At 41.4% G+C, this 144,179-nt stretch overlaps 2 protein-coding genes, 1 long non-coding RNA gene and 1 pseudogene across 3 annotated transcripts; 1 reads left to right on the forward strand and 3 right to left on the reverse strand.

Annotated features, from left to right (window-relative positions):
* Positions 1-19,157: 19,157 nt before the first annotated feature.
* LOC129489861 (zinc finger protein 679) lies at positions 19,158-36,581 on the reverse strand. The gene is made up of 4 exons (XM_055293048.2): positions 36,433-36,581; positions 25,840-25,966; positions 25,258-25,353; positions 19,158-20,309 (listed from the first exon to the last, which is right to left on the reverse strand). Exons 1-4 carry the CDS (start codon positions 36,469-36,471, stop codon positions 19,336-19,338), a joined length of 1,236 nt encoding a protein of 411 aa, XP_055149023.1. The 5' UTR covers positions 36,472-36,581; the 3' UTR covers positions 19,158-19,335.
* A 21,946-nt stretch (positions 36,582-58,527) lies between these two features.
* LOC129489887 (uncharacterized) lies at positions 58,528-59,496 on the forward strand. Its single transcript, XR_008660114.1, has 3 exons — positions 58,528-58,598; positions 59,109-59,218; positions 59,471-59,496. It is a non-coding gene; the product is annotated as an uncharacterized lncRNA (long non-coding RNA).
* Positions 59,497-65,476: 5,980 nt separating this feature from the next.
* On the reverse strand, positions 65,477-102,319 carry LOC129490711 (putative zinc finger protein 735). Its single transcript, XM_055294528.1, is given in 6 exon segments — positions 65,477-66,453; positions 71,930-72,025; positions 72,818-72,944; positions 98,743-98,958; positions 101,861-102,072; positions 102,277-102,319. Coding segments are annotated over 6 exon segments (1,671 nt in total).
* Positions 102,320-102,398: 79 nt separating this feature from the next.
* Positions 102,399-118,197, reverse strand: LOC129490712 (suppressor APC domain-containing protein 2-like; annotated as a pseudogene).
* Positions 118,198-144,179: the final 25,982 nt, after the last annotated feature.

Raw genomic sequence — 144,179 nt, forward strand, 5'->3', positions numbered from 1 at the left:
GACTACTTTAAAGTTCATATGGAACCAAAAAAGAGCCTGCATCCCCAAGTCAATCCTAAGCCAAAAGAACAAAGCTGGAGGCATCACGCTACCTGACTTCAAACTATGCTACGAGGCTACAGTAACCAAAACAGGATGGTACTGGTACCACCACAGAGACATAGATCAATGGAACAGACCAGAGCCCTCAGAAATAATGCTGCATATCTACAACTATCTGATCTTTGACAAACCTGACAAAAACAAGCAATGGGGAAAGGATTCCCTATTTAATAAATGATGCTGGGAAAACTGGCTAGCCATATGTAGAAAGCTGAAACTGGATCCCTTCCTTACACCTTATACAAAAATTAATTCAAGATGGATTAAAGACTTAAATGTTAGACCTAAAACCATAAATATCCTACAAGAAAGCCTAGGCAATACCATTCAGGACATAGGCGTGGGCAAGTACTTCATGTCTAAAACACCAAAAGCAATGGCAACAAAAGCCAAAATTGACAAATGGGATCTAGTTGAACTAAAGAGCTTCTGCACAGCAAAAGAAACTACCTTCAGAGTGAACAGGCAACCTACAAAGTGGGAGAAAATTTTCACAACCTACTCATCTGACAAAGGGCTAATATCCAGAATCTACAATGAACTCAAACAAATTTACAAGAGAATAAAACAAACAACCCCATCAAAAAGTGGGCGAAGGACATGAACAGACACTTCTCAAAAGAAGACATTTCTGCAGCCAAAAAACATATGAAAAAATGCTCCTCATCACTGGCCATCAGAGAAATGCAAATCAAAACCACAGTGAGATACCATCTCACACCAGTTAGAATGGCCATCATTAAAAAGTCAGGAAACAACAGGTGCTGGAGAGGATGTGGAGAAATAGCAACACTTTTACACTGTTGGTGGGACTGTAAACTAGTTCAACCATTGTGGAAGTCAGTGTGGCGATTCCTCAGGGATCTAGAACTAGAAATACCATTTGACCCAGCCATCCCATTACTGGGTATATACCCAAAGGACTATAAATCATGCTGCTATAAAGACATATGCACACGTATGTTTATTGCGGCACTATTCATAATAGCAAAGACTTGGAACCAACCCAAATGTCCAACAACGATAGACTGGATTAAGAAAATGTGGCACGTATACACCATGGAATACTATGCAGCCATAAAAAATGACGAGTTCATGTCCTTTGTAGGGACATGGATGAAGCTGGAAACCATCATTCTCAGTAAACTATCGCAAGGACAAAAAACCAAACACCTCATGTTCTCACTCATAGGTGGGAACTGAACAATGAGAACTCTTGGACACAGGAAGGGGAACATCACATTCTGGGGACTGTTGTGGGGTGGGGGGAGGGGGGAGGGAGAGCATTAGGAGATAACACCTAATGCTAAATGACCAGTTAATGGGTGCAGCAAAACAACATGGCACATGGATACATATGTAACAAACCTGCACATTGTGCACATGTACCCTAAAACCTAAAGTACAATAATAATAATAGAAAAAAAGAATGGATGTTAAAGGTAACTTCTTTTCTGTTTGACAGGGTTTTTATTGTTGTATTCAAGAGTATTATCCCTGGAGTCAAAGTTGCTTGTGTTTTAATACTGGCTCTGCTATTGTGACCAAGTTGTTTCCCTCTCTGGCTCTGTTTCTTTCCTTATAAATTGAGGATAATGATACCTTTGTTATTAAGTTACTGTGTCTATTAGTCCATTCTCACACTGCTATAAGGACACACCCAAGACTAGGTAAATTATAAAGGAAAGAGGTTAATTTGACTCATAGTTCAGCATGGCTGGGGAGGTCTCAGGAGACTTACAATCATAATGAAAGGGGAAACAAACACATCCTGTTTCATATGGTGATAGGAAGAGAAAACATGCAGAGCAAAAGGGAGAAAAGTCCCTTATAAAACCAGCAGATCTTATGCAGACTCACTCACTATCATGAGAACAGAATGAGGGTAATTGACCACAGGATTCAATTACCTCCCACCAGGTGTCTCCCATGACACATAGGAATTATGGGAACTAAAATTCAAAATTACATTTGGGTGTGGACACAGCCAGACCACATCAATGTGGCAACAAAATTTACTAACACATGTATAGTGGTATGGTTAGTGCTCAGTACAAATTAGCTATTATTAACGAGATATTTATATGCTGAATTATGTTATTACGTGCTTTCACACGAATATTTTTCCATTACACATGAGTTTTCCAACCAATAGATGAATATATATTTGAATTACAATTTTATTTTATTTTTATTTTATTTTTTAATTTTATTATTACAATATTTTAAGTTTTAGGGTACATGTGCACAATGTGCAGGTTTGTTACTTATGTATACATGTGCCATATTGGTGTGCTGCACCCATCAACTCGTCATTTAGCATTAAGTATATCTCCCAGTGCTATCCCTCCCACCTCCCCTCACCACACAACAGTCCCCAGAGTGTGATGTTCCCCTTCCTGTGTCCATGTGTTCTCATTGTTCAATTCCCACCTATGAATGAGAACATGAGGTGTTTGGTTTTTTGTCCTTGTGATAGTTTGCTGAGAATGATGGTTTCCAGTTCCATTCATGTCCCTACAAGGGACATGAACCCATCATTTTTTATGGCTGCATAGTATTCCATGGTGTATATGTGCCACATTTTCTTAATCCAGTCTATTGTTGTTGGACATTTGGGTTGGTTCCAAGTCTTTGCTATTGTGAATAGTGCTGCAATAAACATACGTGTGCATGTGTCTTTATAGCAGCATGATTTATAATCCTTTGGGTATATACCCAGTAATGGGATGGCTGGATCAAATGGTATTTCTAGTTCTAGATCCCTGAGGAATCGCCACACTGACTTCCACAATGGTTGAACCAGTTTACAGTCCCACCAACAGTGTAAAAGTGTTTCTATTTCTCCACATCCTCTCCAGCACCTGTTGTTTCCTGACTTTTTAATGATGGCCATTCTAACTCGTGTGAAATGGTATCTCATTTTGGTTTTGATTTGCATTTTTCTGATGGCCAGTGATGATGAGCATTTTTTCATGTGTTTTTTGGCTGCATAAATGTCTTCTTTTGAGAAGTGTCTGTTCATATCCTTTGCCCACTTTTTGATGGGGTTGTGTGTTTTCTTCTTGTAAATTTGTTTGAGTTCATTGTAGATTCTGGATATTAGCCCTTTGTCAGATGAATAGGTTGCAAAAATTTTCTCCCATTCTTTAGGTTGCCTGTTCACTCTGATGATAGTTTCTTTTGCTGCACAGACGCTCTTTAGTTTAATTAGATCCCATTTGTCCATTTTCGCTTTTGTTGCCATTGCTTTTGGTGTTTTAGATATGAAGTCCTTGCCCATGCCTATGTCCTGAATGGTATTACCTAGGTTTTCTTCTAGAGTTTTTATGGTTTTAGGTCTAACATGTAAGTCTTTAATCCATCTTGAATTAATTTTTGTATAAGGTGTAAGGAAGGGATCCAGTTTCAGCTTTCTAATATGGCTAGCCAGTTTTCCCAGCACCATTTATTAAATAGGGAATCCTTTCCCCATTGCTTGTTTTTGTCAGGTTTGTCAAAGATCAGATGGTTGTAGATATGGGGCATCATTTCTGAGGGCTCTGTTCTGTTCCATTGATCTATATCTTTTTTTTTTTACCAGTACCATGCTGTTTTGGTTACTGTAGTCTTGTAGTATAGTTTGAAGTCAGGTAGTGTGATGCCTCCAGCTTTGTTCTTTTGGCTTGGGATTGACTTAGTGATGCGGGCTCTTTTTTGGTTCCATATGAACTTTAAAGTAGTTTTTTCCAGTTTTGTGAATAAAGTCATTGGTAGCTTGATGGGGATGGCATTGAATCTATAAATTACCTTGGGCAGTATGGCCACTTTCACAATATTGATTCTTCCAACCCATGAGCATGGAATGTTCTTCCATTTGTTTGTATCCTCTTTTATTTCATTGAGCAGTGGTTTGTAGTTCTCCTTGAAGAGGTCCTTCACATCCCTTGTAAGTTGGATTCCTAGGTATTTTATTCTCTTTGAAGCAATTGTGAATTTCTCACTCATGATTTGGCTCTCTGTTTGTCTGTGATTGGTGTACAAGAATGCTTGTGATTTTTGTACATTGATTTTGTATCCTGAGACTTTGCTGAAGTTGCTTATAGGCTTAAGGAGATTTGGGGCTGAGATGATGGGGTTTTCTAGATTTACAATCATGTCATCTGCAGACAGCAACAATTTGACTTCCTCTTTTCCTAATTGAATATCCTTTATTTCCTTCTCCTGCCTGATTGCCCTGGCCAGAACTTCCAACACTATGTTGAATAGGAGTGGTGAGAGAGGGCATCCCTGTCTTGTGCCAGTTTTCAAAGGGAATGCTTCCAGTTTTTGCCCACTCAGTATGATATTGGCTGTGGGTTTGTCATAGATAGCTCTTATTATTTTGAGATACGTCCCATCAATATCTAATTTATTGAGAGTTTTTAGCATGAAGGGTTGTTGAATTTTGTCAAAGGCCTTTTCTGCATCTATTGAGATAATCATGTGGTTTTTGTCTTTGGTTCTGTTTATATGCTGGATTACATTTATTGATTTGCGTATGTTGAACCAGCCTTGCATCCCAGGGATGAAGCCCACTTGATCATGGTGGATAAGCTTTTTGATGTGCTGCTGGATTAGGTTTGCCAGTATTTTATTGAGGATTTTGTATCAATGTTCATCAATGATATTGGTCTAAAATTCTCGTTTTTGGATGTGTCTCTGCCAGGCTTTGGTATCAGGATGATGCTGGCCTCATAAAATGAGTTAGGGAGGATTCCCTCTTTTTCTATTGATTGGAATAGTTTCAGAAGAAATGGTACCAGTTCCTCCTTGTACCTCTGGTAGAATTTGGCTGTGAATCCATCTGGTCCTGGACTTTTTTTGGCTGCTAAGCTATCAATTATTACCTCAATTTCAGAACCTGTTATTGGTCTATTCAGAGATTCAACTTCTTCCTGGTTTAGTCTTTGGAGGGCGTATTTGTCGAGGAATTTATCCATTTCTTCTAGATTTTCTAGTTTATTTGCATAGAGGTGTTTGTAGTATTCTCTGACCGTAGTTTGTATTTCTGTGGGATTGGTGGTGATATCCCCTTCATCACTTTTTATTGCATCTATTTGATTCTTCTCTTTTCTTCTATATTAGTCTTGCTAGCGGTCTATCAATTTTGTTGATCTTTTCAAAAAACCAGCTCCTGGATTCATTAATTTTTGAAGGTTTTTTTGTGTCTCTCTTTCCTTCAGTTCTGCTCTGATTTTAGTTATTTCTAGCCTTCTGCTAGCTTTTGAATTTTGCTTTTCTAGTTTGCTCTTGCTTTTCTTGTTCTTTTAATTGTGATGTTAGGGTGTCAATTTTGGATCTTTCCTGCTTTCTCTTGTGGGCATTTAGTGCTGTAAATTTCCCGCTACACACTGCTTTGAATGTGTCCCACAGATTCTGGTATGTTGTGTCTTTGTTCTTGTTGGTTTCAAAGAACATCTTTATTTCTGCCTTCATTTCATTATGTACCCAATAGTCATTCAGGAGCAGGTTGTTCAGTTTCCATGTAGTTGAGTGGTTCTGAGTGAGTTTCTTAATCCTGAGTTCTAGTTTGATTGCACTGTGGTCTGAGAGACAGTTTGTTATAATTTCTGTTCTTTTACATTTGCTGAGAAGTGCTTTACTTCCAACCATGTGGTCGATTTTGGAATAGGTGTGGTGTGGTGCTGAAAAGAATGTATATTCTGTTGATTTAGGGTGGAGAGTTCTGTAGATGTCTATTAGGTCCGCTTGGTGCAGAGCTGAGTTCAATTCCTGGGTATCCCTGTTAACTTTCTGTCTCGTTGATCTTTCTCATGTTGACAGTGGGGTGTTAAAGTCTCCCATTATTATTGTGTGGGAGTCTAAGTCTCTTTGTAGGTCTCTAAGGACTTGCTTTATGAATCTGGGTGCTCCTGTATTGGGTGCATATATATTTAGGATAGTTAGCTCTTCTTGTTGAATTGATCCCTTTACCATTATGTAATGGCCTTCTTTGTCTCTTTTGATCTTTGTTGGTTTAAAGTCTGTTTTATCAGAGACTAGGATTGCAACCCCTGCCTTTTTTTGTTTTCCATTTGCTTGATAGATCTTCCTCCATCCCTTTATTTTCAGCCTATGTGTGTCTCTGCATGTGAGATGGGTTTCCTGAATACAGCACACTGATGGGTCTTTACTCTTTATCCAATTTGCCAGTCTGTTTCTTTTAATTGGAGCATTTAGCCCATTTACATTTAAAGTTAATATTGTTATGTGTGAATTTGATGCTGTCATTATGATGTTAGCTGGTTATTTTGCTTGTTAGTTGATGCAGTTCCTTCCTAGCCTTGATGGTCTTTACATTTTGACATGTTTTTGCAGTGGCTGGTACCAGTTGTTCCTTTCCGTATTTAGTGCTTCCTTCAGGAGCTCTTGTAGGGCAGGCCTGGTGGTGACAAAATCTCTCAGCATTTGCTTGTCTGTAAAGTATTTTATTTCTCCTTCACTTATGAAGCCTAGTTTGGCTGCATATGAAATTCTGGGTTGAAAATTCTTTTCTTTAAGAATGTTGAATATTGGCCTCCACTCTCTTCTGGCTTGTAGAGTTTCTGCCGAGAGATCCACTGTTAGTCTGATGGGCTTCCCTTTGTGGGTAACCCGACCTTTCTCTCTGGCTGCCCTTAACATTTTTTCCTTCATTTCAGCTTTGGTGAATCTGACAATTATGTGTCTTGGAGTTGCTCTTTTTGGTGAGTATCTTTGTGGCATTCTCCGTATTTCCTGAATTTGAATGTTGGCCTGCCTTGCTAGATTGGGGAAGTTCTCCTGGATAATATCTTGCAGAGTGTTTTCCAACTTGGTTCCATTCTCCTCATCACTTTCAGGTACATCAATCAGATGTAGATTTGGTCTTTTCACATAGTCCTATCTTTCTTGGAGGATTTGTTCGTTTCTTTTTATCCTTTTTTCTCTAAACTTCCCTTCTCACTTCATTTCATTCATTTCATCTTCTATCACTGATACCCTTTCTTCCAGTTGATCGCATCGGCTCCTGAGGCTTCTGCATTCTTCACATAATTCTCGTGTCTTGGATTTCAGCTCCATCAGCTTCCTTAAGGACTTCTCTGCATTGGTTATTCTAGTTATCCATTCATCTAATTTTTTTCAAAGTTTTTAACTTCTTTGTCATTGGTTTGAATTTCCTCCTGTAGCTCGCAGTAGTTTGATCATCTGAAGCCTTCTTCTCTCAACTCGTCAAAGTCATTCTCCATCCAGCTTTGTTCCGTTGCTGGTGAGGAGCTGCGTTTCTTTGGAGGAGGAGAGTCACTCTGCTTTTTAGAGTTTCCCATTTTTCTGCTGTTTGTTTCCCATCTTTGTGGTTTTATCTACTTTTAGTCTTTGATGATGGTGACGTACAGATGGGTTTTTGGTGTGGATGTCCTTTCTGTTTGTTAGTTTTCCTTCTAACAGACAGGACCCTCAGCTTCAGGTCTGTTGGAATTTGCTAGAGGTTCATTCCAGACCCTGCTTGCCTGGGTATCAGCAGTGGTGGCTGCAGAACAGCGGTGGCTATAGAACAGTGGATATTGGTGAACCGCAAATGCTGCTGCCTGATTGTTCCTCTGGAAGTTTTGTCTCAGAGGAGTACCCAGCCGTGTGAGGTGTCAGTCTGCCCCTACAGGGGGGTGCCTCCCAGTTAGGCTACTTGGGGGTCAGGGACCCACTTGAGGAGGCTGTCTGCCTGTTCTCAGATCTCCATCTGCGTACTGGGAGAACCACTACTCTCTTCAAAGCTGTCAGACAGGGACATTTAAGTCTGCAGGGTTACTGCTGTCTTTTTGTTTGTCTGTGCCCTGCCCCCAGAGGTGGAGCCTACAGAGGCAGGCACGCCTCCTTGAGCTGTGGTGGGCTCCACCCAGTTCGAACTTCGCAGCTGCTTTGTTTACCTAAGCAAACCTGGGCAATGGCAGGCGCCCCTCCCCCAGCCTCACTGCCATCTTGCAGTTTGATCTCAGATTGTTGTGCTAGCAATCAGTGAGACTCCATTGGGGTAGGACCCTTCAAGCCAGGTGCGGGATATAATATCCTGGTGTGCAGTTTTTTAAGCCCGTTGGAAAAGCGCAGTATTATGGTGGGAGTGATCCAATTTTCCAGGTGCCATCTGTCACCCCTTTTTTTGACTAAGAAAGGGAATTCCCTGACTCCTTGCACTTCCCAAGTGAGGCAATGCCTCACTCTGCTTCGGCTCATGCACTGTGCACTGCATCCACTGTCCTGCACCCACTCTCTGGCACTCCCTAGTGAGATGAACCCAGTACCTCAGATGGAAATGCAGAAATCATCCATCTTCTGCCTCACTCATGCTGGGAGCTGTAGACCGGAGCTGTTCCTATTCAGCCATTTTGGCTCCTCCACAGTTTTATTTTAAAGGTAGTATATACATTTAGAATAATAGTATACACAGTGGAATACTATGCAGCCTTAAAAAGAGGGCAATATTGTCAATTGAAAAAATAAGGATAAATTTAGAGAATATTTGCTAAGTACAATAACCTAGACACACAAGAAAAATACTGCATGATTTCACTTATATGTAGAATCTAATAAAGTTGTATTTGTTATTTACAAAGTAGAATGTGGAATAATTGGTTACCAGAGGTAGTTGTTGATAAAAGAATGCAAAGTTTTACAGACAGGACAAAGAGATTTTGAGATCTCTTGCATAGTAGAGTGATTATAGTCAATGATAATGTATTGTATGTTTCACAATAACTAAAAGTAAGTTTTAATGTCTCACCACAAAGAATGCTAGGTAAGTGAGGTGATAGATATGTTAGTTGACTTAGTTCATATTTTATGCATATATCAAAACATTACACTGTGCCCCATAAATGTATACAATTTTGATTAGTCAACCAAATGTACTAGTAATACATGTATTTTTTTTAATTAACTTTAAAAAACTGGGCCAGAGAAATAAATGTTTCTTCATATCTTATAATTTCAGGAAAATATACATATATTTTTAATTACACATGGCTTGCTTATTTAGTGATGTAGGTAAGTAAACTTTTGATATCGTGAATAGTCTGAACCTACCACTCAATAATAAAATGTTAATTATTACCGTTCAGAATAGTACAATTCTTTCTTTCTTTCTTTCTTTCCTTCTTTCTTTCTTTCTTCTTTTTCTTTTTCTTTCTTTCTGTTTCTTTTTTTTTTTTTTTTGAGACGGAGTTTTGCTCTTATTGCCCAGGCTGGAGTGCAATGGTGCGATCTGGGCTCACTGCCATCTCTGCCTCCCAGGCTCAACCAATTCTCCTGCCTCAACCTCCCAAGTAGCTGGGATTACAGGCATGTGCCACCACGTGCAGCTAGTTTTGCATTTTTAGTAGAGACAGAGTTTCTTCATGTTGGTCAGGCTGGTCTCAAACTTCCGACCTCAGGAGATCTGCTTGCCTCAGCCTCCCAAAGTGCTCAGATTAGAGGCATGAGCCATCGTGCCTAGCCTTATTTGATAATAGAATACTTTCAAAGACAGACTCTAAAGCAACTGTTTAAAGTAAAATTCTCTCAACATAAATGATTTTCTTCTAAAGTTATTTAAATATATATTTTAAACTACCTTTAAATTTATCAAGTGAACATAAAAAATTAGTTGGCAAAAAAGAATTTATTAAACAAATAGGTCAGAAAACAATTTGCCTCTTTCTCTAATTTTAAAACTGACAACACTCAGCATTTAAGTGCTTATTCTCTAGTGTTACTAGAGTGGTAAAGAGCAGTACAAGATGAGGGATCTTTCTTTAGTATTTATATTCATGCTATATGAGAATATATGAGAATTTGCCAAGGATAGTATTAAAAATATCCATCAACTATTATAGTCCCAAACTGACCAATTAAAATGAAGATAAATAACAACCCCCAGGTGTGGCCACCTTGTTGATCCCAGGCTTAACATTGGTCCTGATCTAAAAAACTTTACAAATCACCAGAGCTAATAAATTTTTTGTACACTCGCTCTATGCTGGGCACTCTTCTGACACCTTCATTTGTATTAATTGCTTTAATTTTATCAAAACCATAGGATTTAGGCAGTATTATCCTTACTGTACAGCTGAAGAGTCAAGCACAGAGATGTCAGAAACTGTATCCAGGTCACACGGCCCATAAGTGGCAGAACCAGGATGTAATCAGGGACCACCAGGTAGCAAGCTTTAATATTAGCCATTATGGCCAGCCCCCCACATTCAATTTTTTTCCATTTTTTATTTAACATTTTTGCTTTGAATTTTCTAATTTATTAGAAATGAAGCAGAATTTAAAAGCAACTTTTTTCACCCCTAGATAGTATAGAGAACTTCATTTAGGGTTCAAAGTGCTCAAAACAAAGCCTATCACAAATACTTTGGTTGTTAAATGGTTTCTAATGACCTTATTCCTCCCATTACTTAAAAGAGTCACTAGTGGTACTTTTGAAAAATATATTTTATATTAAAAACCAAAATGAAGCTGGGTGCAGTGGCTCAAACCTACAATCCTAGCACTTTGGGAGGCCCAGGCAGGTGGATTACTTGAGGTTAGGAGTTTGAGACCAGGTTGGCCAACATATTGAAACTCCGTCTCTACTAAAAACACAAAAATTAACTGGTGTGATAGCTGGTGCCTGTAATCCCAGCTATTTGGGAGTCTGAGGCAGGAGAATCACTTGAACCTGGGAGGCAGAGGTTGCAGTGAGCTGATATCGCACCACTGCACTTCAGCCTGGGCAACAGAGCAAAACTCCACCTGAAAAAAAAAAGCTAGAATAAGCCTATTATTTTATTTAAAAATTTGTGATCTAAGTGTATATCATTATACATTCAGTGGTCTAAAGTTTCTGAAAGTTTTTAAAACACTAACATAAGAATACTTTTTCAGCCAGGTGCAGTGGCTCATGCCTATAATCTCAGCACTTTGGGAGGCCGAGGTGGGCAGATCACAAGGTGAGGAGTTCGAGACCAGCCTGGCCAACATGGTGAAACCCCGTCTCTACTAAAAATACAAAAATTAGCTGGGCATGGTGGCACATGCCTGGAATCCCAGCTATTCAACAGGCTGAGACAGGAGAATCACTAGAATCTGAGAGGCAGAGGTTGCAGTTAGCTGAGGTCATGCCACTGCACTCTATCCTGGGTGACAGAGCGAGACTCCATTTCAAAAAAAAAAAAAAGAATACTTTTTCATATCGAATGATTAAAGCATATTGTTTTCTCAGTGACTAAAATGAAACAAATTAGAATTACTAACCAGTCACTTACAACGTGGTTTTAAATATTATTTAATGACCACATGTGTAGTTTCCTTGAACTCATTTTAACAACTTATTTCTATTGCTTCTTCACTTGCTATTAGAAAAAAATTAAAATTTGTGTTATTAAAAGCCTATGAATTTTGTTCTAATCTTAGTGATCATCTTAAAAGACCTTATATGATTATGATCATAGAAACCCTATTTACCATTTACATTTAGAAGAGAAATAACTACTTTGCATTAGACCAAACAGAGTAATTCTTTTTTTTATTGTTTTTTGATTTTTGAGATGGAATCTCACTCTGTCGCCCAGGCTGGAGTGCAGTGGTGCAATCTCAGCTCACTGCAACCTCTGCCTCCTGCGTTCAAGCAATTCTCCTGCCTCAGCCTCCTGAATAGTTGGGATTACAGGCATGCACCACCATGCCCGGCTAATTTTTTTCTATTTTTAGTGGAGACGGGGTTTCTCCATATTGGCCAGGCTGGACTTGAACTCCTGACCTTGTGATCTGCCCACCTCAACCTCCCAAAGTGCCAGGATCACAGGTGTGGGCCACCACACCTGGCCAATTCTTGCTATCTTATAAGCAATTACAATATTAATACCATCACCTAGATAGAACTTAAAGATAACTCAGTTTTTCTGTGCTGTTTCTGTTATTTAACTTGTCAGCAATAGCAATAGAAACTCTGATATTTACACCATATTCTGGGTCCAGCAGAACGTGGCAGGAGCCAATATACTTCAGGGCTTTTACTTTCGCTTGGAAACCTTTAGTTTCCGGTGCTGACAGCAATGTAGTGGAAGACACTAAAAATCAGGTGTTGCTACCTGTCACATGATTGGTCACTCTGTGAGCACAATAAATATCTTTGCATGAAAAATAACTGAGTAATTGTTTTAATCTAAATCTGCCATAATCTCCAAAATTTTCCCAGAGAAAATGACCAAAATGTTGGCTACAGTTAGGTGAGTAAGTGAAAACTGCAGACTGTGAACCTCACCCACTAAAAAGTAATCATAAAATAATAGAAAAATCTCTCAAGATTGTAACATTAATATGAAACATTATATGTTCATAATATGTAACATTTATATGAAAAGGAAATATTATTCCAATTTTTAAATTCACAGAGCTCATTTTATTTGCAACATTTAACATTCACATTGAAAAATACAAGATCCTGCATGAAAACTTAAGTTGTGCTATAAATATATCTTAAAAATTACATTTAATAATTATCCCTTAATATTAACTCTCCTGACCTTGTGATCTGCCCACCTCAGATTTCTAAGATATATTTTCTAAATAATTTTGTATATGCTACAGTTTGTCTTAGAATCTAATAAAAAAAATTTTTATAAAGACAAATAGTGCTATCTGATTTAATTATCTCACCTGTGGACAGTGCATGCCTCTTATCTCAATTAACTTATGTGGAAGCTACATTGAGAAGCTATAGATAAGCTGAACTCCTAAGTTTAACACAGTTTTTCACCATATTACAAAATTCCAATTTTCTCATCAGAACCTACAAAGTACTGTGTGAAATGATGTGGCACAGAGAGAACAGTGAGAAAACTGTAGCCATAACACAGAAATAAATGGGAAGTGCTGTGATGGACACATCATTAGGATAAACATAAAAGTCACAAAACAAAAGATAATCGGAAAACTTAAAAAGCAGAATTTTTACTTAAATTCAGAGAGGCGATTTTGCAGCCTAAGAACTGATGTCTTCTGCACATGCAGAATCAATGTTATATTTTCACCATGAATATTTTCCATCTGCGATTGAGAGTTACAAAGAAAATCAAGCAGGAATAACTATGACTAATTATGAAGCATCTAGTACACAGATAGTCCTATCTTATATTTGTGCATTAGTCTCTTTTTTGCACTGCTATAGAGATACTACCCAAGACTGGAATATTTATAATGAAAGGAAGTTTAATTGATTCACAGTTCCACATGGCTGGGGAGGCCTCAAGAACCTTACAATAATGGCAGAAGGTGAAGGAGAAGCAGGTATCTTCTTTACTAGGTGGCAGTAGAGAGGGAGAGCAGAAAAATTACCACTTATAAAACCATTCTATCTCATGAGAACTCACTCACTATCATGAAAACACAATGGGTATCATTCTGCTCCTGGCCGCTTCCAAATCTCATGCCCTTTTTATATTTCAAAACCAAACATGCTTTCCCAATAGTCCCCAAAAGTCTTAGCTCATTTTAGCATTAACCCAAAAGTCTAACTCCAAAGTCTCGTCCCTGCTACCTATGAGCCTGTAAATCAAAAGCAACTTAGTTACTTCCAAGATACAATGGGGGTACAGGCATTAGATAAATTCTTCCATTTCAAATGGGAGAAAATGGCCAAAACCAAAGAGCTACAGGCCTCATGCAAGTTTGAATTCCAACAGGGCAGTCATTAAATCTTAAAGCTCTGAGATGATCTCATTTGACTCCATGTCTCACATGTGGGGCATGCTGATGCAAGGGGTAGGCCTCATGGCCTTGGGCAGCTCCTTCATGGACTGGAATTGAGTGCCTGTGGCTTCTCCAGGTGCACAGTGCAAGCTCATGGTGGATCTGTCATTCTGGGGTCTGGAGTATAGTGGCCTTCTCACAACTCCAGTTGGCAGCTTCAGGGGGTACTCTGCATGAGGGCTCCAACCTCACATTTCCCTTCTGCATTGCCCTGTTACAGGTTCTCCATGAGGGCTCTGCCTCTGTAGAAGACTTCTGCCTGAACATCCAGGCATTTTTATCCATCCTCTGAAATCTAGACAGAGGTTCCCAGAGCTCAACTCTTGTCTTATGTGCACTCACATGCCCAATACCACACAGAAGCCACCAAGGCTTGAGGATTGCACTTTCTGAAGAAATAACCCAAGCTATACCTTGACCCCTTTTAGCCACAGCTGGATCTGGAGCAGCTGGGATGCAGGACACCAAGTCCTGAGGCTTCATAGAGCAGTGGGGCCCTGGGCATCGACCATGAAACCATTGTTTCTTCCTAGGGCTCCTGGTCTGTGATGGAAGGACCTGCCTCAGATCTTTAACATGACCTGAAGACATTTTCCCCATTGTCTTGGCTATCAACATGAATGTTGAAGCTGAAGCTTCTCTTTATTTTTGCAAATTTCTGCAGTGGCTTGAATTTCTTTCCAAAACATGGGGTTTTATCTTCTACCATATGGTCAGGCTGCAAGTTTTCCAAATTTTTATATTCTGCTTTCATTTTAAACATAAGTTTCTCATCTCCATCTGAGACCACCTCAACCTGGACTTTATCATTCATATCACTATTAGCATTTTTGTCAAAAGCATTCAACAAGTCTCTAGGAAGTTCCAAACTCTCCCACATCTTTCTTTTTCTGAGCTCTCTGAACTTTCAACTTCTGTCTATTACTCAGTTCCAAAGTCACTTCCACACTTTCAATTATCTGTATAGCAGTGCCCCAAACTCCCAGTATTAATTTTCTGTATTAGTCTGTTTTCACACTACTATAAAGATACTACCAAAGAATGGGTAATCTATACAGAAAGGAGGTTTAATTTACTCACAATTCTGCATGGCTCGGGAGGGTCTAACGAAACCTACAATTATGGTGGAAGGCAATGGAGAAGCAAGTACTTTCCTCACTAGGCAGCAAGAGAGAGGGAAATCAGAAAAAACCACCACTTATAAAACCATCAGATCTTTTGAGAACTCACTATCATGAGAACAGCATGGGGAAAAATTACCCACATGTTCCAATCACCTCCCACCAAGTTCCTTCCTTGACATGTGGGGATTACAATTTGAGATAAGATTTGGGTGTATAAGATCTTAAAGTTACAAATTCAATACAGGGCACGGAATATATATAGATTTTTTTCAGAATCTCTGAGGTTTCTTGGTTTCTAGTTAATTATCCACCTTATTAAAATGATCTTTTTTGTTTCAATATTGTTTTCTTCTGAAAATGCAAACTCACAAACACGCTCACTTGCTACATAACTTTCTTACACTTAAGGTATATCTTTTATTTATTTATTTATTTTTAGATGGTGTCTCACTCTGTCACCCAGGCTGGAGTGCAGTGGTGCCATCTCAACTCACTGCAACCTCCACTTTCCGGGTTCAAGTGAGTCTCCTGCCTCAGCCTCCTGAGTAGCTGGGACTACAGGCATGCACCACCATCACCAGTTAATTTTTTGTACTTTTAGTAGAGATTGGGTTTCACCATGTTGGCCAGGCTTGTCTTGAACTCCTGACCTCAAATGACCCACTCACCTCGGCCTCCCAAAGTGCTGGGATTACAAGCATGAGCCACTGCACCCAGCTGGTGTATCTTTAGTATATTTGTATATGTAACTCTATGTAAATAAAAACTAAAAGTCTGTTTTTGTTTGTCAGCAGAGAGGGCACATGTAAAAATATATATAAAACAAATTTTAAAAAATATTTAATCAACTCAGAAATGTATGGATATTAATTATACTCATGTAATTTTTATGATCATAAATGACCCTATGGTTAATAATTCAATTGCACGTACTGAGATAACTAAAAATTGATTGTTTGTAATACAAAGGATAAATACATGCTTGAGGTGATGAATACCTCATTTACTCTGTTATAATTAAATATTGTATGTCTGTGTTAAAATATCTCATATATGGCCGGGCGCGGTGGCTCACGCTTGTAATCCCAGCACTTTGGGAGGCCGAGGCGGGCGGATCACGAGGTCAGGAGATCGAGACCATGGTGAAACCCCCTCTCTACTAAAAATACAAAAAAATTAGCCGGGCGTGGTGGCGGGCGCCTGTAGTCTCAGCTACTTGGAGAGGCTGAGGCAGGAGAATGGCATGAACCCGGGAGGCGGAGGTTGCAGTGAGCCGAGATCGTGCCACTGCACTCCAGCCTGGGCGACAGAGCGAGACTCCGTCTCAAAAAAAAAAAAATAAAATAAAATATCTCATATATGCCATAAGTGTGTATGCACACTATCCACCTACAAAAGTTAAAAAAATTATAAATAAGATAAAAAAGAATACAAATTTGACCTATGGGAACAAAATTCTTCAACTTTTTTGCAGTTTAAAACCACTGGCAGGCAAGGCGTGACGGCTCACACCTGTATCCCAGCATTTTGGGATGCCAAGGCAAGTGGATCACCTGAGGTCAGGAGTTCGAGACTAGCCTGGCCAACATGGTGAAACCCCATCTCTACTAAAAACATGAAAATTAGCCAGGTGTGGTGGCATGTGCCTGTAGTTCCAGCTACTTGGGAGGCTGAGGCAGGAGAATCACTTGGACCCAGGATGTGGAGGCTGCAGTGAGCCGAAATTGTACCACTGCAGTCCAGCCTGGGTGACAGAGCAAGACTCTGTCTCAAAACAAACACACACTGGCAAAAAAGAGATTACTAGACATGTCATTCCCCTACATTAACAAATACTATACTGTTACCATCTTTAACCTAGAACCTTAAGTAAGATGAGACACGTTAAAATTGATAGCAAATTACCACTTCTATCAAAGCACAAGTCTTAACACATTAAAAACAATTTTGTTTAATGAAAAAATTAAGTTCATACATAATCTTTAAAAAATTTTAAATTTATTGCATTTTATTACACAAAGGTACAATTGAGAAAATAATTTACTACTAACATTGAAAGGTTTTCCTCTCACTAGAATTCAGAATATTACTGTGAACACCCACGTTATACATCACTAAAATAATTTTATAAGTCAACCACAAACAGCCTCTCCATTTAGATTTTTCACTATGCATGTTACAACCTAATGTCCTTACTCTTTCATAGGAAAGTTCATGAATAATGAACACCTATAAAAATAATCTCTCATATCTCTGATGAAACAATTGATCAAATACTTTCACAAACAATGGGAAGAATCAACATGAGGTAACAAGACTTGAGTTACTTTATTATTTGCTTTTCAGAAAATCTATATTTTTTTTACAGAAAAAGAAGCATACCTCGAATGTAATTATAAATCTCCAAAAAAATCTACTTGGTTAAAATATATATAATGTTAGTTTTGGATCATTTTTATACCTAGCACCCTGATTTAGTGTAATGTCTGAAGTTTCAGTGCCTTCATTCTTTCTACTGTGAATCCTCAAACGTTTATATAGACTTAATTTTTGATTAAATATATTTTCCCCATCTGCTACATCTGCAAAAATATTTTTTAGTAGAAACTGGTGTTTTCTAAGCTGTAGTTTTTGAACAAATGTTCTTTCACATTCATTACATCTTTAGGCTTTCTCTCAAATATAAATTCTCTGATGTTCACAAAAGTTTGAGCATCTGCTTCAGGGTTTTCCTTTAATATAAAATGTGTACAATAAAATCTATGTTACAAGTAAAGGTACTACAATCCCCTTTATGTTTGAAATGTTTGTCTTCAGAATAGTCTTTAAAGGCCTATATTTTCTGAAGGTCTTTTTACAGTAATCACATTTATAATATTTTTTTTTGAGATGGAATCTTGCTCTGTTGCCCAAGCTGGAGTACAGTGGCCCAATCTCGGCTCACCGCAACCTCCGCCCCCTGGGTTCAAGTAATTCTCCTCCCCAGCTTCCTAAGTAGCTGGGATTACAGGTGCATGCCACCATGCCTGGCTAATTTTTCTATTTTTAGTAGAGATGGAGTTTCACCATGTTGGCCAGGATGGTCTTGAACTCCGGACCTCATGATCCACCTGCCTTGGCCTCCCAAAGTGCTGGGATTACAGTCATGAGCCACCACACCTGGCTTATAATGCTCTTATTAAGTATAAACTTTCTGATATTGAGTAAGATGTGAACAGATATTAATGGCTTTTCACATTCTTTGTATTTGTGCAATTTTTCTCTGGTATAAATGCTTTTTTGTGCCAAAAGGTGTGAGAATTTGTTAAAAGTTTTGCCACATTCTTCATTTCTGTAGGAGTTTTCTTCAGTATAAATTATCTTACCTACCCTAATGTGTGACTACCATTTAAAGGCCTTGCCACATTTAACACATTTCTGGAGTTTCTCACCAGGATGATTTCTCTTTGTTAGAAAGTTTGAGGTGTGGTTAAATGCTGTGTTACATTTTTTATGTATGTAGAGTTTCTCTCCAGTATAAAATTTTTTAATTAATAAGGATGGAGAACCAGTTAAAGGCTTTGCCACATTTTTTTTTTTTTACAATTGCAGGGGTTGTCTACAATATCAATTCTTACATTTATTCAAACAAAAAGTTTGAGGACTTTTTAAAGACATTTCCATATTCCTTATTGTAGGGTTTTTCTCTTCAGTATTAATTCTCTTAATGTAGAATAAGGGTTCACAACTAGTTAAAAGCTAAAGCTTTTAACCACATTTTTGTTTTTGTAGGGTTTCTCTCTAGAATGAATTATCTGATATTGTGTAAGGCCTAAGATGTGCTTAAAGGTTTTGTCACATTTTTTACCTTCATACAGTCTCTCTAATATAAACTCTCTTAGGCTTTGGGAGGCTGAGAGGCAGTTAGATCACCTGAAGTCAGGAGTTCAAGACCAGCCTGGCCAACATGGTGAAACCCCATCTCTACTAAAAATACAAAATCAGCCAGTGTGGTTACATGTGCCTGTAATCCCAGCTACTCAGGAGGCTGAGGCAGGAGAATTGCTCGAACCCAAGAGGCAGAAGTTGCAGTGAGCTGAGATCATGCCACTGCACTCTAGCCTGGGTGACAAAGTGAGACTTCATCTCAAAAATTTTTTTTTCTCAAATAAATTCTCTTAGATTCCTTAAGGTTTGAGGGCTGGTTAAAGGCTTTGTTACTTTTTTTACATTTATAAGACTTTTGTTCAATATGAATTCTCTTATGTACAATAAAGGTTTGGAACTGGTTGAAGTCTTGGCCACATTCTTTACACTTGTAGTGATTTTTTCAAGTATAAATTATTTTATGTATTATAAGGTCTGAGGGCTGGACTTTATCACATTATTCACATTTGTAGAGTTTCTCTCCAGTATGCATACTCTTATGATTAGCAAGACTTGAGGACCACTTAAAAGCTTTGTCACATTCTTCACATTTGTAGGGTTCCTCTCCAGTATGAATCCTCTTATGAGTATTAAGAGTTGAAGAGAAGGCAAAGGCTTTCCCACATTCTTTACATTTGTAGGGTTTCTCTCCCGTATGAATTATCTTATGTTTCTTGAGAGTTGAGGAGCAGTTAAAGGCTTTGCCACATTCTTCACATGTGTAGGGTTTCTCGCCAGTATGAATTCTCTTGTGGTAAGTGAGGGATGAGGATAAGCTAAAGGCTTTGCCACATTCTTCACATGTGTATGGTTTCTCTCCAGTATGAATTCTCTTGTGGTTAGCAAGTGTTGAGGAACGGCTAAAGACTTGGCCACATTCTTCACATTTGTAGGGTTTCTCTCCAGTATGAATTCTCTTATGTTTAGTAAGGGTTGAGGACCAGGTAAAAGCTTTGCCACATTCCTCACATCTGTAGGGTTTCTCTCCAGTATGAATTCTTTTATGTTTAGTAAGGGTTGAAGAGCAGTTGAAAGGTTTGCTGCATTCTTCACATTTGTAGGAATTCTCCCTAGTATGAATTATCTGCTGTTGATTTAGTTGTGAAACCATGCAAAATGATTTGTCATATTTTTTACATTTGAAATGTTTCTTTCCAATATGTCTTGTCTTATGTCTACTGGAATTTGAAAATTTACCGAAGACTTTGACACATTTATGAGTCTGAAATATTTTGTCTTGGGTAGTTGACAAACATTGGTTAACTTCATTACAACCTCCTTTTTGCACCTCGCACTCACCCATGCTTTTACATTTTTTTGCTTGTAAATTGTCATGTCCACATTTTCCATATCTTCTCGGTATTACTTTTTGGAGTGAATCTTTTATGCCCAGCTCTGGCGGAAGGCCTTGGGTGAAATGAGAACATGTAACTGAAAGACATAAAAATCACAAATTACTTCACTTACTACACCCAGATAAATATACTTCACAAATCAAATATATAAAATTATACAAGGTACATTAGCAAAATGGCATATCAAATTACCACAGGCCATAATTCCTTCATAGGTGTATAAATGTAACAAAAACATAGTGATCAAAATACCTTCTCTGGAAATTTATAAATAAAGTGTGTGCACCAGGTGGGCACAATACCAAGAGCCATATAGAGAGAAAAGAAAAGTCTGATACATTTACCCAACACAGCCCTTCTTCATCCCCAATAGAAGAACATGGTGTCTTTAGGAGTAAACTGGCTTTTATTACAAAAGACCAGAAAAATACTGGCACCTATATCTTTACTTTTGGTTTATGGGGGCCTTTCTGTCTTCCATGATAGAAAGTGCTGAATCAAATGGTAGTGTACTTTGAAATGACACCTTTAAGTCTTTTGAGATCAAAAGTGAATGTTACAACAGCAGAAAGACTGTAGTACGTGGACAGAAAATAGGTGTGGAAAGTAGCTACCTACTGGTAAGAAGAAACATGGAGAAGTCTTTTAATGGAAAAATAAATACAAAATTGCAGACAAGACACATCCTGAGAACATGTTTGAGAGACTCTGTGAATCTCTAGCCAAGAAAGAAAATTGGTTTCAGGCTATGCCAGGAAAGAGCTGCATTATAAAGATCATGAAAGGTAGTTTTATGTTAATGTTGAAATCTCAACCAAAGATTACAATGTATACAAAACATGAGGACAACATGATCTAATCAAAAAATCAAAAATTTTGAAAAAGCAACTACAAAAATAAAGAGGCATATATTAATTTTAAAAACATAAGATAATCCATATTATGCTCAGTGAGAAAAATGGAAAACCAGACACCTAAATAAAATCACAAAAATAAGAATATCAACAATAGGCTTGGAATAATAAAAACAAAACAATTGTGGAATTAAAAAAGAATAACTGAAAAAATTTAAAACTAAAAAAAAAACATAAGAAATGAAGAAGCTAAACAAACTAGCATATACACAAAAAGATCCATAACACATATTTAAACAAAGTTTCAAAAGTCACTAACCAGAAGACAATCTTGGGAGCTGTAAGATAAAAATGAGGTATTATTTATAAGAATAGTCCTCTGAGACATTTGACAACAGAAAGCTTACAGGTCAGAAAAGAACTGTGCACAATGGTCAAAGTGCTGAAAAAAATCTTCATGGTGAGAATAATAAAAGCAGCAAAAATGTACTACAAAAGAAAGAAAAAATAAAGATCTTCCAGAATAAACACATGCTGGAAAAGCATAAGCACTGTGTGTGCCCTAAATAAAATGCTGAAAAGAGGTCCTTCCACTTAAAATAACATGATGAAAAAAATACATAATCGTATGAAAATACATAACTTTCTGAAAAACATATGCATATACAAAAAATAAAAATCTGTGGTATTATTGTGATCATGCAGAAAACATTTTTAGTTATTCTTTAAAATTTGAAAGACAAAAGCATAAAAATAATCATAAAACATAAAAAGATATAATAATCAACATCAATAAGACGTATAGGGTAGATATAATGAGGACAAATTTTTCTATGCAACTGAAGTCATTTTTTTTACCAGTTTAAAAAATATTGTGGTAACATTTAGAGGTGTTATGAAATCTCCAGTGTAGCACAAAGAAAAAATCTTTATAGACACACAAAAGAAAATGTGTCAATTACTAGCATGAGACAAAGATTGATATTATATAATGGTAAAATGAGTCCATTTACTAGGAATCTATAACTATTATGTCTATCTATATGTATAAGCATATATAACATCAGGGTTTCAAAATATATAAAGCAAATATTGATAGAAGTGAAGCAAGAAATAAAATGGCAGCATAAAATTATAAACATTAAGACCTCACTTTCAATAGTAAATAAAAAATTGAAATAAAAACTTAATTAAAAAACAGAAAACCCGAAAAACATTATATTGTGTATGAATTCATTTTGCATTGCTATAGAAAATAACCTGAGACTGGGTAATTTATAAAGAAAAAGACTTCTTTGGTTCACAGTTGAGTAGACTGTACAAGATGGATATGCCAGCATCTGCTTCTGGTGAGGATATGAGGAAGCTTACAATTATAGGGTAAGGCAAAAAAGAACCAAACATGTCACATGGTGAAAGATGATGCGAGTATGAGGTGGAGTAGCCATGTTCCTTTACGCAACCAGCTCTCATGTGAATTAATAGAGGGAGACCTCTATGATTACCAAGGGGATTGATTGTGCCAAGTCATTCATGAGGGATTTGTCTCCATGATGCAAACACCTCTCATTAGGCCCCGCATCCAACACTGGAGATTAAATTTCAACATGAGATTTGGAGGGCATGGAACTCTCCAGTCAAAAGCAAGAGGATACACAATATTCTTATTTGCACCTGGTATGTTCTGTTAGAATACATAGGTCTTAGCAAATTTCAAAAGATCAGCCAGGTGCAGTGGCTCACAGGTGTACTCTCAGCAATTTGGGAGGCCAAGGTGGAAGGATCACTTGGGGCAAGAAGTTTGACACCAGCCTTGGGAACACAGTGAGACCCAGTCTCTACAAATAATTAAAAATTAGCTAGGCATGGTGGGGTATGGCTGTAGTGTCCGCCACTCAGGAGGCCAAGGTGGAAGGATTACTTGAGTCCAGGAGGTTTAGGCTGCAGTGAGCCAAGATTGTGCTACTGCACTAGAGTCTGGGCAACAGAGTGAGAAACCCTGTGTAAAAAAAAAATTAAGAAGAGCAAAATCATACAGCCTATTTTTTCTAACCAAAACTGAATAAAACTAAAAATAAAAAAGGTAAAACTGGCAAATCAAAAATATATGGAAATAAACACACTTTTCAATGTATTCTTGCACAAGTCAAAGAATTTAATTTAATATTTTTGCTCAAGGGTCAAAATAGTTAAGTGACAACTTAATTTGTTAAGATGTCAATATAACCCACAGTGGTGAACAAATTTAATATAATCTGCATCAAAATTCCAAAAGTATATTTATTCCTGTAATATTGTTTAAAATTTTTAAATTTTATTTTGAACTATATCTAGAGAAACACACATGAAAAACAGAGGCAATATGCTTCTTAATTTTAAAACATAATAAAAAGCAACAATAACAATAACTACGTGGTATCCACACAAAGACACATAAAGACATGATAGAACAAAATAGGGAGCCCAGCAATGAATTCTTCTCTGTATGACCAAATAATCTGCCACAAGGTTGCCATGAGCAGACAATGGAGAAAATAATCCCATCAACAGACAATGTTGAAAACTAGATATCTACATTGAAAAAATAAACTTGGATGCTTTAATTGCATCATATACAAAAAATATTTTAAACAAAATACTTAGACTGAAAAAAAACTAATGAAATTCTTAGAAAGAAAATATAGTGGAAAGACGTAACATTGGTCTTGGCACCATTTTCTTAGACATGCCATCAGATGTATGAGCAACAAAGAGAACAGAAAAATTTAACTGGGCTAAACTTCAAAATTTCTGTAATCAAATAACACATTTAATAGAGTGACAGTGCCACCCAAGAAACTGGTGACAATATTTGAAAATCACATGTGATAAGGCTTAATATTGAAAATATATAAACAACTCTTAGAAGTAGACAATAATAATTGAATTACTTGATTTAGAAATGGTCAAGCAAGCCGGGCGCAGTGGCTCATTCTTGTAATCCCAGAACTTTGGCAGGCCGAGGTGGGCAGATCACCTGAAGTCAGGAGTTTGAGACCAACCTGACCAACATGGTGAAACCCCATCTCTACTAAAAATACAAAATTAGCTGGGCATCGTGCACATTCCTATAATCCCAGTTACTCAGGAGGCTGAGGCAGGAAAATCATTTGAACCCAGGAGGCAGAGGTTGCCCTGAGCCAAAATTGCCATTGCACTGCAGCCTGGGCAATGAGAGTGAAACTCAGTCTCAAAAAAAAAAGAAAAGAAAGAAATGGACAAATGATTAAACTAAATTTTAATTAAAAAAGATATACAAATGGGAAGAACTATTTGAAAGGTTGCACAAAATTAATAATTTATAGAAAAATGCAAAACAAAATCACAATAGAAAACAAAATTACCTTACATCAATTAGAATGACCACTATAAATTTTTTCAAAAACAGCAACTATGTTGATGATGTAAGGAAATTGAAACCTATGTAAGTTGTTGATGAGAAAAAAAGATGCAGCTATCATAAAAAATATGAATGTTCTTTGAATAATTGAAAATGGAATTATACAATACAGCAATTTTATTTATAAATCTATATCTAAAATATGCAACACAGTAAAATGAAGACATAAGAGGTATCCTGCTTTTACATCCCCCCACAGCCAAGTCTCATAACCCAACCTCTAAATAAATAAATACATGGATAAAAATTAAAAAATAAAAAAATTGTAAAAAAAACTTTAAACTATATTTCAAGTCTATAGTAATGAAAACAGAATGGCATGTGCAGAAAAACGGACAACCACCAATGAAACAGAAACTACTATTCTCACACATTTTAGACATGATGCAAAAAAAATTTTTTAATGGTTTAACATAGTTTCTCAAAAATATGCAGATATTAGTGTGCCCCAAAAATAATGGCAAAGCAGTCTCTGATGAGCCATAAAGAAAACTTTGGCTCACACTGTGAACTTGAAGAAAGATTAATGAAGCGAAAGTAGAATCCTTAGAGAATTTAAAAGCCTGGGGCAGAAGGTGTCCCTATCTGAGAGCAAAAGAAAAAAAATGACTCGGGCTTCTCAGTAACTTTCCACGGAAGCACATCTCCTCAAACCACATTTTAAGGACTGGCTTCCTCCTTGACTTTTGTACCTCTCATCTGTGTCATCTGCTTCATTCACTCTCACTTACCTGGGTGTTTGGTTACCATCTCATTTCTCTTTATATTCCAAGGCTCTTTATTTTGCTCCAGACAGGTGATCAAGTCTGGCTTAGAGACAGCGATACCTGTTTTATTAAGGAAAAAAAGTAACATAAATCTTGCTGAATTCTTTAATTACCAAACTAGTATTATGCTTAGTAAAGAGGATATAATAGAAAATTCTAGAAAATTAATATTGATTCATAACAGAACTTTTTAATTATTTAGAAAATATTTTGAATTTGTAGGTCCTTAATTTCACTACTCAGTACTACTGAATCAAAAATTGGTGGCAGCAACTGAATTCTAAGGTGTGGGCAATGATATTTTATGCCATGACATTTTTGAAATTGCCACTAACCTAGAGCGAAAGATACATAAGCTCAGGAAAGGGAAAAGTTCAGGTCAAGATAAAACATCTTGAAGAATTTGTTCTACACCAATGAATCCCCAAGATTTTCTTAAAATCAGAGAGCTAAAATTCACTCATGCAAAGCAGAAATTACCAAAAAACATTTTAGAAAAGAGAGAAAAGAAATATATTAGGAATTGCGTATTGAAGTTATCCTCACCCAGGGAGACCAGGTTTCTGTAGTTCTCTAACATCACATCTCTATATAAATTCTGCTGAGCATGATCCAGGAATTGCCACTCCTCCAGAGAGAATTCAATGACTACATCTCTGAATGTCAACAGTCCCTGAAAAACAACAACAACAACAAAAAACCACTCATGAACACACAAACACTTACCACGTGGCCGTAGGCAGAGATTTTTATTTGACTCAAGTTAAAAAAGAGAGTAAAAAGAAGTGTTTCTCACTTATAAGAGTGACTAAAATTATTCAATGATAATTTTTAACACTGAAGTATTCTCTAACTCTGAGAAAAGAGGCTAGCATATGATCCACAATACCACTGTAGATATGATACTTTTCTGGATGATAAATTATTAAATTAAGGGCATCAATATGGACATGTCAATTTTTTTTCTTTTCTTTTTTCTTTTTTTCTTTTTTTCCTTTTGGAGACCAAGTCTCACTCTGTTGCCCAGGCTGGAGTGCAGTGGCATGATCTTGGCTCACTGAAACCTACGCCTCCTGGGTTCAAGCGATTCTCCTGCCTCAGCTTCCCAAGTAGCTGGGACTACAGGTGTGAGCCACCATGCATGGCTAATTTTTGTATTTTTAGTAGAGATGGGGTTTCTCCATGTTGGCCAGGCTTGTCTTGAACTCCTAACCTCGGGTGACCCACCCACCTCGGCCTCCCAAAGTGCTGGGATTACTAGCATGAGCCACCGCATCTGGCCTAAATTTAATTAAAAGAAACACCAGTTTTATGCAAAGTTGAAGATAACAGATAACTTCCCTGTTCTGTAATTTTTAACAGTAACATTAAGTAGCGTTTCTTTAGCACCCTAGAGAGCAAGTATCTCTTAATAGTTTTTTCAGAACTTTCTGGGTAATAAATGCCATCCTGTTTAGGTCAGCATTTTTTAAATCCTGTTCCACATGGGACTAATAGAGCACACAGATGAAATTTCAACAAGACATGTTTCACTTTTCATTAATATCCAAAGACAACTGTGTTTCCCCAGTAGAAATCTTGAGTATCCACACCTTCTCATGTTCAACAGCTACAATGGGAACATTTTAAATATTGCAGGTCATCAATTTGTGGTGAGAATTCTGCATGGCATACAAAAATCCAAGATGAAGAAAATATCTAGAAGGCTATGGTATGGCCAGGTATGGTAGCTCACGCCTGTAATCCCAGCACTTTGTGGGGCCAAAGCAGGTGGATCATTTGATGTCAGGAGTTCGAGACCAGCCTGGCCAACATCGTGAAACCCTGTCTCTACTAAAAATACAAAAATTAGCTGGGCGGGGTGGCAGGCACCTGTAATCCCAGCTACTAGAGAGGCTGAGGCAGAAGAATTGCTTGAACCCGCAAGGCAGAGGTTGCAGTGGGCCGAGATTGTGCCATTTCACTCCAGCCTGGGGGACAAAAGTGAAAGCTCAGTCTCAAAACAAACAAACAAAACAAAACAAAAACAAAAAAAGAAGACTATGCTATACAGAAAAAATTTTTTTTCAGAACCCCTGGACTATCATAAAAATAGCAAAAAATAATTGAAACAAACTCATTAGGTATAAACAGCACAAGCAGAGAAGTAAACATTTGCATGTTCCGAACACATGGCATTCCAAAAGGCAGAGTGGACACTGCATTTTTTTTTCTTTTTGAGACAGTCTTGCTCTGTTGACCAGCCTGGAGTGCAGTGGTGCAATCTTGGCTCACTGTAACCTCCACCTCCTAGGTTCAAGCAATTCTCCTGCCTCAGCCTCCTGAGTAGCTGAGATTACAGGTGTGTGCCACCATGCCTGGCTAATTTTTATATTTTTAATAGAGACAGACTTCCACCATGTTGGTCAGGCTGGTCTCGAACTCCTGACCTTGTGATCCACCCGCCTCAGCCTCCCTAAGTGTTGGGATTATAGGCGTAAGCCACCATGCCTGGCCCGGACACTGCTCTTGATCTGAGACATGCTCACCTGAGAAAAAGTGATTTTTTTCTTTTCCTCTTCTTTCTCTGAAATGTATTTTCAGATAAGATGCTCTGGACATATCAAACCTGCATCTTGAGAATATGCCTTTAAAGCACAACCGATTGACCTGCTACCGCCACACACACACACCCACGGCAGAAAGACCGAGACTTGGAGAAAACATTCACCCATTTTTGTTGTGTATAACTGAAAAGATTTAAGAGCAATGAGAGAGCGAGCTTCTCCATAACAATTAAAATGTAAGTTTCTTTTTCCCCTGCCCTCCCCTATCAGACTTCAGCAATTTTCTTTACAGTAATGGGAGCATGAACTGCACTGACCTCTTCCTACCAAACTGAAACAGGGCAGGCAGTGCAGCCTTCCTTTGATGCAAAGTTTGAACTAAACTCTCCTGAATGTGTCTTGAACCCCTCAAGTTTATAAATCACTTGGTAATCTTGGCACTACTTTATGCAAAGTGATTCTGCAGGATCCAAAAGGGTCCAGGAATGGGCTTTTTCAACAAGTCCCCTGTAAATGCTGATTGTGCTTTCCCAGACACATTATTAGCATCAGCGAGAGAAAGCTCCACATCAAAGAGTTAGAAAGATCTCAATTTGCAAACCTAATGTTATAATTAAAAGAATTCCAGAAGTAAGAGCAAACTAACTTCAAAGCTAGCAAAAGACAAGAAATAACCAAAATCATAGCTGAAATGAAGAAGGTGAGACATAAATAACTATAAAAAGTTTAACGGGCCAGGCACAGTGGCTCACGCCTATAATCCCAGCACTTTGGGAAGCCGAGACGGGCGGATCATGATGTCAGGACTTCGAGACCAGCCTGGCCAACATGGTGAACTCCTGTCTCTACTGGAAATACAAATATTAGCTGGGCATGGTGGTGGGTGCCTGCAATCCCACCTACTCAGGGGGCTGAGACAGGAGAATTGCTTGAAACCAGAATGCGGAGTTTGCAGTGAGCTGAGATCACGCCACTGCACTCCAGCCTGGGCGAAAGAGTGAAACTCTGTCTCAAAAAAAAGTTCAATGAAACCAGAAGTTGATTCTATGAAAAAATTAATAAGATAGATAAAACACTAGATTAATGAAGAAAAAAGAAATAATTCAAATAAACACACTCAGACTAAAAAGTCCAAAAACAACAGATGCTTGTGAGGTTGTAGAGAAATGGAATACTTATACCCTGCTGGTGAGCGTATAAATTTGTTTAACCATTGAGAAAAACAGTTTGGCAATTTTTCAATAACCTGAAAACAGAATTACCATTTGACCCAGCAATCCCACAACTGGGAATATAACCAATGAATGTAAGTTATTCTACCATAAAGACACATGCACGCACATGTTTATTACAGCACTATTTACAATACGAAAAACAAGACATAAACCTGTATGTCTTCAATGGTAGGCTGGAGAAAGAAAATGTGGGATGTACACACCATGAAATATGATGCAGCTATAAGAAAGAAAAACATTATGTCCTTTGCAGTAACATGGATGGAGCAGGAGACCGTTATTTTTAGAAAACTAGTGCAGGAACAGAAAATCAAATACTGTATGTTGTCACTTATAAGTGGGAGCAAAATAATGACAACACGTGGACACAAATAAGAGAACAGACACTGAGGCCCAGTTCAGTGTGGAGGGTCACAGGATGAAGAAAATCAGAAAAAAAATCTATTGGGTACTATGCTTAGTACCTGACTGATAAAATAATCTGTACACAAAAACTTCATGATATGATTTTACCTATATAACAAACTTGCACATGTACTCTTGAATCTAAAATAAAAGGTAAAAGAAAAAAAATTCTGTTGGGCGTGGTGGCTCACACATGTAATCCTAACCCGTTGGGAGGTTGAGGCAGGCAGATCACCTGAGGCCGGGAGTTCGAGACAAGCCTGGCCAACATGGTGAAACCCTGTCTCTAATTAAAAATACAAAATTTAGCCAGGCGTGGTGGCATGCAGCTATAATTCCAACTACTTAGGAGGCTGAGGCAGGAGAGTCTCTTGAACCCGGGAGGCGGAGGTTGCAGTGAGCCGAGATCAGGCCACTGTACTCCAGCCTGGGTGACAGAGCAAGACTCTGTCTCAAAAAAAAAAAAAAAAATTCGTGGGTGGGAAAGAGCTCAAGGTAAGTGATAGGACTGGTTTGTACTACAGACAGTGGTCCATGTGGGGCTATACTCTGATTTAGTCCTGTGTCCATGCAGGCAGATTAGACTATGATCAAGTGGTACAGATCCCTACATTGGTGGAGGAAACAGGTTGCTACTGCAGATTCAGTGTCTGGGGCTGGGGATATGCCAGGAAACTTGTAAGCACATTAATGGGATTTTGGCAAGAAGCACTAAAAGCAAAAGTGCTGTGGTGGAATACTTGAGGGTTATGCCTAGTCCTGGGAGGGGTGTGGATGCATCAATGTCTAGTGGGTCTGTCTGTGAATGTGTGAGAATCATGTGGTGGTAGCGGTGAAAGAAGGAGGTCTGTTTATCAGAATTCCTTTTCTCTAAGTTTTTAGTCCCCTTTCACCCTGAGAGGAGACCTAGAATCACAGGACAATGTGCAGTGTGACAGCCTGTGTGCAGGAGAACACAGCCTCCCCTTACCAGACACCCAGAGTCCCCCTCCAGGCCAGGCCTCTGTAATATCTCTTTTCTGATACCAAATCTGTGGAGTTTGCTAACCAGGAAGCAATTTTTTCCCTTTTTTTTTTTTTTTTGAGATGGAGTCTCACTCTGTTGCCCAGGCTGGAGTGCAGTGACATGATCTCAGCTCACTGCAACCTCCACCTCCTGGGTTCAAGTGATTCTCCTGCCTCAGCCTCCCGAGTAGCTGGGATTACAGGCACCCGTCACCACGCTTGGCTAATTTCTGTATTTTTGGTAGAGATGGGGTTTCACCATGTTGGCCAGGCTGGCAACAAGCAATTTTTTAACACCAACTTATTGTCTAACATTTCCATCCTGATACCACCCAGAGTCAGCACAGACCATAATTCAGAGCTCAGTCTCATCATATTGCCCTTACTGCATATGCCTGTCACAAATCCCAGGGACCCATCTATGCTTCTCAGCTACTGTCTGTAAATTGGAGACTCCCATCATCTACCTCAAGTTCAATAATTTGATAGAGATACTCACAGAATTCTGCAAAATCCTGTACTTATGTTAACCAGTTTGCTATAAAACATGCAACCAAGAAACAGTGAAATGGAAAAGATGTATAAGACAAAAAAAATGTTGGAGAAGATGGGGCATACAGATAATCTTGGTAAATGGCTGTGATTAGTAAAATTCTCCAGCCTGGCATGATGGCTCATGCCTGTAATCCTAGCACTTTGGGAGGCTGAGGCAGGTGGATCACCTGAGGTCAGGAGCTTGAGGCCAACCTGGCCAACGTGGAGAAAACCCAGCTCTACTAAAAATACAAAAAATTAGACGTGGTGGGCCTGTAATCCTAGCTACTTGGGAGGCTGAGGCAGGTGTATTGTTTGAACCTGGAAGGTGGAGGTTGCAGTGAGCTGAGATTGTGCCACTGCATTCCAGCCTGGGTGACAGAGCAAGACTTTGTCTCAAAAAAAAAAAAGTAATAATAAAATAAAATAAAACAAAATAAAATAAAATTCTCCATCCTTTGTGGTCTTCAGCAACAGCTTAATAGAAAGAAACATTCTCCCCATTATGACTTAGATGGTGTTGTATTTTCTCACTTATCACATAGCCAGACATAGACTCTGCAAATTTCTACTTATGAAAGAATCTGCTAAATACTTTAATTCAGTGGTCAAAACAAAATACTTCTGAATCAACTTTGCTTACATTTTTCTTTTTTCCCAGGGCTTCTGACCTTTGAGCTACTTTCAGTCTGAGCCAACATACAACCCCATTTTCTGTCTTTCCTTAAAAACATGCTATCTTCAGGGTAAAACATTCTCTGATCTAGAATCTAATTTTGCTCCCTTCTATCGTACCATTCTTACTCCACCTTCCTTCTAAATTTGTTTGCTATTCTCTATGAAAGAAAGTGCTTGTCTGCCTAAACATTGATATCCTTAAAAATCTTATACCTGGTACTTTTTTCTGTTGTTGGGATTCAGAACTTATTACCTAAATCTGATTTTGCTTTATTTTACAAAGTCTAGAAACTGCCCCAAAACATCAACATCTTTATTTTCAGTAAGGTCTTTCCAATTCCCATCTATTCTAAGTCTAACTGCATCTGCCTGTGGGTCCCCAACTTTCCTGGGCTCTGTTGCTCATCTCAGTATAAAGGCTTCTTGCATTGCTGGGTGAGCAGGCCGGGACATCTGCAGGAGAGGCTCCCTAGAAAGAACTGACTAGGCCTTCATTAACCTCCTTTTGCAGACTCAATATTGCCCTTAGCTTGGAGTTACAGGGCTCAGGCTTTAATTTCCAAGTCAGAGATGTTCACTTAGTTTTTGAAACTAAGTGTTAGATAAATTCAGAAAAATTACTGGAACACAGTGTTTACACAAAGGGAAAAAATTTTAAGGTGCTTATATTTTATAGCTCAATGAGAAAAGCAAAAGTATCTATCTCTTTCAGACAATACACATATCATTTTCTTATGTCCATAACAGGACAATCTGTAATTAGTACTATGACCAAATTCCTAGAAGGTGCGCAGTCCCATCTCATAAAGTTTAGCATAAAATTCAGAAATCAAGATAACAGGGCCAGGAGCAGTGGCTCTTGCCTGTGATCCCAGCATTTGGAGAGGCCCAGGTGGCCGGATCACCTGAGGTCAGGAGTTCGAGATCAGCCTGGCCAACATGGCAAAACCCTGTCCCTACTAAAAATACAAAAATTAGCCAGGCGTGGTGGCAGGTGCCTGTAATCCCAGCTACCTGGGAGGCTGAGGCAAGAGAATCACTTGAACCCAGGATTCGGAGGTTGCGGTGAGCCAAGATCATGCCACTGCACTCCAGCCTGGGCAATACAGTGAGACTCCGTCTCAAAAATAAAAATAAGATAACAGGATGTAGAACAGAAGTATTTACTGTCACATAATAATTTTGCAAAAAGAGACGCTGATGTTTTGATGAATCTATGTCATTCCCCAGTTATCTACCACATTTTCTTGTGCAAATGTATTCATTTCCGACGGCCATAATGGAAGAGACATTTTTCATATTATTTCCCTTGGTAATATTCGCAAAGCTAAGCCTTAGAATACTGCGTGAAATCACACAGCCAAAAAATAACACACCTGAGAAAACTTCTATGCTCACTCTGAAAAAGAAAAGGGTAAATGCAAATTTCTAACAAACAGAATACATGACTAAATTTTTTTTTCTGAAACTCCTCTCTTTTATGACTTTTGTAAATATTTTCTTACTTATTGAGCTCTACCGATAAAATGCAATTTACAGTTAACTAACATAAGTTGAAAGAAGTGAAAATATCTTTTCAAGGTGACAAACCCAGGGAGTGGCAGTGCTGATTGGAACACAGACACGTCTGACTCATGTGTCAAGTCAAGCTATCTAATCACTTGAGAGTCTCCCATGCACCTCCTGCTCACTGAAATGCTCAATGACAACCATTCCAGGAGACATTGCACCGTGCCTTGGTGAGTTCCCCAGGTGCAATCACTTTGAGATTCTTGCACCATCTTATTGGGGTCAGTTTTTCTTGTCTTTAGAAATAGTTTTTATTTCCCTTCACAAATCTGACAGAATCCAGAGGGCAGAAATTACTTCTGTGTTTTTCCCTCAATACCAGCATATGATTGGCTGACTAGCAATGTGTCTCCATGAAATGGAAGCTGAGTTGTGTAAAGACAATTCTAATGTCACAAGGGATTCGCTTTTTATAGGAAAAGTATACTAGGAGATTGCTCACAGCCCCAAGGCATTCATTTGCTCTCTTCTCTTGAAAGGCTACACTTCATATCATGTGCTGTTCTCTAAAAGAAAATAACTCAGGAGATGATATTCACTAGACACTCCAGCAGACACGGCCAAGGTGGGTTGATATTCACTAGACACTCTGGCAGACAGGGCCACGGTGGGTATCTTGGTTTATCCCAAAGCAGTACTAAGATCCAGAACCAGGAAAAACCTAAAGTGGGACTGAAGAAACATTACCCTGTAGGGTTTCCCCCAAAAAAACTCAACCCACACATTATGATAAGATGTCTGAGCTTGGACAAGACAAAGGAAGAGGCACACAGATTTTTTACAATACAGTGTCAGAGGATTACTCTCTGCCTTTTCTCTCCTTTTCTTTTATTTTTTTTGAGACATGGTCTCACTCTGTTGTCAAGGCTGGAGTGCAGTGGCATGATCTTGGCTCACTGGAACCTCCATTTCCTGGATTCAAGTGATTTTCTTGTCTCAGCCTCCTGAGTAGCTGGGATTAGAGGCGCCCACCACCACACCTGGCTAATTTTTTTGTATTTTTAGTAGAGATGGAGTTTCATCATGTTGGCCAGGCTGGTTTCTAACTCCTGACCTCAAATGATCTGCACCTTGGTCTTCCAAAGTGTTAGGATTACAGGCGTGAGCCACTGCTTCCGACCTCTGCTTTCTTCTTATGTGAAATATTTATAAATGGGAAACTTTTTTTTACAAAGCATTGAATGGCACTTTTTAAGTGTCATCCAATGAGTTTTAAAAAAATAATTAATGTAAGTACTGTGTCTGAAACATACAAGAAGGGACAAATAGGTAATAATGTGAGTTAGAAGGAAAAGTTGGCATTTGGGAATGTCAGATGGAACTGGAAATTTGATATTTTACTGCAAGCCAGTTAGTCTGTGAGAACAGGGAAACTGACTTAAGACCTTGTTTAAGACACGGTTGAGGCCCGGCGTGGTGGCTCATGCCTGTAATCCCAGCACTTGGGAGGCCAAGCAGGCAGATCATCTGAGGTCAGGCGTTCGAGACCAGCCTGGCCAACATGGTGAAACCCCATCTCTACTAAAAATACAAAAATTAGCTGGGTGTGGTGGTGCAGGCCTGTAATCCCAGTTACTCGGGAGGCTGAGGCAGGAGAATCACTTGAACCAGGGAGGTGGAGGTTGTAATGAGGTGAGATCGAGCCACTGCACTCCAGCCTGGGTGATGGAATGGGGCTCCATCTCAAAAAAAAAAAAAGACACAATTGAACAATGCAGGCTGCCTGCAATAGCTTATTCCTGTAATCAGAGGACTTTAAGAGGCAAAGGCGGCCAGATCACTTGAGGCCAGGAGTTTGAGACCAGCCTGGCCAACATGGCAAAACTCTATCTTTACTAAAAATACAAAAATTAGCCGGAAGTGGTGGTGGGTGCCTTTAATCCCAGCTACTCAAGAGGCTGAGGCAGGAAAATCACTTCAACCCAGGAGGTGGAGGTTGTGGTGAGCTGAGATCACACCACTGCACTGCAGCCTGAGCAACAGAGCAAGACTCTGTCTCAAAAAAAAAAAAAAAAAAAAAAGCAAGGGAAAGCCAGTTTCCTGTAGAGTGTAAAAATATTTAAACAGCAGGCAATTAGACTAAGGTGGATTGATTTTTCTCGGCTCTCACTAAAAAAAAAAATTTAACTCAAATGTATCTCTTATGGCCATGAGTGGTGGCTCACGCCTGTAATCCCAGCACTTTGGTAGGCCGAGAAGGGCAGATCATTTCAGGTCAGGAGTTCGAGACCACCCTGGCCAACATGGTGAAACCCCATCTCTACTAAAAATACAAAAATTAGCCAGGCATGGTGGCGGGCACCCATAATCCCAGCTACTCGGGAGGCTGAGGTGTGAGAACTGCTTGAACCTGGGAGGCTGAGGTGTGAGAACTGCTTGAACCCGGGAGGCAGAGGTTGCAGTGAGCCAAGATAGTGCCATTGCACTCCAGTAAGGACAACAGAGCAAGACTCCCTCTCAAAAAAAAAAATTGCATTTCTTGGAAATTACTATATTGAAGAAAAAAATTCAGGCCTGGTCAACCACAGACTGCTAATTAATCTGTGATGACATAGCCAAGAAATTTTCACCTGGATCTTACAAATAAGGAAACTACATAACTTTACCAAAGCAGTTACTGAATTTGGTTTGCTTCATCATGCAACTTATAACAGACTTCTTCAAATCTCTCCCATGGACCACAACCCACAAATCATAGCTGGGTGCTCTATGATTCTTGAATCACATTTTGATCAAATTGTCTAATATTTTTACAGTGACTCCTATACATTTCTAAAAGGAAAAATGAGGAACTAGGGAGCCCAGGGACCACAGCTCTTTCCACTTATGAAGCCCACACCCTGAGTCAGGATTCTCCCCTGATGACTTTCCCATCCCTGCACAATCTGGGTGAGATGAGGCGCTGGGAGTGCAGAGCCGCCCAGAGAGGGCTCCAGCCCAGGGCAAAGCCACTGCAGAGGAAAAAGACTGAACTCCCAGGGTCCCAGCCGCTGGCCCAGGCACCATCTCATGGCTCGAGGGGACTAACGGCCCACCTGGGCCAAGGAGGATTTGGGTCCTCAGACTCCAGAGCTGACTGCGAGGAAGTTTGGGTCCTGCTACAGCCACTTTCAGCCGGTTCCAACCAGCCCCCACCCCTCTCTCACGGTGACAGACCCAGCACTCACCATTTCTCGGCTTCCAGGGGATCCCGGTCTTTTAGCCATAAATCTGCGGATACCTGCAGAACACAAGGCCGCAGTGGCTTGGCCTCTAGCAGCAGAAGACGCAGAGCAGTGAAGAGAAGAACTGGAGCGCTGGACTCAGAGAAACACAAAGGACCCGGAAAATTACGGAAGCGTCCTGTTCTCTCCAGCTGCACGCCTGACTGGACAGTTTCTAATATACGGCCCCTGATTGGATAAGGTTTCAGGACCCACCCTTCACGCCCTGAGTGACGAAAAATGTGATCAGACACTGGGCGAAACAAAGCAAAAATAACAGGCTAGGCTGCAGCCTTTACAGCCAAGCCTTCTTCCCTGATCTGAGCCAGGCCAGCCCTAGAGGACATTTGCATTTAACCTTGTGTATAATGTCATATGCATTTATAAATGATATATAATGTAGTTATTCATAAACTGAAAAAATATAATGACAATTATTTTAAAATTTCAGACTTTATGACCTTCCTTGCCGCGGATCCTTTGCAGTGATATGGTTTGGCTCCGTGGCTCCACCCAAATCTCATCTCAAATTGTAATTCATGGCCAGGCGTGGTGGCTCAGGCCTGTAATCCCAGCACTTTGGGAGGGCGAGGCGGGTGGATAACGAGATCAGGAGTTGGAGACCAGCCTGGCCAATACGGTGAAACCCTGTCTGTACTAAAAATACAAAACTTAGCCAGAGTGGTGGTGGGCCTCTGTAGGCCCAGCTACTCAGGAGGCTGAGGCAGAAAAATCGCTTGAACCCGGGAGGTGGAGTTTACAGTGAGCCGAGATCGTGCCATTGCACTGCAGCCTGGGCGAAAGAGCCAGACTCGGTCTCAAAAAAAAAAAAATTGTATTTGCCACATGTCAGGGCACAGACCAGGTGGAAGGTGATTGGATTATTAGGGGGGATTATCCTCATGCTGTTCTTGTGATAGTAAGGGAGCTCTCAAGATATTTTAAAACGTGGCATGTTCCCCATACCCGGTTCTCTCTCTTTTTCCACCAAGCAAGGTATGCCTTGCTTTCCCTTCACCTTCTGTCATGGTCATGATTGTAGGTTTCCTGAGGATTCCTCAGGCGTATAGAATTATGATTCAATTAAACCACTTAAAAAAATTACGCAGTGTGAGGTATTTGTTTATAGCAGTGTGAAAACGGACTAATACATGCAGGCAGCCTGAGATTCCAAAAAGGAGGCAATCCTCTGCAGTAAAATATGAGCCACATGTAAATTTTTTTTTTTTTTTTTTTTTTGAGAAGGAGTCTCGCTCTTTCACCCAGGCTGGAGTGCAGTGGCGCGATCTCGGCTCACTGCAGTCTCCGTCCCCTGGGGTTCACGCCATTCTCCTGCCTCAGCCTCCCGCGTAGCTGGGACTACAGGCGCCCGCCACCTCGCCCGGCTAATTTTTTTGTATTTTTCAGTAGAGATGGGGTTTCACCGTGTTAGCCAGGATGGTCTCGATCTCCTGACCTCGTGATCCGCCCGCCTCGGCCTCCCAAAGTGCTGGGATTACAGGCGTGAGCCACCGCGCCCGGCCGTAAATTTTGAATTTTCTAGTAGCCAAATACTAAAAAGTAAAAAAAAAAAAAAAAAAAAAAAAAAAAAAAGTAGGGCCGGGCGCAGTGGCTCACGGTTGTAATCCCTGCACTTTCAGAGGCCAAGGTGGCAGACCACCTGAAGTCAGGAGTTTGAGATCAGCCTGGCTAACATGGCAAAACCTTGTCTCTACTAAAAATACAAAAATTAGCCAAGCATGGTGACAGACACTTGTAATCCCAGCTATTTGGGAGGCTGAGGCAGGAGAATCGCCTGAACCCAGGAGGCAGAGGTTGCAGTGAGCTGAGATCGTGCCACCGCACTATAGCCTGGTGACAGAGCGACTCTGTCTCAAAATTAAAAAGAAGGAAACAGGTGGAATAACAAGTGAAATTGATTGTAACAATTTAATCAGTCCAATAGATCCAAAATATTATTTTAATATGTGATTAGTATGTAAGGGTTAATAAAGCATATACATTTTTAAAGCTAAATATTTTAATGTAACCTTGTATTTTACCTTTCTAGCATATTGCAGTTCAGACCAGCCACATTCCAGCACTCTGTGGCCATGTCAGAGGCGTTTGAACCAGAGCAACTGCATCTGAAATAGGTGCTGGGTGAAATGGGGCTGAGACCTACAGGACTACATTTCCATGAGGTCAGGCATTCTAAAACACAGGATAAATAGGAGATTGGCACAAGATACAGTACACAAAGACCTTGCTGATAAAACAGTTTGCAGTAGAGAAGCCACAAAAATCCACCAAAACCAAGATGGGAATGAAGGTGACCTCTGATTGTCCTCACAGATCGTTACACGCTAATTATAAGGCATTAGCACGCGAAAGACATTCCCACCAGCGCCATGACAGTTAACAAATGCCATGGCACATCAGAAAGTGACCTTACACGCTCTAAAAAGAAGAGAAACACTCAGTTCTGGGAATTGCCCATCCCTTTCTTGCAAAACTCATCAATAATCCACCCCTTGTTTAGCATATAATCAAGAAATAACTGTAAGTATTTTTAGTTGAGCAGCCCACACTGCTGCTATGTCTAAGGAGTAGCTATTCTTTTATTCCTTTACTTTCCTAATAAATTTGCTTTCGCTTTGCACTGCAGACTCGCCAAAAATCCCTTCCTTCCTTCCTTCCTTCCTCCCTTCCTTCCTTCCTTCCTTCCTTTTTCTTTCTTTTTCTTTCTTTTTCTTTCTTTTCTTTCTTTCAACAGAGTCCTGCTCAGTCACCCAGGCTGGAGTGCAGTGGCACCATCTCGGCTCACTGCAACCTCTGCCTCCTAGGTTCAAGAGATTCTCCTGCCTCAGCCTCTGGAGGAGCTGGGATTACAGGTGCACGCCACCATACCCGGCTAATTTTTGTATTTTTAGTAGAGATGGGGTTTCACCATGTTGGCCAGACTGGTCTCAAACTTCTGACCTCAAGTGATCCGCCCACTTTTGCCTCCAAAGTGCTGGGGTTACAGCCATGAGCCACCACCCCCAGCTCTGCATTCTTTCTTGTACGAGATCCAAGAACCCACTCTTCAGTTCTGGATTGGGACCATTTCTGGAATGTTCTTTTCAATGAATCACAAAAGGATGATACTAAGGAAACCCCCAACCCAAAGGAAATAGACTGAATCGCCAATTGGCTTTTTGTAAGTGGTGGCACACCCGGGTAAAGAATGGGATTGGGTTAATAGCCCAATTTAGGGGAGTTAGAGTGTCTCCTAAGACAGATAAGATAAAAGGTCCCTTTTAATAAAAGGCAAGAACACTTGACGAAACTTGTGTTTGAGGTGCAACTTCGAAAAGTTAGAGTCTTTCCTAAGCTTTAGGGGGTGAGAGACCCCTCGCAGTAAAGTCCCTCTCAGCTAAGATTAGATTTGGCATTATGGAATGTTAACCACGATTGTCTTTGTGTTTGTTTGTTTGTTTTGAGACAGAGTCTCTTGTTGCCCAGGCTGGAGTGCAATCGCGAGATCTTGGCTCACTGCAACCACTGCCTCCCAGGTTCAAGCGATTCTCCTGCCTCAGCCTCCTGAGTAGCTGGGATTACAGGCACCCACCACCACACCCAGATAATTTTTGTACTTTTAGTAGAGACAGGGTTTCACCATGTTGGCCAGGCTGGCCTCAAACTCCTGATCTCAGCTGATCCACCACCTCGGCCTCCCAAAGTACTGGGATTACAGGCATGAGCCACCATGCCGGGCTTTGTCTTTGGATTAATCTGCCTTGCATTTTTTGCTGATGGCTGTGGCTGACAGAATTAGACGAGTATAGGATCATGGAACAAGGGGAGCTTTTTCCTCCCTAAAGTGGGAATCTTGAGAGCAGATGGGACTGCCAAAAAAGATTCTTTCACAACCAACAAGCGGCCACCTAAACTTTTGATTCAATGGGTGGGTCTTTCTCTAGTTTTCCTGAGCTCCTCGACTTTCCTGCCCTACCATAAGCAATGCTTTCTCTCTCTCTCTCTCTTTCCTATCTTTTCTGTTACTCTGGGCCACCATCTTTCCCAAAGATCACATGTTGAAACTTCTAGTCAGAAGTCCCTGAAACAGGCCGGGCATGGTGACTCATGCTTGTAATCCTAGAACCTTGGGAGGCCAAAGCAGGTGGATCACCTGAGGTGGGGGTTCAAGACCAGCCTGGCCAACATAGCAAAACCTTGTCTCTACTAAAAATACGAAAATTAGCCAGGGTGGTGGCGGGTGCCTGTAGTCCCAGTTACTCAGGAGACTGGGGCAGGGAGAACTGCTTGAACTTGGGAAGCATAGGTTGCAGTAAGCCAAGATTGCACCACTGCACTCCAGTTTGGGAGACAGAGCGAGACTCTGTCTCAAAAAGCTAAAAAAAAAAAAAAAAAAGAAACAAAAAAGAAGTCCCTGAAACAAACAACAACAAAATGGATGAAGTTTCCCTCTTGTTTTATGTTCTTGGGAGCTTGACCTTGTAGCCATGTGGCAGTATTTTCTCTTTGTTTCTACCATCAAGCATACAGAAATTTTGAACTTTATGTTATAGTTAACCCTAAAAATGATCTTAAGCAGTAAACAACCTTTGCAAGCTCAAAACTGGCTGCTGGAGGCTTCTTCTGGGAGACTCCAATGAAGACTGCTCAGTGCTGTAGCTCAGTAGCTGGGCTTTGCTGTCTCACGGTGGCAGCCTGAGTTCAGGTTCAATTTCTGGCTTAGGAAATGAGTCGTTTGTGATTTGATATCTGCGTGAATATTTGCAGATTTGCTTTCCCTCCATGAACCATCCTGAATTTTCCTTTCTCTGAGCTACCTTTGAAGATTCTAGATTTTGTAAAAAGTGCTTGCCATCTTTTTGAAAATACCTTGTACACTTGTGTTTAGGTTCATAACCGTAGTTAGAGCTTATTGGTTTCAGGAGGCTGAGGTTACAGTGAGCCGCATTTGGCCACTGCACTCCAGCTGGGCAACAGAGAGAGAATCTGCCACAAAACAAACAAACAAACAAACAAAAATATAACATTGATTTCACCTGGGAGGTTATGTTAGTAAAGTTCAAAAGTCAGAAATATTGGCAGTTTGGCATGGCTAAAGTCAAGTAATTAGAGAATTAAATAATTTTTTTTAAAAAGAGCATCACGGTTAAAAGTCAGCTTAATTATTATTACTATTATTATTCTTTTGTGAGATGGAGTCTCGCTCTGTCATCAGGCTGGAGTGCAGTGGCACAATCTTGGCTCACTGCAACCTCCGCCTACCGGGATCAAGCAATTCTCCTTCCTCAGCCTCCCAAGTAGCTGACATTGCAGGTGCCCACCACACCTGACTAATTTTTGCATTTTTAGTAGAGACCAAGTTTCACCATATTGGTCAGGCTGTCCTCCAACTCCTGACCTCATGATCTGCCTGCCTCAGACTCCCAAAGTGCTGGGATTACAGGCTTGAGCCACCGTGTCTGGCCCAAAAGTCAATGTAATTAATTGCAGATATTCAAGCTCTAACAGCCTGGAACTCCTTGGAAAAAACAGAGGAGGTGCCACAATATGCATTTTGTGTGTAACTCACAGGAGGTATTGACTCTGATCCTGAAGTTGGGCATGTGAGAGATTGTAAATTTTATCTCTGGACTTTTTCACAGACGTGATTGTGACATATACCTTCACTCAGTATCTGACTGATTTTTCTCTTTTGCCTAGGCCCCACCTTCAGTTTAGATTGTGAAATATACTTAGATTGAGCGCCTAGATAATGTGACTTTCCTGCCTGGGCTTTGCCCTCCTGGGGTATTGTGACATATTTCTGAGCCAATCACCTAGGCGATGTGACTCTCCCTTTCTGCCTGGGCCAGTCCACAGGGGTTACTGTGAGATATCTTTAGGCCCATCACCTTTGTTATGTGACTCTTTTTTGCCTTGAATCTGTTTACAGGAGCAATGGTTACATATCACTGGGCCCATCACCTAGATGATGTGACTGTCTTCTACCTGGAACATGTTTACAGGGTGGATTGTGACATATTGCTTTTCCTAGCACCCAGGAGATGTGACTTTTATTGCCAAGACCCTGCCCATAGTAAAAATATTGACATATTGCTGGCCCAGCACCTAGTTGATGCGACTCTCCCTCCTAGTCTCTGCCCACAGGTGGGATGGTCACACATTAGGCCCAGCTGACAGGTATAATGAAGGCTCGCATATGTGAACCCAGCCAATAGAAGAGATTTTAATTCTTCCAGCTAGGCTTAGACAAACAGGTAATGATCTGGGCCTTCTACATGTGCAAAGATCACACAATATATCACACTCATGCATATTCTGTAAAGTCTTTGGGTGATATAAAGAGTGTCATATCAGGGTCCAGCACAGAGGTAAAACTGTGACTCTTATGGGCACACCCAGCTGACAAAATTGTCTCCCTCACACACTGACAAAACTTACTGGTGAGGTCCTAACTCTCATATGACAACACAATACACAGCTAGAATACTGACCATGCAATGTGGATCTGGCCAAAGGTCAGGTGGTGAGTCATAGCTGGACCCAGCTTACAGATCCAGCGATGACTCTTATACCCGGACCCTGCTAATAGGAGAAGTGTTGACTCTCATAGCCGGGTTTAGGCCAAAAAATAAAATTCTGGCTTTTCTACTTAAAAAAAAAAATCACAGATGATTACAACACACATGCATATTGTCTAAAGCCCTCAGATGGGACAGAGAGTGTTATAATAGGACCCAGCACAACACTGAGGTTGTGAGTATTGTATGCACATTCAGCTGACTGTTAAAATTGTCACCTTTACTTAGGGAGAGAGCAAAATATTTCCTGAATCTCACTGACAGATACAGTCAACAGTTGGATCATGCCTGTCACATGTGGATTGGGCCACAGGAAGGATATTGACCAATTTCTGTAACCAGATTATAGGAACAAAAATGACTCCCTTACCTGGACCTAAAAATTGGAGAGATGTTGACTGTCATGCCTGGGCTTAGGGCAATGGGCGTGATCCTACATTTGGGATTGTAACAAAAGCCTGGGCAAGCACAAAGGTCTCGAAGCAGATTGTGAGTCTCACATGTGCCATATAAAACCCGCAGGTGGTACAGTGTCATAACAGGGACTGGCAAACAGGTGAGATTCGGACTCTCATATGCATACCTGGCTAACAGTAAGAATTGTCACCCTCTCACATGAACACAGCCTTCGTAAAATGTCCTGAATCTCACACTCAGAGGCAGTCAAAAGTTGGAATTGTGACTTTCAGAAGTGAATGCAGTCCACAGGTAGAACGGTGACTCTCACACCAAGATTCAGCAACCCTGTGAGGCTGTGACTCCCCTACTGGGACACTGTTTATAAGTGGGGTTTGGGCCTTATGCACAGAGCCAGTGCACTGTTGAGGTTGTGACTCAAGTACTTAAACACATATCCCAAGATATGTTGACTGTCATAAGTGAAGCCAACACATTTGTGGGGTTTTAAATCTTATCCTTAAACCTTTCTGCAGGTGTGATTGTGACATGTACCTTTTCCCAGCATCTGATTAATTTTACTCTATTGTCTGGGCCCAGTGTACAGTTGAGATTGTAACATATACCTGGGCCAGGCACAAAATTTATGTTCCTCTTCTGCATGAGCCCTGCCCCCAGAAGAAATTACAATATATCTCTGGGCCAATCATCAAAGTGAAGTGAGTCTGTTTTTTGGCCTGGGTTCTGTCCTTAGTTGGGATTGTGACCTATCACTGGACCTTTAACCCAGATGATATAACTCTTTATCCTGGGTTCTTATTACAGAACGCATTGTGAAATATCTCTAGACCCATCACCTAGGTGATGTGACTCTTCTTTCCCGCCTGAACCCTGCCCGCAAGAGGCATTGTGACATATCACTGGCCCCAGCTTCTAGGCGATGTAACTGTATTGCCTTGGCCCTGCCCATAGGGGGTATTGTGACATATCGCTGGGCCCACCACCTAGGTGATATGACCCTCCTGAATTGCCCCTGCACTAAGGGCAGATTTTGACCCTGCTCAAAGTGGTAATTTTGACATATCTCTGGCCAGCACCCAGGTGATGCAACCATTGTGCCTGGTCTGTCTCCGCAGTTGGGATTGGGAAATACACATGGGCACAGCTTACAGGTAGAATGATGACTCATACCTGAAGATATTTTGACTCTTGTAGTTAGTCTTAGGGCAAAAACTAAGATTCTGGGTCTTCAACTTGTAGGATGGTCACAGACTACTATGACTTGCATGCACATTGTATGAAGCCCTCAAGTGCTACAGAGTGCCACAATAGAGCCCAGCACACAGGGAAAATTGTGACTGTTGTATGCAAACTCAGACAAAAGTAAGGATTTATCACCCTTCCACATTAACAGAACCTACTGTTAAGGTTCTGAATCACACACCAAGAGCCAGTAGAGTTGGAATTGTGAATCTCATACATCAATCCAATCGACAGATGAGACGATAACACCAAGTTCAGGATTTAGAACACCTGGGGGCTGTGCTTCCCCTATCAAAACGCAGTCTGTTGGTGAGATTTGGGCTCTCATGCATTGATTTAGTCCACTGTTGTGATTGACTTACATAGTTGAACTCAATCCACAAGAGGTGTTGACTCTTATACCTTTAGCTGGAAAATGTCCCAGATTGTGAATTTCTGCTATTGACTGGGTCCAGGTATTAGTTCCATTACTGTTCCTGTGAGCTGGGTTCAAAAATGAGTCACTGTCTCACCTGTGGCTGCATCGACATATGACAGTCACAATTGCAAGTCTGGATTGCATTTACGTGTAAGATTTAGGACCTCACCAATGACCACTGACTGTGTGTGAGGGTGACAATTCTATCAGCTGGATGTGCATATGAGAGTCACAATGTCACTTTTGTTCTGGGTCCTGTTATGACACTGTATCACATGCAGTCTTCATACAATATGCCTCAGTATCATAACACACTATGTCCTTTATTTAAGTAGGAGACCCAGGACCTTGCCTGTTGCCCTAAGCCTAGATATCAGAGTTAAAATCTGTTCTCTTAGCTGGATCCAAGTATGAGAGTCATCATCTCACCTTTGAGCTGTGACCATGTATGTGTCACAATTTCACCTGTGGGCAGGAACCAGACATAAGAGTCATATCACCTGGGTGCTGGGTAAGTGATATGCCATAATTCTTACTTTGGGAAGAGTCCAGGCAACAGAGGAGAGACACATCACCTTTATGATTGGCCAAGTGATGGGTGAAAATCCTCTCTGAGAGCAGGGCCCATTCAGGAGAGTCATATCACCTAGCTACTTGGCCAAGCAATATATCACAATGCACCCTTTGCACAGGGCCAATACAGGACAGTTACATCACCAGGGAGCTGGGTCCAGCTATATGTCACAATTTCTTTTGTGGAAAGTGTCCAGTTAGAAGAATAGAGTCACATCACGTAGGCGATGGGCCTAGAGAGATGCCACAATGCCACTTGTGGGCTGGGCCCTGGGGGAAGGGTAACTTCACCCAGTACTGGGCCCAGCAATATGTTGTGATGACAACTGTAAAACAGTTCCAGGCAAAAGAGGAGAATCACATCATCATGTTGACAAGCCAAGAAATATTTCACAATCCCCCCCTGTGCACATGTCCCAGGCAGAAGACCTGAATTACCTTTTTACTTAGGCCAGTAATGTCACAATGCTTCTTCAGGGCAGGGCACAAACAAGATAGGACAGTCACATCATTAAGTGCTAGGCTTGGTGATATGTCATAACCTTACCTGTGGGCAGGGTCCAGGCAGGAAAGAAGATTTACATCACCTAGGTGCTCAGTAAAGAGATATATTACAATTCCTTTGAAGGAAGTGGCCAGACAAATTAGTCACATCACCTAGGTGCTTGGCCCAGGTATAAGTCACAGGATATCTGTGTGTTGAGACCAGAAGGACTATCAAATTACTAAGGTTCTAGGTAGAAGTGCATGTCACAATGACACGTGCAGGAAGACCCAGGAATGAGACTCCCAATTCAACACATTTTCCCACTGCAGGTGTAAGAGTCAACAACTCCTGAGACTTAGGCCCAAGTACATGAGTCACAATCTCAACAGTGGATTGCTTCCTCTCATGAGAGCCCCAATCCCTTCTCCAAGCTGTGTCCCAGTAGGGGTGTCACAACCTCAATGGTGTGCTGAATCCTGGTTGGAGTGTCCCCACTTCACCTGTGGACTGGATCTGTATATGAGAGTCACAATTACAACTCTTAACTGCCCCTGGGTTTGAGATTCAGAACCTCAATCATGAGCTGTGTACACATGGCATGTGACAATTTCTACTTTTGGCTGTGTGTTCATACAAGACTCTCAATCTCACCTGTGTTCTGGGCCCTGTTATGAGACTGTCTGTACCACCCATGGGATTTATTGGATATGCGTGGGTGTCATAATCCTTTGTGATCTTCATACAAGTAGAAGACCCAGGACCTTACCCATTGCCCTAGGCCTATCTATGAGAGTCAAAATCTCTCTCTTTGGCTGGGCCTATGTGTAATGCCTGTAAGCTGGGTCAAAGTATATGTCACCATCTCAACTGTGGGGATCTATGGGCAGGTGCAGTGAGAGTCGAGATGGGAGGAGGGTTTTGAGGTCCTCTGTCAGGATGTAATTGTTATTGTTTTGGGGCTGTTTTTAGATATTGTCAAATAAAATAAATTTATATGTAGGTATGAAATAACTTTATTCTAAAATAGTGTTGTGGCTGGGCACAGTGGCTCATGCCTATAATCCCAGCACTTTGGGAGGCCAAGGCAGGTGGATCACTTGAGGTCAGGTGTTCAGGACCAGTCTGGTCAACATAGTGAAACCCTGTCTCTACTAAGAATACAAAAATTAGCTAGGTGTGGTGGTGGGCGCCTGTAATCCCAGCTACTCAGTAGGCGAAGGCAGGAGAATCGCTTGAACCGTGGAGGCACAGGGTGCAATGAGCAGAGATCGTACCCCTGTACTCCAGCCTGGAGTGAGTGAGACTCTGTTTCAAATAAAATTAATAGTGTTGCAATGGGGGAAGCACCAAACATAATATCTACATACGTCTCAAAGTTAGGCTGAAAAGGGCTGTCGTTCACATGGAGGAGCAAGAAAGATTAGAAAGAAGGTGGGAGAGGAAGGCAGAATGGAGGGTGGAAAAATCAATGCAATAGGGAATGTTGCACCCTGAAGTCAGCCTGTTCTTGGGAGGGACATGAAGAGGGGTTGTATGTTTGCTCAGACTGGAGGTGGAGCAGAGTCCAGGGGTCTGGGGGAAAGATAAAAACTTAAGCAAAGTTTGCTCAACGGGTATTTTCTTGTGAACCCTGAAGACAAAATTATTTAATTGTGTATGAAGAACAATGGTAATGATCCTGCCCATCAGTCATAATGGTAAGGATCTTTCTTTGCAGTAAGTGGTTCTTACAGAACACAAAGCATTAGAGAGTTTTCTTAATTGTAGCTATTTACCAGGACTAACCATCCACCCCGTCTTTCTCTCCCACTTTTCTGTGCCCTATACATTTTTTTCCAATTGGTATTTTCTGAATTATATTATTTATAATAACCTGGTAAAGTTCTATCAAATTTATGAGTAGTTTTATCAAATTATTAAACTTCAGGGAGAAGTTTAAAAAAGCCCATAATTTATAGATAGCAGCTTATAGGCGTAGATGGGCCCATGGTGCCTGTCACTGGTGTGTGCATTGGGGACTGTATTGAGGAACTGAGTCCTGATGTGGTCGGGTCCATGGTGACTCTTGATTCTGTCAGAATTGAGTTGTTGAACACCCAGTTGGTTTTGAAGAGTTGGCTGGTGTCAGCAAATGCCGTGTATTTCGCCTAAAAAGAAAGACATCACTGCAGCCTTGGCTGGAGGGAGACTGTGAGTCTTTTGGGGAATGGAGACTCTATTCTTCAGCATACAAGCTGTTGCACTGTGAATTGTCCTGTGATTCCATGTCTCATCCGGGTTCAGGGGGAACTGAGAACTCAAAGGAAAGCAGTTCTGAGGGCAGACTCCTCTCCCTACCTTGCTGCTAGAAAGTGATTCCTGCACACTCACACCCATGCACACTGGGCAGTGATGTAGCTACACTCCTCCCATGACAAGGCTTCACCTTCAGAAATTGTGCTGAGATTACTTCTGCTTCTAGAGTTTTCCACCTATAGGCTACGTAAGTGCCCAGAGGATTCATGGCTTCTTTTTATGCCCAGATCTTGAATCTGCATCAGTGACCCGTTTTCTCCACTAGCCTAGGATTCTGGGTCATCCATCCCTCCCATCTGCCTGCATGCACACATTTATAAGTCAGAGCTATCTTGCCTGGACCAGTCTCTGTAGCCCTAACCAGTCTTTTCACCAACTGTGTACTGTTCCCTACCCATAGGTTTCTTTCTTTCTTTCTCTTTCTTTCTTTCTTTTCTTTCTTTCTTTTCTTTCTTTCTTTCTTCCTTTCCTTTCTTTCTTTCTTCCTTTCTTTCCTTTCTTTCTTTTCTTTTTCTTTCTTTCTCTCTTTTTCTTCTTCTTTCTTTTTCTTTTTTCTTTCTCTCCTTTTTTCTTTCTTTCTCTTTCTTTCTTTTTCTTCCCCTCCCCTCCCCTCCCCTTCCCTTCCCTTCCTTCCCTAGTTTCACTCTTGTCACCCAGGCTGGAGTGCAGTGACAGGATCTTGGCTCACGGCAACCTCTGCCTCCTGGGTTTGAATGATGATTCTGCTTCAGTCTCCCAAGCAGCTGGAATTACAAGTGCGTGCCACTGCACCTGGCTAATTTTTGTATTTTTAAGAGACAGGTTTTCGCCATTTTGGCCAGGCTGGTCTCAAACTCCTGACCTTAGGTGATCCACCCACCTCAGCCTCCAGAAAGTGCTGGGATTACAGGAGTGAGGCACCGTGCCCTGCCCCCATAGACTTTTTATATCAGGTTCTCTTATTCTGCCTTTTTTTTTTTTTTTCCACAAAATCTCTTTCACAAACTCAAAACCACACCTCTGGTGCCTAAATACAAACCCTACTGGAACTCAAATGATGATGAGTTCAGGATAAATTTTTTGGGTCTGCTTATTGTAAGCATAAATACAAAATAAAAATAAGACAATCATTCAACTTAAAAATTAAAAAAAGAATTTACTCCTTTTTTTTTTTGACAGAGTCTCATCCTGTTGCCCAGGCTGGAGTACAACGGCTCAATCTCAGCTCACTGCAACTTCTGCCTACTGAGTTCAAGCAATTCTCCTGCCTCAGCCTCCCGAGTAGTTGGGATTACAGGTGTAAGCCACCACACCTGGCTAATTTTTGTATTTTTAGGAGAGACAGGGTTTCACCATGTTGGTCAGGCTGGTCTCGAACTCCTGACCTCATGATCCACCCACCTTGGCCTCCCACAGTGTTGGGATTACAGGTGTGAGGCACTGCGCCCGGCCTCTTCTTTTTTAAAAAAGAAATTTTTTTTATTTAAATACCTTTTATATGTAAATTCTTTCTCTGCTTCTTATCTTTTTTGTGTCTTTTAAGTATCTATGAAATCTATCTCTTTTCTAATTTTTTTTTGCACCTTATCTTTGTATTTCATTTATTATTATTATTATTATACTTTAAGTTTTAGGGTACATGTGCACAATGTGCAGGTTTGTTGCATATGTATCCATGTGCCATGTTGGTGTGCTGCACCCATTAACTCGTCATTTAGCATTAGGTATATCTCCTAATGCTGTCCCTCCCCCCTCCCCCCACCCCACAACAGTCCCCGGAGTGTGATGTTCCCCTTCCTGTGTCCATGTGCTCTCATTGTTCAATTCCCACCTATGAGGGAGAACATCTCTGCTCTAATTTTTATTCCTTTTTCTTCTTTCCTTCCTCTCTCTCTCTCTCTTTCCTTCTTTCTCTCTCTCTCTTTCCTTTTTTCTCTCTCTCTCTTTCTTTCTTTCTTCTTTCTTCTTTCTTTCTTTCTTTCTTTCTTCTCTTTCTTTCTTTCTTCTCTTTCTTTCTTTCTTTCTTCCTTTCTTCTTCATGGAGTTTCACTCTTGTCGCCCAGGCTGGAGTGCAGTGGCGTGATCTCGCCTCATGGCAACCTCCACCTCTCAGGTTCCAGCGATGCTTCTGCCTCAGCCTCCCGAGTAGCTGGAATTACAGGCTCGTGCCACCAGGCCCGGCTAATTTTTGTAGTTTCAGTAGAGACGGGGTTTCACCATTTTGGGCAGCCTGGTCTTGATCTCCTGACCTTAGGTGATCCACACACCTCGGCCTTTCAAAGTGCTGGGATTACAGGCATGAGCCTCCTAGCCTGGCCTATTTTTTTTTTGTTATGCTAATGCTGGGATTATTTAGTTGTTCTTTTTTGAGTATTTTGTGGATTAAAGTTATGTTTTTTATTTGACATCTTTTCCTTTTTCTTAATATAGCAATATAGTACTACAAATTTCTGTTTTAGAACTGTTTTGTGGGTTTGTCTTTTTTATTTTTGTATCTCAGAAGTTATCATATGTTGTTTCTATTTTCTTTTTTTGTCAATATACTTTCTGATTTCCTTTGGTTTTTCTCTTTGACCCATGGGTTGTTCAGGAACATGTTGTTTACTATCCACATATTTGTGACTTTTTAAATTTTTCTTTGGCTATTGATTTCTCATTTTATTAAATTATAATTTAAAAAGTTGATATGGCTGGGCTCAGTGGCTTACACCTGTAATCCCAGCACTTTGGGAGGCTGAAGCAGGTGAATCACCTGAGGTCAGGAGTTCAAGACCAGCCTGGCCAACATGGCGAAACCCTGTCTCTAGAAAAAATACAAAAATTAGCCAGGCCTGGTGGCACATGCCTGTAGTCCCAGCTACTCAAGAGGCTGAGGCACAAGAATCGCTTGAACCCTGGAGGTAGAGGTTTCAGTGAGCTGAGATTGTGCCATAGCACTCCAGCCTGGGTGACAGAGAGAGACTCTGTCTCGAAAAAAAAAAAGTATATTACATGAATCCCCTAGACTTAGAAAGTGCTGCTGAGGTCACCACTGGGCAGGACATGAGAGGTATATTAGTCTTCTATTGCTCCATAACAAGTCCCCACAAATGTAGTGGCTTAGAACACACCCATTTACTAGCTCATAGTTCTGTAGAACTTATGGTTCAGGGTCCAGAAGACTCCGTTGGGCTCTCTGCTTTGGTTTTCAAAACGCTAAAGTCAGAGTATCAACCAGTCTGGGCTCTCATCTAGAGGTGCTGGGAAGAACCCATTTCTAAACCCATTCTGGTTGTTGCCAGTTTCCAATTCCTCGTGGTTGTAGGACTGGGATCCTTGTTCCCTTGCTCGCTGCTAGCTAGGACCCACTCTCTGTAAGTAGATGTCCCCCCACATTTTACTCAATTTGCCCCCTCCATCTTCAAAGTCAGCAAAAGTGCATCGCATCTCCAGCCTACTTTGAATCTCTGACTTCCTCCTCTGCTGCTGGCCAGAGAAAGCTCTCTAGAGGTGGGGTCTGAATTCTGATTACCCACTGGGAGGTTTGTCTCTGCACTGCTTGAGTGCACACATTTGTTAAAGGTCTCACACCCACTCCAGTATTTCTTTGATCTCCTAAGTCATTCTGATGGTCATAGTGATTTTGAAGGTCAGGTTCCTCCTTCCTCTGAATTTGGTCAGTCAGTGAACCTTCTTGCTGTCCCCACGAAGGGTCTCTGTTAGGTCCCACGACAGCCCGGATCTGGAACTCAGCCCTGTTCTATTCTTGGAACAAACACCCAGTCGCTGTGGTGTTGGTGGGAGCAGCAGATGATTCTAATGGGGCTTTGAGCCACCCCTCTATCCTCTTCCCAGTAGCACTGAACATCTCACTTCTCAGAGCTCCTTCATCCTTCTTGACTCTCTTTCTTCTGTCTTTTCCAATGTCCCATCTCTCAGTGGCTTACCTCGTTCCTGTTTCTCACAAGCCAGCCCTGTGTCTCCTTTTTCTTATGTACAGGGATTCCATTTTCCCCATCTCCAGAGTAGACCTTTTGCACTTCTGATGATTTGGCTAAGGCTTTGCTGTCACTGCTTGTAAGGATCTACCAGATTAAATCCTTAAATCAAGACCACCCTACTCCCAAGCATTTGTCTTGCAATTGGGAATGAAGGTGAAGGTGGTTTCCTTATTCCACCATCCCCTGTTATGGATGGAATGAATGGAAGTACCCAGTACCACAGGAACACCGAGGTTGGGGGAGGAGCACCACCCCAAGCAGGTTACATGGAAGCAAAGACCTGAAAGGGTGACTAGGAGGATGGAAACCAGATCCTAACTGGGAGGAAAAAGGTTTTTTGTTTTTTGTTTTGTTTTTCTTGAGACAGAGTCTCACTCTGTCATCCAGGCTGGAGAGCAGTGGTGCCATCTCAGCTCACTGCAGCCTCAACCTCCCAGACTCAAGCGATCCTCCCACCTCAGCCTCCCAATAGCTAGGACTACAAGAGCATGCCCCCATGCCCAGCTTAATTTTTAAATTTTTCTTAATGACGAGGTCTCCCAGTGTTGCCCAAGCTGGTCTATGACTCTATTTCTTTCTCTCTTTTTTTGTTTATTTGTTTTGAGACAGAGTCTGACTTTGTCACCCAAGCTGGAGTGGGACAGTGGGGCGATATTGGCTCACCACCACCTCCTCCCAGATTCAAGTGATTCTCCTGCCTCAGCCTCCCAAGTACCTGGGATTACAGGCGCACACCACCGCTCCCAGCTAATTTTTGTATTTTTAGGAGACAAGGGGTTTTTACCATATTGGCCAGCTGGTCTCGAACTCCTGACCTCAGGCAATCTGCCCGCCTCAGCATCCCGAAGTGCCAGGATTACAGGGGTGAACAAGCATGCCTGGCCTATGACTATATTTCTTGGGCCCTGCCCTTAAGGGGTATTGTGACGTATCCCTGGTACAGAACCAAGGTAACGTGACTCACCTACCTGGTTCCTGCCCACTGATGGGATTGTGACATATACCTAGGCCCAGCTCACAGGCCTGATGATAGCTGTCATACGTGGACCCAGCCAATAAGAGAGATTTTAATTGTAGTTAGGCTTATTACAACAGGTATGCTCCTGAGTATTCTACAGGTAGAGAGGTCACAGACTATTAGGACGCTCATGCATATTTTATAAAGACCTTGGGTGGTACAAAGATGTTGGAATGGGCCAGGGCACATGTGAAATTGTGACTCCCATAGGTACACCTAGCCAACGATTAGGATTTTCACCCTCAACACACGCATACAGCCCATTTTTGAGGTTCTCAGTCTCAAACCTGTGAGATTCACTCTGTCACCCAGGATGAAGTGCAGTCTCACCATCTCTGCTCACTGCAACCTCCACCTCCCAGGTTCAAGCAATTCTCCTGAACTCAGCTCTTGGACAAAACTTCAGCACCCCTCTTAGAGTGTCTCTGCCCTACTGAGACACTGTGTGCAGGTGGAGTTGAGGCTCTTACGTGTGGATCCTGTCCACCGTTGAGATTGTGAATTGCATGCGTAGACTCAACTCACAAGAGGCGTTGACTCCCATACCTCCAGCTGGGACATTTGCAAGATTAGAAATTTTATTTCTGGATCTTTCTACAAGTGTGATTGTGACATCTACCTTTGCCTAGCACCTGACTGCTTTTACTTTTTTGCCTGGGCCCAGCCAATGGTTGAAATTGTGACATATACTTGGGCTACATAGATGATGTGCTGCTCCTGCCTGGGCCCTGCTTTCAGGAGAAATTGTTACATATCTCTGGGTCAATCACCTGGTGATGTGACTCTCCCCTTCTTTCTAGGCCCAACTAATAGAAAGCATTGTGACAGATCTCTCGGTTCATCACCTAGGAGCTGTGACTCTACACTCCCAGCTGGGCTGAGCCCCACCGAAGATTGTGACATATTAATGAGCCCCATAAACTAGGTGACATGACTCTGCTCCCTGGCCTAAGCCAAGATTAAAGGAGACATTGAGACATCGAGATATATTGCTTTGCCCAGCACCTACATGATATGACTCTCTTTTCCTGCCTGGGCTCGGCCTACAGAAGAAATTGTTCATATTACTGAGTCAAGATCCCAGTTGATGTAACTCTCCTCCTGGGCCCTGCTGACATGGGAAATATTGGCATATTGCTTGCCTAGCATTCAGGTGATGTGAACTTCTGCCTGGTCCCTGCCCATATGTGAGATTGTGACATATACATAAGCCCAACTCACAGGCGTAATGATGACTCTCTTACCTGGACCAAGACGATAGAAAATATTTTGACTCTTCCAAATAGTCTTATGGAAATAGGCAATTTACTGGGTCTTCTACTTGTAGAAAGGTCAGAGATTACAACACTCATATGCATATTTTATAAAGTTCCTGAGTGGCACAGAGAGTGTCTTAACAGGACTCAGCACACAGATGGGATTGTGACTCTCATAGGCACAGCCAACAGTCAGGATTGTCACTTTGCCATATGGACACAACCCAGTCACTGCTGAGCTTCTGAATCTTATGCTCAGAGACAGTCAAAAGTTGGAACTGTGACTCTTATATGTGAATCTGTTCCACAGAAAAAGATGATGACTTTAATATAGTCAGCACACGTGTGAGGCTGTTACTATTCTACCAGGAAAAAGTCTGCAGTGGTCTTGGGGCTCTCATGCAGGAATCCAGGTCACCACTGAGATTCTGACTTGCAAACTTGTACCCAACTCACAAGTGTTTACTCCCATACCTGGTGTTGGGACCAATGTGACATTATGAATCTAATCTCTGGACATTCCTGCAGGTGTGATTGTGACATATACCTTTGCCCAGCTCATGATATTTGATTATTTTGCCTGGATAAAACACACGAGACAGTGACATATATTTGGGCCACACCTTGGTGATATTACTCTCCTGTTCTTGGCCCTTTTCTTAGGGGAAATTTGGACATATCTCTGGGTCTATCACCTGGGTTATGTTACCATCTTTTTCTGCCTGAACGTGGCCCACAGGGGAAATCATAATATATTTTTAGACCCATCACCTAGGTGATGTTACTCTTCCCTTCTGCCTGGGTCCTGCTTCCAGTAAGAATTGTAACATATCGCTGGATCCTGCACCCAAATGATGTTACCCTCCTGCCTGGGCCATGCCTACAGTGGGAATTGTGACATTTCTGGGCCCAACATCTAAGTGATGTGACTATCCTCTTATGTTCACAGCATGTGTTGTAACATATCACTAAGCCCAGCACTCAGGTGATGTGGCTTTCCTGCCACGGCACTGCACACAAGGAGAATGTTGACATATCCCTGGCCCCGAATTCAGATGATATGACTGTTTTACCTGATCCACACTCTGAAGTGAAATTGTTACATATACCCAGGCCCAGTTAGCAGACATGATGATGACTCTCATACAAAGACCCAGCCAATACAACAGATTTTTTACCCTCCTGACTAGAGTTAGGGACACAGGTAAGGGTCTGGGTTTTCTTATAAAAGGTCACAAGAAATTATGACACAAATATTTTATAAATTCCATGAGTTTTATGAGCTGTGTCACAACGCAGTCCAACAAGCAGGTGAGATTGTGACTCTCATAGGCACATCCAGCCAACAATGGGATGATCACTCTTAAACTTAGACACAGCCCACTGATGAGGTTATAAATCTCACATATGGATGCAGACCGCAGTTGGAATCATGACTGTCATATGTGGATTTGGCCACAGGTCGAAGGGGAAGTCATTTCTTGACGAACTCACAGGCAGTGTTGTCTCTTATACTTGGACCAAGCTAATAGAAGAGATGTTGTCTCATTGTTAGGGTTAGGAAAATGGGGATGGTTCTGGGTTTCTAATTGTACAAAGGTCACAAAAAATCACAACACTCATGCGTACGGTATAATGCCCTATGGTGGTACAGAGAGTGTCAACACAGCCCAATACAAAGTTGAGTAATTCTCATATGCACAGCTAGCTGACAGTAAGAATTGCCACCCATACACAGGGAGAGATCCCATTAGTGAGGTCCTGACTTTGCCTTGTGGACACAGTTCACGGTTCAAATTGTGACTGTCATACATGGATCTGACCACAAGTAAGATTGTGACTCATTTCTGGACCCAGCTCACAAACATGGTGATGACTCTTATATCTGGACCCAGACAAGATAAATTCTGTTGACTTCTGCCTGGGCTTAGGGTAACAGGTAAGATCTTGGATCCATAAAAACATAAAGTTCTCAGAGCAGAATTCCACTCTCAAGCATGCCGTGTGAAGACCTCAGATGGTACAAAGAGTGTCATAACAGAGCCAAAAACATAGAGGAAACTGTGAATTCCATGTGGATACCCAGCCAAAAATAAGGATGGTCACTATCTCATATAGACACAGCTCACTGTTGAGATTCTGAATCTCACACCCAGAGGCAATGAAAAGTTGAAAGTTTGACTCACGTACTGGTCAACAGATAAAATAGTGACTCCGAGACCAAGATTCAGCACCCTGGTGAGGCTGTGCCTACCTTATGCGGACTCTGTTTGCAGGTGGAGATGGAGCTCTCATGCACGGATCCTGTCCAGTGTTAAGACTCTGTCTCATGTATTTGGATGCAACTCACCAGAAAAGTGTAGACTCTCAGACCTAAAGCTGGGAAATATGTAGAATTGTGAAATTTATTCCTGGTCCTTCCCGCAGGTGTGATTGTGGCATATACTTTCACATAGCACCTAATTTATTTTACTAATTTGCTTGGGCCCAGCCAACAGTTGGGAATGTGACATATACCTGGGTCAAGTACCTAGGTGATGTAACTCTCCAGCCTGGGCCTTACCACAGGGTGCATTGTGACATATCTTTGGACTTATCACCTGTGTGATGTGACTCTACTTTCTTGCCTCATCTTGGCCTCCATTGAGGATTGTGGCATATTTCTGTGCCCAGTACCTAAGTTATATGACTCTTCTTTGCTGCTTGTGCATTTAGAAAGGATTGTGACATATTGCTGGGCCAAGAACCTAGGTGATCTGACTCTCCTGCCCTGGCCCTGCCTTCAGGAAAAATTGTGACGTGACTCTGGGTTTATTACCTAGGTGACATGACTCCCATTTCCTGTGTGGGCAAGCCCAAAGTGGTCATTGTGACATACCTCTGGACACCTCACAGAAGTGGTATAACTTTTCTCTCATTCCAGGACCATGGTCTCAGTAGAAATTGTGAAATCTCTTGGGCCCATAACCTAGGTAATGTGACTCTCTTGTCCTGCCTGAACCCTGCTTACAGGCAAGTTCGTGACATTTGGCTGGGTCCATCACCCAGGTAACGTGACTCTCCTTTTCTTCCTGTGCCCTGCCACCAGTGAAGATTGTGACAAATTTCTGGGCCAATCAGCTGTATGATATGACTCTGTGCTCTTTCCTGGGCCCTGCTAACAGGGAGCACTGTGACATTGCCAGGCTCAGCAGCTAGGTAATGTGACTCTTCTTGCTCTCTGGGCCCTACTTACAGAAAGAATTGTGACATACTGCTGAGCCAAGAACTCAGATGATGTGACTTTCCTACCTGTGCCCTGCCTACAGTAGGCATTGTGACATATCACTGGGTCTAGCACCCAGGTGATGTGACTCTCCTGTTTTGTTCTTGCCGGCAGGTGAAATTGTGGCATATAGCTGGGCCCAGCTCACAGGCACAATGATGACTCTCTTACCTGGACACAGCCAGTGGGAGATATTTTGACTTTTGTAGCCAGGCTTAGGCCATAGGTAATGTCCTGGGTCTCCTACTTGTATAAAGTTCATAGAACATTACAACACTCAGGACTATCATAGGAAGCCCTAGAGTGATACAGTTTGATAACATGGCCTAGCTAACAGCTGAGATTATGACTCTTGTATGCTCTTCATTCTTACACATAAACAGAACTTGTAGGCTCTTCATTCTTCATTCTTACACATAAACAGAACTTGTAGGCTCTTCATTCTTACACATAAACAGAACCTACGAATGAGGCACTTAATCTCACACATAAAAACAGTGGCAAGTTGGATTTGTTACTCCCATATATGGATCTGGTTTCCAGGTGGTTTGGTGACTCTGGAACCATGATTCAGCAGACCTGTGAGGCTGTGAGTTCCCTATCGGAACACAATCTGCAGGTGAGATTGGGGCTGTTGTGCATGGATTTGTGCATTGTTGAGACTGTAACTCCTTTACTTGAACCCCACTCACAGGAGGGGTTGCCTCTCGTACACGAAGCCAGGGCTTGTGTGAAACTGTGAAACTCATTTCTATACATTCTCAAATGTGTGATTGGGAAATATACCTTTGCCCAGAACCTGAGTGATTTGACTCTTTCCTAGGCCCAGTCCACAGATAAAATTGTGACATACACCTGGACCACCCGCCTAAGTAATGTGAAACTGCTTCCTGGGCTCTGCTTCTCAAGGGCATTTTTATATTTCATTATGACCAGCATCCACCGAGGTGATGTGACTCCCCTGCCTGCTCCCTTCCTACAAAGAGCATTGTGACTTATTTCTGGGTTCATTATGTAGGTGACGTGACTTCATTCTACTGCCTTGGCTCTGCGCTTAGCGTGCACTGTGACATTTAGCTGGGTACTGCACCCAGGTAATGTGAGTCTCCTGACTGAGTTCTTCCTACAGGAAGCATTGGAACAGATCACTTAGCCCAGCACCTAGGTGATGTGATTCTCCTCTTGCCTGGTTCCTGCCTACTGGAGAGATTGTGAGCCATTGCTGAGCAAAGCAGCAAGGTGATGTCACTCTCCTACCTTGGCCATGCCCATGGGGGCCACTGTGACACCTGTCTAGGCTAATTACTTAGGTGAAGTGAGTCTCCTTTCTTGCCTAAGCTCTGCCTACAGGGGGGATTTTGATATGTCACTGGGCCCAGCAGCCAGGAGATGCGACTCTTCTGCCAGGGTCCTGCCTACAAGGGGGATTGTGACATATTTCTGGACAAGCACCCAAGTGATGTGTCTTTTTTGGCCTCTCCCTCCCCACAGGTTGTATTGTGCCATATACCTGGGACCAAATTACAAGCACAATGATGAATCTTTTACCTGGAGTGAAGACATGTGCAGGATGGTGGAACTTATCCCTGGACCTTTCCACAGTGTTATTATGACATATAACTTTGTCCAACATGTGAGTAATTTGACTCTCTAGACGGCCCAGTTCACAAATAAAATTGTGACAGATACCTGGGCCAGGAACCAAAGAGGTGTGACTCATGTGCCTGGGCCCTGCTCTCAGAAAGATAGTGACATTACACTGTACCCAGCACCTAAGTGATGTGATTCTCCTCTTCTACATGCGGCCTGCCTACAGAGACACTTGTGACATATCAATGAGCTCAGCACTTAGGTGATTTGACTATCGTTTTTTTTCTGGGCCCTGCCCACATGGATAATTGTGACATATCATTGGCCCCAACAATTAGGTGATGTGACTCTCTTGTCTGGGATCTGTCAACAAAGGGCATTCTGACATATTTCTTTACTTTTTCTTTTTTCCCCAGATGGAGTCTTACTCTGTCACCCAGGCTAGAGTGTAATGGTGTGACCTTGGCTCACTGCAACCTTCACCTTTAAGGTTAAAGTCATTCTCTTGACTCAGCCTCCTGAATAGCTGGGACTACAGGCATGCACCACCATGCCCAGCTAATTTTTTTGTATTTTTAGTAGAGACAGGGTTTCACCATGTTGGCGATGCTAGTATTGAACTCCTGACTTGTTGTGGGAAGTCAGGAACCCCAAACGGAGGGACCAGCTGGAGCCGTGGTAGAGGAACAAAAATTGTGAAGATTTCATTTTAATATGGACATTTATCAATTCCTAAATAATACTTTTATAATTTCTTATGCCTGTCTTTAATCTCTTAATCCTGTTATCTTCGTAAGCTTCAGATGTACATCACCTCAGGAACACTATGATAATTGTGTTAACTGTACAAATTGATTGTAAAACGTGTGTTTGAACAATATGAAATCAGTGCACCTTGAAAAAGAACAGAATAACAGTGATTTTTAGGGAACAAGGGAAGACAACCATAAGGTCTGACTGCCTGCAGGGTTGGGCAAAAGAGCCATATTTTTCTTCTTGCAGAGAGCCTATAAATGGACATGCAAGTAGGAGAGATATCACTAAATTCTTTTCCTAGCAAGGAATATTAAAATTAAAACCCTGGGAAAGGAATGCATTCCTGGGGGGCGGTCTATAAACATCCACTCTGGGAATGTCTGTCTTATGCGGTTGAGATAAGAGCTGAGATATGCCCTGGTCTCCTGTAGTACCCTCAGGCTTACTAGGGTGGGGAAAAACTCCGCCCTGGTAAATTTATGGTCAAACCAGTTCTCTGCTCTCAAACCCTGTTTTCTGCACATCATGGTGTTTTTCCATGATATGCTCTTTCTCTTAAAAACACCTCTGATTAAGTTTAGTCTAATCAAGATAATCTCTCTTATGATAAACAGGAAGCCAATACATTAGTAACATAATTACATGAATAATGTCCCACCACAGTCACGCATTTTGTCACACTCAAGAGAAAAGGATTACACAGCAGGTGTGCACTGAAGTGGGAACCTGAGGGTCACTTGAGAATTTTGCCTACCCACTTGAATAGATTTCTAAAATCGCCTTTCAGTTGCTTTTGTTGTCTTTCTAAGTAAACAAAGATATCATCTGCAAATAATAATTAATTGAACTACTTTTCAATTTTATTCATGAATTATTTATCTTTTTCTGGCTTGTATGAAATATTCCTTATTTATATTATACATTCACATATATACATATATAACAATACAAATGTATCCATTTTCATTTTTGTTAAATTTTTAAGAATGAATGTTAAAGGTAACTTCTTTTCTGTTTGACACGGTTTTTATTGTTGTATTCAAGAGTATTATCTCTGGAGTCAAAGTTGCTTGTGTTTTAATACTGGCTCTGCTATTGTGAGCAAGTTATTTCTCTCCCTGGCTCTGTTTATTTCTTTGTAAATTAAAGATAATAAAGATACCTTTGTTATTAAGTTACTGTGTCTAATAGTCCATTCCCACATTGCTATAAGGACACACCCAAGACTAGGTAAATTATAAAGAAAAGAGGTTAATTTGACTCACAGTCTAGCATGGCTGGGGAGCCCTCAGGAACCTACAATAATGGCAGAAGGTGAAGGAGAAGCATGTATCTTTTTCACCAAGTGAAGAAGAGCAGGAAAAATGACCACTTATGAAACCATCCAATCTCATGCAAACTCACTCACTATTGTGAGAACACCATGAGTATCATTCTGCCCATGGCCCCTTCCAAATCTCACACCCTTTATATATTTCAAAACCAAACATGCTTTCTCAAGAGTCCGCCAAAGTCTTAACTTATTTTAGCATTAACCCAAAAGTCTAACTCCAAAGTCTCATCTGAGACAAGGCAAGTCCCTGCTACCTATGAGCCTATAAATCAAAAGCAAAGTAGAAACTTCCAAGATACAATGTGGGTACAGGCCTTGGATAAATTCTCCCATTTCAAATGGGAGAAAATGGCCAAAACCAAAGAGCTACAGGCCTCATGCAAGTTTGAATTCCAACAGGGCAGTCATTAAATCTTAAAGCTCTGAGATGATCTCATTTGACTCCATGTCTCACATGTGGGGCATGCTGATGCAAGGGGTAGGCCTCATGGCCTTGGGCAGCTCCTTCATGGACTGGAATTGAGTGCCTGTGGCTTCTCCAGGTGCACAGTGCAAGCTCATGGTGGATCTGTCATTCTGGGGTCTGGAGTATAGTGGCCTTCTCACAACTCCAGTTGGCAGTTTCAGGGGGGACTCTGCGTGAGGGCTCCAACCCCACATTTCCCTTCTGCATTGCCCTATTACAGGTTCTCCATGAGGGCTCTGCCCATGTAGCAGACTTCTGCCTGAACATCCAGGAATTTTTATCCACCCTCTGAAATCTAGGCAGAGGTTCCCAGAGCTCAACTCTTGTCTTATGTGCTCTCGCATGCCCAACACCACATGGAAGCCACCAAGGCTTGAAGACTGTACTTTCTGAAGAAACAACCCAAGCTGTACCTTGACCCTTTTTAGCCACAGCTGGATCTGGAGCAGCTGGGATGCAGGACACCAAGTCCCAAGGCTTCATAGAGTAATGGAGCCCTGGACCTCAAACATGAAACCATTGTTTCCTCCTAGGCCTCCTGGCCTATGATGGAAGGACCTGCCTCAGATCTTTGACATGACCTGAAGACATTTTCCCCATTGTCTTGGCTATCAACATTCAGCTTCTCTTTACTTTTGCAAATTTCTGCAGTGCCTTGAATTTCTTTCCAAAAAATGAGGTTTTATATTCTACCTCATGATTGGGCTGCCAACTTTCCTAACTTTTATATTCTGCTTCCACTTTAAGCATAAGTTTCTCATCACCATCTGAGACCACCTCAGCCTGGACTTTATCATCTATATTACTATTAGCATTTTGGTCAAAAGCATTCAACAAGTCTCTAAGAAGTTCCAAACTTTCCCACATTTTTCTATCTTTTTCTGAGCTCTCTAAACTGTTTCAACCTCTGCCTATTACCCATTTCCAAAGTCACTTCCACGTTTTCAATTATCTTTATAGTGCTCCAAACTCCCAGTATTAATTTTCTGTTATTAGTCTGTTTTCACACCACTATAAAGATACTACCAGAGAACGGGTAATTTATACAGAAAGGAGGTTTAATTTACTCACAATTCTGCATGGCTGGGGAGGTCTCAGGAAACCTGCAATTACAGTGGAAAGTAAAGGAGAAGCAAGTACTTTCTTCACTAGGCAGCAGGAGGGAGAGAGAGCAGAAAAAAACCACCACTTATACAACCATTAGATCTTTTGAGAACTCACTTACAATCATGAGAACAGCATGGGGAAAAATTACCCTCATGTTCCAATCACCTCCCAGCAAGTCCCTCCCTTAACATGTGGGGATTACAATTTGAGATAAGATTTGGGTGGGATATGATTTTACAGTAATGAATTCAATACAAGGCACAGAATATAGATTTATTTTTTTGAGGATCTCTGAGGTTTCCAGGTTTTTTGTTAATTATCCACCTTATTAAAATGATCTTTTTTGTTTCAATATTGTTTTTCTGTTCTGAAAATGCATACAAACTCACAAACATACTCACTTGCTACATAACTTTCTTATACATAAGGTATATCTTTTTTTTTTTTTAAACAGTGTCCTGCTCTGTCATCCAGGCTGGAGGGCAGTGATGGCATCTTGGCTTACCACAACCTCTGCCTCCCAGGATCAAGTGATTCTCCTGCCTCAGCCTCCCTAGTAGCTGGAAATACAGGCATGCATCACCACATCCAGCTAATTTTTTGTATTTTTAGTGAAGATGGGGTTTCACCATGTTGATCAGGCTGGTCTTGAACTTCTGACCTCAAATTATTTGCCCCTCTCGGCCTCCCAAAGTGCTGAGATTACAGGCATGAGCCACTGTGTCTGGCTGATATATCTTTAGAGAAATATGTTTGTATATGTAACTCTAGGTAAATAAAAACTAAAAGTCTGTTTTTGTTTGTCAGCAGAGAGGCCACATGTACAAAAATACATACAAAACAAGTTTTTAAAAATATTTAATCAAGACTCAGAAATGTATGGATATTAATTATAATCATGTAATTTTTATGATCATAAAATGACCCTGTGGTTAATAATTGCACATATTGAAATAACTAGAACTGTATAATGGGATTGTTTGTAATACAAAGGATGAATACATGCTTGCAGTGAGGAATACCTCATTTACTCTGCTGTGATAATTAAATAATATATGCCTGTGTTAAAATGTCTCATATATGCTGTGTGTATGTTGGGAACAAGCCCCCCAAAATCTGGTCATAAACTGGCCCCAAAACTGGCCATAAACAAAATCTCTGCAGCACTGTGACATGTTCATGATGGCCATAAAGCCCACGCTCGAAGGTTGTGGGTTTACCAGAATGAGGGCAAGGAACACCTGGCCTGCCCAGCACAGAAAACCGCTTAAAGGTGTTCTTAAACCACCAACAATAGCATGAGCAATCTGTGCCTTAAGGACATACTCCTGCTGCAGATAACTAGCCCAACCTATTCCTTTAATTTGGCCCATCCCTTTGTTTCCCATAAGGGATACTTTTAGTTAATTTAATATCTATAGAAACAATGCTAACAACTGGCTTGCTCTTAATAAATATGTGGGTAAATCTCTGTTCGAGGCTCTCAGCTCTGAAGGCTGTGAGATCCCTGACTTCCCACTTCACACTTCTATATTTCTGTGTGTGTGTCTTTAATTCCTCTGGCACTGCTGGGTTAGGGTCTCCCCAACCAAGCTGGTTTCAGCATGTGTATGCACACTATCTACCCACAAAATTTTTTTAAAAATCTAAATAGGGTGAAAAAGAATACAAATTTGATTTATGAGAACAAAATTCTTCAAGTTATTTTCAGTTAAGACCACTGGCAGGCCAGGTGTGGTGACCTCTGCCTGTAACCCCAGCACTTTGGGATGCTGAGGTGGGTGGATCACCTGAGGTCTGGAGTTCTAGACCAGCCTGGCCAACATGGTGAAACCCCATCTCTACTAAAAATACAAAAATTAGCCAGGCATAGTGGCACATGCCTGTAGTCCCTGCTACTTGGCAGGCTGAGGCAGAAGAATCACTTGGACCCAGGAGGTGGAGGTTGCAGTGAGCTGAGATCATGCCACTGCACTCCAGCCTAGATGACAAAGTGAGACTCCATCTCAAAAAAAAACTGTTTTTAAGTAAATTCTCTTAGGCTTATTATGGTTTGAGGGTTGGTTAAAGGCTTTGTTACATTTTTTTACATTTATAAGATTTTTGTCCAATATGAATTCTCTTATGTACAATTAAGGTGTGGAACTAGATAAAGGCTTTGCCACATTCTCTACACTTGTAGTGCTTTCTTTCCAGTATAAATTATTGTATGTATTATAAGGCCTGAGGGCTGGACTTTGCCACATTATTCACATTTGTAGGGTTTCTCTCAAGTATGAATTAGCTTATGTTTAGCAAGACTTGAATGCCACTTAAAAGCTTTGTCACATTTTTCACATTTGTACGGTTTCTCTCCAGTATGAATTCTCTTATGTGCCTTAACAGTTGAGGAGCAGTTAAAGGCTCTGCCACATTCTTCACATGTGTAGGGTTTCTCTCCAGTATGAATTATCTTATGTGTCTTAAGGGTCGAGGAGCAGTTAAAGGCTTTGCCACATTCTTCACATGTGTAGGGCTTCTCTCCAGTATGAATTCTCTTGTGGTAAGTGAGGGCTGAGGATACGCTAAAGGCTTTGCCACATTCTTCACATTTGTAGGGTCTCTCTCCAGTATGAATTCTTTTGTGGTTAGTAAGTGTTGAGGAGCGCCTAAAGGCTTGGCCACATTCTTCACATGTGTAGGGTTTCTCTCCAGTGTGAATTCTCTTATGTCTAGTAAGGTTTGAGGGCCACCTAAAGCCTTTGCCACATTCCTCACATCTGTAGGATTTCTCTCCAGTAAGAATTCTTTTAAGTGTAGTACCATTTGAGGAGTGGTTAAAGGATTTGCCACATTCTTCACATTTATAGGACTTCTCTGTAGTATAAATTATCTGATGTTGATTTAGGTGTGAAAACATGCAAAATGATTTGCCATATTTTTTACATTGCAAATGTTTCTTTCCAGTATATCTTGCATTATGTCTATTGGAATTTGAAAATTTACCAAAGACTTTGACACATTTATGAGTCTGAAATATTTTGTTTTGGGTATTTGACAAACATTGGTTAACTTCATTACAACCTCCTTTGTGCACCTCATACTCATCCACTCTTTTACAACACTTTTTTAATTGTAAATTCTCACGTCCACATTTTCCATGTGTTCTTGTTATTACTTTTTGGAGTGAATCTCTTATGCCCCGCTCTGGCTGAAGGTCTTGGTTGAAATGAGAACACGTAACTGAAAGACATAAAAATCACAAGTTACTGCACTTACTAGACTCAGATAAATATACTGTACAAATCAAATTTATAAAATTATTCAAGGTACATTAGCAAAATGGCATATCAAAATACCACAGCCCATAATTCCTTCATAGATGTATAAATGTAACAAAATCATAGTGATCAAAATACCTTTGTTGGAAATTTACAAGTAAAGTAAGTGTGTGCACCATGTGAGCACAATGTCAAGAACCATATATAGAGAAAAGAAAAGTCTGCTACATTTGCCCAACACAGCCCTTCCTCATCCCCAATAGAAGAACATGGTGCCTTTAATGACAGCTTTAAGTCTTCTGAGATCAAAAGTGAATGTTACAACAGCAGAAAGACTGCACTATCATGGACAGGAAATAGATGTAGAAAGTAGTTACTGACCAGTAAGGGGAAATATGAAGAAGTCTTAACTGAAAAATAAATACAAAATTGCAGACAAGACACATCCTGAGAACATGTTTGCAAGACTCCCAGAATGTCTACCCAAGACAAGTGGTTTCAGGCTATGCCAAGAAAGAGCTGCATTATAAAGATTGTGAAAGGTAGTTTTATGTTAATGTCTAAATCTCAACCATGATTACAATGTATACAAAATATTTGGGCAACATGGTCCAATCAAAAAAATCAAAATTTTCAAAAAGCAACTACAAAAATAAAGATGTATATATTAATTTTTAAAATTTAAGATAATCCATATTTTGCTCAATGAGAAAAATGGAAAAGCAGACATCAGATAAATGAGAATGTCAACAAAAGGCTTGGAATAATAAAAATAAACAATTGTGGAAGTAAGAAAAGAATAAGTGAAATAATTTTAAAGTATGAAAAAAGTAATGTAAAAAATGAAGAAACTAAACAAACAAACTAGGATATACACAAAAAGATCCATAACACATATTTAAGCAAGCTTCAAAAGTCACAAACCAGAAGATAATCTTGGGAGCTGCAAGATAAAAGTGAGGTATTATTTAAAAGCCCAGTCCTCCGAGACAACCAGTGAATTTGTCAACAGAAACCTTGCAGGTCAGAAAAGAACTGTGTTAAATGGTCAAAGGCTGAAAAAGAATCTTCACTGTGAAAATAATGTAATCAGCAAAAATGTACTACAAAATAAAGATCTTCCAGAATAAACAAATGCTGGAAAAGCATATAAGCACTGCATGTGCCCTAAATAAAATGCTGAAAAGAGGTCTTTCCGCTTAAAATAATATAATGAAAAACAAGTATATGAAAATACATAACTTTCTGAAAAACATATGCATATACAAAAAAATAAAATTCTGTGGCATTATTGTGATGGTACAGAAAACATTTTTAGTTATTCTTTAAAATTTGAAAGATATAAGCATAAAAATAATCATAAAACATAAAAAGATACAATTAGCAAGATCAATAAGAAGTACAGTGTAGATACAATGAGGACAAATTTTTCTATGCAACTGAAGTCATTTTTTTTACCAGTTTAAAATATACTATTGTAACATTAAGAGGTTTTATAAAATCTCCAATGTAGCACAAAGAAAAATCTTTATAGACACACAAAAGCAAATGATTCAATTACTAGCATGAGACAAAGATTGATAGTACATAATGGCAAAATGAGTCCATTTACTAGGAATCTATAACTATTATGTCTATCTATATGTATATGCATATATAACAGCAGGGCTTCAAAATATATAAAGCAAATATTGACAAAAATGAAGCAAGAAATAAAATAGCAACATAAAATTATAAACATTAAGATCTCACTTTCAAAAATAAATAAAAAGTTTAAATAAAAAATCAATTAAAAAACAAAACCTGAAGAACATTATATTGTGTATTAATTCATTTTGCATTGTTATAGAAAATAACCTCAGACTGGGTAATTTACAATGAAAAAGATTTCTTTGGTTCACAGTTCAGTAGACTGTACAAGAAGTATATGCCAGCATCTGCTTCTGGTGAGGATATAAGGAAGCTTGCAATTATAGTGGAAGGCAAAAAAGAACCAAACATGTCACATGGTGAAAGATGATGTGAGTGTGAGTTGGAGGAATCAGGTTCCTTTAAGCAACCAGCTCTCATGTGAATTAATAGCGTGAGAACTCTATGATTGTGCCAAGTCATTCATGAGGGATTTGTCTCCATGATGCAAACAGCTCTCATTAGGTCCCACATCCAACATTGGAGATTACATTTCAACATGAGATTTTGAGGGCACCTACATCATATCACAAACCAAATAGGCTAAACAGACATGTACAGAACTCTCCAGTCAAAAGCAAGTGGATACACAATATTCTTATTTGTACTTGGTGCATTCTGTTAGAACACATAAGTCTTAGTAAATTTGAAAAGATCAGCCAGGTGCAGTGGCTCACAGGTGTAATCCCAGTACTTTGGGAGGCCAAGGTGGTAGGATCACTCAGGGCAAGAAGTTTGATACCAGCCTTGGGAACATAGTGAGACCGTGTCTCTACAAATAATTAAAAATTAGCTGGGCATGGTGGGGTAGGTCTGGTGCAAGCCACTCAGGAGGCCAAGGTGGAAGGATTACTTGAGTCCAAGAGGCTGAGGCTGTGATGAGCCAAGATTGTGCTACTGCACTATCTGGGCAACAGAGTAAGAAATCTGTGTCAAAAAAAAAAGTTTAAGAAGAGCAAAATCATACAGTGTATATTTTCTAACCAAAGCTCAATAAAACTAAAAAGAAAATAAGTAAAACTGGCAAATCAAAAATATATGGAAATAAACACACTAGTCAGTGTATTCTTGCACAGGGTCAAATAATTTAATTTAACCTAATTTAATATTTTTGCTCAAGGCTCAACATATTTAAGTGACAATTTAATTTGTTAAGATGTCAATATATCCCACAGGGGTGAACAAATTTAATATAATCTCTATCAAAATTCCAAAAGTATATTTATTGCTGAAATATTGTTTAATCTTTTTTTTTTCTTTGAGATGGAGTCTCACTCTGTTGCTCAGGCTGGAGTGCAGTGGTGTGATCTTGGCTCACTGCAAGCTCCACCTCCTGGGTTCATGCCATTCTCCTGCCTCAGCCTCCCAAGTAGCTGGGACTATAGGTGCCCGCCACTACACCTGGCTAATTTTTTATATTTTTTAGTAGAGATGGGTTTTCACCATGTTAGCCAGGATGGTCTTGATCTCTTGACCTCGTGATCCACCCGCCTCGGCCTCCCAAAGTGCTGGGATTACAGGCAGGAGCCACCACGCCTGACCTAAAAGTTTAAAATTTTTTTATGAACTATATCTAGAGAAACACACATGAAAAACAGAGGCATTATACTTCATAATTTCAAAACATAATAAAAAGCAACAATAACAATAACTATGTGGTATTCACACAAAGACAAATAAAGACATGATAGAACAAAATAAGGAGCCCACAAATGAACTCTTCTGTGTATAATCAAATAATCTGCCACAAGGTTGCCATGGGCAGACAATGGAGAAAATATAATCCCATCAACAGATAATGTTGAAAACTGGATATCTACATTGAAAAAATGAAGTCGGATGCTTTAATTGCATCATATACAAAAAAATATTTTAAACAAAATACTTAGACTAAAAAAAACTAATGAAACTCTTAGAAAAAAATATAGTGGAAAGACATGACATTGGTCTTGGCACCATTTTCTTAGATACGCCATCAAATGCATGAGCAACAAAGAGAAGAACAGAAAAATTTAAGTAGGCTAAACTTCAAAATTTCTGCAATAAAATAAAACATTTAATAGAATGACAGTGTCACCCAAGAAATAGATGACAGTATTTGAAAATCACATGTGATAAGGCTTAATATTGAAAATATATAAACAACTCCTAGAAGTACACAACAATAATTGAATTACTTGATTTAGAAATGCACAAATGAATCCGGTGTGGTGGCTCACTCATGTAATCCCAGAACTTTGGGAGGCTGAGGTGGGCAGATCACCTGAGGTCAGTAATTCGAGACCAGTCTGACCAACATGACAAAACCCATCTCTACTAAAAATACAAAATTAGCTGGGCATGGTGGCACATCCCTGATCCCAACTACTCAGGAGACGGAGGCAGGAGAATCATTTGAATCTGGGAGGCAGAGGTTGCTGTGAGCCAAAATCGCCCCATTGCACTCCAGCTTAGGCAACAAGAGCAAAACTCTGTTTAAAAAAAAAAAAAAAGAAAAGAATAAAGAAATGGGCAGATGATTAAACTACCTTTTAGGCTGGGTGCGGTGGCTCACGCTTGTAATCCCAGCACTTTGGGAGGCCGAGGCGGGCGGATCATGAGGTCAGGAGATCGAGACCACGGTGAAACCCTGTCTCTACTAAAAATACAAAAAAAATTAGCCGGGCAAAGTGGCGGGCGCCTGTAGTCCCAGCTACTCTGAGAGGCTGAGGCAGGAGAATGGCGTGAACCCAGGAGGCGGAGCTTGCAGTGAGCCGAGATTGTGCCACTGCACTCCAGCCTGGGCGACAGAGCGAGACTCTGTCTCAAAAATAAAAAATAAAAAAATAAAAATAAATTTTAATAAAAAGATATACAAATGGGAAGAAGTATTTGAAAGGTTGCACAAAATTAATAATTTATAGAAAAATGCAAAATAAAATCACAATACAAAACAAAATTACCTTACATCAATTACGATGGCCAGTATAATTTTTTAAAAAATACCAACTATGTTGATGATGTAAAGAAATCGAAACCTATGTAAGTTGTTGATGAGAAAAAAGATGCAGCCATCATAAAAAATATCATGAACGTTCTTCAAATAAATAAAAATGAAATTATTATATAATACAGCAATACCACTTATGAATATATATCTAAAATATGCAACACATTAAAATGAAGACATGAGGTACCCTGCTTGCATATCCCCCTACAGCAAGTATCATAACTCACCCTCTAAATAAATAAATACATATATAAAAATTAAAAAGTGAAAAAATTGTAAAAAACTTTAAACTATATTTCAAGGCTGTATTAACAAAAACAGAATGGCATGTACAGAAAAATGGACAACCACCAATGAAACAGAAATTACTATTCTCATACATTTTAGACATGATGCAAAAAAATTTTTTTTAAATGGTTTAACATAGAGTTTCTCAAAAATATGCAGATATTAGTGTGTCCCCAAAAGCAATGGCAAAGTAGTCAGTTTGTGCAGTCCCTGATAAGCCATAAAGAAAACTTTGGCTCACACTGTGAACTTGAAGAAAGATTATTGAAGTGAAAGTAGAATCCTTAGAGAATTTAACAGCATGGAGCAGAAGGTGTCCCAATGTGAGAGCAAAAAAAAAAAAAATGACTCAAGCTTCTCAGAAACTCTTTCCATCAAAGCACAGCCCCGCAGACCACATTTTAAAGACTGGCTACCTCCTTGACTTGTGGACATCTCATCTGTGTCATCTGCTTCATTCGCTCTCACCTACCGGGGTGTTTGGATACCATCTCATTTCTCTTTATATTCTGGGGCTCTTTATTTTGCTCCAGACAGGTGATCAAGTCTGACTTAGAGACAGTAATATCTGTTTTATTAAGAAAAAAAAGTAACATAAATCTTATTTATTTATTTATTTTTTGAGATGGAGTCTCACTCTGTTGCTCAGACTGGAGTACAGTGGCACGATCTCGGCTCACTGCAACCTCCATTTCCCAGGTGCAAGCGATTCTTCTGCCTCAGCCTCCCGAGTAGCTGGGACTACAGGCACGTATCACCACGCCCGGCTAATTTTTGTATTTTTAGTAGAGATGGAGTTTCACTATATTGGCCAGGCTGGTCTCGAACTCCTGACTTTGTGATCTGCGTGCCTCGGCCTCTCAAGGTGCTGGGATTACAGGTGTGAGCCACTGTACCCGGTCATATACATCTTGCTGAATTCTTTAATTACCAAACTAGTATTATGCTCAGTAAAGAGGATATAATAGAAAATTCTAGAAAATTAATATCGATTCATAACAGAACTTTCTAAATATTTAGAAAATATTTTAAATTTGTAAGTCCTTAATTTCACTACTCAGTACTACTAAATCAAAAATTGGTGGCAACTGAATTCTAAGGTGTGGGCAACGCTATTTTATGCCACGACATTTTTGGAATTGCCACTAAACCAGAGCAAAAGGTACATAAGCTCAGGAAAGGGAAAAGTTCAGGTCAAGATAAAACATCTTGAAGAATTTGTTCTACACCAATGAATCCCCAAGATTTTCTTTAAATCAGAGGGCTAAAATTCATTCATGCAATGCAGAAATTACCAAAATCATCTTAGAAAAGAGAGAAAGGCAATGTATTAGGAATTGTGTATTGAAGTTTTCCTCACCTAGGGAGACCAGGTTTCTGTAGTTCTCTAACATCACCTCTCTATATAAATTCTGCTGAGCACGATCCAGGCATTGCCATTCCTCTAGAGAGAATTCTATAGCTATGTCTCTGAATGTCAATAGTTCCTGAAAGAAAAAAAAAAACACTCATGAACACACCATATGGCCGTAAGCAGAGATTTTTAGTTGACTCAAGTTAAAAAAGAGAGTAAAAAGAAGTGGTTCTCACTTATAAGAGTGACTAAAATTATTCACTAAGATAATTTTTAACATGGAAGTATTCTCTAATTCTGAGAAAAGAGGAGAACATAAGATCCACAACACCACAGTAGCTTTGATAATTTTCTGGATGACAAATTATAAAATTAAGGGCATCAACATGGATATGTCCTTTTTTCTTTTCTTTCCTTTTTTTTTTTTTTTTAACCAAGTCTCACACTGTTGCCCAGGCTGGAATGCAGTGGCATGATCTCGGCTCAGTGCAACCTCTGCCTCTTGGGTTCCATTGATTCTCCTGCCTCAGTCTCCCAAGTAGCTGGGAGTACAGTCGTGGGCCACCATGCCTGGCTAATTTTTGTATTTTTAGTAGAGACGGGGTTTCTCCATGTTGGCCAGGCAGGTCTTGAACTCCTGACCTCACATGATCCACTCACCTCGGCCTCCCAAAGTGCTGGGATTGCAGGCGTGAGCCACCTCACCCGGTCGGAGTTGGAAGGTACCTCTTAAGTCTAAATATGTGCAATAAACTAAATATTTTGTTGTGAGATTTTCTTTCAGGAGATTTGGGATAAAGTCTGAATTTCTGAAATTTTAGCAAGTTCACCAATGTTTCTAGCCTAGTAAGAATATTTTGTCAAACATCCAGTAAGTGGCAGAGTCTGGGTTTTCCCCAGTTTCTCTCACCTGTAAATAAAGATAAGAGCCTTCATTTTTAAAAGACAAATATATGCAAAAGTCATCTAAAAAGAAAGGACAGCATCCAGATTAAATGTGATGGTTTATGCACTTCAGCTAGTAAATCTCCTAAGTGTACTTAATAATTAAAAGAATAATAATTAACTCTATAGTGGAAAAAATGTCATAAAGATCTTGAACCAAGTGAATAAAATTGTTATCAACTTTATTAGGACACATTTGTATTATGTGCTGATGCACACAGGACACAACATCACTGCTGTGATATTTCTCTCCTCTCAGAAAAATAAATTGTAACTAACTTTAAATATATATATATATATATATTTTTTTTTTTTTTTTTTGAGACGGAGTCTTGCTCTGTTGCCCAGGCTAGAGTGCAGTGGTGTAATCTCAGGTCACTGCAACCTCCGCCTCCTGCGGTCAAGCAGTTCTCCTGCCTCAGCCTTCCAAGTAGCTGGGATTACAGGTGCATGGCACCACGCTTGGCTAATTTTTGTATTTTTTTAGTAGAGACAGGGTTTCACCAGGTTGGCCAGTCTGGCCTCGAACTCCTGACCTCATGTGATCTGCCTGCCTCGGCCTCCCAAAGTGCTGAGATTACAAGCCTGAGCCACCGTGCCTGGCCTGAATTTAATTATAAAGAAACATCAGTTTTATGCAAAGTTGAAGGTACAGATAACTTCCCTGTCGTGTAATTTTTAATAGTAATTTTAAGTAGTCTTTGTTTAGCACCCTGGAGAGCAAGTATCTCCTAATAGTTTTTTCAGAACTTTCTGGGTAATAAATGCCATTCTGTTTAAATGAACATTTTCTAAACCCTGTTCTGCATGGAACTACTAGAGCACACAGATGAAACCTCAACAAGCATGTTTCACTTTTCACTAATATCCAAAGACAACTGTGTTTCCCCAATAGAAATCTTGAGTATCCACACCTTCTCATGTTCAACAGCTACAACGGGAACATTTTAAATATTGCAGGTCATAAATTCGTGGTGAGAATTCTGCATGGCATACAAAAATCCAAGATGAAGAGAATGTATAGAACGCTACAGCATATAGAAAAAAACATTTTTTTCAGAACCCCTTCACTATCATACAAATCACAAAAAATAGTTGAAACAAACTCATTAGGGATCAATAGCACAAGTAGAGATGTAAAAATTTGCAAGTTCCAAACACATGGCTTTCCAAAAAGCAGAGTGGACACTGTGCTTGATCTGAGACATGCTCACCTGAGAAAAAGAGATTTTTTTCTTTTCCTCCTCTTTCTCTGAAATGTATTTTCATATAAGATTCTCTGGACATATCAAACCTGCATCTTGAGACTATGCCTTTAAAGCACAACCTATTCACCTGCTACCACCACACACATCCATGGCAGAAAGATCGAGAGTTGCAGAAAACATTCACCCATTTTTGTTGTGTATAAATGAAAAGATTTAAGAGCAATGAGAGAACAGCGAGCTTCCCCATAATCATTAAAATATGTTTCTTTTTCCCTGCCCTCCTCTGTCAGACACCAGCAATCTTCTTTACAGTAATGGGAGCATGAACCACACTGACTTTTTCCTACCAAACTGAAACAGGGTACGCAGTGCAGCCTTCCTTTGATGGAAAGGTTGAACTAAACTCTCTTGAGTATCTTGAACCCCTCAAGTTTATAAATCACTTGATAATCTTGGCCCTGCTTTATGCAAAGTGATTCTGCAGGATCCAAAAGGGTCCAGGAATGGGCTTTTTCAACAAGTCCCCTGTAAATGCTGATTGTGCTTTCCCAGACACATTATTAGCATTAGCGAGAGAAAGCAGGCACAGCAAAGAGTCCCTTACACCCACCACATCTGTCACAAAACAAATACATCCGGTACAAATAAAGACAACCAATCTCCACCCTGAAATATTATATTTTTTGTTGGTTTTTTTAAGTTTACAGGGACAACAGAAGACAGCAATATCTGAGTAGGTCTGCACCTGGGAAACCTGTACACATGTACTCATAAGATGTTTGTTAAGCAGCTATTATGTGCTCTGGAGCATGTCACAGAACACTGTGCTGGGAATAACACATAATGTGATTTAATTTTCATGGCACCCTGGGAGCTGGTACTAAGTGTTGAATAATTTTCAGCATTTAGATTAATAGCACAGAATTTTTATTTATTCTTATGTTTCTCTATACTTAATTTTAAAAAGAAAATATATAGAATAATAATTCAATACAAAAAACATACAAAATGATGCAATTACATAAAAATTGAATAATCAGCTTCCAAATGGCTATTTTGTAAATAATGAAATTAAGGCAGAAATAAAATTTTTGAAACTAATTAGAGATTAAATACAACATACCAGAATCTCAGGGTTACAGCTAAGGCAGTGTTAAGGACAAAATGTATATCACTAAACATCCACATCAAAAAGTTAGAAATATCTCAATTTAAAAATCTAATGTTACAGTTAAAAGAATTTCAAAAAAGCAAACCAACTTCAACGCTCGCAAAAGTCAAGAAATAACCAAAATCAGAACTGAAATGAAGAAGGTTGAGACCTAAATAACTATAAAAAGTTCAACGGGCCGTGCACTGTGGCTCACTCCTGGAATCCCAGCCCTTTCAGAGGCCAAGGCAGGCAAATCACGAGGTCAGGAGTTTGAGACCAGCCTGGCTAACATGGTGAAACCCCATCTCTACTAAAAATACAATAATTAGATGGGCATGGTGGCACATGCCTGTAATCCCAGAAGAATCACTTGAAAATAGAAGGCGAAGGTTGCAGTGAGCCAAGATCACCCCACTGCACTCCAGCCTGGGCGAAAAAGTGAAACTCCGTCTCAAAAAAAAAAAAAGTTCAACAAAACCAGAAGCTGATTCTGTGTAAAAATAATAAGATAGATAAAACACTAGACTAATGAAGAAAAAAGAAATAATTCAAATAAAAACAATTAGACTAAAAAGTCAAAAAAAAAAAAACAAAAACCAAACAGATGCTTGTGAGGTTGTGGAGAAATGGAATGCTTATACGCTGCTGGTGAGGGTATAAATTTGTTTAATCATTGAGAAAAAGAGTTTGGCATTTTTTCAAAAACCCGAAAACACAATTACCATTCCCAGTCCTACAATTGGGAATATACCCAATAAATGTAAGTTATTCTACCATGAAGACACATGCATGCATATGTTTATTACGGAATGATTCACAATAGCAAAAACCAGAAATAATCCTGTATGTCTTCAGCGGTAGACTGGATAAAGAAAACGTGGTATGTAAACACCATGAAATATGATGCAGCTATAAGAAAGAACAACATCATGTCCTTTGCGGCAACGTCAATGGAGCTGGAGACTGTTATTTTTAGAAAACTAGTGCAGGAACAGAAAATCAAAAACTGTATCAACATACAGTTGTAAGCAGGAGCGAAATAATGAGAACACATGGACGCAAATAGAACAATAAACACGGAGGCTCAGTTCAGGGTGGAGGGTCGGAAGATGAAGAAAATCAGAAAACAAATCTGTTGAGTACTATGCTTACTACATGAGTGATAATAAAATCTGTACACAAAAACTTCATGATATGATTTTACCTATATAACAAACTTGCACATGTACTCCTGAACCTAAAATAAAAGGTAAAAGAAAAAATATTCGACTGGGCGCGGTGGCTCATGCCTGTAACCCAAACCCGTTGGGAGGCTGAGGCAGGCAGATCACCTGAGGCCAAAAGTTCGAGACCAACCTGGCCAACATGGTGAAATCCCATCTCTACTAAAAATACAAAAATTAGTTGGGCCTGGTGGCCTGCATCTGTAATTCCAGCTACTAGGGAAGCTGAGGCAGGACAATCATTTGAACTCGGGAGGCAGAGGTTTTATTGGAAATTATTATCTTGAAGAAATTATTATCTTGGAAATTATTATCTTGGAAATTATTATCTTGAAGAAAATATTAAGGCCTAGGCAACCACAATCTGCCAATGAATCTCTGATGATGTAACCAATAAATTTTCACCTGGATCTTACAAATAAAAAAACTAAATAACTGTACTAAACCAATTATTGAATTTGGTTTACTTCATCATGCAACTTATAACAGACTTTTCTTCAAGTCTCTCCCATGGATCACAACCCACAAGCCATAGCTGGGCGCTCTATGATTCTTTTCTTTTTTTTTTTTTTTTGAAGTGGACTCTGGCTCTGTCGCCCAGGCTGGAGTACAATGGCGCGATCTCGGCTCACTGCAACCTCGGCCTCCCGGGTTCAAGTGATTCTCTTGTCTCAGACTACCAAGTAGCTGGGACTACAGGCACGTGCCACCACACCCAGCTAATTTTTGTATTTTTAGTAGAGATGGGGTTTCACCATGTTGGTCAGGCTGGTCTCAAACTCCTGACCTCGTGATCCACCTGCCTCCGCCTCCCAAAGTGCTGAGATTACAGGCGTGAGCCACCGCGCCTGGCCCGCTCTATGATTCTTGAATCACACTTTGATTAAATTCTCTAATATTTTTACAATGACTCCCATACATCTCCAAAAGGAAAAATGAGGAACTAGGGAGCCCAGGGACCACAGCTCTTTCCACTTTTGAATCCTGCACCCTGAGTCAGGATTCTCCCCTGATGACTTTCCCATCCCTGCACAATCTGGGTGGGATGAGGCGCTGGGAGTGCAGAGCTGCCCAGAGAGGGCTCCAGCCTAGGGCAAAGCCACTGCAAAGGGAAAAGGCAGAACTCCCAGTGTCCCAGCCGCTGGCCCAGGCACCATCTTACGGCTCGAGGGGACTAAAAGCCGAACTGGGGCAAGGAGGATTTGGGTCCTCAGACTCCGGAGCTGACTGCGAGGAAGTTTGGGCCCTGCTACAGCCACTTGCAGCCGGTTCCAACCAACCCCCACCCCTCTCTCACGATGCCAGACCCAGCACTCACCATTTCTCGGCTTTAGCCATAAATTTGCAGATACCTGCAGGACCCAAGGCCACAGAGGCTTGACCTCTAGGAGCAGAGGACGGAGAGCAGTGAAGAGAAGAACCGGAGCTCTGGACGCAGAGAAACACAAAAGGACCGATAAAATTACAGAGACGTGTTCTTCTCTCCAGCTGCATGCCTGATTATACAGTTTCTAATATATGGCCCCTGATTGGATAAGATTTCAGGACCCACCCTTCACGCCCTGAGTGACGGAATATTTGATCAGACGCCGGGCTGAATGAAGCAAAAATAACAGCCTAAGCTGCAGCCTTTACAGGCAGGGCTTCTTCCCTGATCTGAGCCAGGCCAACACCAGAGGATATTTGCATTTAACCTTGTGTATAACGTCATATGCATTTATAAATGATATATAATATAGTTATTCACAAATTGAAATAATATAATGACAATTATTTTAAAATTTCGGATTTTATGACCTTCCTTGGTGCCGATCCTTTGCAGTGATATCGTTTGACTCTATGGCTCCACCCAAATCTAATCTCAAATTGTAATTCCCGTCCGTGCGCTGTGGCTCACACCTGTAATCCCAGCACTTTGGGAGGCTGAGATAGGCAGATCACGAGTTCCGGAGTTCCAGACCGGCCTGGCCAATATGGTGACACCCTGTCTGTACTAAAAATACAAAAATTAGCCAGGCATGGCAGCGCACGCCTGTAGTCCCAGCTACTCAGTAGCCTGAGGCAGGAGAATCGCTTGAACCCAGGAGGTGGAGGTTGCAGTGAGCCGAGATGATATCATTGCCCTCCAGCCTGGGCGACAGAGCGAGACTCCATCTCAAAGAAAAACAAAATTGTAATTCCCACGTGTCAGGGCAGAGACCGGGTGGGAGGTGATTGGATTATTAGGGGGGATTATCCTCATGCTGTTCTTGTGATAGTAAGGGAGCTCTCAAGATACCTGATGGTTTAAAAAATGTGGCACGTCCCCCCTCCCACCTTCCCGGTTCTCTCGTTTTCCACCATGTGAGATGTGCCTTGCTTTCCCTTCACCTTTTGTCATGGTCATGATTGTAATTTTCCTGAGGATTTTTCAGCCATGAAGGACTATGATTCAATTAAACCACTTTAAAAAATTACGCAGTGTGAGGTATTTGTTTATAGCAGTATGAAAACGCACTAATACATGCGGGCAGCCTGAGATTGCAAAAAGGAGGCAGTCCTCTGCAGTAAAATATGAGCCACATGTAAATTTTGAATTTTCTAGTAGCCAAATGTTAAAAAGTAAACAGAAAAAGGTGGGGCCGGGCACAGTGGCTCACACCTGTAATCCCAGCACTTTGAGGGGCCTAGGTGGTGAACGACCTGAGGTCAGGAGTTCGAGACCAGCCTGGCTGACAAGGTGAAACCCTGGCTCTACCAAAAATAAAAAAATTAGCTGGGTGTGGTGACAGGCACTTGCAATCCCAGCTACTAGAGAGGCTGAGACAGGAGAATTGTTTGATCCCGGGAGTCAGAGAATGTAGAGAGCTGAAATCGTGCCACAGCACTCCAGCCTAGCGACAGAGCGACTTCGTCTCAAAATAAAAAAGAAAGAAAAAGGTGGAACAACAAGTGGAATTGATTGTAACAATTTAATCAGCTCAATATATCCAAAATATTATTATTTTACTATGTGATTAGTATGTAATGGTTAATAAAGCATATACATTTTTGAAGCTAAATCTTTGAATGTACTCTTGTATTTTACCTTTCCAGCACATTGCAGTTCAGACCAGCCACATTCCAGCACTCTGTGGCCATGTCAGAGGAGTTTGAACCAGAGCAACTGCATCTGGAATAGGTTCTGGGTAAAATGGGGCTGAGACCTACAGGACTGCTTTTCCATGAGGTCAGGCATTGTAAATCACAGGGTAAATAGGAGATTGGCACAAGATACAGTTCACAAAGACCTTGCTGATAAAACAGTTTGCAGTAAAGAAGCCACAAAAATCCACCAAATCCAAGATGGGAATGAAAGTGACCTCTGATTGTCCTCACGGATCATTACACGCTAATTATAATGCGAAAGACATTCCCACCAGCATCAAGACAGTTAACGAATGCCATGGCAACATCAGAAAGTTACCTTACATGGTCTAAAAAGAAGAGAAACACTCAGTTCTGGGAATTGCCCACCCCTTTCTTGTAAAACTCATTAATAATCCACCACTTGGTTAGCATATAATCGATAAATAACTGTAAGTATCCTTAGTTGAGCAGCCCACACTGCTGCTGTGCCTACGGAGAGCTATTCTTTTATTCCTTTACTTTCCTAATGAATTTGCTTTTGCTTTGCACTGCAGACTTACCCAAAATTCTTTCTTTTCCTTTTTTTTTTTCTTTTAGACAGAGTCCCACTCTGTCACCCAGGCTGGAGTGCAGTGGCACCATCTCGGCTCACTGCAACATCCATCTCCTGGGTGCAAGAGATCCTTCTACCCCAGCCTCTAGATTAGCTGGGATTACAGGTGCGCACAACTATGCCCGGCTAACTTTTGTATTTTTAGTAAAGATGGGGTTTCACCATGTTGGCCAGACTGATCTCGAACTCCTGACCTCAAGTGATCCTCCCGCCTCAGCCTCCCAAATTGCCAGAGTTACAGGCTGAAGCCACCACCCCCGGCTCTAAATTCTTTCTTGTATCAGATACAAGAACCCACTCTTTGGTTCTGGATTGGGACCATTTCTGGAAGCTTCTTTTCAGTGAATCACAAAGGGATGAAACCAAGGAAACCCCCAACCCAAAGGAAATAGACTGTATCACCAATTGGCTAACTTTTTGTAAGTGGTGGCACACCCGGGTAAAGAATGGGATTGGGTGGAGTTAGAGTTTCTCCTAAGATAGATAAGATAAAAGGTCCCTTTTAATGAAAGGCAAAAACACTTGACAAAACTTGTGTTTGAGGCACAACTTCAAAAGGTTAGAGTCTTTCCTAAGATTTAGGAGGTTAGAAGCCCCTCTCAGTAAAGTCCCTCTGAGCTAAGATTAGATTTGGCATTATGGAATGTTAACCACTATTGTCTTTGTGTTTTTGTTTGTTTGTTTGTTCGTTTTGAGACACAGTCTCACTCTTGTCGCCCAGGCTGGAGTGCAATGGCGAGAGCTTGGCTCACTGCAACCTCTGCCACCCAGGTTCAAGCGATTCTCCTGCCTCAGCCTCCTGAGCAGCTGGGATTACAGGCGCCCACAACCACACTCAGATAATTTTTGTATTTTTAGTAGAGATGTGATTTCACCATTTTGGCCAGGCTGGTCTCAAACTCCTGACCTCAGCTGATCCACCCACCTCAGCCTCCCAAAGTGGCATGAGCCACTGAACCTGGCCTTGTTTTTGGATTAATCTGCCTTGCACTTTTTGCTAATGGCTTTGGCTGACAGAATTAGGTAAGTACAGGATCATGGAACATGGGGAGCTTTTTCCTCCCTAAAGTGGGAAACTTGAGAGCAGATACGACTGCTGAAAAAGATTCTTTCACAACCAACAAGCAATCACCTAAAATTTTGATTCACTGCAATGCGTGGATCTTTCTCTGGCTTTCCTGAGCTCCTCACCTTTCCTGCTCCACCATAGGCAATGCTTTTCTCTCTCTGTCTTTCTCTCTCTCTCTCTTTCTTATCTTTTCTGTTACTCTGGGCCACCATCTTGCCCAGAGATCACATGTTGAAACTTCTGGTCAGATGTCCCTGAAACAGGCTGGGCATGGTGGCTCATGCCTGTAATATCAGCACCTTGGGAAGCCCAGGCAGGGGGATCACCTGAGGTCAGGAGTTCAAGAACAGCCATGCCAACATGGCAAAACCTCGTCTCTACTAAAAATACAAAAATTAGCCAGGGTGGTGGTGGGTGCCTGTAGTTTCAGCCTCTCAGGAGGCTGAGGCAGGGAGAATTGCTTGAACCTGGGAGGCAAAGGATGCAGTGAGCCGAGATCGTGCCACTGCACTCCAGCCTGAGAGACAGGAGAGACTCCATCTCAAAAAAACAAACAAAAAAACAAAAAAACCAAAGAAACAAAAAAGAAGTCCCTGAAACAAACAACAACAAAATAATGGATAAAGTTTCCCTCTTGTTTTATGTTCTTGGGAGCCTGACCTTGTAGCCATGTGGCAGTACTTTCTCTTGGTTTCTACCATCCAGCATACAGAAATTTTGAAATTTATGTTATAGTTAACCCTAAAAATGATCTTGAGCAGTTAAAAACCTTTGCAAGCTCCAAACTGGTTGCTGGAGGCTTCTTCTGGGAGACTCCAGTGGAGACTGCTCAGTGCTGTAGCTCAGTAGCTGGGCTTTGTTGTCTCATAGTGGCAGCCCGAGTTCAGGGTTCAATTTCTGGCTTAGGAAATGAGTCCTTTCTGATTTGGTATCTGTGTGAACATTTGTGGCTTCTCTTCCCCTCCACGAACCATTTTGGATTTTCCTTTCTCTGAGCTACCTTTGAAGATTGTAGATTTTGTAAAAAGTGCTTGCCACCTTTTTGAAAATACCTTGTACACTTGTGGTTAGGTTAATAACCTTAGTTAAAGCTTATTGGTTTCAGGAGGTGGAGGTTGCAGTGAGCTGAGTTTGGCCACTGCACTCCAGCCTGGGTGACAGAGGGAGACTCCGTCTCAAAAAACGAAACAAAACAAAACAAAAAACAAAAACAAAAAAGCTTATTGGTTTTGCCTGGGAGGTTATGTTAGTAAAGTTCAAAAGTCAGAAACATTGGCAGTTTGGCATGGCTAAAGTCAAGTAATAAGAGAATTAAATAAATTTTTTTTAAAAAAAGAGCATCATGGTTAAAAGTTGGCTTAATTATTATTATTATTATTTATGTATTTATTTTTGAGACAGAGTCTTGCTCTGTTACTCAGGCTGGAGTGTAGTGGTGCAATCTTGGCTCACTGCAACCTCCATCTCCTGGAATCAAGCGATTCTCCCGCCTCAGCCTCCTGAGTAGCAGGGATTACAGACACCCGCCACCATACCCGGCTAATTTTTGTATTTTTAGTAGAGACAGGGTTTCACCATGTTGGCCAGGCTGGTCTTGAATTCTCGACCTCAAGTGATCCGCCCACCTTGGCCCCTCAAAGTGCTGGGATTACAGGCATGAGCCACCGTGCCTGGCCCAAAAGTTGGCTTAATGAATTGCAGATATTCAAGCTCTAACAGCCTGGAAGTCCTTGGAAAAAAAAGAGGAGGTGCCACAATAGGCATTTTGGGAAAAACGTCTGTTTTCTTCCTGAAACCCCAGGAACTGGAAGTGGATAGATCCCTCTTTAAGTCCAAGGCTCTGTTCCGTTTTGCACTGCATTATCTGATGGTTTCTACTTCCCAGGGTATCAGAAATTACTTCACATTATGAGAGAATTTAGATATGTAATAACTGGGTAGGAAATGTACATTTAGGAATGGCGAATGGCAGCTATGGGGGGATACTCGGCTTTTTGCACATTTGAATCAGTGAAGTGTGCTCTTGGCCACCTAGAAGATATGGAAATGTTCCTTCCCGGCACTGAGAGGTAAGATGCCAGTGGGAGATGGGCTGATAGCTAGCCTCTTCTTGGGATCCAGGTTCTAGTATAAAAATAGTAGTCTTAATTTTGGAGGATCTGTTTTGCCTTCCAGCTGTGCCTACTTATTAGGCTGTAGAAACTGCTTGTTTTTTGCTTTCCTGGCTCTGTTTCTCCTAGGGATCCACCCTGAAGCCAGGGTGGTAATCCAATTAAGAAACTGACAAATGAAAAATCTTACAGGTACTTGATCTTCTTGCACTGGAAGAAGACAAGACCAGCTTGGCCAACATGGTGAAACCCTTTCCCTGCTAAAAATACAAAACACATATAAATCTATGTATTTGTATGTGTTGTGTGTGCAATATGAAAGAGCTTTGATTAATTGGTTTAAAAATAATAAGAGCTTAAATCAAATATTTTATTAGAAGAATAAAAACCATGGTGTATTTTAGTTTACATAACTTTAGTAATCATTGGAAAATAAAAACAGTTTTACATGCTGAGTATGTAAAAAAGTAAAATGTGTTTTTGGTAAAACATTACAAGATATCATGGGAATGTGGATTATTTTGGCCTAAATTAAAGGGTTAACAGGATTGTTTTAAGTTAGGTAAAATAGTGCTGAAAGTTTAATCAAGTTGTGAAAAGTTTGTAAAAAATTAAATCTTGTGAAAGAAATTCTGTGTGTTAACATATTGGCTAAAGTTAAAGGGGTATTCAGTTTTTTTATAAATTGAACACTGGAATAAAAGTACAACTGGTTTTCCTTAGAGCACTAACCTGCTCTTTCACAGAAATTGTAAAGTGTTATAAAAGGATTATAGGAATCTTACCTTATGGTCAAACTGATTAAGAATGGATAGATTTGCCTATAAGGTTTTATTAAGAATGAGGTTTGACATCAACTAATGCAAGGGTGAGATTTAGCTTTTTCCCATGAACAAGATTTTTATGTAATATTTTACAAATGAAACATTTTTGTCTGCCCTTTTGAATAAACTGGAGCAAAAGGAAAGGAAAAAAAAAGGTTGTTTGGAAAGTGAAGTCTTCCCTCTATTAATGAGTAAAGGTTTTTTCCTTTTTAAAATTTTTGAGTTATCATTTTGGTTAATGAGTGATTTATGATAATCTGGAATTTGCTATTTGACAAATTTTATAAAATCAAATTATAAATTATTTATTTTTGTTACCCAAATTATTTTAGATATTAGGTCCCCTAAAGTACAAAAATGACATTTGGCTTATTTGGTACAAAAATCATACAGGAAGAATTGTGAGAAAGTACTGTCAGGCTGGGTACAGTGGCTGATACCTGTAATCCCAGCACTTTAGGAGGCCAAGAAGGATGGATCACCTGAAGTTAGGAGTTAGAGACCAGCCTGGCCAACATGGTGAAACCCTGTCTCTACTAAAAATACAAAAAAGAAAAAAAATTGCCAGGTGTGGTGGCTGGCACCTGTAATCCCAGCTACTCAGGAGGCTGAGGCAGGAGAATCACTTGAACCCAGGAGGCACAGGTTGCAGCAAGCCAAGATTGCAGCATTGCACTCCAGTCTAGGCAACAAGAGTGAAACACTATCTCAAAAAAAAAAAAAAAAAGAAAGAAAGAAACCATTGTCAAATATGAAATGGTGTTTGGCTTTCCTTGGGTTGTATTTGTATAAATATGTTATTGGTATGTGTTTCAAAAAATGGAAAACTCCTATAATTCTGATATGACTTATGTATGTTATTAATAGTAATAATTGTTATGTAAAATTGTTGTATGCAACAGAAGTAACCAAAATCTCCCTGTCAATTGTGGCTTTAATAGTGGCTGTCCTAAGACTTCTTTGTCATCGACAGACAATTGTTGTCTTGTTTTAATCCTCTTTGAAAGGTAATGTATAATCAGCTATAGGACGTGGACAGCTGCTCTTAAATGCAGGTTTCTGATAAATTTGGAAATTTTGGCATTAGAATAAAGAAAAAACTTTCAGGACTTTCATGGAGAGCAGAAATGTCCATGAATATCAAGCAGAACAGGACATAACTGCATGGAGTAAACTAATATAAGATTGAAGTTGGCTGGGCGCGGTGGCTCACGCCTGTAATCCCAGCACTTTGGGAGGCCGAAGCGGGCGGATCACGAGGTCAGGAGATCGAGGCCATCCTGGCTAACAAGGTGAAACCCCGTCTCTACTAAAAATACAGAAAATTAGCCGAGCATGGTAGGGGGCGCCTATAGTCCCAGCTACTTGGGAGGCTGAGGCAGGAGAGTGGCATGAACCTAGGAGGCGGAGCTTGCAGTAAGCCAAGATCGGGCCACTGCACTCCAGCCTGGGCAACAGACCGAGCCTCTGTCTCAAAAAAAAAAAAAAAAAAAGATTGAAGTAATCTTTTTTTTTTACTTTGCTTAAAATATTACTGATTCTTTGTTTTGTTTTTCAAAGTCCAGGAAACTTTTATTTTGAGCTGTTTATAGCTTTTAGGAATTGAGTAAAATATACTTCTGTAAACAAAATTTGGAGCACATTTGTTTATCTCTACCTGTTTTCTCCAGAATTTGGAAACTATTTGTGAGTATTCTTAACTTATGGCAATATAATTTGCATAAGTGCAAAAGAATGTTTTCTTCTGTAACAGGACACGATTGGAGAAATTATTTATTTTGCCAAGACTTTGACTAGAATGGCATGCTTTCCTTTAAGGAATCAAACTTGACTTGTAGAGCCAATAAAGGTCCCTTGGGAAAACTGGCTTTATACCTTGTCTACACAGTCCCTGTACAGGGTTCCTAACCTGTGGTAAGTAAATAACGTCACTTCCTGACAGGCTCATGAGCCCCAAGTTATCCTATGATCTCAAAAGAGAAATTTATGCAACTCATATTTGAGGGTATAGACTCATGGCTGGGTTCAGCATTAAAAAGTCTTATCTGAGATTCATTTCATGGAACAAGGTTTCATCAAATCCAATTTTTAAAACCTATGTAAAAATAATTATTCTTGCTGCACTTTATACAAATAATCAGGCCAAGTATAATAAAGCAACTTGGTCGTACCATGATTTGTCTTCAGTAAAATGGGAGACTGGAGAGAGAAAAAAATTATGCTTTAAGAACTGTGGTACATCTGTTATTAAATTCTAGATTTATCTTGTTTTTGAAATTTTTTTTGAAAGAAGTTGAATCTTTGAATAAACCAATAACAAGTTCTAAAATTGAGGCAGTAATAAATAGCCTATTAACCAAAAAAAGCCCAGAACAATATGTTTTCACAGCCAAATTCTGCCAGAGGTACAAAGAGGAGCTGGTACCATTTCTTCTGAAGCTATTCCAAACAATTGAAAAAGAGGGACTCCTCCTAACTCATTTAATGAGGCCTTCACCATCCTGATACCAAAACCTAACCCTGGTGGCACTGGTGGTAGTACAGCATGAGAGGGGGTATGCATGGGGTTTGTCTATGGGCCAGGGGTTAGAGAATTCCCTGGGCAGCGCACTGCCTGGCTCCATTCTCTTCATCTTAGATTTATTGGGAGGGTTTGATACACAGAGAAAGTGGAGACTCATCTCAATAAAGGGTGTGAATAGGGGACTGAAATCAAGAACCAATCATTGGAGGAGGGCTGCTTGTATCTCTAACTCTGAGAATAAATGCTTTCTTTTTTGTTTCTGAGATAGTTTTGCTCTTCATGTCCAGACTGGAGTGCAATGCTGCAATCTCAGCTCGCTCACTGCAACCTCCGTCTCTTGGGTTCAAGAAATTCTCCTGCCTCAGCCTCCTGAGTAGCTGAGATTACAGGTGCCTGCCACCACAACTGGCTAATTTTTTTGTATTTTTTAGTAGAGACAGAGTTTCACCATGTTGCCCACGCTGATCTCTTACTCCTGACCTCGGGTGATCCACCCTCCTCAGCCTCCCATAGTGCTGGGATTTCTGGTGTGAGCCACTGTGCCCGGCCTGACAATGCTTTCTGACAATTCTTTCTGTATGATTTTTATACCAAATAAGCCAAATGTCATTTTTGTCCTTTAAGAGATCTAATGTCTATAAGATATTTAGGTAAGAAAAATACATAATTTATAATTTGATTTTTAAAAGTTTGTCAAATATCAAATCCCATATTATCGTAAGTCACTCATTAACCAAAATGACAACTCAAAAATTTTAAGGCTGGGCATAGTGGCTCAACACCTGCAATCCCAGCACTTTGGGAGGCTGAGGCGGGTGGATCACAAGGTCAGGAGTTCAAGACCACCCTGGCCAAGATGGTGAAAACCTGTCTCTACTAAAAATACAAAATTAGCTGGACGTGGTGGCATGTGCCTGTAATCCCAGCTACTTAGGAGGCTGAGGCAGAGAATTGCTTGAACCCAGGAGGTGGAGGTTGCAGTAAGCCAAGATTGCACCACCACACTCCAGCCTGGGTGACAGAGTAAGACTCCATCTTAAAAAAAAAAAATTTAAACAGGCAAAAACCTTTACTCATTAATAGAGGGAAGATTTCACTTTCCAAATAATCTTTTTTTCTTTTCGTTTTGCTCCAGTTTATTCAAAAGAGCAGACAAAAATCTTTCATTTTTTAAATATCACATGAAAATCTTGTTCATGGTTTGTTAAATCTCACCCTTGCATTAGTGCACTATTGATGTCAAACCTAATTCTTAATAAAATCTTATAGGCAAATCTATCTAGTCTTAATCACTTTGATCATAAGGTAAGATTCCTATAATCCTTTGATAACACTTTATAATTTTTGTGAAAAAGCAGATTAGTGCTCTTGGAAGGAGCACTAAAAGGAAACCAGCTGTTCTTTTATTCTAGTGTTCAATTTATAAAAAAAAAACTGAATACCCCTTTAACTTTAGCCAATATGTTAACACAAAGAATTTCTTTTACAAGATTTAATTTTTTACAAACCTTTCACAACTTGGTTAAACCTTCAGCTCTATAAATTAGGCCAAAAGTAATCCACATTCCCATTACTTCTTGTAATCTTTTACCAAAAACACATTTTACTTTTTTTACATACCTAGCATGTAAAACTGTTTTTATTTCCCAAAGATTACTAAAGTCATATAAACTAAAACATGACTTTAGTAAAATACACCATGGTTTCTATTTTTCTGATAAAATACTTGCTTTAAGCTCTTATTATTTTTAAACCAATTATTCAAAGCTCTTTCATATTGCACACACAACACATATAAACATACAGATGGAAGAAGAAGATCAAGTACCTTTAAGATTTTTCCTTTGTCAGTTTTTTAATTGCATTACCACCCTGGCTTTAGGGTGGATGCCTCAGAGAAACAGGGCCAGGAAAGCAAAAAACAAGCAGTTTCTACAGCCTAGTAAGTAGGCACAGCTGGAAGGCAAAACACATCCCTCCAAATTAAGACTCCTATTTTTATACTAGAACCTGGATCCCAAAAAGAGAAAATTAACCCATCTCCCATTGGCATCTACTTATCTCTCAGTAGGGGGAGGGGACATTTTCATGTCTTCTAGGTGGCCAAGAGCACACTTCTCTGATTCAAATTTGCAAAAAGCCGAGTATCCCCCTGTAGCTGCCATTAGCCATCACTCAATGTATATTTCCTACATAGTTATTACATATCTAAGTTCTCTCATAATGTGACGTAATTTCTGGTACTCTAGAAAGTCAAAACCATCAGACAATGTAATGCAAAATGCAACAGAGCCTTAGACTTTGAGAGGGATCTATCCACTTCCAATTCCTGGGGTTTCATGAGGAAAACAGACGTTTTTCTCAAAATGCCTATTATGGCACCTCCTCTGTTTTTTCCGAGGACTTCCAGCTGTTAGAGCTTGAATATCTGCAATTAATCAAGCAAACTTTTGGGCCAGGCATGGTGGTTCACGCCTGTAATTCCAGCACTTTGGGAGGCCGAGGCAGGCAGATCACTTGAGGTCAGGAGTTCAAGATCAGCCTGGCCAACATGGTGAAAACCCATCTCTACGAAAAATACAAAAATTAGCAGGGTGTGGTCATGGGTGCCTGTAATCCCAGCTACTCCGGAGGCTGAGGCAGGATGATTGCTTGATCCCAGGAGGCAGAGGTTGCAGTAAGCCAAGATTGCTCCACTGCACTCCAGCCTGAGTGACAGAGCAAGATATCTCAGAAAAAAAAATTACAAAAATAAGCTGAATTTTAACCATGATGCACTTTTTAAAAAAATTTATTTATTTATTTATTTTGAGACAGAGTTTTGCTCTTATTGCCCAGGCTGGAGTGCAATGGTGTGATCTCAGCTCACTGCAACATCCGCCTCTCGGGTTCAAGCAATTCTCCTGCCTCAGCCAATGGAGTAGCTAGGATTAAAGGCATGCACCACCATGCCTGGCTAATTTTGTATTTTGAGTAGAGACAAGGTTTTTCCATATTGGTCAGGTTGGTCTCAAACTTTCAACCTCAGGTGATCTGCCCGCCTTGGCCTCCCAAAGTGCTGGCATTACAGATGTGAGCCACCAAGCCTGGCAAAAAATTTATTTCATTCTCTTATTACTTGACTTAGGCCATGCCAAAGTGTCAATATTTCTGACTTTTGAATTTTACTAACATAACCTCCCAGGCAAAACCAGTAAGCTTCTTTTTTTTTTTTTTTTTTTTTTTTTTTGAGACGGAGTCTTGCTCTGTCACCCAGGCTGGAGTGCAATGGCCAAACTCGGCTCACTGCAACCTCCGCCTCCTGAAATCAATAAGCTTTAACTAAGGTTATTAACCTAACCACAAGTGTACAAGGTATTTTCAAAAAGGTGGCAAGCACTTTTTACAAAATACAAAATCTTTAAAAGTAGTTCAGAGAAAGGAAAATCCAAGATGGTTCATGGAGGGGAAGAGAATCCACAAATGTTCACACAGATATCAAATCAGAAAGGACTCATTTCCTAAGCCAGAAATTGAACCCTGAACTCGGGCTGCCACTGTGAGACAGCAAAGCCCAGCTACTGAGCTACAGCACTGAGCAGTCTCCACTGCAGTCGACTCCAGCAGCCAATTTTGAGCTTGCAAAGGTTTTTAACTGCTCAAGATCATTTTTAGGGTTAACTATAACATAAATTTTAAAACTTCTGTATGCTGGGTGGTAGAAACCAAGAGAACATATTGCCATATGGCTACAAGGTCAAGCTCCCAAGAACATAAAACAAGAGGGAAACTTCAACCATTTTGTTGTTGTTTGTTTCAAGGACTTCTTTTTTGTATCTTTGAGAGGGAGTCTTGCTCTGTCTCCCAGGCTGGAGTGCAGTGATGCGATGTTGGCTTACTGCAGACTCTGCCTCCCAGGTTCAAGCAGTTCTCCCTGCCCCAGCATCCTGAGTAGCTGGGACTACAGGTGCCTACCACCACCCTGGCTAATTTTTGTATTTTTAGTAGAAATGAGGTTTCACTATGTTGGCCAGGCTGGTCTTGAACTCCTGACCTCAGGTGATCCACCTGCCTCGGCCTCCCAAAGTGCTGGGATTACAGGCATAAGCCACCTTGCCAGGCCTGTTTCAGGAACTTCTGACCAGAAGTTTCAACATGTGGTCTCTGGGAAAGATGGTGGCCCAGAATAACAGAAAAGATAGGAAACGGAAATACATATATATATATATGCATATATATGAAGGCAAACAGATCCCTCTCCAAATTAAGATTACTATTTTATACTAGAGCCTGTATCCCAAAAAGAGAAAATTAGCTCATCTTCCATTGGTGTATCTCTCTTTCTGAGAGAGAGAGAAAGAGAGAGAGAGAGAGACAAGCATTGCCTATGGCAGGGTGGGAAAGGTGAGGAGCTCAGAAAAGCCAGAGAAAGACCCATGCATTGCACTGAATCAAAAGTTTAGGTGGCCGCTTGTTGGTTGTGAAATAATCTTTTTTGGCAGCCCCATCTGCTCTCAAGTTTCCCAGTTTAGGGAGGAAAAAGCTCCACTTGTTCCATGATCTGGTACTCGCCTAATTCTATCAGCCACAGTCATCAGCGAAAAGTGCAAGGCAGATTAATCCAAAGACAGGGATGGGCGCGGTGGCTCATGCCTGTAATCCCAGCACTTTGGGAGGCTGAGGTGGGTGGATCATGAGGTCAGGAGTTTGAGACCAGCCTGACCAACATGGGGAAACCCCATCTCTACTAAAAATACAAAACTTAGCTGGGCTTGGTGGCTTGTGGCTGTAATCCCAGCTACTTGGGAGGCTGAGCAGGAGAATTGCTTGAACCTGGGAGGCAGAGGTTGCAGTGAGCTGAGATCTCGCCATTGGACTCCGGCCTGAGCGACAAGAGCGAGACTCCATCTCAAAACAAACAAACAAACAAACAAACACAAAGACAATCGTGGTTAACATTCCATAATGCCAAATCTAATCTTAGCTCAGAGGGACTTTACTGAGAGGGGACTCTAACCTCCTAAATCTTAGGAAAGACTAATCTTTTGAAGTTGCGCCTCAACCACAAGGTTTGTCAAGTGTTCTTGCCTTTTCTCAAAGGGGACCTTTTGTCTTATCTGCCTTAGGAGACACTCTAACTCCCTTAAATTGGGCTACTAACCCAATCCAATTCCATACCCGGATATGCCACCACTTACAAAAAGTTAGCCAGTTGGCAATTCACTCACCCGGTGACTCTGATAGCTTTCTCACCCCGGCCTGGGTCCTCCTTTGTTAGATGGGGGTCCCAGGCTTCCTGCAGACAGAAGCCAACCACCAGCCCCACTTTGTGGGCCAGATCCCCAGCTCATTCACTTGGAAATTACTCAGGTTGGCTGGGCCATTGCCCCTCTTCAAACCCTCCCCTTCCACTTATCAGGCAACAGCCTTCCTGCAAAGCTACCAGGCTAGGGATGAGGAAGCCTCGGTCCGCCTAGAATGGCTGTCCCAAGGGGGCAGGTGCCTGGCAGCCGCCCACCAGGCCACTGCTCTCTGCTTACTGCATGGAGCCTGGGGCGCATGTAAGGAGCAGGTGGCATGCACAGCACTTAGCCCGGCTCGGCTGGGGACTGTAGGTGCTGCACTTCGGGGACTGTGCTATACCTGCAGGTTGGGATGGGCGCAACCTTCCCCCTGCTGGCCCCACAAACCCTTCTAGAAGACCCACCACGTTCTTCCTGACCTTGTCAGCCAGTGGTCCCACAGCCCTGGGACATCTGCCCGCACCCCTATTAGCCCACCAGGTATGAAAGCAGGGTGGGGGCAGTGGTGACGCTAGAGGGTGTCACCTTGTCCTGCCCAGCACTGGGGGGCTGGACATGAGCTCGTGCACTCATACCCACACTCCAAAGTCCAGCCTCTCACTTTGGCCAAAGCTGGCCAGGAACTGGGACCTTGGGACGGAGAGAGGACAGACGTCTCCGTGCCGACTCCCTGCAGCGTCCTCACGGTTGGGTGTCTCTTCGGCCACTGCAGGTGCCACATCAAACGCTGTGCCCAGGTGGCTCCAGCTGCGATCTTCAGGAAGCGGGGGCAGCAAAACTGGGCATTGGCCCCATGGTGACACTCACACCTGGTGACCACTTTCCACCCAGGCACCCATTCCGTGTCCTCAAAACCTTAACCCGCTGAACCTTTGCCTTGTGCCGGCTGAGTCTTTCTTCGCCTCGCTCTCCAGGAGTTCTGGGGAGGTGTCGGCCACAGCAGCTGCAGCCAGGCAGAACGCAATGACACAGGCTGAGGTGCCCAAGGCGGGGAGGGGACCTTAGCGTCTTCAACTAGTGCCCTTGACTACCGGCAGGCATGCTCCCTGCCAGGCCTGTGTATGACACCCGCAGAAGGAGGGTTATGAGAAGCAGGCTGCTTATCATAACTCCAGTTCTGGGCCCCCTAGATGTGGGATAGAAGGGGACAGGCAGAGCTGGGATGTGACTGTAATGGGGATGGGTCTGTAAAGGGCTTGCTGGGAGCTCCAGCCTCCTCTCTTCTTGGTAGGGGGCCTGAGGCCCATCCGCATCTCTCTTTGACTCCTTTTATTCTGCAGAACACCCAGACCCCAGCCTTCTCATGGGATCATAAGATGCATGAGGCCCAGGGTTCTTTTGGCCTCTTCCCAACCATGTTCTTTGTATTTCCCACATATATTTGGGCTACAGGAGGCACTTATTATGAATTCAAATTCCACCCACCTTATAGTTAGTCCTGGGATCTGTCATCTTGGTCAGAATCTGAGAGACTGCCTCCCTACCTAGAAAAGGGCATCGGGCATCTTATCCCACATTCTGTGGACATGACCTGCTATGATGTCTGTCTACTTTGAAGGAATGTCTAACTTGTTGAATAGAATTGAGGCCCAGAGATCTATATGCTGTAGTCATTGAATTATGCCAAGGTTCTAGAAAAGTAACTACACAAAGTTAAGTGCTTAGTATTTCTGTGTTAAATGAAAGAATCCCAACCAGAACCTTCTTGGATATCTAAGTGGGCATGAGACCCCTTTTCCAGCACCCGGGGACCCCTAATCTGTCTATATAAAGGATGATGACAGCCAGGCATGGTGGCTCATGTCTGTAATCCCAGCACTTTGGGAAGCCAAGATGGGCAGATCACCTAAGGTCAGGAGTTCGAGGCCAGCCTGACCAACATGGAGAAACCCCATATCTACTAAAAATACAAAATTAGCCAGGCGTGGTGGTGCATGCCTGTAATCCCAGCTACCCAGAAGGCTGAGGCAGGAGAATCGCTTGAATCCAGGAAGCAGAGATTGCGGTGAGCCGAGATTACACCATTGCTCTCCAGCCTGGGCAACAAGAGTGAAACTCCATCTCAAAAAAATAAATAAATAAAAATAAATAAAGGATGATGACTAGCTAAAAAAAAATCCCTCACACTCTCTTTAAAATAGAAAACAGATTATTAATTTATCTTAATGAATAAAACAGATTTGCTTTCTATGTGCTCTTTTGCCTTTTAACTATAGTTCACACTTTACTCAACATCAGATAATTCATACTACAGAAATACTGTACATGTAATGGACGTAGAAAGAGTTTTATCTAAAGTATAAACCTTAGAAATAACCAGGATTCATAGAGAATTCTTCCATAGGGGAAACTTTTCAAATGCAATAAATGTGAAGAAGTATTCAAAAATCAAGTCTAAATAAACATCAGAGAATTTCCACGATAAAGTACAAATACACTAACATTTTCTTTTTTTTTTTTTTTTTTTTTTTTTTTTTTTTTTTTTTTTTTTTTTTTGAGACGGAGTCTCGCTCTGTCGCCCAGGCTAGAGTGCAGTGGCGCGATCTCGGCTCACTGCAAGCTCCGCCTCCCGGGTTCACGCCATTCTCCTGCCTCAGCCTCTCCGAGTAGCTGGGACTACAGGCGCCCGCCACCGCGCCCGGCTAATTTTTTGTATTTTTAGTAGAGACGGGGTTTCACCGTGGTCTCGATCTCCTGACCTCGTGATCCGCCCGCCTCGGCCTCCCAAAGTGCTGGGATTACAAGCGTGAGCCACCGCGCCCGGCCACTAACATTTTCAAACTTTACGTTAATCAAGAATGTTTAATATAGAGAATCTAAAGTCAAAACAATGAGATAATTTGTTTGTATGGTTTTTTTTTGTTTTTTTTTTTTTTTTGAGATGGAGTCTTGCTCTGTCACCCAGGCTGAAGTGCCGTGGCGTGATCTCGGCTCACTGCAAGCTCCACCTCCTGGGTTAAAGCGATCCTCCTGCCTCAGCCTCCTGAGTAGCTGGGATTACAGGCACCTGCCACCATGCCCGGCTAATTTTTGTATTTTTAGTAGAGACGGGGTTTCACCATGTTGGTCAGGCTGATCTCAAACTCCTGACCTCAGGTGATCCACCTGCTTCAGCCTCCCAAAGTGCTGGGATTACAGGCTTGAGCCACCGTGCCTAGCCACATGTGGAATTTTATCACTGTGCTTTTTCATATGAAGCAGTATAGTATTTTCACATAGTATACTACTCTGGATATAAAAGCTCAAAAATTGTGATTCCTTGGACAGTCACTAAATCTTCAAGCAAAAACACATTTTTACATTCTTTTTTTTTTTTTTTTTTTTTTTTTGAGACGGAGTCTCACGCTGTCGCCCAGGCTGGAGTGCAGTGGCGCAATCTCAGCTCACTGCAAGCTCCGCCTCCCGGGTTCACGCCATTCTCCTGCCTCAGCCTCTCCGAGTAGCTGGGACTACAGGAGCCCGACACCACGCCCGGCTAATTTTTTGTATTTTTAGTAAAGACGGGGTTTCACCGTGGTCTCGATCTCCTGACCTCGTGATCCGCCCGCCTCGGCCTCCCAAAGTGCTGGGATTACAAGCGTGAGCCACCGCGCCTGGCCCACATTCTTTTTACATTGATTACAAAAGACCATATGAAGAATTTTTGTAATATTTACTTGTTACATACTTTGATACAGTTTACATCATTTTTATGTTCTTGAGGGAGGGAAATTAGGGTTCAGTTTATCACTAGACATTCAGGAGGCAAGTCAATCTTTTTTATTTCCTTATAAAATTAACATCTTCATAAGCTGTTAAACAGAAGGTTATCTTAATTTTTCTTGTAGTAGAAGGAAATATATTTAAAATCTTTGTAGATTTGTAGCAAATAGAGGCTCATTATTTAAAGGATAAATAACAATTTTTTCTTTTGTTATTTTTGCCAGTTTAAGGCAGTAGCTGCGTATGTCATATAAATGTCTTCCTACCACATCAAAAATGTTGCTTTTAAAATTTTTGTTTATAAATTGAGAAGGAATTTTATCTCTATAAGTTTCTATCATTGAACACATCAACATCAAAAAGAATATTAGAATCCAGCATGAAGATAATGACTAATAAAAACGAGGTACATATTTTATAAAACCATTAATCAGATTTGAATGAGGAATGCTTTCCATATCCTTGAAAGAAAAACTGTGGCTTGGGTTTTAAAGTTTTCTGAGAACAAAGTATTAAGATCCTATGTCTATAAGCAAGATCAGACTTAGTATGCCACAACTAAGAGCTCATTCATTCATTCTATGTGTGCCACTAAATAAAGAGATTGAGCGAGTAAAAAATATATACAGAAATTGGAACTGAAATAAACAGTGGCAGAACTGAAAAAATGTAATAGAGATGTTTAACAGGAGACTCAATCATAAAGAAGAAAAATTCAGCAAACTCAAAGACAGGCTATTTAAAAGTAACCAATCATAAAGTGAACGAATATACACATTTCAGAAATTTCAGAAAAAGGGAGAGAGAGGAAGAGATTTAAATATATAATGTCTTAAAACTTTCCAAATCTAGAAAAGAATATGAACATCCAGTTTTATGAAGCTCAAAATACCTTCAGCAAGAAGAACCTAATAAAGATTGCCCTTAGACACATGATTGTCAAAATACAAAGATAAAGCACAAATCTTGAAAGCAGCACGAGATAAATTCTTCACATAGAAGGAAACCTTTATAATGATATCAGTGGATTTTTCAGCAGAAACTTTGTAAGAAAACTGGGAGAACATATATTCAAAATGCTGAAAGAAGGAAAAAAACTGACAATTAAGAGTTTATCCAACAAGGCTGCTCTTTAGAAATAATAGAGGTCAAGACATTCCAACATTCCAAGACAAAAAAGAAAGTGAGGGAATTTATCACACCTCAACCTGTCCTGCAAGAAATGCTAAAAGGAAGTCTCCATATTGATATGATCGAATGCAAATAATATGAAAAATATTAAAGTATATATGTCAGTGAAAATGGTAAATGCATAGTGAAATTTAGAATACTCTAACACTGTAGTGGTTTTGCATAAGTCACTTTGAACTTTAGTATAAGATCTCTAAAAAATATTAAAAATGAAATAACTACAATAATCTGCTAATGGACACACAACATAAAAAGTTGTAAAGTGTGACATATATAGTACAAAATGTGTGAAAGGGAGACAATTTATGAAGTTTTTCTACACATAGAAGTTAAATTGTCATCATCTCCAACAAGATTAAGATACGAGATGTTTTATGTAAGTCTCATGATAACCACTAGGAAGAAAAAACCATAGTAGATACACAGAATAAAAAGAGAAAGTAATTAAAGCATATACAAACAAAAAAAAAGGAAACAAATTTAAGTTTGGGTGGTAGCTCATGCCTATAATCCCCGCACTTTGGGAGCAAGGTGGGAGAATCATGTGGGAGCCACAGCTAACGGCTCTGTTGGGTGTCTGCCATAGAATCTCTATACGTCAACTGCCTAATAAGTGCTAAGGCAGGTGAGGCTCCTGGGCAGACGAGTGGGTGACCTATAGACCTGCTTGCACCTCAGTGAGCACCTCCACCAACAAATGGGCCAGGCCTCTACTTTTCTTCCTATCTGTCCCATCTCATTTGATGTGCCCAGTCACTCTTTGCAGTTGGCACTGTTTCTGTCCCATGCCCACCGTCTGCATGTGGACAGGGAATGCTGGTGGGTGAAGAAACTCATCCAGGTCACACAGTTGGTGAAACGTGGAGCTGGGATAAGACCCAGATCACTAGACTCTAGTCAGGGAATGGCTGGTCTGAGATAGCTGGTGCCAGAGGCATGGCCTGACTCTGCTCTGCCCTGAAGAGCAGAGCTGCTCACCCCTTCCATCAGAGTCAACTGCTCTGCCAGCAGCTGGGGAGGGAACTCCATGTCAGGCAGCACTGCACAGGGCTGGTTTTTGCAGTTGCAATGCCTCAGAAGAGTGTGAGAGCCCCAGGGTGGTCCACTGGCCTCTGGGGCCAGGCTCTCAGAAGAATGCGGGCCACAGCTGAAATGCTCAGGCAGGAGCAGGTCAGCTGCACTGTGGACTCGACACTGGGGAAGGCAGGCCTTGTGTAGTAGGATTCAGTCATCTCACAGATCTGTAAGGCTCTTTTCATTTTTCTTCAATCATTCATCTGAAACGTCTTCAGATTGGTTAATTTCTAGGGCTATGTCTTTAAGTTTATTTCTTCTGTTTCTAATCAGCTGATCTTCTCAACAGTACTTTTTTATTAACATATTTCTATTTGGTTCTTTTATAATTTCCATTTCTCTGCTGAGATCCCACATCTGCTCAATCATTATGAGAATATTTTTCTTTACCTCCATGACCATATTTATAATAGCTGCTTTCCAATTCTTGTTATCTTATTACAACACCTTGAACATCTTGGAGATAGCTTCTAATGGCTGTTTTAGTTTTAGTCTTATATATGAATTACATTATCCTGCTTTTTTCACACATCTCATGAATTTTAAAGTTATGTGCTAGAAACTATAAATGACAATTATAGAGACTCTGGATTCTATTATGTTTCTCGAGGATTATTATTTTTCTAGAAGAAACTTAATTTGAACTCAACTCCAATCCCTATCTCCCCTACAGTGGACAAAGCTGAAATTCTCATTCACTTCTTACCCACCCATGTATTATGCCATATGTATTACATATAAATATATTTCTATATAATTACATACCATATTTTATCAAAAATGTATTATTTTTCCTGTGAGAGTCTTGTTAAACAAGCTACTTCACTCTTACCTGAAGCCAGAAACTCAGTTTTGTTTGCTTTTTATTTTTTTCATGAATGGAATTAGATACTATGCATGCTCTTTAATCTGGTTTCTTGTATGCAACATTGTGATATTCATTCATCCCACTGTATGTATGTATATTTTTTTTTCAGTAAGGAAACATTTGGTAATCTGACAGGAAAATCTAAAGACGGCTTGAAGTTAGAGTTATTTTTTAACATCTGTTTTGTTGACAAGGACTAAGAGGAGGCAATTCACCTGTGCAAGGTTACCTAAGAAAATGAGCGCACTCATTCTAAACTTCAGAACCCAGCTGTTTTCAGGAATTAGGTACATTTAGTTTTCTCCTTGGTGGCTCCCTTTCTAACAATCCCAGGGCCAGTGCCATCCTGCTTCTACAGGTGACATGACAATTATGGGCCTGAGGGAGATGAACTCACAGTATCCCTTCCTTTTAACCATGGCTCAGGGACCACAATTCACACACAGACTCACTCCAAGACTCAGCCGGGTGAGCGTCTGTTTCTCAGCTTCATTACCAGTTAGTGATTAAGACTCAGGTGGGATGATGTCTGTAATTCTCTCACAATTTGTTCTTACATCTCACTGAATTATAACTAGTCAGTAAGTATTCCTAGATGAAATATTAATATTATGAATATATAAATATATGGATTGGTGGAAGAAAATTTGAAATTATGTAATCAAGCTAGAAACCATCATTCTGTGCAAACTATTGCAAGGACAGAAAACCAAACGCCACATGTTCTCACTCAAAGATGGGACTTGAACCATGAGAACACTTGGACACAGGGTGGGGAACATCACACATCAGGGCCTGTCATGGGGTGGGGGTAAGGGGGAGGGGTAGCATTAGGAGATATACCTAATGTAAATGACAATTTAACGGGTGCAGCACACCAACATGGCACATGTACACATATGTAACAAACCTGCAGGTTGTGCACATGTACCCTAGAACTTAAAGTATAATAATAATAATAAAGAAATTATGTAATCATATTTGAATTTGAATTTTGTTTGACTATTTTCCATTTTAATAAATTAGTACAACAAATTATTTTATGCATTTATGCAAATCTTTACATTTGAAGACACTACAAATCTGCACTAATTCAGAATGATGTAATTATACTACTTTGGGCTTATTTAAGTTTGGAAATGCTGTAGTACATTTCTAATACTTAAGGATGGTTTGAGTGATCATGTGATAAAACAAGATTTTTTTTCATGTTTCCAGAAATCTCTTTTATTCTTTTAGATATATAAAACACTGTTACTTTATATTCTCTCTGATAATTCCAGTATCTGTGTCTACAGTCTACCTGTTGTTTCTGCTGGGTCTCATAGTGTATTGTTTTCTTGTGTTTATGAATTTTTAAACTGGAGATCTCATTTTTTTTCCTTCCTTCCTTCCTTCCTTTCTTTTTTTTTTTTTTTTTTTTTGTAGAGATAGGGTCTCTCACTACGTTACCCAGGCTGGTCTCAAACTCCTGGCCTCAAGTGCTGGGACTCCAGGCGTGAACCACTGTGGTCGGCCACGATAGTCGTTTTCCTTGGAATTTGATCAACACAAAATCCTGAGGCCTGGTGTGGTTGTGTTCCTCTGGGGCAGATTCTCAACCAGGGACACTTCTGCCCCCAGGGACACATTTTGACATCCTGAGACAGTTCTGGGTGTCACAACTGTGTGTGCACGCACTTGTATGTACCTGCGCAAGCTATGGCATGTCGTGGATAGAGGCCAGGGATGCTGCTCACATCCTGCCAGGAGACTGACCCACGCAGCATCACTAGGGCGGGCTCCAGACAGGGTCTGCATGTGCCTCTGCCAGCCACCTAGACCCTGACCGCAGGGGCCACTTTATATTCTCCCCTCGTGGTCTGCAGGGCCACACACTAGCCTGATGCAAGCTGTAAACTTGGAGGACTTATTTTTTTTTTCACCTTGCATGGAACACCAAGGCTGAGAGGCAGTTTTTCCGGAGGTGCCAGCCTGTCTCACATTTCCGCTTTAGCTGCGGGGTCCAGCTTTACGTGGGCGGTCTTCTGATGAAATCACCCCGGGACAGACACTGTTCTGTCTCCTGCTTCCAGTCCTGTAAAGATGCCAGGATCCCCCAGCACATGGCAGGCACCCTCAAAGGCAGACGTGGGGAGACCCTGGCGGGCAGACCCCAGCCTGCTGATGGGGGGGCTTCTCCCCGGCTGCCACCGGCCCACCCACTGCTCTGCAGTCCACCTGGTGCTGGGGCTGTGGGGCACAGGCCTTCAGGACCCGCTCCTTTTCCCGCCCAGGAGGTCCAGGCCTGGCGTCTTTATGTCCCCTGGAAAGCCCACTCCCATCCTCAGGGTAGGAGGGCAGCTGCACTCTGGGCTCTCTTGGGCCTGTCCTGGAACACCCCTGCAGCCCGGGTGCAGCAGGGGATGTGGCTCTGTGGGGTTGCTGTGGGAAGGTTAGCTTGGAGCTGGGTTCCAGAAGGAGTTGCTGCGCTGCCTGCCAGGACCCCTCCTCTGAGACAGGGTGCCTTGTGGGACAGTGTACCAAAGTGCCCTAGCCATGAGGGGTCCCTGCTTCCCCCACACACTGACCCTGCATCGGGGGCCCTGTGCCCCACACATACTGACCCCGCATCGGGGGCTCTGTGCCCCACACACTGACCGTGCATCGGGGGCCCTGGGCTGCAGAACCCACCCATGATGTTGCCGTGCCCCTAGCTCTGGTGGCACTGGGGCCCTCCAGGCTGGGCTGAGTAGGGGGTCCCCACCAGTGCGTATCCCAGCACCAGCGGGAGTGGGCCTGGGCAGGGGGGCAGGGAGTGACACCAAAGGGGAACTGCCCCAGCCTCCTTCTGTACCCTGGGGGGTTCTCCTTTTCCTTGGCTGAGGGAAGTGGCCTCTCCCCATAGAAACCTGGGGTCAGGCTGGGCGTGGGAGGAAAGGAGGGTGAGCAGGACCCCAGACCTTGGGAATCCTGAGTGGGGGGTGACAGACTCTCCTTATGACGTGCCAGGGAACTGTCTGGAGGCCCAGGCTGACCCCCCTCCTGGGGACAGGGCCCTCCTAGGGAGTCAGGCTCACAGGTTGTTTTGTGGGACTCAACGTGGGGCAGCGTCCTGGCCAGGATGAGGAAGGCCATCACCTCGCGGTCTGCGGGAGGCACACGCAGGCCCAGCTCTCGCCCACCCGGCTCCCTGATCTGCTGCAGTCAGAGGCCCTCAGGCTTGGCCGGGACCTGAAACCCGACCGCCATCCCTGGGGCTCCCTTGCCAGGCGGGCATCCCCCGCTTAGATGCCATCCCCACCCCCTCCATCTGCTCCCGTCTGAGCGACAGCCACTTTGTCCTGGTGCCCTGGTTGAGGCGGGGGGCTGGGAAGCTGCCCTTCGACCCGCAGGTCTCGGGCGCAGCCTCAGCGCCGCATCCGAGCCTCCATGCGCCCTCTGCTGGCCTTTGTTGGAAGTGCAGCCTGGCGTGAGCAGTTCTTTTCCCTGGAGATGGGACCCAGGGCAGCACCGCTGGAAACCAGGTATCTGGTAACTCGTGGAGGGGTCCCCCACTGTCCGCTGACAGCGGCAGTAGTAGCTGCGGACTATGCGGACTCAAGAGAGCCCCAGCCTGTGTCAGCACCGGAAGCCAAAACCGAGTCAAGGGCTCGATGTGGGGACAGCCGGGGACAGGCCGAGGGAGCCCGGATGGCAAGGCGGGCAGGAAGGCGCCCACTCCTGAACTGCCTGGGCCTGCCGGGGGTCTCCAGCCAGAGAGGTTGGGTGCGACGAGGCGCCCGCCCTCGAAGGGCTGAGTGCCAGGCGGGCCCTGGGGGCCGGCTCAGCCCACACGGGAAAGATGAAGGTGGAGTCCAGAGGCCCCCCCATCCTGCTGGCTCAGGGCGCGGGCCTCAAACAGCTGCTTAACGAGCACCGACTTCTCCTGCTCCAGCTGCGTGATGCGCTCACTCTTCTCGGTCATCTCCTGGGTGAGGAGTCGGTTCTGCTCCTTCAGCATGAGGATGATCTGCTGCTGCCAGCCCGGGGACGAGGTGGACGTCAGGGCAGGGCAGGGGGGCCCGGAGGAGGATGTGGGCAGGGCCCGGCTGGCACAGGCCTCAGCCAGCAGCTCCCCCAGCCACCGGGCCACCTCCCGTACCTTGGGCAGTAGCCGTCCCAGTAGGCGAGGGCTCCCCACGTCCCCAAAGTCGGCGCTGGCTCTGCTCTGGCCCAGGCGGCACTGGCGCTCCTGCACTCGTTGCAGCTGCTGCTACCAATCGCAGCCCCGCGCCATAATCTCCAAACCCTGTAGCAGCACCTCCTTCTCCTGCTCCATCCAGCTCCTTCATCTGCTTCGGCAGGCCGCAGTCCACGCCGCTGGTGATGGTGTGCCTCCGGTGTTCCCCTCGGGCACGGGGGCCGCCGGGAATCCCCTGAATCCGCCTCCAAGGCGCTGCAGGCCGCTGCACCTGCGTCCGCGCCCGGGATCCGTTCCAGCGCAGCGCTCTGGAACCGCTCGGGCTCCGCGGGGCACTGCGCCACCTCGGCGGAAGGGTACAGCTGCTACCGGCTGCGGGCCGCGAACGCCCAGGGCCAGGGGCTTCCTCTCCAGGACCGTCAGCGGATCGTCGGCCGGTGCAAACACCAGGCGCGGCGGCGGCGGCGGCGGCTTGTCCGAGGTGCCGCCCTCGGCTCTCAGCAGCGAGGTGCGCAGGCCGGCCACGAAGCGCTGGAAGGTCAGGTAGCCGCTGGCTGGGGCCACCTGGCTCAGGCCCTCCAGCACCTCGCTTGGCAGCTCCCGCGCTACGACCCAGCGGGATTAGATCTCTCGCAGGTGCACGCAGCCGCGCTGCCGGTCGTCCGGGATGTCTAACAGGGTGCGCAGGCTCTGCAGGAAGGCGTGCGGCAGGCCCCCCTGCTGCGTGCGGGCGAGGCGGGAGACACGCGGCCCGGCTCGGCTGTCGCGGCCCGGGCCTTGGGCGCCCGGGCTCGGTCTTCTAGTCCACCCGCGTACGTCCCCGAGCGACCCCACCGCGGGGCCAGCCCGGCGCGCTCCCAAGACTTTCAATATACTTCACATTAAGAAGATTTTAGTAGATGCCCATAATAAAATTATGTTTAATCCTATTATACTAATTGCTAATAGGGAGATTTTTTTTGTTTTTTGCGATCACGAAACTATCTGAAAAAAACACCTTCTGCTATGTGTCTGTTATATAATTTTTATAGGATGCATGAAACGTTGCATGCATGAATGTGATATTCAGCATGTCAGAGTGATGTGATATGACAGCCACTCAGTGCATTATTATTTTTTTCCAAAATACTTCTGGTGATTGCTTTTTCCATTAGCACAAAATATACTTTAGTTCAGTTCTACAAACACCCATGATTCATACCCATGTCACCCATGATTCACCATGTCACAGTTCTGAGTGGTGAAAACTAAATGAAGGAATGCAAAAAGTGGAAACCAAATGCTTACTAAAAAAGTGTGTCCTTGGTACTATAGGAGTACAGATAATGTGCGCCCTCTACAGGTGTGACTGTGCACGTGTGCATGTTCGCTCAACTGTGTTCATAATTTGGTTGATCATATAACAATCAGGCTGTATGTTCAAGAATTTATATGTGTGGGGGTGGAGCCAAGATGGCCGATTAGGAACAGCTCCGGTCTACAGCTCCCAGCGCGAGCAACACAGAAGACGGGTGATTTCTGCGTTTCCATCTGAGGTACTGGGTTCATCTCACTAGGGAGTGCCAGACAGTGGGTGCAGGACAGTGGGTGCAGCGCACCATGCGCGAGCCAAAGCAGGGCGAGGCATTGCCTCACTCGGGAAGTGCAAGGGGTCAGGGAGTTCCCTTTCCTAGTCAAAGAAAGGGGTGACAGACGGCACCTGGAAAATCAGGTCACTCCCACCCTAATACTGCGCTTTTCCAATGGGCTTAAAAAACAGCACACCAGGAGATTATATCCCGCACCTGGCTCGGAGGGTCGTATGCCCACGGAGTCTCGCTGATTGCTAGCACAGCAGTCTGAGATCACACTGCAAGGCAGCAGTGAGGCTGGGGGAGGGGCGCCTGCCATTGCCCAGGCTTGATTAGGTAAACAAAGCAGCAAGGAAGCACGAACTGGGTGGAGCCCACCACAGCTCAAGGAGGCCTGCCTGCCGCTGTAGGCTCCACCTCTGGGGGCAGGGCACAGACAAACCAAAAGACAGCAGGAACCTCCGCAGACTTAAATGTTCCTCTCTGACAGCTTTGAAGAGAGTAGTGGTTCTCCCAGCATGCAGCTGGAGATCTGAGAACAGGCAGATTGCCTCCTCAAGTGGGTCCCTGACCCCCAAGCAGCCTAACTGGGAGGCACCCCCCAGTAGGGGCAGACTGACACCTCACACGGCCGGGTACTCCTCTGAGAAAAAACTTCTAGAGGAATGATCAGACAGCAGCATTTGTGGTTCACCAAGATCCACTGTTCTACAGCTACCGCTGTTCTGCAGCCACCGCTGCAGATACCCAGGCAAACAAGGTCTGGAGTGGACCTCTAGCAAACTCCAACAGACCTGCTGCTGAGGGTCCTGTCTGTTAGAAGGAAAACTAACAAACAGGAAGGACATCCACACCAAAAACCCTTCTGTACGACACCATCATCAAAGACCAAAAGTAGATAAAACCACAAAGATGGGGAAAAAACAGAGCAGAAAAACTGGAAACTCTAAAAAGCAGAGGGCCTCTCCTCCTCCAAAGGAATGCAGCTCCTCACCAGCAACAGAACAAAGCTGAATGGAGAATGACTGACAAGTTGAGAGAAGAAGGCTTCAGAGGATCAAACTACTCCGAGCTACAGGAGGAAATTCAAACCAATGGCAAAGAAGTTAAAAACTGTGAAAAAAAATTAGATGAATGGATAACTAGAATAACCAACGCAGAGAAGTCCATAAAGGAGCTGATGGAGCTGAAAGCCAAGGCTCGAGAACTACGTGAAGAATGCAGAAGCCTCAGGAGCCGATGCAATCAACTGGAAGAAAGGGTATCAGTGATGGAAAACGAAATGAATGCAATGAGGCGAGAAGGGAAGTTTAGGCAAAAAACAATAAAAATAAATGAACAAAGCCTCCAAGAAATATGGGACTATGGGATAAGACCAAATCTACATCTGATTGGTATACCTGAAAGTGATGGGGAGAATGGAACCAAGTTGGAAAACACTCTGCAGGATATTATCCAGGAGAACTTCCACAACCTAGTAAGGCAGGCCAACATTCAAATTCAGGAAATACAGAGAACACCACGAAGATACTCCTCAAGAAGAGCAACTCCAAGACACATAATTGTCAGATTCACCAAAGTTGAAATGAAGGAAAATATGTTAAGGGCAGCCAGAGAGAAAGGTCGGGTTACCCACAAAGGGAAACCCATCAGACTAACAGCTGATCTCTCGGCAGAAACTCTACAAGCCAGAAGAGTGGGGGCCAATATTCAACATTCTTAAAGAAAAGAATTTTCAACCCAGAATTACATATCCAGCCAAACTAAGCTTCATAAGTGGAGGAGAAATAAAATCCTTTACAGAAAAGCAAACGCTGAGAGATTTTGTCACCACCAGGCCTGCCCTGAAAGAGCTGCTGAAAGAAGCACTAAATATGGAAAGGAACAACTGGTACCAGCCACTGCAAAAACATGCCAAAATGTAAAGACCATCAAGGCAAGGAAGAAACTGCATCAACTAACGAGCAAAATAACCATCTAACATCATAATGACAGGATCAAATTCACACATAACAATATTAACTTTAAATGTAAATGGGCTAAATGCTCCAATTAAAAGACACAGAGTGGCAAATTGGATAAAGAGTCAAGACCCATCAGTGTGCTGTATTCAGGAAACCATCTCACGTGCAGAGACACACATAGGCTCAAAATAAAGGGATGGAGGAAAATCTACCAAGTAAATGGAAAACAAAAAAAGGCAGGGGTTGCAATCCTAGTCTCTGATAAAACAGACTTTAAGCCAACAAAGATCAAAAGAGACAAAGAAGGCCATTACATAATGGTAAAAGGATCAATTCAACAAGAAGAGCTAACTATCCTAAATATATATGCACCCAATACAGGAGCACCCAGATTCATAAAGCAAGTACTTAGTGACCTACAAAGAGACTTAGACTCCCACACAATAATAATGGGAGACTTTAACACCCCACGGTCAAGATTAGACAGATCAATGAGACAGAAAGTTAACAAGGATACCCAGGAATTGAACTCAGCTCTGCAGCAAGCAGACCTAAAAGACATCTACAGAACTCTCCACCCCAAATCAACAGAATACACATTTTTTTCAGCACCACACCACACCTATTCCAAAATTGACCACATAGTTGGAAGTAAAGCTCTCGTTGGCAAATGTAAAAGAACAGGAATTATAACAAACTGTCTCTCAGACAACAGTGCAATCAAACTAGAACTCAGGATTAAGAAACTCACTCAAAACCATTCAACTACATGGAAACTGAACAACCTTCTCCTGAATGACTACTGGGTACATAACGAAATGAAGGCAGAAATAAAGATGTTCTTTGAAAACAACCAGAACAAAGACACAACATACCAGAATCTCTGGGACACATTCAAAGCAGTGTGTAGAGGGAAATTTATAGCACTAAATGCCCACAAGAGAAAGCAGGAAAGATCCAAAATTGACACCCTAACATCACAATTAAAATAACTAGAAAAGCAAGAGCAAACACATTCCAAAGCTAGCAGAAGGCAAGAAATAACGAAGATCAGAGTAGAACTGAAGGAGATAGAGACACAAAAAACCCATCAAAAAATTAATGAATCCAGGAGCTGGTGTTTTGAAAAGATCAACAAAATTGATAGACCATAGCAAGACTAATAAAGAAGAAAAGAGAGAAGAATGAAATAGACGCAATAAAAAATGATAAAGGGGATATCACCACTGAATACAGTGGTGATAAATAAAAAATGATCAATAAAAAATGATAAAGGGGATATCACCACAGGAATACAAACTGCCATCAGAGAATACTACAAACACCTCTACGCAAATAAACTAGAAAATCTAGAAGAAATGGATAAATTCCTCAACACATACACCCTCCCAAGACTAAACCAGGAAGAAGTTGAATCTCTGAATAGACCAATAACAGGTTCTGAAATTGTGGCAATAATCAATAGCTTACCAACCAAAAGAAGTCCAGGACTAGATGGAGTCACAGCCGAATTCTACCAGAGGTGCAAGGAGGAGCTGGTACCATTCCTTCTGAAACTATTCCAATCAATAGAAAAAGAGGGAATCCTCCCTAACTCATTTTATGAGGCCAGCATCATCCTGATACCAAAGCCTGGCAGAGACACAACCAAAAAAGAGAATTTTAGACCAATATCCTTGATGAACATTGATGCAAAAATCCTCAATAAAATACTGGCAAACCGAATCCAGCAGCACATCAAAAAGCTTATCCACCATGATCAAGTGGGCTTCATCCCTGGGATGCAAGGCTGGTTCAACATACGCAAATCAATAAATGTAATCCAGCATATAAACAGAACCAAAGACAAAAACCACATGATTGTCTCAATAGATGCAGAAAAGGCCTTTGACAAAATTCAACAACCCTTCATGCTAAAAACTCTCAACAAATTAGGTATTGATGGGATGTATCTCAAAATAATAAGCGCTATCTATGACAAACCCACAGCCAATATCATACTGAATGGGCAAAAACTGGAAGCATTCCCTTTGAAAACTGGCACAAGACAGAGATGCCCTCTCTCACCACTCCTATTCAACATAGTGTTGGAAGTTCTGGCCAGGGCAATTAGGCAGGAGAAGGAAATAAAGGGTATTCGATTAGGAAAAGAGGAAGTCAAATTGTCCCTGTTTGCAGATGACATGATTGTACATCCAGAAAACCCCATTGTCTCAGCCCAAAACCTCCTTAAGCTGATAAGCAACTTCAGCAAAGTCTCAGGATACAAAATCAATGTACAAAAATCAGAAGCATTCTTATACACCAATAACAGACAAACAGAGAGCCAAATCGTGAGTCAACTCCCATTCACAATTGCTTCAAAGAGAATGAAATACCTAGGAATCCAACTTACAAGGGATGTGAAGGACCTCTTCAAGGAGAACTACAAACCACTGCTCAACGAAATAAAAGAGGATACAAACAAATGGAAGAACATTCCATGCTCATGGGTAGGAAGAATCAATATCATGAAAATGGCCATACAGCCCAAGGTAATTTATAGATTCAATGCCATCCCCATCAAGCTACCAATGACTTTCTTCACAGAATTAGAAAAAACTACTTTAAAGTTCATATGGAACCAAAAAAGAGCCCACATCGCCAAGTCAATCCTAAGCGAAAAGAACAAAGCCGGAGGCATCACGCTACCTGACTTCAAACTATACTACAAGGCTACCGTAACCAAAACAGCATGATACTGGTACCAGAACAGAGATATAGATCAATGGAACAGAGCAGAGCTCTCAGAAATAATGCCGCATATCTACAACCATCTGATCTTTGACAAACCTGACAAAAACAAGCAATGGGGAAAGGATTCCCTATTTAATAAATGGTGCTGGGAAAACTGGCTAGCCATATGTAGAAAGCTGAAACTGGATCCCTTCCTTACACCTTATACAAAAATTAATTCAAGATGGACTAAAGACTTACATGTTAGACCTAAAACCATAAAAACCCTAGAAGAAAACCTAGGCAATACCATTCGGGACATAGGCATGGGCAAGGACTTCATGTCTAAAAAACCAAAAGCAATGGCAACAAAAGCCAAAATTGACAGATGGGATCTAATTAAACTAAAGAGATTCTGCACAGCAAAGAAAACTACCATCAGAGTGAACAGGCAACCTACAAAATGGGAGAAAATTTTTCAACCTGCTCATCTGACAAAGGGCTAATATCCAGAATCTACAATGAACTCAAACAAATTTACAAGAAAAAAACAAACAACCCCATCAACAAGTGGGCAAAGGATATGAACAGACACTTCAAAAGAAGACAGTTATGCAGCCAAAAAACACATGAAAAAATGCTCATCATCACTGGCCATCAGAGAAATGCAAATCAAAACCACAATGAGATACCATCTCACACCAGTTAGAATGGCCATCATTAAAAAGTCAGGAAACAACAGGTGCTGGAGAGGATGTGGAGAAATAGGAACACTTTTACACTGTTGGTGGGACTGTAAACTAGTTCAACCATTGTGGAAGTCAGTGTGGCGATTCCTCAGGGATCTAGAACTAGAAATACCATTTGACCCAGCCATCCCATTACTGGGTATATACCCAAAGGATTATAAATCATGCTGCTATAAAGACACATGCACACGTATGTTTATTGTGGCACTATTCACAATAGCAAAGACTTGGAACCAACCCAAATGTCCAAAAACGATAGACTGGATTAAGAAAATGTGGCATATATACTCCATGGAATACTATGCAGCCATAAAAAATGATGAGTTCATGTCCTTTGTAGGGACATGGATGAAACTGGAAACCATCATTCTCAGCAAACTATTGCAAGCACAAAAAACCAAACACCGCATCTTCTCACTCATAGGTGGGAATTGAACAATGAGAACACATGGACACAGGAAGGGGAACATCACACTCTGGGGACTGTTGTGGGATGGGGGGAGGGGGGAGGGATAGCATTAGGAGATATACCTAATGCTAAATGACGAGTTAATGAGTGCAGCACACCAATATGGCACATGTATACATCTGTAACAAACCTGCACATTATGCACATGTACCCTAAAACTTAAAGTATAATAATAATAAAAAAAGAATTTATATGTGATGATCAACACTAATCAAAATGAATGGATGGATTTAAAATCATAATGACGGTGATAATTTTGAATTTGAAGTAACATTGATGATGGAAGTTCTATTGGTTGTTTTTTTCAGGTACATAAAATATTTCCTATTTTCCATTAAAATGAACAGTTTCCTCTTACGTTATCATTCAAGAGTGCCTTCTTTGCCCAAGCTGGTGTTGGAGTCTCCACCAACGTCCTCCTCTTTTTCTCTTGTATCATGACGCTCCTTCTGGATCCTGAGCTCACTGACCTGACCACCAGTCACTTGGCCCTCGTCCACATCATGATGCTGCTCACCATTGTGTTCTTGGTGTCTTGAGACCTTTTTGAGTCCCTTCATTTTCAAGATGACTTCAAGTGTAAGATGCTTTTGTAGCTGAGCAGGGTGATGAGGGACCTCTCCATCTGCATCACCTGCCTCCTGAGCACGCTCCAGGCCATCACCATCAGCCCCAGAACTTCCTGGTTGGTGAGGTTTAAACATAAATTCACAAATCACATTTCACATGTGCTCGTCTTCTTATGGTCCTTCAGTTTGTCCTGCAGTAGTTACATAATCTTCTCCACTGTGGTTTCTTCCAATACGACTCACACCAGTTTTCTGACACTCAATAAATACTGCCTCATTTCCCCAAGGAAGTCCATCATCAGCCACCTTATTTTTCTTACTCTCTCGTTATCCAGAGATGTGTCCTCTGTGGGAATTATGCTGCTCTCAAGTGCATACATGGTGACTCTCTTGTGCAGGCATCAGTGGTGATCCCAGCACCTTCACAGCACCAGACTCTCCCCAAGAGTTTCTCCAGAAAAAGGCCACAGAGACTATCTTGCTGTTGGTGAGTTTCTTTGTGGTCATGTACCAGATGGATTTGAGTCTCTCATCCTACTCGACCCTGATACCAACATATGACCCAATCGTCCTGAGTGTCCGGAGGTGTGTGACCAGTGTCTATGCCACTGTGAGCCCTTTGGTGCTAATAAGGTCTGAAAAAAAGATAATTGATATTCTGCAAATGATGAGACATAAGTATTGTATATTTTTTCTATGAAAATAATTATCTGAAATGGAGATTCTAATATCAGTTAAATTATTCAAGTATCAGAGGATTTGATATTTTATTTCATTGCAAACACTGTTATTTTATGTAAATCATTTGGAAGCTGATGCTGCCAAAGACTTGATGGATCCTTTAGTTCATTGTCCACCATGATTTCGTAGCGCAATATGTTTGCAGTTTCTTGCATTTCATTTTGATTTCTTGAACTTCATTTTAATTTTTTTCTTTTTGAAGTATATTCTTAATAACCTCATATTGGTAATAAGGTTTCTCTTTTTTTTGCTTTTGGAAATCATTTAGTGCATCCTTACTTATTCAAAATATGTTAGTGAAGTATCTAATTATTGGTTGAACAGTAACTTCTCTCAGCACTCTTACTTATTTCTCTGTTTTCTGGCTGAACACAGGCTGTGGAGACTTTGCTCTCACTTTCATTGGTTCTCTCTTCTTTTCTCTCTCATGGCTTTAAAGATTTTTTTCTTTTTTGTTTTGGTGTTATGCAGTTTGACTATTATTTCTGTTGAGTATTTTTTTGTTGGTGGTCACTTTTAATCACAATACACTTCTGCATTCAAGAGTTCCTGATATTCAGTTTCAGAAATTTATAAATATTTGTTATTAGTATGATTTGTTACTTGCATGTAAGCTAGTGAAACCAATGTGTTTGATTTCATCTCATTTTATTCTTTGTACATGTATAATCATATTTGTATTGTGATCATTTTGTTTTTCTGTAGTTCTTTTATTTCTTCATTTCAGTATTCTAGTTCATTAATCCTGTTGTTATTAACTTGGTCTAATTTAATAATTAAACCATACATTGCATATTGTTTATTTAAGTTTCAGTTGTTCAATTTCTATTTGAGTCTTTGTAAAACATGCCTGCTTAGTGTGTGTGTGTGTGTGTGTGTGTGTGTGTGTGTGTGTGTGTGTGTGTGTGTATTTGAGAAGAATCTGTCACCCAGGCTTGAGTTTAGTGGTGGTCATAGCTCACTGTAACCTCAAATTCCTGGTCTCAAGAGACCCTCTCACCTCCACCTCCCCAGTAGCTGACACTACAAGCACATGCCACTGTGCCTGGATTATTTTTTCATATCTATTTATTGTAGAGACAGCTTTTGCTTTGTTGCCCAGGCTGGTCTCAAACTCCCGGCCTCAAGTGATCCTCCTGCCTTGGCCCCCGCAAAGTGCTGGGAGTACAGGCATGAGCCACCGCCCCTAATGCCCACTTTAAAACTTCATGTGTTTTCCAAATTATTTTGATATTCTCTTTCCCCATTTGTGTTACTGAATTATTTTAAATATGTTTCCAATCTGTGAAGTTTATGTGATGTATAATTTCTTCTTTCCCTTTTTTGGGTAGCTTATTTTGTGTGCTTCATTACTTACAATTATAGAGATCTCACATTTGGGATGGCCCCGTTTAGTAATTTTCTCTGTTTATTCCAAGGGGCAGAGTGGACGATTTTCACAGGCTTGAGGTCTGTGTAATCAGCCCTGCAATCAGAGCTGTACCTGAAGGCAGCTCTAACTTCTCACTATCGTGACTCCTATGAATTTGCCTCTTGATTCACTTCTGGTCCTGGGAAGTTCCCATATTTTTCTACCAGCTCTGCTGGGCAGTTTTAGAATTCTTATAAACTTTAAATATTTTTAACTTACTACATTAAATGACCGTTGAAAATATGTTATTCTGTACTAAAACAGCAAATGTTCACATGCATATATGAGTAAAAAATGTTAAATAAATATTTTGTGTAGAACAGTGAGAAATTGCAATTTTTCTCATTTAAAACATCTCAATGCCCATGTATTATACACTAACATTATCTGTGAAGTATAAATATTTTCTTAATACTTGGAAAAATGTTTATGTTTTGGACAAATATCTGAAGTGATCATGCTCCACTTTAATGCATAACTCCTGCATGTGGGCAGGATTGCTGTTTTTCTATAAAATTAAGAATCTTAATTAGTAGAGTTAAATATATAAATTCGGGTCTTTTGGTTTCAGTTACAAAGCTTCCTCCTTAGCATTTCTCTGGTCCTGTAAAAGTAATCTCAGTTTGAATTTTCCATTTAACCTAGATGTCATTTAAAACAATTTTAGGGATAAAAGACTACCCATTGAGCACAGTGTATACTGCTCAGGTGATGGGTGCACAAAATCTCAGAAATCACCACGAAAAAACTTATCCCTGTAACCAAACACAACCTCTTCCCCAAAAACCTATTGAAATAAAAAATTCACATAAAATTAAAAAATAGGGGATGGGCGTGGTGGCTCGCGCCTATAATCCCAGCACTTTGGGAGGCCTAGGCAGGTGGATCACGAGGTCAGGAGATCGAGACCATCTGGCTAACACGGTGAAACCCTGTCTCCACTAAAAACACAAAAAATTCTCCGGGTGTGGTGGTGGGCGTCTGTAGTCCCAGCTACTCTAGAGGCTGAGGCAGGAGAATGGTGTGAACCCGGGAAGCAGAGCTTGCAGTGAGCCGAGATCATGCCACTGCACTCCAGCCTGGGTGACAGAGTAAGACTTCATCTCAAAAAAATAATAATAACAATTAAAAAATAATAAAACAATCTGAAAGGAAATATGCATGTGGCTACACATTACTTGTTGGTTACACTTTAATTTTTACTGTCATTTTACAGTGTTCAAGAAATACTGCTTATAGGATTTGTGACTTTGTGAAGTTAAAGACACTAATTTAGGTTTAAAACCTTGCAACATTAAATGATTTTCTTGGTATCGGAAAATTATGTCCACCCTCTTTTTAGTGCTCAAAAATGCTGATCCCTTTTCCACTTAATTAACTTTCTAATAAAGTTTCAAACTTTCTAATACTTAACACTCTTTATTTTTTCTTTTTTTTCTTTTTTTTTTTTTTTTTTTTGAGTCAGAGTCTGGCTCTGTCCCCCAGGCTGGAGTGCAGTGGCACGATCTCGGCTCACTGCAAGCTCTGCCTCCCAGGTTCACGCCATTCTCCTGTCTCAGCCTCCTGAGTAGCTGGGACTACAGGCGCCCGCCACCATGCCCTGCTAATTTTTTTGTATTTTTAGTAGAGACAGGGTTTCACTATGTTGGCCAGGATGGTCTCGAACTCCTGACCTCGTGATCCGCCCACCTCAGCCTCCCAAAGTGCTAGGATTACAGGCTTGAGCCACCGCGCCCAGCTAACACTCTATTTTTTCTATACCAGACAGTTGATTTCCATGATCATTTTAATATCAATTAATGTCATTGTAAATGTATCAATTTTTCATTTAATTAATCTCTGTGTATACATTAAACTCTTTGGTATTAAATCTACGTGTAAATGGCTTGAAATTGCACCTAACACATCATTAATTATATCTAAGCATTAATCTCTCTGATTAATCCAATTTTCATCTCTTTTTACTGTTTTGCATTTACTGTGTCATTTTTTGTTTATTAAAATTTATAATTCCTTTCCTTCAAACATATTTCCAATATATGAAGTTTATATGATGTACAAATAGTAATATTTAGGAGGTAGTTTCAGTTTCTCATTTAGGCAAAATCAAGTTTAATGACCCAGTTTTCTAATTAATTTTATTATTTGTTACCTATTTATAATATTTCAATTTAATGAGCCCATAATTATATATATATATGCATATCAGTGATGATTACAGTAAAACAATTTAACATATGCATGAACTCATGTAGTTTCCTTTTGGTGTCAAAGCACCTAAAGTTTACCCTGTTCAAAAATTACCAGTATATCATATAAAAATAGTAACTATAACTTTTAACTGTACTTTAGTCCTCCAGATTCATTTATTTTATAAACTGAAACGTTGACTTGTGTTTTTTCTCCCCCTAGTTATCATTCCATCCTGTAACTATGTATTTAATCTTTTTAAAGATTTCATATATAACAGAAATTATGCAGTATTTTTCTCTCTCCCTAAGCTATTTCACTTAGCTTAATATCCTCCAGGTTCATTTATGTTATCACAAATGGCAGTATCTTCTCCTTTTTCTCCTTTTTAAAAGCTGAAAAATTTATATTATATAATGTATTATACACACACACACAAACACCTCCCCCACATTTTTTTTCTCCACTTGTCCATCAATGCACAGTAACTTGATCCCATGTCTTGGCTGTTGGGAACGATGCTGCAGTGGGGCATGGAGAAGAGGGGAGTGCAGACATCTCTACAAGATGCTGATTTCATTTCCTGTTGATATATAATTTATAAGAGGGATTGCTGAGCCATATGGTAATTCTACTTTTAGATTTTCAGGAACCTTCATACTGTTTTCCATAAGGCTATACTAACTTACATTTCAACCAGCAGTGTACAAAGTTTCCCTTCTCTCCACACCATCACCAACACTTGTTATCTCTTGTCCTTTTTATAACAGCCATCCTAACAGATGGGAGGTGATATCCCATTGTTATTTAACCAGAAACTGAAATTTCCTAGAAGAATACATAGGGCAAAACTCCTTGACATTGGTTCAGATAATAATTTATTAAATACAACATTAAAAGCACAATCAACAAAAACCAAAAATACAAGTAGGAGTACATCTAACCCTAAAGCTTCTGCACAGGAGAAATCAATCAATGAAATTTAAAAGCAGCTTATGAACTCGTAGAAAATATTTGCTAACAATATATCTCATAAGGGGTTAATATTAAAATACATAAGAAACCCACATAACTGAATAGAAAAAAAGAGAGACAACTCACCAAAATCTAATAACCTGATTTAAAAACAAGCAAAGAACTGGAATAGACATTTATCTTTTAAAAAAGATATAAAAATGTCTAAGAAGTGCTCAACATCAGTAATCGTCAGGAAAATGCAAATCAAAGTCCTCATTTACCTTAGATTCTATACTTTATTTCACACAATAAATATGAATGTGTACCGCAGGTACAGTAGTCTCCATCCTACAACAGAGGACCCTGAGACTGGTGACTCAGGAATGCATCTGCATGGAGCCGGCCTAGGGTGGGGCGGGGGGGATGGTGCTGAAGAGGACAGCAGATGACATAGAACCAGGGGCAGCGACTCACCTGGGATGCCCTCAGCAGAGGAGTCTTGGTTGGTCCCCAAAGCTCAGCAGCACCCTCTGGGGACCTGTTCCCTGCTGGCTTGGTCAGCACCATGGACAGAGGACAGGTGGGCGAGGCTGAGTCAGAAAAATACAATGGGAGGACAGCCAGGTGCCCTAATCCAGAGCTGCTGGCTGACAGCCTTAAGAACCCCCCTGAGGCTAGGGATGAGGTAAAGGGCCAAGCTGGCCACCTGTGGGGCCCTCAGACAACCTCATTGCCTCTGGTGCCACCCCAGCAGTGCACAGCAGCGCAAGTGGACAAAGCAGGCATGTGGATGGATCTGGGGAGTCTTGCTTAGGAGCTCTGACAGGACAAGGGTAAAAGAAGGGCCACTGTGGCTGGAGAGAGGGTCACAGCCTCTGGGTCAGACACGATGGAGAAATGAGGAAAAGGGAAGGGGTGGTGGCCGATATGCAGGAGAGGCAAGTGGATGCAGGATGGTCAGAGTCCATTACACAGGATGGGCTCCAGATGCATCCTCGGTGTACTGGGCACTTCTCAGCCTTCCTGGAACTGAGCCTGGTGATGTGGTCACTTTTGGGGAGACTGCTATCAGGGCCCAGCCACACACCCCTGGGCAGCACTGTCCCATCTCAGGACTAGACTTTCTCAGGTCCCATAGGGGATGCTGCCTGTAGCCCAGGAGGGGCAGCCCCATTGTGCAGCCTGAGCCCCCATGGATCCTGAGCAGCCCCTGCCTGGCGCTATGCTCCCTCTGCTCTCTTGCCCCAGCCCCTCCTGAGTGTCAGCCGCATGGAGGCCCTGTCTGTCCTTTCTTCCCTATGCAGGCTCCTGGGCCGAGACCTGGGTCAGATGGGGATGGGGCTGGTTCTTCCCTGAGACCTGCTCAGGAAAGGGGCCAGCCCCCAGGCTTTTTTGGACTATTTGTGGATACTTTGTTTACATTTTGAATATTAAATGTGCATCATCTTGTTGGCCATGCAGTCCTGCAGGCATCAGTGCCCTAGCTGTCCTGTGAGTCCTCATGCAGAGCAGTGCCATTATGGTCAGCCCTTGTGAATAAATGAGTATAACCTGAAGCTGACTTCCATCTGTGTCCTGCACTCTCATCCAGCACTCTCTACGGAAATAGTTGTCATTTCCTCAGTGATAGTGTGTCTTATAGTGATGCTTGTAATGGTGAATGGCTAGTGTCATTGTTTAATTTTGTTTTGCTTTTTCATGGTGGATAAGATGAAATTTTAGTTGTTTCTGCACCAATCCAACTTAAAAGCATCTTGGACTTTGTTTTCCCTTCCAAACTAAAAGATCAAGGCATGTATTAGACACAAGCATATTTGCTGCCTCAACTCCTCTGACACCCATATAAGGAAAAGGCCTGCCACCAAAGCAGGAAGCTGCACACTCCTAACCCTTCTCCCAGGGCGTGGGGTATCTTGACACCATAAAGAGCTATTGCAAGGCTCTTCTGTACTTTTTCAGCCTGGAAATGGAGGGTGAATGGCGCTGGCTCCTGCTATGAGAAGAAAACCAGCCTCATTTTCTCAGTGCCCCAGAGATCTAGGCAAGATTTCTAAATTGGAATCATCCTTCATCAGCTTGAAGATCCCCCAAGAGGCATTTGACTGGTGCTGCCATCTGTGTCCTCAAAGCAATGCTGGTGGCAGCATCCTGTGTACACATGCAGAGCTAATACCCAGACTAAAATACCGGGTAACTGGCCCTGAAGTGCTTCCCAATCAGTAAGCCCACAGGAAACTGTTTGATTTTTATGTTTTGTTGGATTTTGGTTTGCTTGACATATCTAAAGGTGCCTTTTCTTTTTCTTTTTTTGTTCTTTTTATTTTTATTTTTTTGTTTTCTGCTTTCTTTTATAGGACTTGTTCTAAACATGGAAAACAAGTCCAGAAGACTCTCCGATTGTTACTTTTGCCCCAAGCCACCCCAAACTTTTATGCTCATATTTTATTAAAGCAGGTGCTCCCTGGAATCTCTGGGACCATTTTGAGGCATTTGAAAGCAGAATACAGAGTGGTCTCATCTCCTTCCTTAATCTTCCTGGTGGTTGGGATGTTCCACTTGTATCATACATTTTTTTATTACTGATGTGCTCCGCTGTATTTAAACGTGAACTTGCTTGCAAATGTGCGGAGTCAATGATCTTGTTACAGATTAAATAAATTTTTATTTTGAAAAACAATTGAAAACTGATAAGCTTCTTGAGACAAATGAAAATAAAAATACCACATATCAAAAAAATTTGAGATACAGCAAAAGCAATTATAAAAGTTTATAACAATAAACACCCACATGAAAAAGAAGAGATATTTCAAATAAATAACCTAATATTACACCTCAAAGAACCAGCAAAACAAGAAGAAACAAATGTCAAAAAGTAGTAGAAGGGAAGAAATAACAAAAATCCAAGTAAAAATAAATAAAATGGAGAATTAAAAATAGAAAATATGAATGATGAAGTTGGTTTATTGAAATAATAAAATCAACACTTCCTAGTAGACTAAGAGAGTAACAGAGAAGAGTCAAATAAATAAAAGTAGAAATAAAAAGGGAGAAATCACAACTGCTACCACAGACATACAAAGGATCACAAGAGACTATTAAGATAAACTGTATGTCAATAAAATGAAAAACTGGGGAAAAAATAGACAAATCTGTGGAAACATGCAACCTACCAAGATTAAATCATGAAAAAATAGCAAATATAAAAAGACAAATAATTAGTAACAAGATCAAACTAGAAATAAAAACTCTCCTCTCAAAGAAAAGCCCAGGGACTAATGGCTTTACTGTTAACGTCTGAAAACATTTAAAGAAGAATTAATACCAATACTTCTCAAATCTTTACAAAACATGAAAGAGGAAGAAATTACTGCAAACTCATTCTACAAGGCCAGTATTACCATGATACCAAAATCACAACGAAAAGTAAAACGACGGACCAATATCTCTCATGAACACAGATGCAAAAATATTTGAAAAAATGCCAAGAATTTGAACTCAACATTTTAAAAAGAATATTTACCATGAGAAAGTGGAGTTTATCCCAAAGATGCAAAATGGTTCAATATAGTCATATCAATAAACAAGATTCATCATAACATAATCAAAGTCAAAAACTATATAGTCATTTCAACACATCCAAAAACATGTATTCGGTAAAATTTAGCACCGTTCATAAAGAGTTTTATAGATAAAAACTCTCTAAAATTTCGATATTGGAGGAACATACCTCCACAAAATAAAAAGCCACATATGAAAAACCAATAGCTAACATCATACTAAATGGGGGAAAATTAAAAGCCCTTCCCCAATACATGTAACCAGGCAAGTATGCCCACCTCTACCATTTTTTTTCAACATAGTACTTGAAGTCCCAGCCAGAGCAACTATGCAAGAGAAAGAAAAAAAGGACATCTGAATTGGTAAAAATGAAGTGAAATTGTTTTTGTTCACTGATGGCATGATTATGTATATAGAAAATCTTGATTCCATTAAGAAACTATTAGAACTAATACATTAACTTAGTAAAGTGGCAGGATACCAAATCAACATACAAAATAAGTAGCATTTCTATATGTCAATAACAAAGTATTTGAAAAAGAAATTAAGAAAGCAATCTTATAAATAGTTGCTACAGAATAAAATAAAATACTTAGGAATAAATTTAACCAAGGAGGTGTAAGAGATCTACAATAATTATTAGGTTGGTGCAGAAGTAATTGCTGTTTTTGCCATTAAAAGTAATGTAAACAGTAATATAAAACACTGATGAAAAAAATTAACTATACCAAAAAAGCATATTCTGCCTTCATATTTGAAGAATAATATAATTAATATGTTTGCACTTTCCAAAATGCTCTACATATTTATGACAATTTTCATCAAAATGTCAATGAAATTCTAGAAATCTAGAAATAGAAAAAAAATAAAATTCAAATGAAATAAAAAAATACCAAAAATAGCCAGAGTAATCTTGAGAGAAAGAACACACACAAAGCTGGACATATCACATCACGTGACTTCAAGACACACTACAAATCTATGGTAACAAAAACAACATGGTACTGTCAATAACAACAGACACTTAGACCAGTGGAACAGATTAGAAAACCCAGAAATAAATCTACACTAAAAAGACAGATGATTTTTTGACAAAGGTGACAAGAACTCACACATTGGAGAAAAATAGTCTCTTCAATAAATGATGCTGAAAAAAACTGTATATCTACATGCAGGCTAGCAAAACCAGATCCTTATTTCTTACCATATTAAAAAATCCACTTAAATGCATTAAGAACTTAAGTATACAACCCAAAACTATAATACTACTTGAAGAAAACAAATGGGGAATTCTGTATGACATTGATCTTCAAATGAAACTTTTGCATAGGACCTCCAGAGCATAGGCAACAATAAAAAATAAGGCAAGTAGATTATATCAAACTAAAAGGGTGCAAAGCAAACAAAGCAATCAACATAGTGAAGAGACAAGGCACAGAATGGGAACAAACACTTGCAAACTATACAAATATTCTGAGTATATAAAGGATTCAAACAACTAACCAGCAAGCCAACAAACAACACAACAAAACAAATAATCCAACTTAAAAATAACAAAATACCTTAATAGACAGTTTTCCAAAAAAAAGTGTACAAATGACTGGCAGGTTTATAACAAAATGCTCAACATTACTAACTATAAGGGAAATGAAAATTGAAGCTATAATGAGATACCCTCCCGCCCTAACAATGGTTAGTACCAAGAAGACACAATATAACAAATACATGAGGCTGTAGTGAGAGGAAAACTCTTTGACACTGTTGGTGGGGATGTAGCTTAGTACAATCATTATAAAAAGTAGTATGGTGAGTTCTCAAAAAGTTAAAAATAGAGCTAACATATGGTTCATTATTGAACTATTGTTATACAGCCAAAGTAATTAAAATCAGTATGTCAAAAAGATATTTGCACGATCAGTTTATTCCAGCACTATTCACGGTAGCCAAGAGATGAAATCAAAACATGTCAATCAATAAATAAATATATAAAGAAAACGTGGTATATAGACACAATGGAATGCTATTTGACCTTGGAAAGGAACAAAATACTGTCATTTGTGGCAATATGTGTGAACCTAGATAATATAATGTTCAATGAAATAAACCATAGACTGAAAGACAAATATTGCATGAGCTCACTAATAAGTGGAATATAGGAAAGCTGATCTTGCAGAAGTTAAGCACAGACTGGTGTTGGCCCGGCGCAGTGGCTCACATCTGTAATCCCAGCACTTTGGGAGGCCAAGGCAGGCAGATCACGAGGTCAGGAGATCGAGATCATCCTGGCTAACACGGTGAAACCCCGTCTCTACTAAAAATACAAAAAATTAGCCGGGTGTGGTGGCAGGCGCCTGTAGTCCCAGCTACTCAGGAGGCTGAGGCAGGAGAATGGCATGAACCCGGGAGGCAGAGCTTGCAGTGAGCCGAGATCGCGCCACTGCACTCCAGCCTGGGCGACAGAGCAAGACTCCGTTTCAAAAAAAAAAAAAAAAAAGCATACACTGGTGGTTACCAGAGTCTGGGGAAGGGTCTGGGAAGAAAAAGATTAAGGGGGGTCATTCATTGGGTGCAAAGTTACAGTCAGATAGAAAAAATAAGTTCTGATGTTCTATTACACAGTTGGGTGACTATAACAACTATGGTATAACAGCAACATATATTTTACAATAGCTAGAAAACAGTAACTTGAAAGTTATCACTATAAAGAAATGGTAATGGCTTGAGATGATGAACATGCTGATTACCCTAATTTTATTATAACACAATGTACATATGTTTTAAAACATTACACTATACCATATAAATATTTGAAATTAGGGCCTGGTGTGGTGGCTTACGCTTGTAATCCCAGCACTTTGGGAGGCTGAGGCGGGCGGATCACGAGGTCAGGAGATCCAGACCGTCCTGGCCAGCATGGTGAAACCCTGTCTCTACTAAAAATACAAAAACTAGCTGGGCGGAGTGGCACACGCCTGTAGTCCCAGCTACTCGGGAGGCTGAGGCAGGAGAATGGCTTGAACCCATGAGGCGGAGGTTGCAGTGAGCCGAGATCGCACCACTGCACTCCAGCCTGGAGACAGAGCAAGACTCTGTCTCAAAAAAAAAAAAAAAAAATTGAAATTATGTGTCAGTTATAGAATAACTTACTAACTTAAATAAACACATTTACCAATGCAAAAAATTCCAAGTTCTTGAAGCTGTGTTCTGTGTCTCTTGTAGAATACCTTTTCCAGTTTACCAGAATGTTTTCAACTTGGCCTTTCCCTGTATTTTCTGTCTGTCCGGAGACTGAAGATCAAATAGACGTCAGAAATTAGGGTCTTTCTAGGTCTTTTCTGAGTCGGCACCTGGCCTTAATCCTGTACATTGCCTGCTAGATTGCCTTAACTATGTGGGCAATTCTCAAAGATCTTACTCCCAAAGCATTGACTCTCCATTCTTTCCTGTTAGGCATTTCAGTGTGATTACTTTTTGTCCTAAAGAAATCCCTTTGACCAGGGTTATTGATTTGAAATCTTTTTTTCGTGAAGAAATTGACTGCTATAAATTTGCTTATCTTCCATGCTTTGTTGTGTTGAGTAAACATTTTTATTCATGTGAAATATTTTCCAATACTTAAATTTTTCTTTGACACATTGGCTATTTAGAATTTCATTGCTTAATTTTCACAGAACTATGACTTACCAAAATTTCTTGATGTCATTAATTTTTAATTTTATTCCATTGCAGTCAGAGAAAATACTTTGCATTTACACAATTCTTTTAATTTTATTATGTATTTAATCACCTAGAATATAGTTTATTCCGAAGAACAGTCCATGTGCACTTACTCAAAATGCCTAGCCTATTCCTGTTATGTGGATCCAACTACACATGTCTGCTAGATCTCAGTGGTTTTGTTTTTTTTTTTTTTTTTTTTTTTTTATAAGTTAGAGGCATGGAGCTCTGCCTCTTTGTTCACCTTTTTTTTTTTTTTTTCTTTTTTTTTTGCATACAAAAACAATAAACATTTTCTAAAAATACATACAAACAAAAAGATGCGTATCAAACATACTAGGAAGGTTGCACATGGGAAGTCGGGGAATAGAAATGGGGGTGGGAGTTAAAATAAATGAGAGAGGGACTTTATATGGATCAGTGATAATAACTCAATCCTCTATTTGACAAAGAAGAGGGAGAAGGAAGAGGAAGAAAAAGAAAGTGGGATAAAGGATCAGAAAGGGAGGAAAATAGAAAAAATTAGAGTATGACTCCAGGGTAGACCTGTTTTGTTGTCATTGAGTTGGTTGGTTGGTTTGTCTGTTGTATTCTTCATGTTTCGCCAAGTTGGCCAGACTGGTCTCGAACTCCTAGCCCGAAGTGATCAACCCGCCTCGCCCCCCAGAGTGCCGGGACCACAGGCGTGAGCCACCACGTCCAGCCCCCACATTGCTTTTGGCCTCCGTGGTAGACCTCCCAGACGGAGCGGCCAGGCAGAGGAGCTCCTCACTTCTACCCAGACACGGGGCGGCCGGGCAGAGGGGCTCCTCACTTCCCAGATGGGGCGGCCAGGCAGAGACGCTCCTCACTTCTTCCCAGACGATAGGTGGCCGGGCAGAGGCGCTCCTCACTTCCCAGACGATGGGTGGTCGGGCAGAGGCGCTCCCCACTTCCCAGACGATGGGCGGCCGGGCAGAGGCGCTCCTCACCTCCCAGACGATGGGTGTCTGGGCAGAGGCACTCCTCACTTCCCAGATGGGGCAGCCGGGCAGAGGCGCTCCTCACTTTCCAGACGATGGGTGGCCGGGCAGAGGCGCTCCTCACCTCCCAGACGATGGGTGGCCGGGCAGAGGCGCTCCTCACCTCCCAGACGGGGCGGCCGGGCAGAGGCACTCCTCACTTCTTCCCGGATGGGGCAGCCGGGCAGAGGCGCTCCTCACTTCTTCCCGACGGGGCGGCCGGGCAGAGGCGCTCCTCACTTCTTCCCGGACGGGGCGGCCGGGCAGAGGCGCTCCTCACTTCTTCCCGGACGGGGCGGCCGGGCAGAGGCGCTCCTCACTTCCTCCCAGACGGGGCAGCCGGGCAGAGGCGCTCCTCACTTCCCAGATGGTGGGTGGCCGGGCAGAGGCGCTCCTCACTTCCCAGACGGGGTGGCCGGGCAGAGGCGCTCCTCACTTCCCAGACGGTGGGTGGCCGGGCAGAGGCGCTCCTCACTTCCCAGACGATGGGTGGCCGGGCAGAGGCGCTCCTCACTTCTTCCCGGATGGGGTGGCCGGGCAGAGGCACTCCTCACTTCCTCCCAGACGGGGCAGCCGGGCAGAGGCGCTCCTCACTTCCCAGACGGTGGGTGGCCGGGCAGAGGCGCTCCTCACTTCCCAGACGGGGTGGCCGGGCAGAGGCGCTCCTCACTTCCCAGACGGTGGGTGGCCGGGCAGAGGCGCTCCTCACTTCCCAGACGATGGGTGGCCGGGCAGAGGCGCTCCTCACTTCTTCCCGGATGGGGTGGCCGGGCAGAGGCACTCCTCACTTCTTCCCGGATGGGGCGCCCGGGCAGAGGCGCTCCTCATTTCTTCCCGGACGGGGCGGCCGGGCAGAGGCGCTCCTCACTTCCCAGACGGGGCGGCTGGGCAGAGGCGCTCCTCACTTCTTCCCAGACGGGGCGGCCGGGCAGAGGCGCTCCTCACTTCTTCCCGGACGGGGCGCCCGGGCAGAGGCGCTCCTCATTTCTTCCTGGACGGGGCGGCCGGGCAGAGGCGCTCCTCACTTCCCAGACGGGGCGGCCGGGCAGAGGCGCTCCTCACTTCTTCCCGGACGGGGCGGCCGGGCAGAGGCGCTCCTCACTTCTTCCCGGGCGGGGCGGCCGGGCAGAGGCGCTCCTCACTTCTTCCCGGACGGGGTGGCCTGGCAGAGGCGCTGCTCACTTCCCAGATGGGGCGGCCGGGCAGAGGCGCTCCTCACTTCCCAGACGGGGCGGCCGGGCAGAGGCGCTCCTCACTTCCCAGACGGGGCGGCCGGGCAGAGGCGCTCCTCACTTCCCAGACGGTGGGTGGCCGGGCAGAGGCGCTCCTCACTTCTTCCCGGATGGGGCGGCCGGGCAGAGGCGCTCCTCACTTCTTCCCGGACGGGGCGGCCGGGCAGAGGCGCTCCTCACTTCCCAGACGGGGCGGCTGGGCAGAGGCGCTCCTCACTTCTTCCCAGACGGGGGCGGCCGGGCAGAGGCGCTCCTCACTTCTTCCCGGATGGGGCGGCCGGGCAGAGGCACTCCTCACTTCCTCCTGGACAGGGCGGCCGGGCAGAGGCGCTCCTCACCTCCCAGACGATGGGAGGCCAGGCAGAGGTGCTCCTCACTTCCCAGACGGTGGGTGGCCGGGCAGAGGCGCTCCTCACTTCCCAGATGGGGCAGCCGGGCAGAGGCGCTCCTCACTTCCCAGACAGGGTGGCCGGGCAGAGGCGCTCCTCACTTCCCAGACGATGGGTGGACGGGCAGAGGCGCTCCTCACTTCCCAAACGGGGCAGCCGGGCAGAGGCGCTCCTCACTTCCCAGACGGTGGGTGGCCGGGCAGAGGCGCTCCTCACTTCCCAGACGGGGCGGCCGGGCAGAGGCGCTCCTCACTTCCCAGACGGTGGGTGGCCGGGCAGAGGTGCTCCTCACTTCTTCCCGGACGGGGCGGCCGGGCAGAGGCGCTCCTCACTTCTTCCCGGACGGGGCGGCCGGGCAGAGGCGCTCCTCACTTCCTCCCGGACGGGGCGGCCGGGCAGAGGCGCTCCTCACCTCCCAGACGATGGGAGGCCGGGCAGAGGCGCTCCTCACTTCCCAGACGGGGCGGCCGGGCAGAGGCGCTCCTCACTTCCCAGACAGGGTGGCCGGGCAGAGGCGCTCCTCACTTCCCAGACGATGGGTGGCCGGGCAGAGGCGCTCTTCACTTCCCAGACGATGGGTGGCCGGGCAGAGGTGCTCCTCACTTCCCAGACGGGGCGGCCGGGCAGAGGCACTCCTCACTTCCCAGACGGTGGGTGGCCGGGCAGAGGCGCTCCTCACTTCCCAGACGGTGGGTGGCCGGGCAGAGGCGCTCCTCACTTCCCAGACGGTGGGTGGCCGGGCAGAGGCGCTCCTCACTTCCCAGACGGGGCGGCCGGGCAGAGGCGCTCCTCACTTCCCAGACGGTGGGTGGCCGGGCAGAGGCGCTCCTCACTTCCCAGACGGGGCGGCCAGGCAGAGGTGCTCCTCACCTCCCAGACGGGGCGGCCGGGCAGAGGCGCTCCCCACCTTCCAGATGGGGCGGCGGCCGGGCAGGGGCTGCGATCCCAGCACCCTGGCAGGCCAAGGCAGGCGGCCGGGGGGTAGAGGCTGCCGCGAGGCCAGACCACGCCACCGCCCTCCAGCCCGGGCAACACCGAGCACTGGGTGAGCGAGACTCCGTCTGTAGTCCCAGTACCTCGGGAGGCTGAGGCGGGCAGAGCACTCGGCGTCAGGGGCTGGCGACCAGCGTGGCCAAGATGGCGAACGCGTGCCTGCATCCAAAGGAGAAAAGGCACCAGCGGTGGCGGGCGCCGGCAGTCCCAGGCAGTCCGCGGTGGGGGCAGCAGCAAGCCGAGTAGATTGCAGCCTGGGCCAGAGAGGGAAAGAAAGAAAGAAAGGAAGGAAGGAAGGAAGGAAGGAAGGAAGGAAGGAAGGAAGGAAGGAAGGATCTCAGTGGTTTTGTTTTCTTCAAGTCTGTTTACTCTTTGACCTGTTGACTGTTTTTTAATTCATTATCGAAAATGAAGTATTTAAATCTGTTATTTTTCGACTATTTCTTGCTCGCTTTATTTTTGTCAGTCATGTATTTTGTTTCTCTTTTCTTACTTGCATATTGGCTGATGGTTGTTACATCTTCCTAAGGAATTGACTGTTTTCTGGTCAATATTGAATGTCTCACTTTTCACCTAAACGTGGGTTTTTCTTTTTGTTTGTTTTATATTCTTCTTTTATTTTTTTTAATTTTTTTTTGAGATGGAGTTTCCCTCTTGTTGCCCAGGCTGGAGTGCAATGGCGCAATCTCAGCTCATCTGCAACCTTTGCCTGCCTGGTTCAAGCAGCTCTCCTGTCTCAGCGTCCCAAGCAGCTGGGATTACAGGCATGCACCAAGCCCAGCTAATTTTGTATTTTTAGTAGAGATGGGGTTTCTCCATGTTAGTCAAGTTGGTCTTGAACTCCCGACCTCAGGTGATCTGCCCACCTTGGCCTCCCAAAGTGCTGGGATTACAGGCGTGAGCCACCGTACCCGGCCTAACTTCTTTTTTAATTATGTAATTGCAACTTCAACTTTATTATGGCTGCTTTTGCAAGCTTTTATTCTCTTACTTTTACACAATTTGTTTAATTGGATACAAAGCGATTGTGCTGTAGACAGCATATATTTGTATCATATTTTTATATTCCAACAATCTCAGTTTTCCTTAATATATTATATTTAGTATTATTTATATAGTTGAATTTATTTTTCTGTATTATTTTTGTTTTCTACATATCACGTGTATTTTATTTTGTTCTATTATTTTGCCTTCTTTTGCATTAAGAAAGCATTTTTATGTAACATTGCAATTTTAAAAATAATTTTTAATATATATTTGGAGCTATCTCTTGTTCTTTAGGGCTTCTGATAAACATATTCATTCATCAGAATCTGTTTTACATTTATAATAAAAATGCTAATGAGTTACACAAATGTTAGTTCTATGTATTTCTATTTCTGCTTCTTATTTTGTGACATAAATTTTACACTTATCATATCCATATATGCTATAAACAACATTTTACACTTATTTTATATAATTTTATTTTTTTAAATAAGATGAGAAAAGAAAGAAGAACAAGGATATAGCTACAAATCATTTGACATTAATCTTTTTATTTCCCATTTCTGAATTTTCTCAGTTGTTCCAGAAAGTTCAGCTAATTTTTGTTGCAAAACATGTTATTACTCACCTGTTTTGTTCAGTTATTGGTGAGTATATTACACATATGTGTAATCGGTCCAACAATACAATTGTATTTATATTGTTATGCATTCATTTTTTAAAATAATATCAGAAATAAAAAATGTATGCATGATGTCTTTTATAATGACATGATTATCTTTACTGGTGCTTTTGTCATTTCATGTAGATTCAAATTATTCTCTGGTTATTTGCTTTCTTTATTTCTTTTTCTTTCTTCTTTCTTCCTTTCTTTCCTTCATTCCTTCCTTCCTCTTACTTTTTTTAATATATATATATATATTTTAATTATACTTAAATTCTAGGGTACATGTGCACAATGTGCAGGTTTGTTACATATGTATACATGTGCCATGTTGGTGTGCTGTACCCATTAACTCGTCATTTACATTAGGTAGATCTCCTAATGCTATGCCTCCACCCTCCCCCCACCCCACAACAGGCCCTGATGTGTGATGTTCCCCTTCCTGTGTCCAAGTGGTCTCATTGTTGAACTCCCACCTACCTAAGAGTGAGAACATGTGGTGTTTGGTTTTTTGTCCTTGTGATAGTTTACTGAGAATGATGGTTTCCAGCTTCATCCATGTCCCTACAAAGGACATGAACTCATCATTTTTTATGGCTGCATAGTATTCCATGGTGTATAGGTGCCACATTTCCTAATCCAGTATATCATTGTTGGACATTTGGGTTGGTTTCAAGTCTTTGCTATTGTGAGTAATGCCACAATAAACATATGTGTGCATGTGTTTTTACAGCAGCATGATTTATATCCCTTTGGGTATATACCCAGTAATGGGATGGCTGGGTTCAATGGCTTTTCTAGTTCTAGATCCCTGAGGAATTGCCACACTGTCTTCCACAATGGTTGAACTAGTTTACAGTCCCACCAACAGTGTAAAAGTGTTCCTGTTTCTCCACATCCTCTACAGCACCTGTTTCCTGAGTTTTTAATGATGGCCATTCTAACTGGTGTGAGATGATATCTCATTGTGGTTTTGATTTGCATTTCTCTGATGGCCAGTGATGATGAGCATTTTTTCATGTGTCTGTTGACTGCATAAATGTCTCCTTTTGAGGAGAGTCTGTTTGTATCCTTTGCCCACTTTTTGATGGGGTTGTTTTTTTCTTGTAAATTTGCTTGAGTTCTTTGTAGATTCTGGATATTAGCCCTTTGTCAGGCGAGTAGATTGCAAAAATTTTCTCCCATTCTGTAGGTTGCCTGTTCACTCTGATAGTAGTTTCTTTTGCTGTACAGAAGCTCTTTAGTTTAATTAGATCCCAGTTGTCCATTTTGGCTTTTGTTGCCATTGCTTTTGGTGTTTTAGACATGAAGTCCTTGCCCATGCCTATGTCCTGAATGGTATTGCCTAGATTTTCTTCTAGGGTTTTTGTGGTTTTTGTTCTAACATTTAAGTCTTTAAACCATCTCAAATTAACTTTTGTATAAGGTGTAAGGAAGGGATCCAGTTTCCGCTTTCTACATATGGCTAGCCAGTTTTCCCAGCACCAATTGTTAAATAAAGAATCCTTTCCCCATTGCTTGTTTTTGTCAGGTTTGTCAAAGATCAGATAGTGGTAGATGTGTGGTATTATTTCTGAGGGCTCTGTTCTGTTCCATTGGTCTCTATCTCTGTTTTGGTACCAGTACCATGCTGTTTTGGTTACTGTAGTCTTGTAGTATAGTTTGAAGTCAGGTAGCGTGATGCCTCCAGCTTTGTTCTTTTGGCTTAGGATTGACTTGGTGATGCGGGCTCTTTTTTGGTTCCATATGAACTTTAAAGTAGTTTTTTCCAATTCTGTGAAGAAAGTCATTGGTAGCTTGATGGGGATGGCATTGAATCTATAAATTGCCTTGGGCAGTAGGGCCATTTTCATGATATTGATTCTTCCTCTCCATGAGCATGGAATGTTCTTCCATTTGTTCGTGTCCTCCTTTTTTTCATTGAGCAGTGGTTTGTAGTTCTCCTTGAAGAGGTCCTTCACATCCCTTGTAAGTTGGATTCCCAGGTATTTTATTCTTTGAAGCAATTGTGAATGGGAGTTCACTCATGATTTAGCTGTCCGTTATTGGTGTATACGAATGCTTCTGATTTTTGTACATTGATTTTGTATCCTGAGACTTTGCTGAAGTTGCTCATCAGCTTAAGGAGATTTTGGGCTGAGACAATGGGGTTTTCTAGATATACAATCATGTCATCTGCAAACAGGGACAATTTGACTTCCTCTTTTCCTCATTGAATACCCTTTATTTCCTTCTCCTGCCTAATTGCCCTGGTCAGAACTTCCAACACTATGTTGAATAGGAATGGTGAGAGAGGGCATCCCTGTCTTGTGCCAGTTTTCAAAGGGAATGCTTCCAGTTTTTGCCCATTCAGTATGATATTGGCGATGGGTCTGTCATAAATAGCTCTTATTATTTTGAGATACATCCCATCAATACCTAATTTATTGAGAGTTTTTAGCCTGAAGGGCTGTTGAATTTTGTCAAAGGCCTTTCCTGCATCTATTGAGATAATCATGTGGTTTTTTTGTCTTTGGTTCTGTTTATATGCTGGATTACATTTATTGATTTGCACATGTTAAACCAGTCTTGCATCCCAGGGATAAAGTCCACTTGATTATGGTGGATAAGCTTTTTGATGTGTTGTTGGATTCAGTTTGCCAGTATTTTATTGAGGATTTTTGCATCAATGTTCATCAGGGATATTGGTCTAAAATTCTTTTTTTGTTGTGTCTCTTCCAGGCTTTGGTATCAGGATGATGCTGGCCTCATAAAATGAGTTAGGGAGGATTCCCTCTTTTTCTATTGATTGGAATAGTTTCAGAAGGAATGGTACCAGCTCCTCCTTGTACCTCTGGTAGACTTTGGCTGTGAATCTGTCTGGTCCTGGACTTTTTTTGGTTGGTAAGCTATTAATTACTGCCTCAATTTTGGAGCCTGTTATTGGTCTATTAAGAGATTCAACTTCTTCCTCATTTAGTCTTGGGAGGGTGTATGTGTCGAGGAATTTATCCATTTCTTCTGGATTTTCTAGTTTATTTGCGTAGAGGTGTTTATAGTATTCTCTGATGGTAGTTTGTATTTCTGTGGGATCATTGGTGATATCCCCTTTATCATTTTTTATTGTGTCTGTTTGATTCTTCCCTCTTTTCTTCTTTATTAGTCTTGCTAGAGGTCTATCAATTTTATTGATCTTTTCAAAAAACCAGCTCCAGGATTCATTGATTTTTTGAAGGGTTTTTTGTGTCTCTATGTCCTTCAGTTCTGCTCTGATCTTCGTTATTTCTTGCCTTCTGCTAGCTTTTGAATGTGTTTGCTCTTGCTTCTCTAGTTCTTTTAATTGTGATGTTAGGGTGTCAATTTAGATCTTTCCTGCTTTCTCTTGTGGGCATTTAGTGCTATAAATTTCCCTCTACACACTGCTTTAAATGTGTCCCAGAGATTCTGGTATGTTGTGTCTTTGTTCTCATTGGTTTCAAAGAACATCTTTATTTCTGCCTTCGTTTCATTATGTATCCAGTAGTCATTCAGGAGCAGGTTGTTCAGTTTCCATGTAGTTGAGCAGTTTTGAGTGAGTTTCTAATCCTCAGTTCTTGTTTCATTGCACTGTGGCCTGAGAGACAGTTTGTTATAATTTCTGTTCTTTTACATTTGCTGAGGAGTGCTTTACTTCCAACTATATGGTCAATTTTGGAATAGGTGTGATGTGGTGCTGAGAAGAATGTATATTCTGTTGATTTGGGATGGAGAGTTCTGTAGATATCTATTAGGTCTGCTTGGTGCAGAGCTGAATTCAATTCCTGGATATCCTTTTTAACTTTCTGTCTCATTGATCTGTCTAATGTTGACAGTGGGGTGTTAACGTCTCTCGTTATTATTGTGTGGGAGTCTAAGTCTCTTTGTAGGTCTCTAAGTACTTGCTTTATGAATCTCGGTGCTCCTGTATTGGGTGCATATATATTTAGGATAGTTAGCTCTTCTTGTTAAATTGATCCTTTTACCATTATGTAATGGCCTTCTTTGTCTCTTTTGATCTTTGTTGGTCTAAAGTCTGTTTTATCAGAGACTAGGATTGCAACCCCTGCCTTTTTTGTTTTCCATGTGCTTGGTAGATCTTCCTCCATCCCTTTATTTTGAGCCTATGTGTGTCTCTGCATGTGAGATGGGTTTCCTGAATACAGCACATTAACGGGTCTTGACTGTTTATCCAATTTGCCAGTCTGTGTTTTTTAATTGGAGCATTTAACCCATTTTTATTTAAAGTTAATATTGTTATGTGTGAATTTAATCCAGTCATTATGATGTTAGCTGGTTATTTTGCTCGTTAGTTGATGCAGTTTCTTCCTAGCATCGATGGTCTTTACAATTTGGCATGTTTTTGCAGTGGCTGGTACCGGTTGTTCTTTTGCATGTTTAGTGCTTCCTTCAGGAGCTCTTGTAGGGCAGGCCTGGTGGTGACAAAATCTCTCAGCATTTTCTTGTCTGTAAAGTATTTTATTTCTCCTTCACTTATGAAGCCTAGTTTGGCTGGATATGAAATTCTGGGTTGAAAATTCTTTTCTTTAAGAATGTTGAATATCGGCCCCCACTCTCTTCCGGCTTATAGAGTTTCTGCTGAGAGGTCCACTGTTAGTCTGATGGGCTTCCCTTTGTGGGTAACCCGACCTTTCTCTCTGGCTGCCCTTAACATTTTTTCCTTCATTTCAACTTTGGTGAATCTGACGATTATGTGTCTTGGAGTTGCACTTCTCGAGGAGTATCTTTGTGGCATTCTCTCTATTTCCTGAATTTGAATGTTGGCCTGCCTTGCTAGGTTGGGGATGTTCTCCTGGATAATATCCTGCAGAGTGTTTTCCAGGTTGCTTCCATTCTCCCCGTCACTTTCAGGTACACCCATCAGACGTAGATTTGGTCTTTTCACATAGTCCCATATTTCTTGGAAGTTTTGTTTCTTTTTATGCCTTTTTCTCTAAACTTCTCACTTCATTTCATTGATTTGATCTTCGATCACTGATACCCTTTCTTCCAGTTGATCAAATCGGCGACTGAAGCTCGTGCATTTGTCACGTAGTTCTCATGCCATGGTTTTCAGCTCCATCAGGTCCTTTAAGGACTTCTCTGCATTGGTTATTCTAGTTAGCCATCCATCTAATCTTTTTTCAAGGTTTTTAACTTGTGATGGGTTTGAACCTTCTCCTTTAGCTCGGAGAAGTTTGTTATTACCAATCTTCTGAAGCCTACTTCTGTCAACTCATCATTCTCCATCCAGCTTTGTTCCTTTGTTCTGTTGCTGACAAGGAGTTGCAGTCCTTTGGAGGAGAAAAGCCACTCTGATTTTTAGAATTTTCAGCTTTTCTGCTCTGGTTTCTCTCCATCTTTGTGGTCTTATCTACCTTTTGTCTTTGATGATGGTGACGTACAGATAGGGTTTTGGTGTGGATGTCCTTTCTGTTTGTTAGTTTTCCTTCTAACAGTCAGGACCCTCGGCTGTTGGTCTGTTGGAGTTTGCTGGAGATCCACTCCAGACCCTGTTTTCCTGGGTATCAGCAGCGGAGGCTGCAGAACAGCGAATTTGCTGAACAGCAAATCTTGCTGTCTGATCGTTCCTCTGGACATTTCCTCTCAGAGGGGTACCTGGCCGTGTGAGGTGTCAGTCTGCCCCTACTGGGGGGTGCCTCCCAGTTAGGCCACTCGGGGGTCAGGGACTCTCTTGAGGAGGCAGTCTCTCCGTTCTCAGATCTCAAACTCCATGCTGGGAGAACCACTATTCTCTTCAAAGCTGTCAGACAGGGACATTTAAGTCTGCAGGGGTTTCTGCTGCCTTTTGTTCGGCTATGCCCTGCCCCCAGAGGTGGAGTCTACAGAGGCAGGCAGGCCTCCTTGAGCTGCGGTGGGCTCCACCCAGTTCGAGCTTCCTGGCCACTTTGTTTACCTAATCAAGCCTCAGCAATGGCGGGCACCCCTCCCCCAGCCTCACTGCCCCTTGCAGTTCGATCTCAGACTGCTGTGCCAACAATGAGCGAGGCTTCGTGTGCGTGGGACCCTCCAAGCCAGGTGCGGGATATAATCTCCTGGTGTGCTGTTTGCTAAGACCATTGGAAAAGCACAGTATTAAGGTGGGAGTGACCCGATTTTCCAGGTGCAGTCTGTCACAACTTTTCTTGGCTGTGAAAGGGAATTCCCTGTCCCCTTGTGCTTACCGGATGAGGTGATGCCTCGCCCTGCTTGGGCTCACACTCGGTGCGCTGCACCCACTGTCCTGCACCCACTGTCTGACAAGCCCCAGTGAGATGAACCCAGTACCCCAGTTGGAAATGCAGAAATCACCTGTCTTCTTTGTTGCTCATGCTGGGAGCTGTCGACTGGAGCTGTTCCTATTCGGCCATCTTGGAACCGCCCCTACTCTTTCTTCCTTTTTTGAAACGGAGTCTCCCTCTGTCACCCAGGCTGGAGTGCGGTGGCATGATCTCGGCTCACTGCAATCTCTGCCTCCCAGATTCAAGCGATTCTCCTGCCTCAGCCTCCTGAGTAGCTGGAACTACAGGCGCCCACCACCACACCCAGCTTATTTTTGTATTTTTACCTAGTTGAAATCAATTCAGTTTTTGTTTACCTGGAAGGACTTATATTGCCTTTATTTTTTATTGATAGCTTTCACATTCAGATAATTACTTCTTGACAGTTTTTCTATGATAAGTAGGCACAAAGATTTAAATAGAGTTGAAAGGCTTAGAAAAGGCAACTAAATTACGATCTAAAAAAAGGAAATGAAATTGTTTTTAAATTGAATTGAAAATAAAATTATATTTATGACAACTGATGATATGTTGGACTGGGATGCAGAGACCAGGAAGAATTAAACTTGTGGACAATAAAAGTCTATGAGTTGTTTGGTCCTGACTTAGGCCAAATGAAGGGCATGCTTTTTAGAGAATTAAAGATGTTGCATGAGAGCACAGCCATGCTGAAACTAAAAAGGCTGAGTGCCTTATAGAAATAGAAGTCACTATTTTAACATACAACAATTTAACATACAATATTAGACTAAGAAAGCAAATAGGCAGTGATAATTATGATTAATGTTAACTTTAGTTTTAATAGAATCGTGTTTGGTGTCACAGAAGCCAAAAAACCAAAATGGCCTTTGCTATAAAATCTACTACTGAGTGTGTAAAGCACTCCTGTGAGTGGAAGCCACAAAGAAACCTGAGGGTCAGGGTGGTAGAATAACCCTTTGATACTTCATATCTAAAAAAAAAAAAAAAAAAAAAAAAAAAAAAAAAAAAAAAATCTTGGCATGACCAGTTTGTATCCAAACACTCATTGCTCTAAATAGATGTGCATTTCTATACTCTATAAATGTACCTGGACAAAGTAGTGAGAGGTATAAAGCAGCCTATATTTTGCTCCCATGTCCCATTTTGCTCCCTGACTCAGAACTGTGTCCTCAGGAAAATGGAGCACTTTGCCCATTTAGGTCTGATAGAAGTGGGATTTTCCTGATTCTCACAAAGGTGCTTGTGGTCTGCTTCTTACCATGAAAATCAGAGATTACTGGGGAACATTAGTGAGGGCAACCATGAATTACTTGAACCAGTAGTAATGCAGTGGAAAATCTGACATTGTGTTTTACTAATTTTGAAGGTTGGATAATTGGGAGATCACTGTTTTGTTTATAAGAACATACACCATACAACCCACTGGGCTGAATATGCCTGGGAAAATAAGCTTACACATGGAAAAGTTGGAGCACAGCTGTTTCTAATGTTTTTTCTAGGAATCAAAAAGTTTCATTTCCCCTTGGTGGTTCCCTTTCTTAAAATCACAAAACCAGAGCTTGTGCTATCTTTATAGTTGACATGAAAATTGTAAGCCTGGAGGGAATGGGCTGATGGTGTTGCTTCCTTATAACCACACAGTGTGGGCCTCATCTTATAAACATGGACTCACTCCAAAGACAGCTGGGTGACTGTCTGTCTGTCAGCATTATTAACAGTGAGAGCTCAAGACTCAGGTGAGTGGTGGGATGAGGCAGAATTTTCTCAATGAAGAGCTAGGATCATTGTCTTTTCCTAATTTCAGTCATGTCTCAGTGAATCATATTTAAGTACAATAGATAATTCCAATGAGAAAACCAACTTTATGAATACTGAGGCCATAATATATCGATCTTATACTTTGTTAATTTTGTAATATTGTATTTAAATTGTAATTGTATTTTATTTGTTATTATACTAGTTTTTTCTGTTTAACTTACTGTATATACGTAGCCAAAATTTTATTTTTTGAAACATGAGAAATCTGAATTCATAAGAATTTAGTCATACTTGTTTGTTCTTTTGAAGTTGAAAACACTAAAGTATAATGTTTACAGTCATCTCAAAGCATGATTACTATTTAATATTTTACATTAATTAGCTTTCAGTGAATGACCATAAAATTATTTTGTTTTATTGTGGTGTGGTAGCACATAGAGGATTTGGTTCTGGTTACCATGAAACTGTGAACAAATATCTCCTTTTGTCATTTATCACATTTTGTAGAGTTAATCACAACATTACACATGTAAAACTTGTTACACAAATTTGTAAAACAAATTCAGCTTTAGTGTATTATATTTTATTACTATGAACAGCTAATATAATAAGTTATTTTATTTTATTAAGTGAAAACATAAAATGTTCTATATAGTAGTTTGGGTAACATTTATAATAATGAGAGAATAATAATCTTCAAAATTTGAAGAAAATAGCATCTTATTATAAAAAATTGTCCAAGTTTTGCATTCTTACAGCTTTTTCTGTAAGTTTCAAATTTGCAACATACATATTAAAAATATATTCATGAATGTGGCCAGTATATTTTAATTTTGCAGTTAAAATACATGTTAATTTTGTCTAACTTTATTAGGAAATAATGCTTTCTAGCTCTGTGATTTTTAACATATGAAAGAGAGAAAGGAGAAGTCAAAACAGAAAAGAAAAAGATAATAATAATGGTTGTCTAATTGTGGCTCATATGGGCATCAAGCCCTCAAAGAAATATAATAGTACAAAATCACTATGTCTCTGAACATTAGGGAAATAAAAGCATTTCTAAGTGATTCAAATATCTGCATTTTATGTATTTAGGAAGAAAGGACCTCAACTGCTCATAGTAAGTGTACACAAAGAATAGAAGATGCGGTTTTCCAAATCGCAATTTTCAACTTGGAAAGATTCCTCCAAATTCAGTATCTGACTCATTTGGTAAGACAGGCCTAATCTATAATGTGATTCACAGGTGCATGACTGTACAAGACCCTTCAAATTTTTAGGAAAAAGTGAGTGTTACACTTAGCTGGTATCCCCTCAGTTGAAATAATCAGAAAAAAAAAAAAAAAACTCTTCCAAAAGGATTTTACTTTTTCAAAATTGGTAGCAAACAATTTGTGATCAAGACCCTCCAATTTTTTTATTGCCTACATTTAAAGTAATAATTTTCCTACTTATTTTTTCCTCCGACGAAGCTGAGAATTAAATGTCTTGAAATTATAAATATCCGTGTCAGCAAGCAGCTTCTAGCTGCCGTCTACACTATATTTCAACTTGCAAAGAGTGGCAAATGCATTACAATCATTCGATGCATCTGACACTTACCATATTTATTATTTTAGTCTTGGTGTATTTTATAAAACTTCTTAACAGGCCTAAACTTGGTGGAAACATTTTTCTTTTCTAAATTTGCCAGCTGGATTTTTCAGTTTGCATTTATTGCCACTTAAAAACAAACCCCTTCTCTCTGGCACCTAAATTTCATAGGGCTGATAAGGCTGTTCAATGAATGTTGTAAAATGTATGATAAAAATAGGCTTTTTATTAATAAAATAAAAAAATTTTACATTTATAAAGATCATATTTTAAATCTACACAAGGGACAATGCAAACATCACTATTCAAATACTACTACTAATAAAATAATACTAAAAAACTATTTTATAATAAAGATGAGAAAATATATTTTATCAAACTTTTCTACAAATAACATATCCATCATATGCAAAACAGCTTCTAGATTCCTATAAGTGCCTTTTTCCTTTTATACACCTTTTATCTCTGCTTCAGATGTCTGATCTAAGCTTATGTTTTTTTATGATCAGATTTTCATTCCTGGTCTCTATAATGGTGTTATTCCCCTCTTTTTTTTTTTTTTTTTATTATACTTTAGGGTTTTAGGGTACATGTGCACAATGTGCAGGTTTGTTACATATGTATCCATGTGCCATGTTGATTTCCTGCACCCATTAACTCGTCATTTAGCATTACGTGTATCTCCTAATGCTGTCCCTCCCCCCTCCCCCAACCCCACAACAGTCCCCGGAGTGTGATGTTCCCCTTCCTGTGTCCATGAGTTCTCATTGTTCAATTCCCACCTATGAGTGAGAACATGCGGTGTTTGGTTTTTTGTCCTTGCGATAGTTTACTGAGAATGATGGTTTCCAGTTACATCCATGTCCCTACAAAGGACACGAACTCATCATTTTTTATGGCTGCATAGTATTCCATGGTGTATATGTGCCACATTTTCTTAATCCAGTCTATCGTTGTTGGACATTTGGGTTGGTTCCAACTCTTTGCTATTGTGAATAGTGCCGCAATAAACATACGTGTGCATGTGTCTTTATAGCAGCATGATTTATAGTCCTTTGGGTATATACCCAGTAATGGGATGGCTGGGTCAAATGGTATTTCTACTTCTAGATCCCTGAGGAATCGCCACACTGACTTCCACAATGGTTGAACTAGTTTACAGTCCCACCAACAGTGTAAAAGTGTTCCTATTTCTCCACATCCTCTCCAGCACCTGTTGTTTCCTGATTTTTTAATGATGGCCATTCTAACTGGTGTGAGATGGTATCTCACTGTGGTTTTGATTTGCATTTCTCTGACGGCCAGTGATGAGGAGCATTTCTTCATGTGTTTTTTGGCTGCATAAATGTCTTCTTTTGAGAAGTGTCTGTTCATGTCCTCTGCCCACTTTTTGATGGGGTTGTTTGTTTTTTTCTTGTAAATTTGTTTGAGTTCATTGTAGATTCTGGATATTAGCCCTTTGTCAGATGAGTAGGTTGCAAAAATTTTCTCCCATTGTGTAGGTTGCCTGTTCACTCTGAAGGTAGTTTCTTTTGCTGTGCAGAAGCTCTTTAGTTTAATGAGATCCCATTTGTCCATTTTGGCTTTCGTTGCCATTGCTTTTGGTGTTTTAGACATGAAGTCCTTGCCCACGCCTATGTCCTGAATGGTATTGCCTAGGTTTTCTTGTAGGATTTTAATGGTTTTAGGTCTAACATATAAGTCTTTAATCCATCTTGAATTAATTTTTGTATAAGGCATAAGGAAGGGATCCAGTTGCAGCTTTCTACATATGGCTAGCCAGTTTTCCCAGCACCATTTATTAAATAGGGAATCCTTTCCCCATTTCTTGTTTTTGTCAGGTTTGTCAAAGATCAGATAGTTGTAGCTATGCGGCATCATTTCTGAGGGCTCTGTTCTGTTCCATTGATCTATGTCTCTGTTGTGGTACCAGTACCATGCTGTTTTGGTTACTGTAGCCTTGTAGTATAGTTTAAAGTCAGGTAGCGTGATGCCTCCAGCTTTGTTCTTTTGGCTTAGGATTGACTTGGCGATGCGGGCTCTTTTTTGGTTCCATATGAACTTTAAAGTAGTTTTTTCCAATTCTGTGAAGAAAGTCATTGGTAGCTTGATGGGGATGGCATTGAATCTATAAATTACCTTGGGCAGTATGGCCATTTTCACAATATTGATTCTTCCAACCCATGAGCATGGAATGTTCTTCCATTTGTTTGTATCCTCTTTTATTTCATTGAGCAGTGGTTTGTAGTTCTCCTTGAAGAGGTCCTTCACATCCCTTGTAAGTTGGATTCCTAGGTATTTTATTCCCTTTGAAGCAATTGTGAATGGGAGTTCACTCATGATTTGGCTCTCTGTTTGTCTGTTATTGGTGTACAAGAATGCTTGTGATTTTTGTACATTAGTTTTGTATCCTGAGACTTTGCTGAAGTTGCTAATCAGCTTAAGGAGATTTTGGGCTGAGACCATGGGGTTTTCTAGATATACAATCATATCATCTGCAAACAGGGACAATTTGACTTCCTCTTTTCCTAATTGAATACCCTTTATTTCCTTCTCCTGCCTGATTGCTCTGGCCAGAACTTCCAGCACTATGTTGAATAGGAGCGGTGAGAGAGGGCATCCCTGTCTTGTGCCAGTTTTCAGAGGGAATGCTTCCAGTTTTTGCCCATTCAGTATGATATTGGCTGTGGGTTTGTTGTAGATAGCTCTTATTATTTTGAGATACGTCCCATCAATACCTAATTTATTGAGAGTTTTTAGCATGAAGGGTTGTTGAATTTTGTCAAAGGCCTTTTCTGCATCTATTGAGATAATCATGTGGTTTTTGTCTTTGGTTCTGTTTATATGCTGGATTACATTTACTGATTTGCGTATGTTGAACCAGCCTTGCATCCGAGGGATGAAGCCCACTTGATCATGGTGGATAAGCTTTTTGATGTGCTGCTGGATTCGGTTTGCCAGTATTTTATTGAGGATTTTTGCATCAATGTTCATCAAGGATATTGGCCTGAAATTCTCTTTTTTGGTTATGTCTCTGCCAGGTTTTGGTATCAGGACGATGCTGGCTTCGTAAAATGTGTTAGGGAGGATTCCCTCTTTTTCTATCGATTGGAATAGTTTCAGAAGGAATGGTACCAGTTCCTCCTTGTACCTCTGGTAGAATTCAGCTGTGAATCCATCAGGTCCTGGACTCTTTTTGGTTGGTAAGCTATTGATTATTGCCACAATTTCAGAACCTGTTATTGGTCTATTCAGAGATTCAACTTCTTCCTGGTTTAGTCTTGGGAGGGTGTATTTGTCGAGGAATTTATCCATTTCTTCTAGATTTTCTAGTTTATTTGCATAGAGGTGTTTGTAGTATTCTCTGATGGTAGATTGTATTTCTGTGGGATCGGTGGTGATATCCCCTTTTTCATTTTTTATTGCATCTATTTGATTCTTCTCTCTTTTCTTCTTTATTAGTCTTGCTAGCGGTCCATCAATTTTGTTGATCTTTTCAAAAACCAGCTCCTGGATTCATTAATTTTTTGAAGGGTTTTTTGTGTCTCTATTTCCTTCAGTTCTGCTCTGATTTTAGTTATTTCTAGCCTTCTGCTAGCTTTTGAATGTGTTTGCTCTTGCTTTTCTAGTTCTTTTAATTGTGATGTTAGGGTGTCAATTTTGGATCTTTCCTGCTTTCTCTTGTGGGCATTTAGTGCTATAAATTTCCCTCTACACACTGCTTTGAACGTGTCCCAGAGATTCTGGTATGTTGTGTCTTTGTTCTCGTTGGTTTCAAAGAACATCTTTATTTCTGCCTTCATTTCATTATGTACCCAATAGTCATTCAGGAGCAGGTTGTTCAGTTTCCATGTAGTTGAGCGGTTTTGACTGAGTTTCTTAATCCTGAGTTCTAGTTTGATTGCACTGTGGTCTGAGAGACAGTTTGTTATAATCTCTGTTCTTTTACATTTGCTGAGAAGAGCTTTACTTCCAACTCTGTGGTCAATTTTGGAATAGGTGTGGTGTGGTGCTGAAAAAAATGTATATTCTGTTGATTTGGGGTGGAGAGTTCTGTAGATGTCTATTAGGTCCACTTTATGTAGAGCTGAGTTCAATTCCTGGATATCCTTGTTAACTTTCTGTCTCGTTGATCTGTCTAATGCTGACAGTGAGGTGTTAAAATCTCCCATTATTATTGTGTGGGAGTTTAAGTCCCTTTGTAGGTCACTGAGGCCTTGCTTTATGAATCTGGGTGCTCCTGTGTTCGGTGCATATATATTTAGGATAGTTAGCTCTTCTTGTTGAATTGATCCCTTTACCATTATGTAATGGCCTTCTTTGTCTCTTTTGATCTTTGTTGGTTTAAAGTCTATTTTATCAGAGACTAGGATTGCAACCCCTGCCTTTTTTTGATTTCCAGTTGCTTGATAGATCTTCCTCCATCCCTTTATTTTGAGTCTATGTGTGTCTCTGCACGTGAGATGGGTTTCCTGAATACAGCACACTGATGGGTCCTGACTCCTTATCCAGTTTGCCAGTCTGTGTCTTTTGATTGGAGCATTTAGCCCATTTACATTTAACGTGAATATTGTTATGTGTGAATCTGATCCTGTCATTATGATGTTAGTTGGTTATTTTGCTCGTTAGTTGCTATAGTTTCTTCCTAGCCTCGATGGTCTTTACAATTTGGCATGTTTTTGCAGGGGCTGGTACCGGTTGTTCCTTTCCATGTTTAGTGCTTCCTTCAGGAGCTCTTTTAGGGCAGGCCTGGTGGTGACAAAATCACTCAGCGTTTGCTTGTCTGTAAAGTATTTTATTTCTCCTTCACTTATGAAGCTTAGTTT

Source organism: Symphalangus syndactylus, chromosome 9 (assembly GCF_028878055.3).
Source record: "Symphalangus syndactylus isolate Jambi chromosome 9, NHGRI_mSymSyn1-v2.1_pri, whole genome shotgun sequence".
Classification (NCBI taxonomy): Eukaryota; Metazoa; Chordata; class Mammalia; order Primates; family Hylobatidae; genus Symphalangus; species Symphalangus syndactylus.

Excerpts from the sequence above, each read along its gene's own strand:
- LOC129489861 (XM_055293048.2), bottom strand. The coding sequence starts at position 36,471 with ATGGCTAAAAGACCGGGATCCCCTGGAAGCCGAGAAATG. Across the intron at positions 25,967-36,432 it reads CCCCTGGAAGCCGAGAAATG|GGACTGTTGACATTCAGAGA; the intron begins GTGAGTGCTGGG and ends GTTGTTTTTCAG. Across the intron at positions 25,354-25,839 it reads CAGAAACCTGGTCTCCCTGG|GTATCGCTGTCTCTAAGCCA; the intron begins GTGAGGATAACT and ends TTAATAAAACAG.